Source organism: Drosophila ficusphila, unplaced genomic scaffold (assembly GCF_018152265.1).
Source record: "Drosophila ficusphila isolate 14025-0441.05 unplaced genomic scaffold, ASM1815226v1 contig_723, whole genome shotgun sequence".
Classification (NCBI taxonomy): domain Eukaryota; kingdom Metazoa; phylum Arthropoda; class Insecta; order Diptera; family Drosophilidae; genus Drosophila; species Drosophila ficusphila.
This window is the reverse complement of record NW_025064662.1, coordinates 532,563-654,281: the sequence shown is the minus strand read 5'-3', so window position 1 is coordinate 654,281 and position 121,719 is coordinate 532,563. Positions and strand designations below refer to the sequence as shown.

The window sequence follows — 121,719 nt, the reverse complement described above, 5'->3', positions numbered from 1 at the left end:
GCTCTGGCCAATTGATTGGTCTCGTTTTCATTGTTGTCCAAGCGGACTTTCTGGCCTGCAACTCGGCGGACTGCAAGTTGCAACACGCTTTCGGCCTGTTGATTGTCGTGTGATTGGCAGTTGGCACCGTAATAACACAAATCCATTGGCAAGCAGGCAAATGGCTAATTGTCGAGGCACGCGTCTGGCTGAAAGGAACCGCCTCCTTGGTCGGTCGGCCCATTAAGGTGAGACCAGGAAATTGGGTAACGCGGCTGACAGCTAAATTTGTTGACGGGAAAAAGTGGGTCAAAAGGGCAACGATTTGTGTTTTGAGTTTTTGGGAAAAGCCAAAGAGACGCAGGAACTAAATATTGTGAACTTAGAATTTTGTATTAATTCAGTTCTATGAGCTTTATTTTATAATTTAAATTTTTTTAATTTATATTAGATGTCTATTTATAATAATCAATCATTGATTTTAAGAAAACAATTATACCTACATTATTTGTTATTCTTCCTACTTTATTAATTAGTAATAAATATAATAAATCCATCAAATAACATATTATATTTTTTACGAGGAGCTAGATTTATCTATGAAATCTACGTCATATTTTTAATTTCAATTGGCACTCCTGGAAAATTAATTTTAAAGGCATTGTCCCTGGAAGTTCTTGCCTATTGAGCATGAAACCGAGGCTTCAACTTCAACATCCTGCCAACTGACTTGTGCAGAGCCACAAAGCCCCGCCCCCTTGAACCTCCACGCCCACATGGGTCCGTCTGCCATGGGATGTCAAGTTGCCAGGGCTGCCACTTCCCCCTCACTCCAATCCTCCACCACCCAGTTCCACCCACTGCCACTCTGGCATTGCCAACATGTGGTGACAACGCCGAATTAAGTTATTTGTCAAATGTCGAAACGCTGGCCGGCGCACACAACTCAAATCGGGCCTATCCCGTCATCGGCGAGAAATCCGGGGGTCCTCGGATCCGCATCCGAATCCGAATCGAAAATCCGGACACGGACTCCCGGACCTCGAAAGGATTCGGATCCCGGTCCGTCCGCGCCGCTTTGTCGGCCTGTCAGTCGTCGCCGTGACAGCAGTGGCTGCAAATAAAGGAGCTGCCAATACTTTATGCACAAGCCGAAATCAATTTTTGCCAATCAATTGCAGAAAAAAGAAAGCGATGACGTAGGCAATGAAAGGGACGATTCAAATGTTTGGCAAGTGGACACGGTCCACTCCACAACTGAATTAAAAATTAAATTTTCCAATTAAGCCGGCAAACATTTCTAGGATCGCACTCGTTTCAAAGTGGCGGGGCAAATCTGATTACACGAAGAGCGCTTTGATTTGGTCAATGGTGTTTCATGAATACAAAAGGATCAAGTGCCTTGAAAATAGAAGAAAAAGTAATAGGTTGATATTACTAGATTGTTCCTAATGAATTTAAGATTTAATTTACTTTTTTAAAATATAAATTATATTGTAGCTTGTGACTGAGAAAAATGTTTGGTGTTCCGGGCTAAATACTGTCGAAACAAAAGTTTAGTCATGCCAATAAAAAAAAAAAAAAAAAAAAAATAATAAAAAAAAAAAATAATCTTTTTTTTACATTTCAAGAGATAACTGAATAGCCCCGAAATAATTGTATTTAAAAACCAATAAATACGAATATTTGGTTTTTTAATCATTTTGTCTAGTCGTTACACATGATTTATTTTTAACAAAAGTACCCTAGTTTACTGATTAAATGATCGCAAATCGCGGCAATTAACGCCACTTTCCACACTGAACTTTGACCATATTGTGCAAAAGCATTTTTATTTGCCTGAATTCGAGGGAGTTATTGAAAATGTTTTCTGTCACGTTCAACCGAAAATGAGCTGGCCACGACTCGATTATACGATAAGCCGAGAAAAATGCCACAAACAATTATCCGTACTAATTACAGCGCTTTAGTGGGCAGTGAGTATAAACCCCGATTTCGATTTAGTCACGGATCGAACGCCATGCGACACGCGATCTGGTTTCTCGCAGTGTTCGGCGCTTTTCCGCTCGACGGCTCCTGGGTTTCGGCTGGATTTCTGGAGGACACTTATCCTGCGAGTGTTGTTGAAGATGCCCATCTGAATACTGTGAGTCTTAAAAGTAAATTATACTAATTCTTATACCAAACATAACCTGGTTACTTAGATACAACTCCTGGAGAAGTACAAGTACCCAGCGGAAACCCACAAGTTTGTAACTGAGGATAATTATGTCCTTAGTCTCCATAGAATACCGCGTCCTGGTGGAAAACCAGTTCTGTTGGTGCATGGCCTGCAGGACTCCTCTTCCACCTGGATTGCGATGGGTCCACACAGTGGATTGGCTTACTTTCTGTACGACAATGGATACGATGTGTGGATGGGCAATTGCAGGGGGAATCGCTACTCCAGAGAGCACTTGAAACTCAATCCGAATACGGACAGGGCCTACTGGAGTTTCTCCTGGCACGAAATCGGCATGTACGATCTGCCAGCCATGATAGATGGAGTTCTACAGAAAACTGGTTACCAAAAGCTGAGTTACATCGGTCACTCCCAAGGAACCACTTCGTTTTTCGTGATGGCTTCGAGTAGACCCGAGTATAATTCCAAAATCCATGTGATGAGCGCCTTGGCTCCTGTGGCTTTCATGAAACACATGGGAACTCCCCTCGTGTCCTTCGCCCGATTGACATTCACTATGTTTGGGGAAAACTACGAGCTGTTTCCACACTCGTTCTTGTTTTTGAACCAGTGCTTTTCCTCCGCTCACCTGGTAAAGACCTGCATGCATTTCTACTGGAACCTGGCGGGAAAGAATCGAGAGGAACAGAATGTGGTAAGATGAGTTTTGATTTCTCATTTGAGTTATTTATAATTTTATAATAATTTCATTATAAATAGTATATTTTTCTTTTTTCGTAGACCATGTTCCCTGTGACATTGGGCCACATACCCGCTGGCTGCAATGCAAAACAACCGATGCATTATCTCCAACTTCAAACTTCCGATCGATTTTGCATGTATGACTACGGTGACGAGAAAAACCAGCGGCTGTATGGAAAAGCGCATCCTCCGGATTATCGCCTGGAAAGGATTACCGCTCCGGTGGCCTTGTACTATGGCACCGCGGACTTTCTTTCGGCGGTGGAAGATGTCCAGCGATTGGCGAAACTACTGCCCAATGTGGTGGAGAATCATTTGTACCGCAAGTGGAATCACATGGACATGATATGGGGCATAAGTGCCAGGCACTCGATTCAACCAAGGATTTTAGAGATAATGCAGCACTGGGAATCTGGCGGAATAGGGGCCAATAACATGGGATCACCACTTGAAGAGGAGGTGGAACTTAATCCTAAGGAAACCATTGTTTTCGAAAATCCTGTAGAAATACAGGACGAGGCTGGAAGTTTCGCAGGAAACGAGGAGGAACGCAAAAGCGATCAGGAAGACTTAGAAAAATATCTGATCAATGCAATCAACAATCCTACATCGGAGCTGTAGGTAAAATCCACAACTTTGTTTGAAAAATGACAAGTGTTTAAAACAATTTAATTGTTTTTACGGTTCATTACGTACAACATATTTATATGAAAGCAGATTATGACGGTGTTTGGTTGATTTCAACATTAGGTTGGAAATAAATGAATTTTAGCTAAAAACAAAAGATGGTTTTTTGTGGCTAATATGATGGGATAAGCAATATACCAAGCTTGTTGTTGATTAATTGAATTGAATTGAATAAATTCAATTTAAATTTGTAGTTTATGGTTTTTGATTTGATGATTTTTTGGCTATGTGTAATATTTACCCAACCAAACTTTGTGTCAATTACAAAATGTTTACGCTTTTATGAACTTTATATACTTCAATGACTTCGCTGAAAAAGATAAATACAGATCACAAATGTTTTTGACTGCACAGAAAGGAAACTAATAAGTGATTTTAATTTAATGATATGATTTGATGATTTTTATATGGCACAAGTATAGAAACCTTAAAAATAATTTTCTTAAATTGAAGTGTACTCCTCCTTAGCTTTCATAAAAATACATACCAGAACAAATTGTATTTGTTTAATAAATACAAATACTTGCAGGATGCTTACCGATATCGTCTGAAAACTTAAGCGCTCGGCATCCGAGCATTTTTCCGAATTTATGAGTTCCTGCGGCTTTCGGAGCGGGAAAAGTGCAGCAATCACGTGCCACATCCGCCGTACAGCCGCACTAACACTAATACCAACAACTGGAAACGTTTTGGGAATTTGAGAGCGCAACGAGGCGCGAAAACATTTACTCAACACTTAGCAGCTGTTGGTTAGTTTGCGGGGTGAAGTTTTCCCAGGGGGAAAGCGGGGGAAAGTGGTGGAAAGCGGGGGAAAGCGGTGGAAAGCGGGGGAAAGCGTCGGTTTGTCGGGAGTTGTTCTTGTTGTTGGACGACGTGCGGCGAAAGTTTTTTATGATTTATGAAGCAGGCGACGATGGAGCAGCTGCTGCAAGTCCTGTCGCCCATGTCCTCTGTCCTTTATCCTCTGTCCCCATGTCCTGTGTCTTCCATCTCTTGTCTCCGTCGACGGATGCGGATGCGGATGCGAGTGCGGATGCGGATGTAGAGGGGGCTGCTAAGCGCTTTCCCTTGTCAGTTGCCCAACTGCAACCCGGATATAAAAATTGCACTTTGATGCGTTTTCCTTGCACAGAACTAAATTTATATGGCATATATATAGTACAAACATATATGTGTTGTGCAAACAATGTGGGGCCGAAATAACAAAAGTTTCTTTGGCGGTTTTTTCTGCGCTGTGCTCATTAAAATTTCTGCTTTTGTTCAACACCGAAACAATGGAGGAGGACCCCCCAGCAAACATTGTGGAAAACGCCGACTCTGGCAGTTGACACATGCTGCTTTCTAAGCAAAACGCGGCGCTAAAGTTAAGTGTGTAATTTGTGAAAGTGTGTGGTGTTCGGGTGTTTGGGTGTTCGGGTGGTGGAATGCCAAAACAACACAGCAGAATTCATATTGTTGGCGACACATTTCCCCGGCCAAACAACAGAACAACAAGCAAACAGCTAAACTGCAGAACAAACACGGGAATTCGCTCAGAAATTGGCACAATGAACTCCGGCATTCGTGAGGCTTTTCCACTAATGCATCGCCGAGTGAAACGCGATAAAGTGAAGTCGCCGAGCGAAAAGAAGCACTATGCAAAACACTAATTAAAAAGCGAAAAATTGCCTAGTTTCTGGGATAAACCACCTCCATTTACGAGAGTGATTCGCATCAATTCATGAAAATATTCCACCGATAGTGAACCCAATTAAGTTTAGAACAGGTATTCGCTTTAATTTTATTATGCCGTTTTTTCATATTTATTTTGTTTCCGCTTTTGTTAAATAAACTCATTTATGTGTGTGCTTGTAGTTGCCCATGCAATTACATTTTTTGCTCTTCGGTTTGTTTGGATTTTAATATTATTACTATTATAAATATTTAAACATGCATAGTACTGGTAATTAACTTTAATTGTTTTTTTCGCTGTAGATAGGCTTAAGTTGAAAAGTATAAATAGTCGTACATACATTGGAATTTAATTTTATGTATTACACCTTAAATAGAAAAAAACTAGAATAGCCGAATGTTTATTAAAAAATACATTAATATTTACAGGGAACTTAGATGTACATGTAATATTAATATTCCGATGCATACTAGATTTTATAAGCGAAACTCTGGCTTTAAATTGGTTTTTGTGTTCGGGGACATACATTTAATCAGCTTTAGCAGTGCTCTTAAATATTGTAGGGAAATTTGGTAATAATTTTGTTGAGTTTTCGGCGATTAATTTTGCACATTTTAACGAGGCCTCTGCTTCCCATCGTACTTGTAAAAAAACATGTCCATTCAGTCTTTAAAATAAAAACTCCCCAACACGCTGATTTTGATTACGTTTTAGCCTCAAACAAATCCGTTTTTGTTTTAGCCATAAACATTAACCTTAACACACGTACGTGTGACGACATACAGATGCAGATTTCAGCTACACTAATTGCTAATTGGATTTTACCTTAGTTTTTCATTCGCTTGCGTTTAAATTAGATTTGTTTTTTTGGTGTTCTCGATTTTATTTCCTCTTTTTTGTTGCACGGTGCTTGATTTTTGGCTTTTATTTTGTGTTGAAAAACATTCAGAGTTTTATTATCATATTTTACATGGTTACCAGTTACCGTTAAATGCTTTCAATTATTTTTAATAATTTCTCTCCGATTTGGCGCAGCGTTTTACAAACAGTGCCTAGAACTACGAATAGAGATACGATTAAATGGAGATATGTCGCTGAACAATGCCCGAAACTACACGTACACATATAGATGTAAGCTGTCTGAGTAAACTGTTCGAATTAAGGTAATGCTATATAGACACCGATAACTTCCAAATGCCAAGCTCTATGTACACAATTTGCTACTCTTAACCGATCGGATCAGCCTTCCCTAGAAGTAATCCATTTTGGGGGCGTCCATCGAAGTGTGCATGGTGAGGGTGACTCCCCTGTTGATGCTCACTGCCGGGTAGAAAACCCCGTAGAGATCCCTGAAGGCCACCGATCCCTGCGGCATCTCGTTGACCAGGAAGCTCAAGGTGTGCCTCTCCAGATCCAGGAGCACTCCGATCGTGCTTCCCGTGGTGATTCCCCCTTCAACTCGCCTCTCGTGAATGGAGTTGTGCTGGAACCAGGACCTCTGTCGGTCGATGTACATGGCGAATGACTTCTCGTCCTTGCCTGGAGAAAATCAAAGCAAAAAATTCAATTATTATTTAGGCAAACTAATCTTTTCGGGTAGGAAAAATACCATTATTGGTACCAAAATGCTATTTGCTGAACCATGAAATAAACATCAAATAAAGTCTTCAACGGTTTTTATTTATAGTATACTTTTATACTATAAATTCCCATTTATTTATCATGGTTCAAATGTGATACTATTTTTTTTATTTAAGCTAATTTTTTATCGTGTGTAGCTCATCTTTTATTTAAATGGTGTTTGTTTATTTTGTTTATGTTAAAAACGGCTATGAGGATGGAAACCAATTTCTAAACTTAAATGCTCAAATTTATGATTGGCAAACTAAGAAAACGCTTGTAAATCTTACTAATCTTAAGAAAGTCTTCAGATCTTGTTAGAAAGTTAAAATAAAGATAATAAATCCCTTCTGTTATAAACTTTGATGCTTACACCTTTAATCAGCAAGCAAAATCAACTAACAAAATTGATTGCAAATTTGAATACCCCTATTAATCTTTGCTCTCCGTTTCGCTGACTTTCCGAACTCAGCTTCAACCCGAAGTTGGGAACTTTAAACTCCTGGATCCTGGCTGGCAGGATAACTCCCCCGACGTGCTCCACTCCTGGCTTGTCAGTTTCCTGTCTGTCGTTTCGGTCCTGCGGAATTATAACTGACAAACGCAGGAGAATCGAGCGGAGGATGGTAAGGCGGAGAGGGATATATATATCTATCTATATCTATATATAGAACGCATGAGAGTCGTAAAACAACTTGGCAAACTGCAACTGTTAGTGTCAATGTCAGTCGCTAGGGGGCGCCACCTGCACCGGAGTTACACGAATACTTTGCATATGAAAATTTAATTCGAAAACTTGAGTTTTGCCAGCGGGCACGTGTTTAATGGCGCGTGAGCAGCTTGGGGAATAAATCGTGTAAGTGAAAAGGATACACTGTAAAGTCTTACAAAAAATAAAAGGCGGAAAAAAAATACTTAGATGCGATGCCGCAAATAAACTTTTGCATTTGACAAAAGTTTAAGTGCCGCACTTTTAATTACTTTTGTCTGCATTGCCGATGGAAACTCAACCTCCCACGCAACCACGCACATTTTCAATCAATTTGCCGGGGCATTCTTCAAGGCGCCTCTGTTCCGTCCTTTGTTTGTATTTGTCTTAGTTTGGCAAAGAAAGGCCCCTCATCCTTGGAACTCCAGGCTCCAGGATCCAGGATACCGGAGGTTCCGCTTCGCGCACATGCAACAAGAAATGGCAAAAGTTTTCGATACGCCCCTCCCCCGCTCACTTGCCACTCGATTTTATTGGCTTCGCATTGCGAGGCGGCAAAATGGCAAAGTTTTAAGTTCCACTGAGCACTCTCCCTCCGGAATCCCTGTCTATTAGCTGCGAACTGCGAACTTTCCGCATACGAATTCGATCTTTTGTCAACGCCAGAATCTATTTGTTGTGCAGATTTTCCACTTCTCCCTGTTCCCACTTTAATTTTTTTCGCTCAAAGTTTCTATCTGTGCGGCGCCTGCTCTGAATGTTTAATTGAATTTCAAATGCAACCAGTAACCCACTGAAAGGTGCAGAACTGGGGTTCAAAGCACTCACCCAGCATTTTGTTGCGGGCCACGTCGATGCGGGCCACTCCAAAGGCGGGATCCGTGTCCGCCGTGTAGTTGTCGATGGTGAACTCCCAGTAGTGGACGCCCCGGGAGAATCCCACCGAGCCGAGGGCCACGCGGTGCTCCCAGCCCTCGACGCTCACGGTCGCGTTGTTTTTGCTGAAGATTAGGCCAGAGCCGGCGCCGCCGCTCAGAACCGGATCAAACGTGAACCAGGCCACTGCAAAGGATAAGGGTTAACACACTTGATGAGTTCACTTGGAAAAAATATTCTACAAATAAATGGGTAAAATTCTAGTACTTTGTACAATGTAATATCTAAATTAGTTGGCACTGGGAAACCAGTTTCATAATCCTTCGAAATCATCAATCAAAACTTCATAAACAAATAAGAAGACATACGTAATAGAAAATGGTAAATTATAAAACATAAATTATTCACTATTTTTCTACATTATAAAAAATTTACATTCTGTTACTCCACCCGGGAGCTTAGAGCCTCTACAATTTCTTGTAGAAGATTCGTTATCATTGATTTTCGATCGTACCGGTGATAAGCCAGTAGCGACTTATCCTAGCGGTGGGGTTGCCACCTGGCGCCATCTAGGAGTGACGAAAATTCTATTGATGGGTCCATAGTAACGTGGACGAGGGGTGTGCGGGTCCGGGGAGCCGAAATTTGTTACTAATGTTAAGTGAGCGATAGAGCATAGAAGTGGTGGAGATTTGGAAAAAGAGACCGTTTCTTTTTCTCGGGGAGCCTGGGGCGCGACTTGAACCCGGGCCTTCCGGACCGGAGGCCAGCGCTCTACCTGCTGGGCCACCGTCCCCCCCTATTTTTCTACATTAAAGCTTTACTTATTTTAATTTTAATAGAAGGAAAGATTGAAATGGATAAATTAAACTAGAAATACCTCCTGTTAAAAATGCTTGATGTTTTGTTAGTACATTATATTCAATAATTTCTTTTTATTTTAGGAGAAATATTTTAGTAAAATTTGACGAACGTTAACCTTCTTTTGGTAGGAAAAAACTTTATTGATTTGAAAGTACTTAATCTTTTTATTATTAAAAAACCTAAACCAATTGATTACGCCAAAGTATGAATGCATTTTCATCTAGCTCCCTTAATTTTATTTTAAACTCCAAAAAACTAGTTTCTTTCAGTGCGCTTTGCAGTGCAAAGTGGAAAGAAAAACAAAGTCAGACTGGTTGCAATTTTCCCCATTGTCAAAGCTCAAGTGGCCAGTGCAATTCGGAGCCGGAGTTGGAGTCGAAGTCCGAGAAGTAGACCATTCCCCATAGTTTATGCTGTTATGCGCCGCAAAGTAGGCAACGAGTGGCGTCGAGTCGAGTGCTTTATTAAATTTCCTTTTTTATTGTTGTGGCCGCATTAAGTGGCCAAGGCTAGTCTGCAATCAGCTGGGACCTGATGTATATATAAAGCGAGCTATAGCCATAGCTCCACTTCTCGGTCTGCTGGCGATGATGACGCCGCCTGTTTTATTGGCCACCAAAGGCAATTGTGTGGCCATCCAAGCCACAAAGCAAGCATCTGGGCCAGGAGAACTCGGTGGCTCAATGGCCGAGCCATTGTTTTGTTTACGTCGGGATATGACTTTGCGATTAAAACTATGAGGAATTTGAGCCAGGCACTATAAACCGAGAGCCCTGGATGCCGGCATTTAATTAGTTACTATAAACTGTTCCCAGATTCTTAATTGGATAACGAAGTGGACGACGGAGCTGGCTTGTTTGCCAAATGATTGCGTCTGAGACTGGAATTAGGAGTCTATTAAAAAGGATTAGGGATGGTCTGTAATACTTTTTAATTTTCGGTTCATTGCTTTGAAATAAATGAATAAAGGAGTATATGCATCTGAAGCGAAAAACTGAACGACCAACAATTTTTAAAAAAAATGAAAAATACTTCAGGGTTGGAAATATTTAATATGAACATAACTTTAGAAATCTGAGGTATGACAAAAAATTTAAAGATACTCAAGGTAATTGTCTTAACTAAAAACTCTTAAAAAAGGGAACCTCTCGGAATACTCTATTTGCACTAAAAACTGGTTAAACTGTATAAACTGGTATAAACTATAATATAATTTACTTTAATTAAATTATTTGTACAAATTAATATATTACTAGACGGTTCCTTGCCAGAATTGATTTTTCCTAAACTTAAGTAATTGGAGCCACTTCAACCCCCAATTTTTCCCAAGACCATTGTCTTATAAACTGTTTTTCTTATGTCGTTAAGGTGTCGGAGTTAACCCATTAGCGCAGACCGCCCGCAAACGTCACGAGCCATAAACTGCTAACTGGTTTTCGCGTTAATTACTTAGGGACACGCTCTCGGTGTAAACACTTTATGAAATGGCAATTCTGGGGTCGAACAGCCCGATTAAATCGCCTGCGAACCGCGAAGACAACTCGCAGGCGCCGCGAAATAATCAATTAAAAGTTGCAAATTAATGGCGACCAACTAATGCCGGGAAATGCTTCCCAGAGCGTTCTGGCAATTTTATAAATTAAATAACTTTACGCGGCGTGCCATTTGAGGTGGGTCCTTGGGGGGGTTGGAAAACAGAATCTGCTGTCAGGTGGCGCAGGCATCAATCAAGTGCGAATTGGATTGCAGAAGACATCCTCCCCCCGCGTTTCAGATCCTGGAGTTGAGCTTCTAGAACCGCTGCCGATCCCAGTACCAATACTAGCACCAATCCCAATCCATTTCCATTCAGGTCTTCCTGCCCGGCAGGCGTAAAAGGGGTCAATGGCTGTTTGACATGCAAAGCACGAACGAACGAGCAGGAAAACCAGGAAAAGCGGGAAAGGCGGGAGTGCGGCCGTGGAAAATGGGGTGGCGCATGACCGAAAAGGATTAAATTATAAAACAGTTGGAAAAGTAGCTCACAGGCGAGCTCAGCTCAGCTCGGCACGATGCACCCAACTGGAGGAGCTTAATTGAAAAAGCTAGTAGTGGCGGCAGAGGTGAAAATGTGAAAATGTGAAATGTGAAAAGCGGGACTCACCTTCGGCAGTCTGCAGTCCAATCAGCTCCGAGTATTCGCCCTCTCCGGCGGAATTGAAGGCCTTCACCCGGGCATTGTACATCGAGTTGAAGTGCAGCCCGTCCACGGTGCAAATTGTTTCCTTGCCGCAGTAGACTTCCTGTTTCGGCGACCAAATCGAGAGGGGGGGCAATCAAATTAAAGTTCTTGGTTAATAAATTGAAAGGTGACAGCTATTCAGTCAGCCAATCAGCAGTTGGGCCACGAAGGCACCCAGTTATTAACTGCTTTGGCATCCAATTTGCATTATTCGCTGGCAAATTGTATTATTGGCTCTTAAAAACTAGATAAATTCATTAAATATTCTTAGAGCTTAGAAAGGCAAAGGGATTAATTTTCTAAAACCAATTTAGAATTTTATTTTAAATGTAATAAAATATTTTTTATAAATTGATGGAATTTATGTTTATTTTTACAAAACATTATCGAATTTAAATATTTTAATATTCATGACGGATTTTACATACCCTAAATTCTCCACCGCTGCCATCATCCAATTCCAAAACATAACCCTCGACGAATGAGTGATTTGGTGGCTGCCACGCCACGGTAACAGAATTATTTTCTGCTGAACAATCCGATGGCAGTATAGTTGGTGTCATGGGTGCTGTTGGAAAAATAAAAAATGTTATAAACTTTTGCTATAATAAAATAAAGGAATTAAAGAGTGTGCATAATAAACAAAATACCCGAAATATGTGTTAATTTAAGGGGACAAAAGAGGTCGAAAAGTGGTGGTTAAATAAAAGTAAGACAAATTATCAGTACAACTAAGATAAACTAAGACAAACACCACAACCAATAAACATGATTCGTAAGATGAAAACCCAAGGACAACCCATCCTTTGATCCTTTGAGAAGCCAAACCGAAAACAGTCAGGGATTCTTATTCGTAAGTTTCATTTTTTATTAATTGCCCGGAGGGGAGCCACGCCTACGTGTCGTAAAATCGAGGCATAAAACCAACGCCTGGTAATAAAAATTCATGACACAACACAAATGGCAAGGGCAAAGTGAAGCGCCTAAAATTATGCCACAAAATAAACATAAAAATGACGACACTTCTGCCTCGGTTTTACTTTTGGCATTTCCGCTCCCCCGGGCAGGCATCGAATTAAAAAGGCGCCAAAAGCTGTCAAATGCCACCGAAACAAAAGCCCAGGTACAAAGTAAAAAGTTAAAATCAAGATGCCCCGGCAATCAGGCTAAAAGTGTATAGGGATAAGCCTAAGCAGGCGACTTGAAGAGGGTCAATTGCGAGAGAAAATACCAGAAAAAGGCTGAGGTACATAAAAATAATAACCATATAAAACGAAAAATGCGAAATAAAAGCTTAAGCATGAAATAATGAAGATGGGGAATGAGTTTTTCGCAGGGGAAGAGTCAAATGAAAAGCGACAGGCGAAAAGAAGGGAAAAAATGGCGTAAATAATTATGTCACTTCAAATGACATCGCTGACCACGCCCCCTTTTGGAAACCACCGCCCCCCGGAGGGTTGACAGGATGTGGTAAGGAATCATTGTTTTTTTTTGTTGACATTCGCCAGGAAACGGAAGTGAGTCCGAAAATATTTGGACGCATTTTCGGGGCAAATTTGGTTTATTTTTTATTCGCTGCTAGTGGCTTAAATGAAAATGAAAAAATTATTATGCGTAGGCGTGTGTGGCAGTCAAATGGAAAAGAACGGAAAACAATGGCCAAAATCCATGAAAACAAAATGGCCGACGAACCAAGTTGATGTGTGGGTGAACAAGCATGGATGTATTTGTATGGTATGTGTGTGGGAGAGTGATTGAGTGAGTGTGTGTGTGTGAAAGTCCGAAAGCACCAAAAAATCAGTTTTTACCAGAAACAGAACAAAAATTACGGAAATCAACTTTATGAGTTTCTGTCTTGTGTGCGAAAACTTAATTTGTGTATTGATTTTTATTTATTTTTTTTTATGTTTTTGCATTCAAGAGGTTGTGATTTTTGCTCACCTGCCGGACATCTTTCGTCTCCATCTTTGACGGCTTTAGATGGTTTGTATTTTGATTTATGGGGGTTTTCATTTAAATGAGAGCGAGCGGCACATTCAAAATGATGGGAAAATGCAAGAGAAGCACAAAAATGTTAGACATATCATACAATTTAAATTCTATTTTAATGGGTAACTCGGTGTGTGTGTGTGTGTGTGTGTGTGTAAGTGCACTATCCGATTTCAACACTTTCACTTTAATTGCAGGGGATCTATTTTCGGTAACTCCTTCGCTCGAAATTTGTCAACTCCACACACGATTTTCCGCCACCTATTTCGATTTTCCCAAACACTTGGCTAGTTCTAAATTTCAGTACCCGTCTCCTGGGAGTTCTCCAAACTATTTTTGAAGTCCCAACTCTTCAACGGCCCTCGATTGAAGGCCTCTTTTCGCTTTTGTTTCGAGGGCAAATCGAGTGTGGGTTCTGTTTGTGTTTATGTTTGTATTAATGCTTATGTTTATGCTAGCAGGGTGGCCCAAAGTCACACCTTTTGGGGTGTGTAGGTGTGTGGGTGGGTGTGTGTTTGTGCGCAATTAGTGACAATATTTATGAGGCGGGTTTGCTTAGCACATACAGTTGGGCTCAATAATTCACCGCTGGTTAGGACACAATAATACTGAACAAGGAGCTCATAAATAACTTTTAAATATTTTAAGAGTTCTAAACTATGTAATCTAAACTCCATACAAGTACTTCTTATATACGTTGCTTTAGCTAAACTTTACTAAATCGAAATACTTAGATATTGTACAATCATTGCTATTAGTGTAGTTTGCTGAAAATATTTCATAGAATTTAAAGTTTAAAGTGCCACCTACCTCTCATCTGGATAAAGTTCAAGTTATCAATGGCACGTGCCAAAGCTGCATCATCGAGGGTCAAATCCACGATGGGGGAAACCCGAGGAGCGGCATTGGTGACCTCCTGGTGCCAGGTCATGTCCGTGTTGGTCACTCGGTTAATAAGCATGGAACCCACCTGGATTGCAGAATTATATATTTTTATATACGTTTTAAATGAACTAAATAGTTGGTTAACCCACCTGAAGAAAGGCGGCGCTGTCAGTCTCCTTAAGAGCTTCAATGCAAAACTGAATTAGTCCAGTGGTCTGTTGTAATTTGCCAGTGCAGTTTGATTGTTGATCCTGCGAATAAACATATAAAATTATTAAATAATTATTTTTAAATATTAAAATAGGAAGATATAGTAAATATGATAGGTAAATTATACTAGATTTAATTTGATTTTTTTTATATACTAATATTGATTAATTTTATATACTAAAATAGGAAGATATAGTAAAGATGATAGGTAAATCAAGTATAATTGATACTGAAGTATTTTTAGTTTTATAAGATTGATTTCTTATTATTGCTTAAACGCTTAAACAGTCAAATGATTTTTTTATTAAATCTAGTTAACTAACATTATTTCTTAAATTTATTTTATAATTAAAACTTCAGAAGAACTCACCTTTAGTATCCTGATCTTGGTGTCCTTGTCCATGCGAATCGCCTCGAGGAGATACTCCCGCCTGTCGTGGATTGCCTGAATGAGAGCCTCGCATTGTGCGTGGACGAGTCGCTCGAACTCCATGCAGGATTCCTGTTTTTCGGATGAGTCGGATTTTAGCCGGATTGAGGGGATTCTTTATTTTTTTTGTGTCGGCCAGACGCTCACTTACCGTAACTTTGTCGCTCATGCCCTTAAGGCGCTGGATGAACTCGGTCGTGGAACGTGCCTTCTCCGACAATTGTTGCAGATTCTGCGAGAGCTCCGTCTGCGAAATAAAATAAGGGAAAACACAAAAAATGAATACCGAGGACAATGACATCAGCGCGAAAATTAAAATGAAAAACAGCGCAGGAATACAGTGTTCAGTGTTCAGTTATAAAAGTTTACGGCAGCGGTTTTCTTTTATGGCAACTTTTAGTCACGCCCGCGGTGACAGCTCGCCATATCAGTTGTTATTATTTTTTCATAGTTACACGTCAAAGTCAAGAGCTTTTGCGAAGGGAGAATTCATTAAAAAACAAAAATAAAACAGCAACGAAACAACAAACGGCCAGACCGCAAATAAATCGCTTGGAAAATCATTTAAACAATTCCAAGCTCGATTGTAGGCGAATAATAATAATAAATAGCACGCAAGCTTTTCCATTTCCATTTGCCGACATTTGCAAACCTCATTTGTTGAATGTTGTTTTCGGGAGACAATGTTGATGTTGCGGCATTGGGAACATTTGCACTTGACAGTGACATGACACGCCACGCCACCCAATGAACAATTCAATTTTCATCAGCGCGCAATTTGCTCAGCAATTAAATTGCTCATACGCCCCCGCGTCTTCCCCTTTAACAATTTCAATTCATTAGCATTCGGATCCCCGTCCCAGGATCTCAATCTTTGTTCGCTCCCCCTTTTTCGCCCGCAGGACACTTTGGCATGGAACCCTCGCACAATTATTGTCCAGCTGGATGTCGAGGAGCTCTGGCTGACTGGCTGGTTGGCTGGATGGCTCAAGTGTCTGCCAGACGGGCTCTAGAATATATAGAAATGGGACTCGGATTGGGAGAGGGATAGAGATAGAGATACGAGATTGGGGATGGGGTCCCTCATAATACCCGCCTGGGGCATTTACATGCTTTTCACTTTCCCAGACAAACAAAAAAACAGGCAACGACGTTCCGCTTCTGTTTCCCCTTTTTTCTGCCCTTTTGTCAGACACGGCGTATACTCATTACCACTTTCTGCGTTTGTTCTCTGATTATTTTATTCTATTTGCCAGTCGTCGCTACGCTTTTCTATGCGTCGCTGCCACTGTTTGTCGCCCTTGTTTGCTTATCAAATCAAAATAGCTGCAGGTACGCCATTATTATGACCAGGCGGGAAAACAAGGTTTTGTGTTGCCATCTCAGACTTATAAAAGCCAGAAAGAATTAGTCCTTTAAGGGGGAAAAATTCGTGTTTATTAAAGGTTACTTAGGTAGCTGATTCTGCTAATTAAATTGAATTGTACTTGTCTGATTTCCTTTAGCTCTTTATCTAAACAAATACAGGCTTTCAAAAAATCACAGATAGAAAATATATTGCAAAGTCTGCAAAGTAAAGTTCTTAAAATCTTGTTAAACTCTTCTTGAATCCATCTTTTTGAAACCTATTCAATTCTTTAGAAATCAGTTTGCCAAAAAACTTGGTATTCCCCAAACCCATTCAACTTGTGGATAGCAATCTCTGATTTAAAGTGAATGCATTTGGGTTCATAATTCCCCCAAAGATGCGAGTACAACCCCCGAAATCGGCCCAATTACAAGGAAGTATTTTGTAGACAGGCCTTTATAATGAGTTGGCTCTTCCGCAGCGAAAAGGCCAGCTTATGACGATTACATTCATTAGCCGAATGCCCTCCTCCCACTTAAGCGCTGCCCATTTTCCCGAAAACCGAGCAGACAGATGGCTAAGCGTCGAGAAGTCGGCAGGAGAAAAGCTGCTAAGAGCTCGATGGAGCGGGGAAAAGGGATTTTCCGAGGGGGTAGGGCCAAAGTGCTGGCCAAGAATGCGCAACGCGGGCGGCGAACTGTTGAAATTTAATCCCTCAAGGGTTGCTTCAACGCTTCCTGCACAATGCAGATGGAAATGGAGTGAAGGGGGGCGTAATTTTGAATATGAAGTGAATGGACTAAAGCCGAGAGTCTGTTTTGCATTGATAAGCTGCCCGCTCCTTTTCAAAACATTTCTGCAAGCTTGCGCTTCCTCGTGATTCTTTTTATGACGCAGCGCCATAAAAGTAAAAAACACACGAGTACAGCAGACGAAACTTTTATCAGACAGTAAAAATAATAATAATACGACATGTTTATGCCCCACAGACGCAACCTCTTTAAAGCTGCCACGCATGCAAGTCGTGTAAATAATTTAAGAACCCTCTTCCTCTTCTTCTGGCCGTGACACATGTTCCGCGGGGGAGACAGATAAATTATTAAGTTGTTAAGAGACCCGGCCGAGAACGGCAGTCACTCACATTAATATGATAAACGCTGCAACAATGTGCTTTTAGTGAGCGGCTTAAAGCGGAAAGTCACTGGCAGATGGGACAAATCGCGGTGAAATTACGCATTAAATTGCCAGCATTAAGGGGTAAATAAACATGGAAAGTTACCTTTAAAATATCAGTAAATAACATGTAAGTGATAAAGCATTACTGATATTAAACGAACATTTATTATGCCATTCTCTTGCGACTGGAAATAAAAATGTCTGATAGTCTTACCATAATCATAAAACATTTCGTAGTGGTGAATTTAAAACCTTTGAATAAATTAGGAATTTTATTTACATTTCTAGTTTCTGCTGATAAGAAACATTTTAACTGCAGCAAACATAAAATGAAGCTACCAAAAATCCTTAATTATCACTACAAATTAGACTATTTTACGGTATTTTCTGCAGCATTTAAGCTTGCCATTTTCTTATCGCCTCAAATAAAAGCCAAATGGGAATGCATCCCATACTATAAAGATGCCAGATCAGATCTCCTGCAAATGGCAGCAGGCCAAAGAAGTACACAAGCGTTGACAACGTTCTCCCTGCTGAACTTCTCCTCACCCAAAACACACGACATCGTACAATTTGTATGGCCAACTTATAAATAGGCTGGCCGGAGCAAAAGATTATAATCGCAGACTTCGAGGCGACACCGCAGTCGTGAATTCAACAGAATGTTGCTTGGCGCCAGGATTAGCAACAAGTTGCAAGCTACTGTGCAATGGGATTACACTGAACAAATTGTAGAATTTAAAATAAATAATACTTTACAAAGAGCAATAATTAAAAATAAACAGCATAAAGAACTCTTTTATGTTGTTTAAGAAATATGTTATACACATTTTATAAATACTGGAATAACTTTTCTTTTGTTATTTGGTCAAGTGTTGCATTATAATATTGCCCATAATTTAGTTGCACTAACGACGCTGTTTTCTGCTATAAATAAACGATATTGTGCAGCCAGGATCGTGCCACCTTTTTCTTTTTCTGAGGCTCATTAGGTGCGTGCTTGTTGGCAGGGAATTAGCAAGACAGATCAGAAATCGGAGTCGCCAGCAGTCATTAACTTTTGGATGGTGAAATATTGTCCAGCCAGAAAAGGTCTTTACAAGTTAGAGCGGAAAATGCGTTGAGTTTTCCGAAATGCGAGCTCATCAACAGAGCGGCGAAAACGATGATACATGACATGGTTAGTGGCCAATATTTATGGCGGAGTGGAGTGGCAGGAACGTGACAACGACTCAAATATCCGACGAACAGGTGGCCGGGCATTCGGGTTTGAATTATAACGCATTTAAGCCGTAAAGCCGCGGATATATGAGACCCGCTTAAGTAGCTCGTGTTGCCGGCACTCTGGACACATGTTTGCCTCTTTTTTTAAGCCCGATCCGAATATGGTGCTTGGCGTTAACGCATATAAATTATTTTTACAGCCATTTCGGGTTGCACATGCAACACGTGGCAATAAAGATAGAGTAGCTGGAGCTCTTTTTTAAGGCAAAAACAGTGTAAATGGCCAAAAGACTTAGCTGGATAAGTTATGATGACTTTCCGTCTTACTATGCAATAAGGCAAGCTAAGATGATGCCAATAAAAACTACAATTTTCGGCTATAAAGTTGATTGAGATAAAATAATAATTCTACAAAGGCCAACCATATTTTTCAATTATGAGAATTGTGTATTTTCTACGTAAGCTTTAAGGCTTTTGTTAACTGTATAATTTGTTAAGATCACTTCAAAAAGATCACTTTACTAATATTCAACTTATACTCAATCAAAATCTCAAATTTTATAGAAACGTTTAAGCATTCTTTGTTGCAGTTCAAAATAAAACCCTTTTGTAACTACATTTTCTTAGCTTCAATGAGAAATATATTTAATTTGATTTTAGTTTAATAATAAGCACTTGACCACTTCCTTTTTAAATTCATATGCTAACCGTATTTATTTGAAATGTTCTAGGTGCAATGCTCAAGATTGTTGAATACCCAGTTTGGTAGACACAAATCAGACGTGAATCACCCGAATTGAAACCGTTAAAGTGTAGAAGTACCGACTCGCTTGGGCCTCTCAGCTGGCCCAATAATTTGACTTATGGCTTACCTTTTGCCGTCTCGTCTGCCCCCCCTCACCCACGCACCACTGCACCACCGAAGCACCGCGTTTATCCATTCATAACCACCGCTTTTGCCCTCGCCTTTGCCTCGACTTCCTTGGCGGCAAGTTGTTGGGGCATGAGTAATGTGAGGCGCATTGCAGCCCGATAAAAAGCTTAAAATACAACTTACATTCTGACAAGATATGAATTTTAAGCGCGCGTCCCATTGATTTATGTGGCATTCAAAGGAAGCGTCTGACGGAGATGGTTTTTTAAATTGGATTACTGGGAGTCACAACGACTCCGTCTGCGGAGTTTTCTGCCTGGCTTGCATGCCAAGTTTGCGATTAAAAATACGTCGAGATGACGGCTTATTGAGCCACTGGCTCGTCTAATTAATTAGCGACTCCAGCAAATATCACTTCGCATGGCGTAAGATAAACAAGATTGGAAATCAGCATGGAAATAGTCTGGCGACGGAAGGGAAAACAAAGAGCAAATAAACAAACGAAGGGGAAGTCCCCCGATTTCGATTGATTGCGATACGGCGTGGCGCCCCCTGGCGGGCAGCAAACCAAACAGACGGACGGTCGGAAAAACCGCAGAATCTAATTTGGAAAACGTATGTAGAGTATGTCGAGCATGTGGAGTCATCTGGCCAAGGGAGGGGCTCCACAGTCAACAAATGTCCCGAGGGGTGTGTGCCACAACATTCGAACTACTCGACGGGGAATCCGGCGAAAGGTGAAGCCTGGAAAAAGGGAGGAGGGGGAAGGGTAAGGGGGGCCGGAATGAATGCGCAACAATCAAAATATTTTCATGACAAATTTAAAACAACAGAGCCATGAAGTGGAACACGTTGCAAGCGTTTGGTCAGCAGCAGACATTTTCCGTAGATGGGAAACAAGTTGTGCACAGGGAAAAATTGTAAAACTTAAAGAAGGGAACTTTGAACCTTTCTCCTTGATGTAATATTTTAAAGTTGCTTGAATATAATTTCAAAGTCTCTCAAAAAAAAGTATTGTTTTAACACATTGAATTAATTTTAAATATTTTTGTTAGCAATTACTAGCTCTAAGTTCGCTTCCCTAAAACCTTTCAATTATTTTCAATTGTTTCAATTATTAACTAAAATCCAATTAAGGAAAATATCTTATCATTTTGGAGAGGGAAATTTGGAAAAGTAAATCCAAACAACATTTTATCACCACTTTAAAGTTTACAAATTCACTTTTTTATGGTTTATTTTTTACTGTTCACTGTTCTCTTATAACATATTTTATGCTTTATATACATAGAAAACAATAGCAAAATCATGAATTTAGTATTGAACTACATATTCGATTAGATTGTTTTCTGTGCGGACTAGCCAATCATGCGGAATGGGAAAAGGGAATGGGTGGATTGAAGACGGGAAGTGGCCAAGTCATGACCGCAGTGGGGTGGCTCCTTGAGGAACTCTCGATCCGTCAGGAAAACCCCCTTCTTTGGCAACATTGCTAATCCCCTCGACCGAAGAAGCGACACACGTGTCTGCGTTTACAATTCATTACGAACGCCTCGAACTTAAGCCCTTTTCCGACTTTTCCGACTTTCGGCTGACCCAAAGTCAATTTTCAGGCCGACTTGCAGACGTTCGCCAGTTGACAACCCCATTGTCTGGATAACTGGGATTCAGAATGCAGAACGGCAGCTGGTCGAAATGCAGAGCTGTTTGGCAAACTGTAAGCCACTTAATCTCGGCGGCGGAAGAAAGAGACTCCCTTTCTCCGCAGAAAGGGCAGCCAGTCTTCATCATTACTTGCGCATAAATTAGGATTAAAGGCGAGACACTGAAGAGGGAAAAAGGGAGTGGGTTCCACTTCTGCAGAAATCATATTCGCAATTTTGACCTTATTTGGATTTACTTGTGGGGAATGCCGACTCAACTCCTTATAAGGTTGGTCACTAAGGGACCAACTAAGAAGCAATTGCCCAGCTCGCTTTTTCCTCCTAATTTCGCATCGCTATATTCAGCATATATTTGCAGAAACCAACGATGTTCCCCCATTATTTTTTCGCCACTAATGCGACAGAATGTTGCTAAAAAGCTCGCCCGTTATGCATTTTCCTGACACATTCCATATTCGCATTAGTTGCGCTGACATTTCATGTCAAATTAGTGACATTTAGTGTCATGAAAGTGCGCAAATTTGCCAGCCAAATGGGGGAACTTATATTTCAAAAAGAAGTATTATTAGTGGGGTGACTTCATGTCGTGTTGTCATGCCAAAAAAGTCTTATGTGATAATACAAATGATGGAGGAAAATAGAGAAGGGGAACCATTAATGTCATCTTGTATTTGTTTTAGCTCTGCAAAGAAGTTAATCTCTTGAATTTGTTTGAGATATTCTATGTAGTTTTTAGTTCTGAATTCTTTAACCATTTTTCTAATCTTTAAATGTATGCATAAACCAAAGACCGGCATGGAAAACGTATAAAACATTATTTTATCAACCCAATCGGTGTTTTTTTTTTACAAAACCATGGAAAAATAAACCCGAAACGGAAACTTTTTGCCTTGTTCCAGTGACAGTTGCAAACATTTTCGGTGCCTTCTTTTTCGGCGATGTTTGTGCTGGGTATTATTATTTTTATTTTCATTCTGATTGTCACAACAGCAGCGGAGCAGCCCAAACTGGTTTTCATTTTGTTTGTTATTGTTATTGCTGTCGGATGCATTGTTGTTGCTGTTATTTCTGCTGTTGCTATTGTTGTTGTTGCGGTAGTCCTCTGTTAAACATGTTTGACACGGACTCTCGTGGGATAACCCAGCGGGAACCCAGCGGGAAAGTGAGAAGTAGGTTTTTTATTTGAGTGGAAAACCTCCTTCTTTTTAGCAGGCGTAGGGGTAGGGATAGTTGAAAACCTACTTCTTTTTAGCAGGCATAGGTAAGGGATAGAAAATTTCGGACCGCTAAATGGGGTGGGTTTCTGAATATGACCATAAGTTACAACGAAGTTGTGACTAATTATTGTCTTTGTCTTTGTGATGCACGGTCACATCAGCATAAAATTTCGTGCAAAAAGTGTAAAAAGTGAAAAAAAGTTGTGTTAATCTTAAAAAACAAGATAAAGGTAAGTTATAACATAAATATTTTTGTTTGTATTTCCTTATTTCAGCGTTACGGATATGGTGAGCATAGGCATTTTTACTAAAACTAAATATAAGCCGCCAGAGGCGGTTGTCAAGTAGGTAAGTTTTTTATTTAAATTTATTTTTCAGTTTTTCAAGAACAAACAATGTTTTTTCTAGAATTTGTAATAGATTCGACTTCAAAGATTCTGGCCCTTGTGTTAATATTAACGGCAAAACTGAACGTGCGCAAGCGGACATTCCGATTTCGTCATTTGAAGAACTCGGCCATTTGGACTCCGATGCCGAAGCCAATCCAGAAGCATTTGTAAGTACTCGCTAAATTTTTAATAAGTTTCAACAGCCCTGTGTTCCCATGCTTTTTACTATGTTTATTACTTACTTTTCTAAATTTCTCTAATTTTCCCATTACTTTTTATATATTTATTATTTGTGTTAATATGTAATATATTAATGTATTATGGTTTTTATTTTCAGAGTCACTCAGAAACGACAATTACAGTCTTACCCAATATCAAGATGATCTGCGTTCACCGTTCACTAAGGCAAATAATAACATACAACAATACTTATGATAAAGGCCCTTGGACTGTAAATAGATTAATAAATGCATATACCAAATTAAAAAGTATTATTTTTTATTGTGGAAATTCTGTAAAGCGGGAAGGCCAAAAACCAGTGGATTTTGCCCTGCATTCAGCAGTTACAGATCCACTGGATTTTGTCATGCATTTAGCAGCTGTAGGTCCAGTGGATTTTGCCCTGCATTCAGCAGCTGTAGGTCCAGTGGATTTTGCCCTGCATTGAGCAGCTTTAGGTCCACTGGATTTTTCCCTTTACCCCTTACTTTTGTGTGTCACCCCCGTGTATTTTGAAAGGAGAGACGGCAGATTTGTAAGGGGTAAAGGTGATTTTCCACATTCCGCTTGTATGAAGAAACCACTGGAAAATAGCATATTTTCCACAGGTTTTTTCCCGCTGGGAAAGTGAGAAGTAGGTTTTTATTTAACTGGAAAACCTCCTTCTTTTAGCAGGCGTAGGGGTAGGGATAGATGAAAATCTACTTCTTTTAGCAGGCGTAGGGAAGGGATAGACGATTTCGGAACGATTTCGGGGGTGGGTTTTTACCGAAAGAAGGAGGTTTTTGTTCAGCGGGAAGGGAAAAATCCAGTGGATTTTGCCCTGCATTCAGCAGCTTTAGGTCCACTGGATTTTTCCCTTTACCCCTTACTTTTGTGTGTCACCCCCGTGTATTTTGAAAGGAGAGACGGCAGATTTGTAAGGGGTAAAGGGGATTTTCCACATTCCGCTTGTATGAAGAAACCACTGGAAAATAGCATATTTTCCACAGGTTTTTCCCGCTGGGAAGTCCCCCCTAGTCCGCTGCCCTCCTGCAGCATCATGCGAGTAAAAATAAGTTTTGGTAGCTGCGGCCCGCAGAATTCTCTCCCCCCAAAAAGGGGCAAATAAAAAAAAACAGCAGCATCAACAATGCTGCAGAATTTCGAGCTTGGGGGAAATCCAACAGAACGAAACCAAACCAAACCGAACTGAATTCAGAACGATCTGCGAGTGACAAGCCGCATACCAAAAGCAGCCGGCAAAATGCTGACAGCCTGACAAACCGGCGACCAACTGGGAAAGCGACGAGTGTTTGCTCCTCGTTAATAATTTAATTTGTATAAATTTACCCAATATGTCGAGAGCCCATCAATTTGCTGCTAAAATGGGAGTGGGGGTACCTAATTAGCCAGGCATTTCCTTCATGCCATTCCTTTTAAAAAGTCAGTTGTTAAAACACATACAGTTTAAACTTAGAAGGGATTTAAAGCTTATAAAATTTGATCTTTAAATTATGTTTTTTATACAGTAAAATAACACATACGCAGATTTGAATCATTGAATTATTTAATGTTCATCTATATTTGCTTTAAAGTGTCACTGTATTTTCAACCATTTTAGGTAAGTATTTCAAAAGTAATATGTTTCTTAATAATTTCTGCATGGATAAAATTGATATTTAAATTAAAGGAACTTAAGTGAATTTAGAAATTAAATGAGTCTTGTTTATTCCTCTTTATAGCTCTACTGAATTTTGTATCACAATTTTCTCTCTTCCTTGTTAATAACAAAGAAAGTTCATTAGCCCTGCAGTTTTCTTTATGGCTTTGGGTATTTTGTTTCCCTGCGAGCGTTTCGCCTTCAGCCACCCAACGATTGACGTTCCACTCCGACTGGCTGCCTCATTTAGAAATTAATATTTACACTGATTTCCTCGAACTGCACCTCTCGCCTGCGATATTGATGGCTGCCATAATTTGCCTGCTCGCATTCTGCACTAAATGTCCCACAAAGTGGTCTGCTGATGGCTTCCAGTCGGAGGAGTTAGGAGTCCGGAGTTGGGACTGCGACTTCGACTTCGACATCGAGATGTGACTTTAAGTGTTATGGGGAACGGCGGCCCATTTGGACGACGGCTCAGCGACGGGTTAAGTGCTGGCTAAATGCTGGCTAAATGCCGGCTAAATGCTGCCAGCTTCGCATTTCTTTCTGGCGGCCGTAAAGCGAGAAAACATGTTAATTGAACCGGGATCGAAGTGGAAACTGCAGATTGCCAATGCAAACAAGCGGCGAAAGCATCGATGGAGCGTGTCAAAACATGGATTATGCAGGTGGCCACTAAACTGTAACGATTTGGGGAGCACTCGCAAAAATATTGTTTATTAAGAGATTTTTTTTTTGGTTAAGCTTCGAATGCACTAAAATTATCCAAGCAGTAAAAAAATGAAAAAACAATTATACATAATGTAATATTTTAAATATTTTTTTATGTTTAAGAACTGCGATTTGACAACAGTTTCCAATATATGCAATCTATTTTACATGCTAGTATTTTGATTTGAAGTTTTTGATCTTGTTTTAAATTCTACTTTTTTTTTGAAAGTTAACGCAACTTCTCTCAAAAAATGTTGATGTTAATTATTGAACAGGTTTCTATTACCTTAATTCAATTTTTCTCAGCTTCTTCATTAGATTAATACATTTTAAGTATTAAGAAGTTCCTCACATTTCAAAATTTTGTTTTAAACTTCACAACTTCAATAGCCTCCTTTCTTCTTCAATTTTTTTTTGAGTGAACACTGTGACAACGAGTTTAGTGCCTAGCAAATTGATACATTACCCGCCCCCGCAATTCCCCTCGAGTGGCCACTAAAAATACAGCGAGCCACTCCGAAAAGTCCAATTGAGTAACCGAAAACCGGGTGTCGAAAATCAAGGCGCAACTAATTTGCCGAAATGTCAAGTGGTGCGATGCGGATACTCCGGTGGCACAGAGCTGATGTGACGGCTCCGATCCACTGACAATGCCACCTACGTAGCTACGTAGCACAGTGTACCAACACACACACAAACACTCGACAACAAAGCAACGAACAACAACTGGCAAATTTGTGAAGTGGCTGCAAAAAATTTCACGTATTTCGACAACGAAATTTGTTTGTTGTGCGACGAAAATTGTTCGAGTGCTGTTCGTTTCACACATGCCAAGTACAACAACAAAAGCAGTATTCGAACTACCTGCAACAACAACAACGGAATCAACTACGTTATATATAAAGCAACAAGTTGTTGTTGCTGCGATGCAGATTTTTTGGCAACCGAAATCCTTTTAAGCTTTAATGGCATTTCATTGCAAAGTGATGGGGATAAGGAAATGTGCTAAATAAATATTTTTCAGCATCAGTTTCACAGGAAAGGTTGGCCCCAAAAATGAGAAGTTTGTCATCAAGAGAATAAACCTGAATGCCGCCGATAATCAGGGAGGCTGAATCACATAAAATGCCTTTTATGATTCGATTTGCAAAGTGAGTCAGAGAAGAAAGTTTTTGGTTATTGGAGAAGCAGTTCAAAAAATGATTGGTAATTAACAAAATCCTTGTTAAATTTATCTTGAAATGTTTAACAATTTGTTAAGAAAATCAGCTAATATACATTAAGTCTATTAATCATCTTAAATGTTACCTCAACCTTTCATTTTAAGACTAGACAGCCGCAAATTGCTTCGCTGGTAAGTTGATTTCCCATTATGCGGCTTTATAAATTAAGAATCAACCCATTTAATTTCCAGCACGTGGTTTCCTTTGGTGATGAAAGTGCCAGGACTTCCGACTTAATGTGAAGGCATGCCAGTCAATGCAGAAAAAGAACCTTTCCTCGCATACTCTTTTTGCCGAGCTCTGGTTGGAATGCAGCCGAGTAAACAATTTTAATTGCATTTAAATACGACATTTATTTGCATGTAAAATTAACGCGAAATGCAAATTACTTCATGCAATGGCAGGGCGCATAAATATTGCCAAGGGAGTTGGAGGTTGGAAAAGGAAAAATGGAAAAAGGGAAAAAGGGAAAAGGGCCCAAAGTAAACAGAAAACGGGAATCCAGACAGAATTGGAGGCCTTATGTTTCCATTGCGGTTGCGTGGGCAAAAGCAACATCAACATCAGGAGCAACAAAACCAAAAGCAACAGAAAAATTCAACCTCCAACATCAACGGCCGAGAAAAAGCAACGAAAACGAGGCAGGCCGACAATGTTGTGGTTTTTGGCTTATGTTTTTAGCACCCGCAGGAAATGTTGCAAAAGTTCCCTTGCTGAATTTTTAAAGACCTTTTCGGTTAACGTGACATTGAATTGGCCACGTTGGGGCTCCGTGGGAATTTCGAAATCGGAGCTGACAAATGGCCAACCGAAAGCCGCAGGGCAAAATGCAATTTAATAGGCCATAAATCAGCGATGAATGAAGACGTTTGCGATGGACAAGCATCTCGTTTGCCAGAATTGGGCCAAAGCCATTTGACTGACGGATGACAAACAGCATCCCATTGCATGCCTGCCAGGCCTCAATTAATTGAAAATGCTTCCAAAGTGTCGGAATGCAACATTATTCATTAGGACGATTCATTCGGCCGGGGTAATTATCCACCCAAAATATAATACATTGTATATCTATAAATCGGTCAGAGGTGCAGATACTGACAAACCATTTTGACAGCCGCAACTGACAGTTTGCAGTTCGCCTGCAGCTTAATTCGGGATTTGTGGGATCGCCCTGCTCATTTATGATTTTCGCAGAGTTTTAATTAAAACTTTGGTTCGCTGATGCAAAGTGGACAGGGAAAAGTTTCCAGCTGACAAGTCGATGATTTCGGGTCCGAAAGTTCTGCCCGCTGTTTCCTTTATTCCTCGAATGCTGCAATTTTTCATGCCTCATCGTTGCATTTCACTTCGAGCGCCACGTGACTCAAATCGTTCTCTATTTCTGCTCAGATCGGATGAATTCGATTTGGTTGCAGGCGCGTGTTGCTAGATTTATGGCCAGGCAAATGGGATCGAAGTGTGTAAGTCTATATCGATGGGGAGGCCTTCCGATTGGTAATTGAATCTTCTCACAGAGATGTAATCGCGATATGGAGGGAAAAACATAACAGAAGCGGATTATGATCCTTGGGAATATATTTAATCAGCACTCCCTTTTTGGCCTTACAATTTGTAACTCAATTACACAAAAATGCAAAGGAATATTTTAAATTTTTAACTTAAAAATCAGTATTCCATAACCATCATTAATTCTTCTGTTATATGCATGCTTTTTATTTAATGGACCTTTGATATTTTTAATGTGAACAATACTTCTTTACATCATAAAAAAGTACCCATTACGACTTTTCATATCGAAAAAAATGTATTAAAATTACGGCAACAGTTCCGCTCTATGAAATATATTTTTTCTGATAACTCTAATTAAATTCACCGCGCTGGATACTTTTACAAATTTGCTTTCCCCTCGTCACACAACCTTCGCCCCACCAAGAGCAATTTTTTCTAATTAACGAGCCAAGGCAAAAGAAAAAGGAGAAATATTTGAAAATATACTAAGTCATATGCGCCAGCCGAAGGAATAATTTTACGGAACTGTCCCATAAATTCACCTAATTGAAAATTTACACTGGCAGGGAGTTATTACCAGCGGACTTCTTCCCCCGCGCACACATGTCGAACCTCATTAAGCATTTCATAACAGGAAGGGTCGCTCGACGTGTTTACCTAGAACCGAAATGCTCTCTTAACCGAAAGGTAGACTTACTAATAGTTCGGGTTTCCAAAACCACCCTGGATTTCGAAAAAGGGAAGCCGCAAACAGGAGGAAACTACGAAGTAGTTAAGCGAAGTGTTAATGGGACACGCTGAGAATCCACTGAGGAGACTCAAAAATCTTCAAAAAAAGGGAAGGGAGAATACTGAGAGGTATTGAAAAATGTGTGGCGTACGTTGTGTCATCAACCCTCCGGAAAAACAGAAGCCGGGCGCCCGAAATCGAAATCGAAACACATCTGGGAATCTGGGAATCGGCGACGTGCGCATTTCAAAGCGGGATAATGTGCATCGCCCGACGGCGAGAAACGCGTGCTGAGGCTTCGTCATCGACAGATGTTTACCAAATTGATTACGATATGTTCGCCATATTCCCTGCACTATATGTTCGATTTGAGGGCGAGAGGCGGGAGGCTGAGCAATTCCATTGAGCGATCCATAAAGTGCCCAATTGCCAACGAGGGGATGAGTGAAAGTGCAGCACTTTCAGGGCGACCCATTGTGAAGTTAACGATATTGAAAGATTAAGGACGGCTTATCCGATTCCGGGGTTGCCGAACCACAACTCGGACTTCCTGGCGATTCCAGGAAGTCGTTACCTCCATTATTCAGGGGATTAATCACTCCGGGGAATGGGAAAAATGACTGCATTCTGGGTGTTCCTGGTAAACAAAGTCTATGCTGATGTGGTTAGTCTTGGCCCCATAAACAATTCCCCGACGCCATAAACACCAACTGACGCCAAAGGAATCGGCAAAACATATGCAAAATATAGAGAGCTGGGGCAAAAAAAAAAAAAAAAAATGCAATTCGAAATACACAACAACTGACGCCGGCGAAATAAAATGACAAATGCGTCTAGCCGGAGAAAAGCTGGAAAATCATCCCGCAGACTGGGGAAACTTCCTCGAATAGGAGCGAAAAACACAAAACCTTTCCAAGATAAAGGATTAAAGTTGCCAGGTTTTTCCCAGCCACCTCGAGTTTTCCAAGTGTTTTCCGGGGGGTTTCCTCTGCACGTGTGCTCAAGTGATTCCCCTCGCTCCTGCGTTATTAAAAACGAATTATGAATTATGTGTGTTTTTCATAATTCCTCATTCATGGCCCGAGTTTTTCCTCGACTCCTGTCTATTGTTGCCGAGCGCTGTGATGAGCCGCATGGATTAAATTTGTGTGTGCCCCTGCAACTCGTAGTTGCGGCACAGCCGAAACACAAAGATAAGGCACATTTGTAGGGGATTACGGGTGGTGCCAGGAAAACTCGGAAAAACAGAGAAAAACTTTTCGATAAGAGCAAAAAGGTGCAAGGAAGGAGGAGGAGGCGGGAGCATATGGTATTCATACGACTGAGATTGGATGGGATTAAACTTTGCAAGGGGTTTTATTCTCGTAAGTTGGCAGCTTAGGAAGTATTTTTAATTTTATCGAATTACTTGAAATAATCAGGGTTTTTTTGTGGCACAAAAAATGGAGAAAAATAAAACTCAGGAGAGTCTAGTTTGTGTTTGTTTTGATCATGTAACTGAGATTATATTTTTGGCAACGAATTCTTGTATAAAGTCCATTCCTTATAGTGCTTGAAATATTTTAAAATATTCCTAACTAACTTTTGTATAATAGCTGATTTTTCTTTTTTTCTCGTATATACCAATTATTATTTATTTTTTTTTTTGTAATTTACGTTGAGGTAAATAAACATTAAAAACTACAAATACTCAAGTAATAAATATGATGCTGTAATCAAAGTGGTTCTATAAAATTATTCAAGATAACTTGAACTCTTGATAAAGATTTCTGGTACATCTTTAATTCATCTTGTATCGGCCGCAATAAAAACGAAACTCAATCATACCGGCTCCAATAAAACCCCGAATCCGCGACGCTCGAACACCGAGAGCCATTAAAGTGATTTAATAGCCGATAAACTTCTCACATATCCGCACACTGAGAGAAAAGGGGTGGAGGCCCCGGAGAGACTGGCAAGAAACAAAGCGGGCCAAGTACAATGGGAACTAACACACACTAACCGCATACAATTACGAGTGCATTGTTCGCCCTTTGTCCACTGAAAAAGAGAACTATTCGGATGCTCAAGTGCTTTTCAACACTTTTTGCTGGCAGAAGTGGAAGGGGAATGGATGGGAAGGGGAAGGGGAATGGAATGGAATGGGAATGGGAATCGGAGTACCTCGCAAATGGAGGTGTGCTGATGGTTAGCGCAATTAGAGTGCGGTGACAATGACACAAAAGCGCGGCGGAGCATTAAAATCACTAGCAAAAGGCCCAGAGGAAGTGGAAGCTGGGGATTGGTGGGGAAATGGTGGGGAAGGGTACCTTTGTTAAGGCCACATCTCAACGGACATTCGCAGTTGGTTTTTTCGCACAGTTGCTCGCCGCGCTCAATCAGCAAACTATGAAAACAAATCGCTGGCAAATCTGTGTCTATCGCATCCCCTGCTAGATACCCAGTTCCAAAAAAACGTTGAAATAAAAAATACTCTACAATATTTGCATACTTCAAACGGGGACGAGTCAAAATCGAGGTGGAATCGGAGCGTGGGTCATAAAAACAAGGGGCTATAGCTTTGATTGATGAACATGTGCAACGAATTTTGCAGGCCCTATACTTTTTTGCCACTCCTTTTCCCCTTTACTTTTTCTATTTTTTTTGGTTTTGCAGGGAGCATGAAAAATTCAGTTGACATTTTGTTGTTCGGTGGTGTTTCTGTTTTCGGCTTAAACGAGCTTGGCCAGTCTAAAATTTTGATTACATTCAACTTTGACCAGACTGTTTGTGTTTGTGTGTCCGCCGCCGTGTGCTGACCATTTTCAAATAGTTGCAACGTTTAGTTGATTAATAGCCACAAAGCAACGGGAAAAAAAACGTGAAGGGGCGATCCCCAAAAACGGGTGAGCTTTTAGTTTAAGCCCTGGCAAAGGCTTTTAGCAATTTAACGCACAGCTTAACAGCTGGCCAAAACCGAAGGGGGATGTACATTTAAAACGTAGGTGTGCGAAAGGTCGGAGTTCGAGCCATTCGGGGTTGACCATGTCACATCATTTCCCGTCGTCTCGTTTTTGTTTTGTTTGTCTATCTCGGTGGTGTTTCGTTCTTGTTTTTGCTTGTGTTGTTGTTGTGTCCTGAGTGTGTGTAAATATTGGCACTGCAGGTGGGTGTTGTGGGTTAAAGTGTCCCAGGGAAACAGCCCCAAGAGGCCAGACAGATAGGCCAGGTCCTCGTGGCAGAGGTTAAAGTCTATCCATCCGAGTGTTGCATAACATACCTGCAAAAAAGAGAGAAAGTTCGGCATTAGTTTGGGTTTCACTCGACAGGTTTAAAATGGATAATTGGGGATTTTGGTGAAAAGCAATCGATTCATTTGAAGAAGAAAGTTTTAAGAGATAGAAGTTTCTTATGAAACAAAAATAATACCTTCAAAATCCTAAGAAACAATTACAAATGGTATAAAAAGTAACCTATAAGATTTTCCCCTCTTCACTCCCATAAACTTTTCATTAAATCATTAAGCTGGCGAGCTTTGAAATCACAGCATTTTCCGACAATGAGGCCATGGAATTTTCAATTAAGTCCCCGCCTGCTCGACTTTGTCATACGTTCATCATCTGCATAACTATTATTAAAAGCCCTTGCCCACCCACATTAAAGTCCCCTCGAAGTTTATTAACCCCGAGGGAGAGGGAAAAAAACATAATATAGTGAGAGGAAGCCAAAGTTCCCGCATCGCAGGGACCAAGTTAATCGCCGAACTATGCCAGAAATCACGTAACCTTTCATTAATCAAGGCAGAGTCATAAAAAATGGTTACATCTCCCCCAGAACTCCCTCGTTTTTTACGCCTATTAACTGGCATTTCCGCACTCCACCGAAGCACCAATCCAACTCCTCGAGAATTAAATGCAACATTAGTCAAGTCAAAGACTTTGATTAGATGAGATGCGAGCATCGTTCGTTGGCTGCATTTTGTCTCGGGGCCATTCCATTTAATTATTTTGACAGACACTTGAAGACGGCCGTCCGCGGAGGGAGGAAGCCCCTCTGGCGATGGTTTTTCATATTTACCAGCTGAGAGATGAGTTTCCAGTAATACATTTTAAGTGCGACAGTCGCTAAGTGGGAGACGCGTGTCTGCTGACGCCGCCTTGGCCACAAGTGACATTACACCGACGATTGATGGGAGGAGGGAGGGGAAGTGGTTGCACTCTAAATAAAATGTTGATTAATTTTTAACTTAGAAAATAATTAACTTGACTTGGAACTAAGAGATCTAAAGGCATCAAGATATTTTAACATAAACATATTTTGGTTTCCTACAGAGTGGGTTATTACAACGATGTTCATAAAGAAAATATTCATAGTTATCAATCCATTATCCATCTATTATAAAAATTATATTTTTATAAACCTCTGCTAATTTAAACTTTTTATTAAATTTTAAATTTATTTTATTATATATTTACTCTTACAAATTAGCTAATTTTAGGATTACCTTTATTGATTATTGATAAATAAGAATTTAAATCTTTCTGATTTGCCACAAATCCTTAAAGATAATCTTTGCATCTCCAATTCTTCTTAACTTTAAGCCTTTCCCCCTTTTTTCAAGAGTGTACTTTTTCAAAACAAAAGTGCCAGACGGGCAGCTGAAGAAGAGGCAGCCGAAGAATCGGCGGTGGCAAAGCCAATTTGGATGCGCTGCCTTCTCCTCGCGAGACGTCGCGTAATCAAGAGAAATTAGTTTTCGACGTGCTCGATTGGTTGCCCCATCCACTTGCTACCTCCCACCTCCCACTTTGCACCACCCACCACCCACTTGGCACTTCCAGGAACCCCTTTTCCCCCGAAACCGGTAACATCTTGTGCAAGAGATGGCCAAGAAAAGACGGCGTCGGCGAGATGCTTTGGCTAATTTTGAAAAATTGTTCTGCAAAGTGCCGGCAATCCAATGTTCGGGATGAATGGCAGCAGCGCATCTTCTTTAAAGTTCCTTCGCTCGGCTTACAAGAGCTTTTCCCGCTTTTCCTCTGGACTTTCCCTCCCCGCTGGTCAATTGTACAGTGTGATTAATGCCCAGATCTTGGCTGTTGATTTTCGAGTGCATTTTGACATTTGATGTATTGCATTACTTCGTACTCTCCGCTCTGCATTTCCCCCCAAAATCGTTTTGTTTTCCCCTTCCCAAAACTGAAATGTAGAAGAGACTCGTTTGCAGCATTTGGCATTTGCTATTGTGCCATTATAATGAGGTTTCGATAACTCCATTTGTCTCTGTCTCTGGCAGATTTTTCGGATATGCCCGAAATGTCTTTGGCAACAGATGTTGGTAAATGAGCGAAGACTGCAGCGACGAGGGAAATATGAATAGTTCGTAGCAATGATATCACATTGCAGGCCATCAAATATGAGAAAAAACTATCTTGAGTTTTAAAAAAGAACCACTAACTAAGGAACATAAATAGAAATAGATGTCAGGCGTTTCTTTTGATTAAAATTGGAATTTTGACAGGTTTATGCCAGAGGTGCTAGCATTAAATGAATTCATATTTTTATTTTGTTTGCTCTGACGCTATTTCCTTATAAAGTATCTGAACATTTGAGATTATTTTCCCAATACACTAAAAATAGTAAAGTTTAAGAAACATTCTTAAATTGTGCAAAATAATTTAATTGGCATTCATGTTATATATTGACTTAAAGAGAAACACACAATTATTTGTTTTGTTTTATAGGAGCTGGGGTTTATAAATCCCCATTATCGATGAAAACAAATTGGTCAACATTTACTGCCTCTTTTCCTTTTCTACTTTATAAGGGGCTAAACAAATTGTTGCTCCCGCATTCAAAAACTTGGTCCTGCTGCCTGCCCCGCCGAAACACTTTGGCATTACAAATGGCAACACATTTTGTCTACAACGGAAACGGATATTAGTTGCAGTCTGGCAGACACCCCTCTGACCTCTGACCCCCTCTGCAGATCCCCTCAGCCCCCTTACCCACCAACAAAACACAACAAATATGGCGCGACTGATTCGATATACGTATGTGGAAATCCTTTGGCGTTTCTATTCCTGCTGCTCTTGTTGTTTGGTGGACAAACACGTTTGTCAGCCGACAGGATATGCAGGCAGGCAACAACAACAACAACAACAGTGCAATTTGGCAACTTTGGCCGAAAGGGGGCGCCACATGGCGGGACGATTACCCCCAGCAAGCCGAAGGATGCCTTTAATGCGCCCTTGATAAACGAGCCGCTCAGTCGCAGGACTCGGCCGATAAAAAAAAACTACAAGCCCAAGCCGTTCCAGACTGACAAATGTGAACTATATGGGCGGCCATAAGGCGTATATATACATATATATGCGAGTACAGGAAATATCGGGAGCAGATGGAGCCTGCCAAGTGTCCGGCGACAGAGGGCGCCACCGACGCACAAGAAATTATTTTATGGCGCGTAATGTCTTTATGGACCGACAAAATGGCATCCATTTGGCCGAATAATAATATTTAAGCACATTTAAATAAAATGGCACTCGAGAGGAAAGAGCAGCCGCAGCGCAAAACAGGAATTACAATTTGCATAAAATTCATTTGTTTGCCCATTCCGCTCGTGGCGGAAAAAGATGAGGAAAAAATGTAAATAGAGCTTCCTAATTGACATTTTGACTCGCTGGCAGGTCCATTTTCACGAGGAATCCATGTTTGCAGCTGGAAAATCAATTGATTGCCCTGTCCTCTCTAAATTGTGTTTAGTAGCATGTGGCATGTTTGTCAATTACTTGGCTCAACTGTTGCCTTCTTTCCGTTTTTGTTTTTTTCTCGAACTTCCTCTGTCTGGCCAAATGTTTGCCTACAATTCCGCAACGGCCCACAGTGCGTATGTGTATTATTTCCTCGACTACGTGCTCTCACTTAGTCCTGGCCATTTTTCTTATCCTTGCTGTGCTACGTGTGCGACATTTTCGAATAGCCAGTGTAATTATATTGATTAGGATGGGTTCGGCAGAGAAGACATTTTGGGCTCTTGAAAAAGAGAAATTAATTTTTTCCCTCGGGGTGGCAGTTTTTTTGTGTGACTGGCATTTTAAGTGGCGTTAAAAAGGAGAAGGGAAAGTCACTGTATTTAGTTCATTAGCCTTAATTTTTGAAACAATTTTAAGAGCTAAAAATAGATATAAGGTATAGAAATAGGTAGAAATAGGATATTTCCAGAAAATAAAATAATTGTATATCGCCTTAATTAATTCCCTTGCTATTTATGAATATAGTATAATAGCTCTCTTGCCATATTTATCCTTACAAAGATCTAATAAATATAAAAAAAAACAATCATAACAAAGCTTTGTAAGAAAAATCGTCTATGACCCGTAAAAAATTAGCGACAGCCACAATTACGTGACTTGTCAACTAATTACAATATTATGTCCATCCGTCTCCCGCCAGGATGCCTCCAGGGCTCCTCTTTTTCCAGAGCCCTCCTTCTCCCCAGGTAATTAACGCGTGTCATTTATGCGTGTGGCTGTTCTGGAGGAGGAAAAAATCCAGGCAGAAGATCATAAAAACGCCACCGAGGCGGAGACACGCGTTCATAATTTGTTTTAGGCTCCGCCAGTCATCATCTGGCTCCTCCGCTTCCATCCAGCTCATTTCTGCCGTCGTTTTTATGAAAATTCCGCAATAAATTAAAAATTATTGCTCCCGCAGCTTTTGTTCTTATGCAGCTTAATTCTTTTCTGTAGCATTTTATGTTAATGTCTGCCATTCGCGCAGGTGATAAAGTTTGTCCATTACTCATTTTGTAGCGCCGAAAAAGCAGCGGGGGAAGTTCATATTCCTTCTTGGTCGAAAGAGGAGTAAACAATTTATGCAAGGACATGTTTAGTGCTGCAGATGCTCAGGAAAAGCCTATTTGTAGAGAGATGACAAAGGTGGCTGACTTTGGGAGATTAAACATGGCCTTTGTGCCTCCGACGAATCCCTGTGAGCTTATGTAGAGATAAGTTTTATTAGGCCTTTGCATTCGTTTTATTAAATAAAACAAGTGCCATCAGTCACATGAATTTTGTGATGAAAAACAAGGCTTTCTAGGAAAGGTTTATGCTGGAGAATAATAGTTATTATAAGTTTACTATAGTAACTTAGGTTTCTGCACTTAAAACCAATTTTTTAAGAATAGTTTATGACATTTTTGAAGAACTCCCCTTCTTATTTTTTAAAGCCCATAAAAAGTTACTTGCGTTTTTATAAGTCACACCAGGAAACTGTTAATCTATTAGCTGGTTGACTATGACTTTTGACTTTCTTTTCACGGCGCGTTATTCCCTCATATATATTCCGCACTTTGGCCTCTCCGATTCGCTTTACCCTAATCAAAACGGGGGAAAAAAACAGAAATAAAATGGAAACTCATTATGTGACCCTCTGCCGAGGTCCTTCCGTCGTCGAACCAATTTCTTTCCTTATGCATTACGTCTCACTTTTATCGAAGGCGGCACGCAAGGCGATTCCGCCACACCTCCAAGGATACGAAGGATATTGTAGAATACGAGACGATTTAAAGGAATGGTTGGAAAAACACTGGAGCGGGCAGCCAAAGTGTAACTTCACTGAAAAGCCTTTTCGATTTCCACGGAACGAAGAATGAAGAAAAAAAAGAAACGAGCGTGACAATACCAAATGTGACTTTGAAAATTTGATAAATGACCCAAAAGTTCCAGACGCAACTTTTCATGGGGGATAACTGTTTGGGTTCGATGTCTGGAAATGAAATAAAATTCGAGCCATAAACGAAAAGCCAAAAGCGGAACTGAAGCGGCTCACGCAAAAGCCGAAAGAGAATAAAACGAACGAACGAATGAATGAATGAATGAGTCAATGGAGGGAAACGTGCCAGGGAAAAAGGGAAAACCCAGAAGGAAAACTCGCGACACTTTTTCCTTTGACAGCCGACGACATTCGAGGGGCGAGGAAAGCGCCACATGTGCGTCGCCTCCACTTTTGTTGATTCATTTAGGCGGCTGTGTCGTCAAAGTCGAAGACTGGAGTTACTTTTCCTTTCTCATTTTTCCTACCCACCCCTCCCCCTTCCGTCTTCTCTCAATGCCACGCCCCTAACGAGCCTTCGCCTTACTCCCCCAACCTTTGAATTGGCCTTCTTCCACATTTATTTTGCGCTTATTTGATACTCTTAGCCCCTTTTGTTCGGTCTGCGATTCTCCAACTCCAGTGGCAAATATTGATATTAAAAAATCGCATCACGTCGCTTAAGTTTTTTGTAAATAATGTTGTGGAAAATTTATTACGAAAGCGAATGTCTGTGTCTATTTGGCGGATGAGGCCTTGACATTTCTCTGTTTTCTTCGTTTCAGGCAGCTGGATAAATGCGATTTAGTGAGAGATTTACGCTGGCAGCTTTTGAGGGGATTTTTCAGAATTCTCCAAGAAGCCGAAGGCTTGACAGGTGTCAATGGAGGGAAAAGTAACAACAACTGAGTGGGAATACAGGTAATGTACACTTGGGCGATGTTAAGTTGATTAAGCCATGAATCACTGCACCTTATCCCGGAGTATTCAATATAATCTGAACTAAGTTTTCGACTAAGAAAGGGATTTCCTGCAAGTTACAGCTGAGAATCACTTATTTGAAGTCAAGTCAATCCAACCACAATCAATTAGCATTATTCATGGTTCTCAGGGATTGAAGTGCTTGCATTTGAATAATTTACGTTTGTCAATATAAGCAATAAATTGCAAATGAAAGGAAGCCGGCAAACACAAACCAAAGGAAGAGAAAAAAATAATAATATTTTTAGTAAATATAAAAAGCGGCCAGCAAATATATATTATTCAAGGAGAAATGTTTATGAGGCGACAAAGTGAAGGGCAGAAAATATGAAGGCGAAACTATGGGAAAAACGTGATTCAGCCGGGGTTAGCAAGCTGCAAAATTGAAAAGGACAAGTTAAGCGACCAGGACACCACAACAAGGGAAACAAGTGCTCCATCCAGGACCTCTGCAAGCGGGCTAATAGAAAATGGGAAAATGGAAAAGCGGTACGAAAAACGGGGATCGAGGGGAAAACCCGAGGCAAAAGCAGCATTATAAATCATGTCTGACTACTCGGACTCGGGATCAGCGCAAAGGGAAGGACACTCGCTCGGTTTTTTTTTCATAAAAACCAACTAAAATAAATACACGACAAGGAGCTCCGAGAAACTCCGAGAGCCTGATGAAAAATAATAGCGAAAGGAAAAAGCGACAAAGTCAATTATGCAGGCAACAGGAAAAGGAAACACAAAGCCGAGGCGTCCTGCGTTATGCTTTAATAAACTCAAACTGCCATTTGCAGAGCACCAGAGACTCGACTCCAGGCTCCAGTTTCCAGACTTCAGACGGCGTTATTGAAATATTAATGACCTTCGGCATTATTAAAAAGGCGGCAGAACCGTAGAACCAAAGCCACAGTCACCCGGCGGCAAAGTTTTGGCTCTTTGAAAATCGAATTGCAAATTGCAATCAAAACTTAATCAGTTTAGAGGCTTAACTCCTATTTCTACCACTCCATTCCATTATAGATTTTTTCTGTACGGTACATGTACATATTTGCAGAGCTTTCAATTAAACAAAAACGCTTGGGTCAGCGTTCACCCCCTCGGGAAATTCTTTCCCGAAAATGTGAATATTTTTTCAAAAATTAAAAAGGATTCCGTGCGCCAATATTGACACAAGACTTCATTGCGGCTGCTCTGCTGAAATGTTTCACTGATGGAATGATGGAATGATAGAATGGCGAAATGAACTGAGTGAGTGCCGAGCATTTTTCGCCGCTCGTTGCCTTTCTGGCTGAGAATAACGCAAATATGAATAGAACTTTTCAGCTTTTGCGGTTTTCGGTTGGATGGCCATAATGTTGCTTTTTGTGGAGTGGGCACTTCTACAATTCGACTGACAAATGCCAACTGCGGATTAGAAAGAGAAATTCGATTAAATATTGATGCTGTGAGGCCGGTATAACAACAATTTGAGCAATAATTGCCTCCTCTTCTTTAAATATGACTTTAATTTAGTAAAATTTTAAAGTTATCGCCCTGGCAGAAAGGAAAACCGCACAGGACGAACCGCAACAACCTCAGCCAACCACAAAAAGGATAAACCAACCAACGACCAACAACAGATGATAACAATTGCGAATGCAGCAACAATAAATAATTAAATGCAAATTTTCGCACCTCAAAATGCAAATAAAAGGTAATTGCACTTAAATATGCCCCAAGCAGGTGCTGCATCGGGACAATCGGCCGATAAATCATGGCCTGCCACAAGAACAGCAAATGAATAAATGATAAGCAGCCAAATGGCAACGAGAAGTGTGCAAACAAAACAAAACTTTTGCCAACTTTCGGGAAAACCACTTGAAAAATCTGTCTGTTGTGGCAGAGTAGAAAACACAAACAGGAGAATTTTGTTTATCGTTTGTTTTTTAATTATATTTTATTGTTCTGGTGCTTTTTTTTGCATATACTGGCTAGCTTTTAACTGCAAGAGCAACACATTTAACCCATTAATTAAATGGCCAGCGGGGCGTATGCGCGATCCCAAAAGTGGTGGGCAAGTGTGAAAAAGTCGAGCAATTGCGTGAGTTTTTTTTCTCTTCGCGCTTCAATTAAATTTAATTGCATTTTGAAGGGTCATAAATCCCAAACAGTGGCAGCCAAAAAACTACGCACCGCCAAGTGCGAGCACTGTTCTCTTTCTCCCTCTCTCGCTCTCTCTTTCTCTTTCTCTTTCTTTTTGTAGAGGAACCCCCGATTCGGAAGCGGAACGAATTGCAGTATGCAAAGCGGACAAAATGTGGCCATTGATTAATGGGGTCCCAAGATGAAAAGAGTGAACAAAACGGTCAGAACGAAAATCAATCAGCAAACAAATTGCCTCCACACTTTGACTTTCTGGGGATCGAACATAAATAGAAAGAATATTGGGATTCTGGGGAAAGCGAAACCTAGAGATCATAAAGCTTATCAAATGGATTCCCCTCTCACACAATTCACTCATCTTTTTTAAAATTCTTTAGAGGGGAGATGGCCATCATCAACGCTGCTGGTGTAAATTTATTTATTGCTTTGACTCGCAGGCCATCAAAATATTAGAAAAATAAAACTTTTCCCCGCACACACAGATAACTTTAAAAAGCTATAATGTGTGATATATATTTTTGGGGAGGGTTGGCGGGAAAACCCGAAAGCAATTCATTTTAATTATTCACGCAGCCAACTCTAAGATTTCACACTCTCCGGAAAACAATACCAACTGCAAGGGAAATTTCGGGCTGAAAAAGGGAGGGCGGAACTTCTACTTGATTTATGGCTTTGGCTTCGGGGAAGTATTAGGTGATAAGAACATCGAATTGTTATTTATTGTTCAGAGGGTCGCCTTATCTGCGGTTTTAATTCGGATCGATTTTAAAGTTTGATTGCGTTAAGTGACTGTTTACCTTTAAAGTTTTGGAAGAAGTTTAAACTTCTAGAAAGTTTCCAAGCTCGAGAATATTTTTATTAATTTCCCAAAATCGCCCTCTGAGTTATTCTGATTAGAGCTCATTGTATCGGTCTCTGAGAAAATTCAAAAGTAGTTTGCTCTGGCTGCCATCTTCAGCAATTTGGCAATTTGCCGTGCCTTTCAACCTGCCACTTGTGCCACATCGAAGCTTCTTTGCGGAGTCTCCTCGAGTTGGCTGCAGTTTAACCAGCTGCTACCTACTGGCAGGCCCTCAGAAAAATCATAACGCACTTTGGGCATGTGCCACAATCAAACTGCACTTCAACGGCAAGCTGCAGTTGCAGGCAAAAATCCAGAAATCTGGAAATAGTCAATGTCTAGCGAGGTTTTCCGTTCGCACTTCCCCGTTTGGCCCAAAAGCTGCTCAGTTCATGGACCGTAAAATGAGGTTATGCTCGGGCTGCTGCCTCGTCTCTCGACTTCGATGGCAACATGTTACTTCTGGCGATGTGTGTGCCCTCTGTGTGATTTATGAAGAGCCATTTTAATGACATTTCCTACGAGAGTATCGACACATATCGGTTATGTTCGCCGACTCCGAGGAGTGGGTGCCGCACCACGAATCTCCGTGGAGCTCCAACGGTTGCATTAACTGCAGCTGACGACGGCGACGGAGGAGCTTTGGCCAGTCATGCGTGCCGGCAACCCAGCTAAACAGTGACCCAACCCACCTCTCGACGGATACGATGAGGCACTCACTCCCAAGACCTCTAAAGACCTCAACCTGGACACACCTATCCAAATGCTGTCGATTTCAACAGGGATGGGGAGACTCAATTACTCTACTGAATTTCTAGGAATCAAATACCTTAATTTTATAGCTACAAAATGTGAACTATTTTAATATACATCCTATTAATAAAATTGCATAAATAAATTCAGAATTCAGTCAGAAATACATATATTATTCTGTCCATATTTAAATGTTCTTATATTTGTCACTCACTTATAAATTGCAGCCACAGTTATTTTTTGTCAGGAATCTTAACTAAATGTATATTTTATAATTAATTTAATTATAAAAAAAAATATCTGTTTTTTTGTACAATAAACTAATAGCATTAAATTTAATTCATATGTATATTTTAAACAATTTTATTGACTTATAAAATAGGGAGAGCCATATTTCACTTTGAATGCTTTAAAAATTTGTTTATGAATTTTGTTTTATTTAAATTTTGCAGGTTTAAATCAATGGTTTTTCAAAAAAGTTTGTTAACAAAAATGAACCGACCAAAATTTTTAAATGAAAAACATTTGTCAGCTCACTAAAAGTAGTATAAAAAATGTTAATAAAGTTATTTATTATACATATACATTTTTTTTTGTCAAAACTTATTGTAATCCGATCAGCCGAATTAAAGCATATTCTTAAAAACACTGCAGATTACTGTGCCCATAAATTAAGATAAAAACTAACTTATAAAAATAAAATCTGTCAGTGATCCAGCCGCTCGGAATTATTCCACATGGCCAACTGGACGCGGCCCACACCCACAAAAGTTGTCCAAAACACTTTGCATGAATAATCGCCGCTCATAAATTTGGTTGTGATATGCGGCAATTGACTCCTTTTGTTGCTGCAGTGATAAGCAATAGTTTGCCATTTTCCTCTCCTTTTTTTCATTTTGTATTTTTTTGTTGCGCTTTTCAGTGGGTCACATGAATCAGTTTCTGATGATTGCCCAACGCCGAATCGGCAGCAGCATAAAGTGCAAAATCATGGGGATTTGGGCAAATCTGGCATTTGTCTCGCTTTTGGCAGCGGGCAACTTTTGCAATTGCATTGATTTTTTTGAGCCACTGTGGTAAATAAATAACGAGCACTGTGTTGAGCCACTACATACATTCATACATATATAGTTTTTATGGAAATTTACTGCATTTTCCATTTCAATTGCCTTTTGAGTGGAAAAATATGTAAATTTCGATGGAGCGGATGGACAATAGTGGAGGATAGTCAATGGATGGGTATCGTGGCAAAGCATCGATGCGATATGTGCAGTAAATTGCAGTTTGCCAAAAACATTTTTGCCATTTGCCTGCTGTTCCTTCATTTTCCCATTTCCCCGATATTTTGCCACTCTGTGAAATTTATGGCCAGCAGCTATTTTAATGTGTGGAAATGAGAACTTTCTTGATAAACGAGCAACATGAACAGCGACATATATGATATTGACAGTAGCCAAGGCCCAATATGCTAGTCCAGTTATTGGTTTTAACTTTTGGTTAAGGGAAAAATGCAACTTTCAAATTGAAAATGTTTCAACAATCAATCCTTGTATGGTGAATAAAATACAAAATTCTAATAATAAGACATCGCCATAACTCACATCATTATTTTTATGACCAAACATTATTTATATAATTTTCCAAAAACTACTAAATCACTTCCTTTATTCATTGCCAGAAATGTAAAATAATTGGCTGTGAAAATCCTGGTTCTTTCCCCACAAATCTCTTTCTCCACTCCATCACCCTTAAACAATTAAATTTGTCTCGTCTCAATTTACAAGTTTTAATAAGCGAGCTCTCCAACGCAAAACAATAAAATAAGCCAATGCCAAAGTGACAGAATGCTTGTGAGCCAAAAAAGATTTATATTGGCCATTTTCCAGACTCCAAAAGAAGGAAGGAGGCCAAATGGAGGTCTCTTCGATGTAGTCTTACTTTTGGTCCAAGTCCTCTGCTCCGGCTGATTTGTTGCCGATGTGTTCTTTCACTAAATTCACTTAAATGCATGTTATTTCCGCATGTTTCACACCACTCACCTACCGCCCCTCGAATTTCCCCCCTTTCGCGTTGATTTTTCCTTTGCTCACAATTTGCACTTCATGAATACCAGATGGGAGCAAAAAAGAGGCAAAGGAGCCAGAGGAAATCCACAGCCAGCTGCTCCATTAGACAATTTCCTCATGTGTCTCCGAAGACTTCGTCGCCGGAGTGTGTGTTGTTCTTCTGGCTGCTTTGAGTCTATTGAAGTGCAGTCCACATGGAGTCTCCTCCAAGAAAATCATTCGATTGATGCACTGAGTAAACTTCCGTTTCACCACTGCATTTAATGTTCTTTGCTAAAAGGAAACTTTGCTAAACATGTGGCCAAAATTCCATAGACTGATTAAAAAAAACTCAAACATATTTCCCTTAATCACTTGCATTAATTTGTTTCTGCAAATTACTTTAGCTCTGTAATAATCATAGGATTTTACTTGCCTAATGCACTTTGCCTAATAAAGTTGTTTGTTTTTTTTCGGTAATTTACCCACTTCAAAGCGTACCAATCGAATCGAACGTTTTTGAATACCAAACCACACTAGTTAAATGCGTAATTCAGCCACTTCATCAGCAGCTCATTGAGTTAGCCGCAATGTTTGCTCCACATTCCACTCCTATCGGCACTCCAATTTGCTAGCTAAACATTTTACCAAACTATTCTGCACCACATCATTATTGCAGCTCCACTTGGACGGCACTTCATTAACAGATTTTCCATCCGCAGCCGCCAAGTTGGACCGCAGAAAAGCCAACGCTATTAAAATGCAATCGCCGGGCAACAGAATCGCCGTCCGCAGCTGGCCGAAAATATTAAACCAATAATGCAATTGCAGTTGTGGCCGGCAAACTTGCACGCAGCTGGCGATCCGTTCGAACAATAGATAAAATCCAGGGATCCAAAGGGATAAATTGGAGAGGGATTCCCCTTTCGGCAAACAGGGGCTGCCTGGAGGCCCTAATAAATGAAATTCCGACGATTGGCTAACTGTCTGCCACTGTCCATTGTGAGTTGTATCCCCTTTCCGTCCTTAATATTCACATCCTCTCACTCACTGATTCCATTTGTTCAAAAAACAATAATTGCATTAGCAAATATGGGCATGAAATTAAAGGCCAGAGCAATTAGGAATGCCATCATCGTGTAATCGTCTAATAAGTCTCAGTGGGTGGGGATGGAGCCCCTCGTCTTGAGGCATTTAATTAAAGGCGTTAAGTTGGCTAATGAATGCGGCAATCGCAATGAGCCTCGAGCTGCTCACTCGAAGGCAAAAGCATCGGGATGCAGTTCATCACGGCAGTCGAGCACGTTTCAACCTCAGTGGGTAGAAAGTCAGTCAGTTGGTTAGTCATCCAGGCATTCAGCCATTCAGTCACTCGGGCTGCACATGCAGGATAAGTGAGTAGTTTATTTAGTATAAACAAACTGGCGAACAGCACAACTACTGCCAAACAACAGCCGCCAGGAATAAAGGCTACAAAACTGATGTACTGCGCAGAGAATAGAAAAAAATTGGTATTCGAAAAAAGGAAAGAATAGAGGGGAATTCTGAATACGCTTAAAAAAAAACTTTCAACTTAAATACGATAAAGCAATATTTTGTTTTTAAGATGTATTGAAATAAATATAACAAATTTAAAAATTAAATACAACTGCTTCTTTAAGGGATATAAAATAAATTTTAAAAAAATGGTAAGACGCTATATGTTAAATATAAAATTACAAAACACTTTAAATTAATTAGTAAATGAATAACAAATTTATACAAAAATTCGAAACAAGTTATTGAAGTTGAATTTCTGATTTTAAAAAGGGTAATTTTTTAAAGTTATATATTGCAATAATTTTCTAAAAATCAGTATATTATACACAATATAAAAGTAAGTAAAGTTAGTAAAATCCTAATGAAGGCTATTGAATTTTCCTGTTCATCAAGCGATGTTAACAAAAAACAAGGCAATTAAAAACCTGCAACTACAATGCACGAACAGCCCGATTAAAAATCCCCAAGGCAATGAATGGAAAATTCGAGCAAACACATCCCGAACGTAGAACTCGAATGTTTTCTTTCTACGCCCTGGAAAAGCGCTCCAATTCGGGATGCGGTGCATTTGATAAGCGGCACGTAGCACACGCCAGAGAGCATGGGATAGCATTTTCCAGCTGCGAGTGGAAATCTGAGAACAGAAAGCCTGGCCTGAGAACCGATTGCCGAGTGCTTTATTATCTATATAGTGGGTTAGGATGCCTCGCATTTGTTTGCCACTCGCACACACAAAGGAATGGCAAAATGGCGGATCCTCGTGGGTGAAATGTACCTGCAAGGATGCGCAAGGATACGGAGAGCATTAGTGGGAAATCTTTCAGGGCACACCTGAAAACCCCCCAGCCCAACCCCCTCGTTCAATTGCATTAGAATTTAAGATAAGTTCGAGGCAAAAGCGGGAAACTGGAGTGTGAGTAATGGCAGTGGGTTGGGGTGAGTGGAAAACTGGGAAGTGGAAACTCCCAGATTACGATTCTCGGTTTACAGGCTGCTCCTTCTCCTGCTGCTGCTCCTTATTGTGTGTGTTCGAGTTGCACTGTGTTTGTGTGTGTGTGTGGGGGGCAACTTGTTTACCAAACTTTATTACAACTTGGCAAACAGTCGTCGCCTTTGTAGTTGGCTCAAGTCGAGTTCTGTTGCTTTGTCTGCTAACTGATTGCAGTTACAATCAGTTTATTGTACGAGCCTGCTGCAGGATAGATTCGCTTGGACACACACACCAACACACATCCACTCACCCACACACACACACACACACACACTCACTGGCAGAGTGTGCTACCTTGTATCCTGGCTGCAACTCGAAACATGGCAAACAGCAGGAGCAAAGTGGAAAAAGGACTTTGTTGCCGGCAACAAGCAGCAAAAGATGATGCCAACGTCTCCACTCGAGAGCGGATAATTTGTAAATTTTATAACTTCAAGTAGTAAACTTTGAGCGAATTAGAAACTGACATTGTAACAATCAATTTACAGAATGGATTTCAAGGCTTAAAACTTTCTTACCTACCACTTAAAAATTAATATATAGGTATTTATACAACATATATTTTATTATAAGATTTATTTTATTGGTAAGATTGTTACCAAAAATTATATCTTTAACCTTTAAAATATATTTCTTTTTCAAAAACTTTAGTATCACAAAAACTGGTTATTTGTAATTTAAAGTAAACTACCATTTTTCACATCATTTTGTCACCCACAAAATTACTGAACCCTAAATCAAAAATCGATAGAAAAAAGGCGAAATGTCATAAGTGATTTCCTGTTCCGTTTCACGTTCCAATCAAGCGTAAAATAATTTTGTAAAAATATTTACACAACTCGGGACCCGAAAAACGGAAAATATGAATGTGAGCAAGCCAGCGAAAGATGAAAAATGAATGGGGAAATGTGAAAAGCTGAGCTACTCGGGTTGTGTTGCTGGTGACAACTGGCCAGGGTTTTCCGCAGGCACTCGACCAAGTTGGCTCCGAAGTTTCCCAGCTTTTCGCTTCAATGCGTAGTGGCCGCCCAATAGAATGGCTTTCATCAGTGTCAGATTAGGGCGTGGTCGGGGCGAAATCACAGACATAACCGCCATCCTCACACTTGGTAACCATACATATATATATATAGGAGTATGTTTATATAGAACAGGCACATTCAGAGCTTCCTAAGAAGGCGCATAAATTCCAGACACTGCCACCCTGGTGATTTGTGGTGCTGAGACCACATCAAACATGGGAGATTTTCACGGGTTCGCCGGCGGGAGTGGAATGGCATGGAATGGAAATGGAGTTCCTCAGACAGAGACTAAGTGTGGGTTAAGCACACTTGAAGTATGTGCACGCTTGGGTTAAGAAAAAGGATTTGCCAGCCCCGAAAAGCTTCCTTCTCCATTTTCCCGTGGGGGTACACAGCAAACAAAAAGGGATATATAGTAGTAAAATGAAACATATTACAAAGCATATAAATACAAAGATAATTATGGGATTATACTAATCAGGAAATTAATTAAAGGCTTTTAAAATGTATTTACAAATTTTTTAATAAGTATTTTAATTCTTTTTTGTCTGTGCATACAGTATGAAAAGAAAAACCCACTCACAGCCATTCACTCGTTGACGGGTTGAGGAAAATATGAAAAGTCGTCTTGCCGGGAAAACCGAGTTGGGATCTCCTGCCAAGGTGAGGATTGTGGTCTCTGCGGCTCTGAGTTCCTTGCGGCTTACAATATATATAGCATATATATATTTATATATACAATAGTGTGTCTGAATACTTTTCTTGTGCTTATGTTTTTTTTCCGGTTTTTCACCTGCGACAGCCACGAGTAATGCAATTATATTGAGCCAGGTTTTCTGTCACAACTTTTTCACTTTTCCCGCACATACAGCATTTCCCGCCTTATGGCATTGAAGTGGAATGGCTAAATGGATATGAACAGGTAAACAGCAAAAGACAAGAATAAACTATTGAAACTGTATGGGAATTTATGGAGGTATCAAGAGTGCGGTGAAAGTGAAAACTTTATCTTATCTTTAGACGGATCCCTTTCTCCTGCAGTCTCGATTTGTCGGCTGAAATCCCCCTTATTTACGGCAACAGGCAGCCAGGGTAATTGCCAAAGTTTATTAACGGAAACAAAAACCGAGGGCCACCGACAAAGGACCAAATTGCAGAAATCGGGAGATGGAGCGTCCATGAATATGAAATGAAGTCATGGAAGGCCCAGACAGAAAGCCAAAGAGATTCCCTTTGGGAGGCTTTGGCTGGATGTCCGCGGAGTGCGAGGCGGTCATAAACAACAATTTATAAGCTTTAATGAAAATTGGCCGGAAGAAGAAGTTTGCCGGCTCACTGCGGCTTTTTTTTTTGAGCGACTTGCAAATAAATTAACTGCTAACCCGGCGAATGCAAATTAAGAGCCTTGTTTACACCTCGGACTGGTTGAACCCACCTGTCCCCCTTTTTTGGCCATTAAATTTATGCCCCACGCGGGAATTCGCCACCGACTGCTCATAAATCCTGCACCTTTTTCAAAACCATCACTGCTCTCCGTTCACGAAATTGTCCTTTCGCTTTCGACAAATGCATATGGAAATTTTATGCAAATTTTCCATTGTGTCAGCAATTTGTAACGAATTTGCGCTGTGAAATGGTACGAAAAAGCCGCCGCAGGCTGGAAAATTTAATTTGCCCTGTGCGGTAGGTAAATCAAATTGCATAAACGTCAATTTGCTAATCCAATATTTGAGCCAAAAGTTGGCGAGCTCTGCGTCGTTTTTGAGTGGCGCTCTTCAATTCAAACTTTTTGAGTCGAGCACTTTAAGTGGCGAGTGGAAAGTTTTGCGAGTGCCAGTGCAACTGAAGCTGACAAAATATTTTCTGATTACTTTGCCACATTGGCAACACTTGAAGATGTCCCCAAAGAGCTGACAGCGGAAGAAAAGCGATGGAAGCGCTCGGCGAATATTTTCAAAATAAATGTTATTGTAACGAAAGTTGCTGCAACTGATAAAGAATGGGAAGTGGTCACAATTTCTTCGGGGGGCAGAAGGGACTGCCTGTTGATGGCACTTTGATGAGGAGAACTTGGTCAGCTTCAATTACTTGGATTCGGATCCGGACCTGGATCCTCGTCCTGCCGTGACTGGGCCGCATTAGAAATCGGGGGAACCCAGGGCATCATCATCATAATCAACAGTCAACAAAAAGGAAGCAAGTCCAACACGTGACTACACCACAAAACTCTCAGGAATATAAAAGTTTTCCGCCCAGCAGCCTCATCCCTCTGGCAAATGAGCTGCTGGCATTTTGCTGTTTTCATTTTTTTTTTTTGGTCGGTAGCTGTCTGCACTTAATGGAAAATGTCAGTTCGCCTCCGGCGTCAAACGTTTTATTGAAGTTTTCACCGAGGCAGCGAACTCGCTGTGCGTCATCTGCTCCTTTGGCCACCTTTGGATTTCCCGCTCCGCGGATTCAATCGCTAGTATTTTCCGTGGCCAGCCGTTAAACTTAACGAACCGGAAGTGGTAAAGGGAAAAGCTCAGGGAAAAGTACTCGAGTTCTCGCAGATATGATAGAAAAGCAGTGCTGTCAAATTGCCGTGAAAAATTGTTGTTAATTCTGATGGAGAAATTCTCAGAAATTCAACGAATTCAAATGGTATATGAAATGCTACGAAATTGTAAATCATATCCTCATTGAAATTTAATTCAGTCAGCATATCTAAAAACAAGTCACTGATAATATTTAATTCATCGAAAAAGTATATACCATTTTTGATAAAATGAGCAGTAAAATTAGTAAGTCCAAATCGACATCATCTAAGCCTGTGGCATCATCGGCGAAAACTAATAAAAATGCTTCAGGCGAGTGTCAAGTTTTCACTTGCCAGTTTGAAGTATTTGGTCATGTACAGGGTAAAAATAAAGAATATGTATTTGAACACTACATTTCAACTAATAATTATACCTTGTTTCAGGTGTATTTTTCCGGAAGGTAAGCTACCGATTTTTAAAAATATTTTTTAATGATATTATTTGGTTACTTTTAGCACACCCAAAAAAAGGCCAACGAGCTGGGAATTACTGGCTGGTGCATGAACACAACTCAGGGAACAGTAAAAGGAATGCTAGAAGGATCTTTGGACCAATTGACTGACATGTAAGAAAACTTAAAAAAATAACAATTAAAAGATTAGTTACTATTTTTATTATTTAGGAAATATTGGCTGCAGCACAAAGGAAGTCCTCGTTCTGTTATTGAAAAAGCAGTTTTCTCCGAAAATGAATCCTTGCCCATCAACAATTTTAAACTCTTTTCGATTCGTCGCTAAGCTTCAACATTATTTCCAAATTCCGTAATTAGTTTTGTCAAGTTGAAACAATATTATTTTTATCCTTCTATTACCAATTGTCAGGCCATGAGACTAAAACGTGACGATGGCTGAGAACACGAAATAAAAATTTAGTTCTGGCTCCCAAGGCAATTGTCATATTATGTGTGTTGCCGCAAATGGCCAAAGTTGGCCATTCTCTGGGGATCCATGGTGGCTTGCCAATTAGCCAGGCCATGAGCCATTGCAAATTGCCTTTCTAACATTTTTCCATAGCAATTTTTACACTGATGCCGCGCCAATTGTCAAAACAATTTCAATTTGTTTTTTCAGCCATCAAACCGTTGGTGTTTTCGACTACAAAACGGGCAAAGTTTCGGCTCGCTTCTGCCAATTTTGCGACAAATATTGTGCATCCCGAAAAGGGCAAAACAAATTTACATAAATAAATAAAAGTTGACTGAGTTCGCAAATGGTAACAGTTGGCGCCGGATGGCAATTAAAAGCCTCTGCGCCACTCGACGGTTTGTTTTTTATTGTGTTTATCTTTTTCACCAAGGGGATGCTCCAAGCCGACTCCGCTTCATCCAGTTGTTATTTATTTGGATTGTTTTGTGTGTCTGCAAACACTTTATTTTAAACTGTTAAAACCGCAGAAAGCGCACTGGCTAAACAAAATTGTTTTCGTTGACCAACTGCCAGTGTCGAAGGATTTGGCGGCTGTAATGGGAATTTAAATTGTTCGAATTGCAAGTTTCCCTCTATAATTATTTAAAGAGCTTTTTCGGCTTGACAATGATTCTAAAATATAAGTTATAAATATTTTACAATTATTTCAACCGGCAACAATCAGAATGTATTTAAATATATTACAATTTTTTTTTACAAAGCCAAAAATCCTAACTATACCCTAATTCCGAGACTTTCTTAAAGGCCTGAACGTAAACTCTTCTGCCAATCAGTGAAACTCATTTCAGGACATTGGAAATCTTCCTTGATCCTGCTCCTGAAGCCTCCGATTTCTTGAAAGCACTATTTCCTGGGGAGTTTTCCTATCCCTGGCTATTTCCCTGCATAATAATCGTCTATAGAGGAGCATTTTGCGTTTAGTTTCTGGAGTTCCGACGGCGGTACTGAACTGCATTCCAGGATTGTATCTTCGGGACGGCGATCTTTGCAAGGAAATAGGTCCAAAAAAGACAGGATAGGAATAGAGGATGGTGTTCGATGCCTCGATTGCCAAAGAAGGCCAGAGTTAGAGCCAATGGTATCGGATTCATGATAAAATAAGGCTCAACTCTGGACCTTCTCTGCTTGTTGTTAACTTACGCCTTTTTGTCAGACATTTCGATTGGAAAAAATGGAACTAAAAGTCCAGCCCAAGAGTTTACGTTATAATTTTGAGGGAATTTTGCAAACTAAAGAGAAATGTTCTTAGGAAGTATTACAAAAGTGATGAAGTTAAATTCATGGCTAACTTGATCTTAATTTTCAGAAGTATTGTTGAATGAATATTATCATACATACTTTTGTACTGCAATTTTTAAATTTTCTTTAAGCGAGATATCAAACCCAACACATTGATACAGTTTCTGTTTCGCTTTCAAAATTTTTGGGAAATTTTTCCCTGCATTTTCCGCCATAACAACGGACCAGCCGACCAAATTAAGTCATTAAATGCCGCCGAATTCCGAATGCACCACAGCCAAACGACAACAAAACACGCAAACAGATAAAAACCCCGGAGTTGGGGTTCAAAAAAAAAAAGAAAATTCTGGGGAGTGGAACCGCTAAAAGCCGGATTCGGTAGCGCCGATAATCAATTCCGTTTCCGGCTGACAGTTTGCCGCATCGTGCGTGACCCAAAATATGCATAAACAGCACAAGGAAAATAATAATAATTGTAATAATTCCGTGATCCGCCAAAGCAAAAGGGCGGCGACAGGCCGAAGGGGGCGTGGCATGTGGTGCACGGCTTTCGAAACTTTCAAATCGCGTGCTCGCATGTCGAAAACTGTTGGAAAACCCGCTCCATTAGCCGTTGATAACGAGTTCATTGACGAGTTCATTGGCACATTGATTCCCAATGATTGCACGGAGCGGCATTTTCGAGGGGGCACGGCTCTAAATGCGGTTAGTGTGGCGGCTTAAATGTGCATGCTAATCGGGCAGCGAAGTCGAAATGGCAGAGTTGCAAAAAGGAGTTGCAAGGAAGGAGGTAAAATACATTGACTTAAAATCTGGAAGATGTTGAGACCGATGTGAAAGGAAATATTTTAATTCCTAGTCACAAATTTAAAGGGTTCTTAAATAAATTGCTATTTGATTAAATTTTAATTTATAAAATGTAGCATTTAGTTCTGTATTGTGTCTGCATAAAGAATTCATATTTTCTAATAAAATTTTTTTTGACAATTTAATTTTGCTAAAGTAGCTAATATAATAAAAGAATTATTTTTAAACCTTTTTTAGGCCTAACTGAGAATCTATAATTTGTAGTACCTCCTTTGCAATCCAATTATAATTTCATTTCATTTTCTTTTTTTCTCATATTTTACCGAATATTATAAAGTTGAATACTCTTTCCAATATTTTGAGCCCAATCCCACTATTCGAACCTATTCCAGTTCCGGCTGCAGCGGCTTATTAGCCATGCAGACCATGTTCCTTCGGGCCACACTAAGCCACATAAGGCCCCCGAAAACTGCCGGCTGACTGTATTCCAAATCTCAGACCACACAAAATCGCTCCAGACGAATACGTGGGGCGAAATTGCCGCATCACCAGAAGCAGCAACAGAAGCAGCTGGAACCCCCAATTTCCCTGCCCCACGTTTGTCTAGACACAAAACCCATTGCTGTGCCACCGAAAAAAAATTATTCCCGTTGCGCAAATGTTGCATTATAGACTAGAGAGCGATGAAGGAAGCAAGTGTGGCAGTTGTGAACGAGGGGTTCGAGTTTAGATTTAGGAACAGCCGTTACCTCGAAGGGAAAACTTATTAAAATTTTACAGCCCCAATTTCAGCTGTCAGAAATGAAGAAAATTCTCCAGGCTACTTGGACAAAAAATATAGAATCTTTAAGATGATTTTATCCTAAATTGGCATAAATATGTAATAAATTTCTATAAATTCTATTCTTTTGTTCAACGAATACGTTCTTTCTGCTATTTATTTTACAATAATTCACTTCTTAATTAAAAATGTAAAATATTTACGTGGCATTGCATGACTTCGCCTCGTGTTACGTGGCAATTTGACGAATGTAACCCTTGATTAACCCTGATCCGGGGTCAAACCTCGAACCGGGTCTAAAATCAGTTTTAGGCCCTTTGCATGCAGCTGGAATTTTCAGGGAGAAGGCAAGCAAACTTTGCATAATAAATGAAGGCGATAAGAATGCTGTCCGACTTTGTTTATGTTTATGTTTCTTTGCCTTTTATTTTTTATGGAATACCTGGGGGCGAAAGGAAACTTTTGCGGATGGCGAATGCTGTCTGTGTCCTGATTTCGGATCCCAAAATGCCTCGGGCTGAGAAAAAACTTCGCTTTGAAGATTTCCACACTGAAAGCCCTTTTGTTTTGCAGTTATCGAAAAGAATCAAGGGTCAAATTAGCCTTTGAACTTTTCTACCAGCTGCCAAACAGAATTTCAGTCAGTCAGCAAAAGATGTGAGTGAAATCGGGTCAATTTTTTTTGTATAAAAAAGAACACAAATAAACAATTTTTCGACTTGCAAAATGAAAGAGACCGAAATTTCGGAAAATCAAAATTTAACTCAAAAACACAAGATGAAACCAGCAAGTGCACTCAGTGAAAACAAGGGGTTATTTGCATTGGTATTGTCAGATTTTTCTCGTCTGCGTGATGAACCCAATTTTGACAATGAAAAGCCAAAGGCCCATATGGATCACAATATGAAGCACTCTAATGTGGAAAATTTAGGGGAAATACCTAACGAAAAAGTTTCGGAAACATCTGAGGAAAGGGACACATCTTTAGGAGAACTGGAAAAAAAGAAAGAAATCGCAGAAACCAAAGAGGAAAACATATTAAAAGCCATCCCGCCAAGCCATGAGGAAGATCCTAAAAAGCCGAATGCCGATCCAAATATAAAGCAATCTCATGTAAACAATTTCGAGGAATTTCGACCTAACGAAAAAGTTCAAGAAAGCTCCGAAGAAAGGGACGAATTGTCAGAAGAACTGGAAACCAAGAAGGAAATCCTGGAAACCAAGGAGGAAAACCTATTAAAAGCCATTCCGCCAAGCCATAGAGATCCTAAAAAAGAACTTGAGGATGAAGAGCCAGAAGACATCGCCCAAGCCAAAATAAAATGCCAAGAACTGAATATGGAACCAAAAGAGTCTCTGGAATCAAATGAAGTTACAGTCAAGGCGGAAAACCCTTCTGAACTTAGTAACCCCTCCGAAGAAACAACTTCTATGAAACCCATGGAGCAAAGTCTAGGAGAGTTAAAAGATGGAGCTTCTGAAAAAACGCTAAGAGTCGAAGAACACCAAGAAAATCTGAAGCAAACCAAGCAGTTGGATGCCGAAGATTCAATGGAAAATCCAAAGGAAGAAATTAAAGCATGCAAGGAACATGAGAAAAGCTCTACAGAAACAACAGAAAAAGCCCAAGAATCGGTCGCCCCAAAGGATCCAAATCAAATGACAGCCAATTCCTCTCCAGAAAACCCGGCAGATCCGCGTGAACAAATCAAAAAGGACATGGAAAACTATTTCAACGGCATTCAAGCCCTGGAGGAAAAAAAGAAAATGCTCGATAAAATTGATGCCGCGGAAGCTGAATCCATTTTGAAGGAGGAACGACGAAGGAGCACCTGGAATAGAATTCTCTCAAATCTCACCAAAGTTGCCTCTTTAATCAGTACTGAGTAAGAAATTATATATATATTTTGAATATTTATAAAACCTTTTATTTATAGTACCTCTTCTGCGGAAAAGGCTTCTCAATCTGTGGTAGATAATCTTATTCTGCAGCGAACAGCCAAGGCGGAATACAAAAAGAAAATGAGTGTCCTTAAGGATAACTTTACCTATCGCCTGGAGCTGATAAAGCAACTAAAACACGACCTGAAAAACAAGTTTAAGAGCGAGGCCCAGCAACTCCAAACCGATTATCATTACATTAAGAACCAGACACGAAACAAAACCACTTTAAATGAGGTGCACGGCGTTCACTCAATTTCAAATACTTTCGATCAAGAGTAAAAATTTGTAGATGTCTCACCTGAATTTAATCCCGGAACCAGTGACCCGATTTCAACTCTTGTAGAGTTGTCACCCCTCTAAAAGTATGAGGTTCGTGGGACTGTACCGTTTGGATTCATTGTGTGCACTTGCTTCTTTGCATCTTGAAGAAGTGCAACTGTATCTCATTAACTGAGTTTTAATTGTACAGTCACCACTCTGTTCGCCCCTCGGAATGCAACATTATTTTTTCACCCCACCGAGTAACCTTAAATTTGCGCCACTTCTGTTTTGCATGTCGAAATAAAAACAGCTCACAGCGAAGACAATGAAAATTGACCCAAATACCTGGCTCTATTGTAATTCTCCTCCTTTGGTATTGTAATTTATGGACTGCGAAAGTGAGGGTGGCACTTTTTGGGGTCGCAGTTGTTGGAGGGACGAAAAGTGGAGCAGCCAAGTGAACAAAAGGTGCTCGCTGAATATCCTGTTCAGATTGTTTTGCTGGCTTTAAGAGTTCACTTTCCAGTAAAATTTATTGTTTCAAATACGGAGCTATTGTGTTGTGATTTTCAGTGGGAATTAAAAACTTGGAACTAGGTTAAAATTCATATAGATATGAAATCTGTGCGAGGTTTCTCTGTATTTATTTACGTTATTATGCATGTAAAGCAATGTACTCAAGTTTAAATTATATTTCAATTTTATGTTTTATGGTAGTATGTTGTTTTTAGTTTTTATCATATGTAATTTTTATTTCTGTAATGCTTTACTTTCCAGTTTATTTATTTATTTCGTTTTGGTTTTTGCAAAAATGATTTTTGCTAAAAAATAAATGTGAACAAATCGAAGTCAGAAATGTTTCCACAACAATTTTCTTTAACATACTTGAAAGGTTCATCCGCTTAGGGAAACTTTAAACTTTCCCGAGGCCGTTGATCGCCATGCTCGTGGGTGGAAATCGCTCCCCGGGCGGCTAATCCGTTCAAAGCTGCCAAAAATCCCCGGCGTTCTCGTTCGCTGTGACGCACAAAAAGTTGGCTTGAAAACGGGAGGGGGAGTGAAGTGGGCAAAAAGTGACGGGCGGACGGACACTCGTGGCAGGCGCTTAGCAACAGACAGACAATGGCTACAGGCCTAAGACCACGCCCCCTTCTCGCCTCCTCAGCCGCCCCCTGCGGCGGCTTACAACAAAGCGAAATGGTAAATAAAGGCCAGAAGCGCTGACAGCGGGCGTTGAAATGGAAATCAAAATCCGATCCCCATCCCCAAAAAATCAAAGCAAATCAATGCGAAGCTAACGCTTTTCTCTCCCTTCCAAAAATAAAAGAATATTTGATGAAAATTGAAAATTTACTTTGGCAATTTGGATTGCTACACTGTTCCTACAATGAAATATGTCAATTTCAATTACACGAGGGTAAAACACACGCCCCTCGCCGCGGGCCAAAAAAGTACTCGAATCCGAATTTATTTCTGCGCTCCCAACAAATGTGTCAATTTCGCTGTAAAGCTCTATCGATTGCAGAATTGGCAACGCCTTCGATTGAGCCATCAACTGGGGCAATTGATTGTCGGCTCGGTAATTATAGTTGTTACCGCTCATGTTGGCCGGGAATTTGCTGACAGTTGTCTGTCGCCCGAGGCGTGGATTGCGAAACGCAGGAACATGGAATTAGCCAATAAATAGAATTTTCTTTAAGGCAGCTTACTTGGCCACGTGGGCAGGTTGCCTTAGAAGTTTAGTTTTCTTACATAAAATAGCTTAAGGGGAATAAAATTTGAAATGTATTGAAGGTATTTATAAATAAATTCTATGACAACCATTTAATATTTATCGAAATTTAAATACCAATTTTAAGACATGATTAAATGTCCTAAAGCTGGTGTAAGAATAAATAATTTTTATTTTGAAAAATTCAAGTAAATAGTTTTACAAACGACATTCGATCATTTGATTTACCCTTGACTTTAAATCTTATCGCTCCCCAGAATTTTCTAATTATAAATATGTATATGCTTCCACAAAAATCTTAGGTAATTACTAATTAGAAATCAAATACTACTTTTGTTTTGTCTAAAGTAAACAGCTAGTGCTCTTGACCGGAAATTCAATTACCATGTGCTAAACCCGGCACGAAACACTTTGAAAACTTTGCGAGAGACTCATCAATTTCTCAGGTCTGCCGTGAGATTTCCTGTAATATAAACTCCTTCGGCGCTGAGGGCCTTATCAATGGGAACTATCAAAAGGCCATAAAACTTTCGCCCAACACTTTGCAGACAGGAAATATGACAGGCCCCGCACAATAAAACGAGCTGCCGGTCATTTGCCATGTCTAACTGACTGAATGCCTAACTGACTATCTGACTGACTGACTGACTGACTATCTGACTGACTGACTGACAGTCTAACTGACTGTCTGGTTGACCATTTGTCGCCGTCCTCTGTCCACCAGATTGATTTGCAAGTGGAAGCGGACAGAGCCGGGATTGAAATTGAACTTGAAAAGTGCACAGCAGACAGGCAATGACAATGACAAGGCTCTCACGATTACACAAAAGCAGCCAAACCAGCAAAGGCAGCAAAACAGCAGCAGCAGAAGTGGAAAATAAAATGCCACGACTCTGGGACTCGACTCCCTGTTGTCGATATGATCTCGTCATTATGTCGCCAAAGGCAGAATATAGCTACCAAAGGGGCAGAGGGAAGATTTTGGGGGGATGGGGGAACAGTCGTCTGCTAGTTGCGTCGTCGTGTGGGCGACACTTTTATGTGAAATTGATGATGATTGAAAGCTGCATCGGATGGAAAAGCGAGGCATTCGCAGACATGACAGCGTGATGCTCACGACAATCGGGATAATACATCGCTGGCAGGTTAAAGGCAATATATCAAAGAAATTTCTTAGGAAAATATTTCATAAATGGCTAAAAGGAATTCCTTAAAAAAATGTTGAATCAATGGAAGAAAATCAATTACTTTGCACAAGTCTTTAATAAAAAGTTTGTTGTACTCCTTTGTAAAAATTGAACAGACTGAAATAACTTGTTTATCCTATTTTACAATAAATAAATTATGTACAATAAATGTTATACATATTTAAAAAATATTTTTCCTTTGATTTTATGCTGATAATTGTTATAAGAACTTCAAAGCTCTGAGTTTCCCAACTTGAGTGTCACATGTCAACTAAAAAACCATCTCATCCCTAGTTGCAATCTTGTAGTTCCTGCCTCTTGCTCATGTCGGCATACGAATTAAACAATTAAAAGGAAAACAGGCAGTGTTCTACACACTCATCCGGGGAATATCCCCCAACCCAGGGTCTCCCATTTAAGGCTGGCCACAGATTTTTATGGCGCCACGATGTTCTGTAAGATATATGTGTCAAAACTACTTCTGTGCCATCGTAAATTTAATTCATAGGCGTCTGCGTCACCAGCTGATGATTGTCATCATCATAATGACGATCATCATCTCCATACCCTTCTCCATAACCATCCCCATCCCCATTCCAATCGCAATCAGAATCAGAATCCCAATCGTGTGGGACTCGTGGACTTGGAGGCGAAATGCTCATTGCATTTTTATCACTTACGCGAAATTGGTTTTTATGTGTCGGGAGTCTCATGTGCGCCTATTAAGTGGAACCGCTGCCTACAATTCCTATACTCCGATTCCTTGGGCGACCGCACTCGACATCAATTCCACATACGCAACTACAATAAGTGAGTGCTCTTTTCGGGAGGGCGAACACGGAATAAGTATACGCAGTGGGGGCTGCGGTAAGGCAGTTAAATGAAATGCTCGGCTGGCCGTTTAAGCGATGACAATCAGCCGAATAGTCAAGTGATATATTGCAAAGCACTTCCAGCCACGAAGGAGAGCGACTTCTTAGTGGCTCTGTCATTGTTTTATTGATTTATAGGAAAGTAACAGCAGCCGCCTGATTGCAGGCACTTTAACTTACGCACTTAATTTGGGTTTCAAATGGTTAGAGAGCAATTACCTGAAACAAAAGAAAATGAGATTATTAGAATGGTGAATGGTTTCAGTGCAATTTAACTAGTACATTTAGCAGCAGAGTGAAATCTTATACTATTAACTCCATATGCCTATCTACTATATAACCTACAACACACAGAGCAAACAAACTTTGACCAACATTTCCTCCTTCCCTCACCGTCCAGTTGAAAAATCTGTCAAGCTCAACAAACTGACAACTTAATGCCACAAGCCGACCAACCAATCCCATACCAATCCTGCCACAGGAGCCACCGAAGGACGAGCACAGGCTCAATGACTTGGCCAGACTGGTCTCTGTGGTAAAATTTAATTTAACATACAATTCAGAATGCCCGGCGACAAATTCTCTGGCCAGGGATTCGGGCCACACAATGGCCGCACGGCCAAAATTGTTGCCAGGACAGAAAGTTTTCGGCCCAAGGCTCGAACCCTTAATTATATTGAGTGTATGAAATCCTTTGGCCACACAATGGCCGGCAGGAAGTGAAAGTGGCCATGTCCTTGTTGCCACTCCACTCCCTGTTCGCCGTCGTGTTTAATCCAAGCAATTTGCAATTTTTGGTAATTTAACTTGACAAAACTTTTTAATGGGCGGGGAAGTCACCCCATCGAACAACTGACAATGGAAACGAATGGCATTTTGTGGCTCCCGTTTCGTTCGTTTCTCTTCTATTCGATTCGATTCGCAACTGTTGCCAGGATTCAGCCATTCAACCGACAGCTCCTTAATCCCGGGAACAGAGGAACCCTTCCTTCGGTCCCATAAAACCATAATTTTTGATTGTTATGTACTTAAAGGCGAATTTCGTCATGTGCGCTGAATGCAAATTTCGTTTTCAATTCCGTTTTTTATGTCTTCCAGGTCTATTATATTTTGATGATTTATGTTTTTCGAGATCTAGGGAAAGGGGAAAATCTTTTGGGAGGGGAAAACGTTAAGCGGACTAAGGCGTTAATATCCTTGGTGCAGGATTTGTCTGCTGGGCAGGGAAAGAGTTGTGGCAATTTACGAGATGATTTGATTTTAATCTCTAACCTCCCTCTGGGAATTGCTCGAAATTCGTATTTTGTTTTTGCCGAATAGGTAATGTGAGCAGATTAAAAAGCAAATATTTAAAGGGCTTAGAAAGGATTTATGAGAATGAGAAAGGAAAAGGTTGTGTGGAAGGGATGTGTGGCTAAAATTATGAATACAACCTGGGATTTGAATGTAACTGAAATTAAAAATAAAATAAAATATAAATAGCTTAATAAGTACATCGATTGATGTGAAGTAAAATCGCGAGTGCATTCATCCGAAAATAATCCAAACCAGGATTAAAATATATTATTTTAAGTTTTACTAAAGAGTTTCAAACTTCAAATAAATCAAAATTCCAAGTTCGACTTTCCCACATTTATTGTTCTCCTTTTCCAATCAGCTCAAATTTAACTTCCTAACTCCCTTCTACTCCTCAATAAGCTGTTTCAATATTTTCTGATAGCTCTAATTACAAACAACAACAGCAGATCGCGTTGACGACAGAAGTTACGACGCAGTGGGAATATAAAGTTGAGGGATAGAGGATAGAGTAGGAAAATAAATGTCCCGCCATAAGCTGTAATTTTTGCGCAAAAGTCGAGCTCCCTTCCCCCGAAAACAGTTTGAACTGTCAAAAATGACAAATAGTCCGACGGGGATTTAATTTTGAATGCACCGCTTCGAGTTGCGCTGCAGTGGAAATTAACGTAACTAAGCGACCTGGAAAAAAAAGCGACTTTCGCAATAGGGAAAAGTCATCGGAAGGAAAAGCAGCACCACCATGGCAACGCAGCAACCACCGAAAATCTCGCAGACGAAAATGGGGAATTAAAAGCGATCCACGTACACTCACCTTCAAAACATTTCGCATCCCCTCCTTTTCTACTTTTCTGTCATTTTTCGAGGGGTGTTTTTTTTTTTACTAGGGGATGCAACCGGGGCCGTTTCATGTTTGTCCGGGAAATTAGTTTGGCTCAGCAGCAGCAGCAGCATCATTGGGAAAAATAAAGGATTTTCTGTTTGACGGCAGTTTAGAGAACGGGACGAGTATTTATAAATTACTCGTCCGCAGCGCAATTGCTCAGCCATACGTTTTATTGCAGTTTGTGAAAAATGCGCAGGCGAATCCCAAGGTTGCCGGGACTACTACGCACGTGTTTGGTGGAAGCCCCTGACCCTTCGGGCCATCCACTTATTAAAAATATTTGTTTGTAGTATCTGCAACCGGGCATTGTCTGTGGATCTCCGGCTGAGGCAACCAGCTTTATTTACGATTCGCTGGGGCATGTAATTAAATTTTTGGATTGCACCTTTTCGGCAAGAAGCTCTGGACAGACAGGCCAAAGGATGTGGGAGTGTGTTTCCTTCTTCAATTTTATAGCAAAGGGAATACATTTATTTAAGGATATTTAAAGTGAGCTTTTGTACATACTTCCAATTTTTTTAAGATATGTATTTAAGTTTGTTTAAATCAGTTTTCTCTATTAATTAATTCCTGATCAAAACATTGAACATTTTATTAATAAATTTTGTTTAGGTAGCTTTTAAATTTTATTTATTTTATTTATTTGTTAAATATTATTTAAAATTATCATTTTCTTCGTACATTTAAATTATGAAATGTACTTTACTTGTATACCTATTTAATATTTTTAGTTGCCAACAATTATTTATATTACTATGCAGCGATAATGTTTTCCTAACTGCTTTCAACTAATTAATTTTTTCCGCACCACTTATCTTATAAGTACACCTTTCGCATAGTTTTTCGTGCCAAACTTCCACTGCGATCGCCATTAATCATCGCATAATTTCGCCAGCCCCCGCGGCTCGTGGGTCATAGCTCATCGGAACTGTAAACTAAACTCATTAATTACTACAATTAGGCAGTACACATTTTTTCCGCTCGCCCTCAAATTGTTTAATCTGGGCAGCGTTTCAGGGCCGTGTTCCCTGCTAAGTGATACGCACGCGACCATCCGAACATCGACATTGGTAAAAACAACTTCCCATTTGGAGTCGTTAAAAAAGCCCCTTTTCAGGATGGATAAGGTATAAAAAATACAACAAAAAAAAAAAGGAAAATATATGTAAAACTGCCGTGCAGCTTTGATTAATGGTTTCTTCCAGCACGTCATAAGCGGGCAGGTCCTGAAAAATCCCTCCCCATCCTTTCATTATCAAAGGCTGAGTGAGCAAAGCACCAGGCCGAATACCTTTTTTGTATTTCATTTTTTTCTCCTTTTCTTAAAAAAGAAAAAAAGGAAAGACGGGGCTCTGTCGTCCAGTCAAGTATAATTAACAACTTTGTTGTTGGGCCGGTTTTCCTTTCGCTGTTCGTTAAGAAATTGCAAAAAGTTGTTGCTCGTTTTATGTAAATGATGTGTAAACACCACGTGCAGGAGTGCCGAGCCCGAGAGACCGAAAGACCGAGTTCATAATAATCCCCGAGCAGTGCAACAATGTGGCAGTTTGAAAAATACTCGATGCATATTCCATTAGAGGGGAAAAGCGAGCTGAAACGAGAGTACAACGACACGTGTCGCCGCGATTTATTAGCATAATTTCTCTTCCTCAGGTTTTTTAATGCTCGCCACGGAAGCATTAAAGCGAAATGGATGTTCATCTACCCGAAATGATCCAAAAGGAGTGAGGGTTTTCAATTTCCCCGGCAGCCAGCGGGCATCATCATCTTCGTCAGCACAAAATCCCCAGAACTACTCGCTTAATTGTTGTGCATTTGTCAACCTGAGCAAAACGAAAAACCAGAGGAAAATCCAACCAACACACTTGAATCTCGAGTAACTTTAAATTCTGGAACAGTAATCCAGATAAAAGTGTCTTGTGCTATTTATGTCTTACTTCGTAGCACATTTGCTGCGACTAGTTCGTAAATTAATTGGATTTGCAATTACACGCCCCACAAGAGCGAGACTAACCGAATGCAGACAGACGGGCAATGGAGGGTTAAGGCGAGAATGTTCCACTATTCGAGTGTATATGTTGAATCGAATGAATAGGGCTGACTAAACGGATGAAAGGGGAAGTCTAGGGATTGAATGAAAAATCTCCTGAAAAGAGCACAATTACAGGAATGTGGGATAAGAAAACAACGCCAGCTAAACTAATTGAGAAGCGCAGAGAACGGCGCAGACTGTCTCCCGTTATTTTTATACTCCGCAATCAATGGGAATACGAGTATATATGGTATTCACCTGGTCGTAAAATGCAAGCAAAGAAAGCCACAACCATTCATGACACAAGTCGGTGAATACTTTCTCCCCCTCAAGGCATTCTTATCCCTCCTTCAGATCGACCATTAAACTAATTGCTGGCATACAACATTTTTATTGCATTTGCCGACTCCTTTTCTGGCATTCCATTTCGAACATGCCGACGCTTAATATGCATAACAATAAATGGTCACCAAACCCACTTTGAATTGTAGAAGAGAGCAGTTTGGGGAATACACACTCAAAGTGATGGCGAAAATCAAAGGCTGGAAAAGCGAAAGCAAATCGCTCGAAGGCCTCACCTGTTCAAACCACTTCAACCAGTGAACATTTCAATACAAACGAAATCGGCAATGGCAATGAACAGACAGCAAATTTCATACGAAATTAAATTAGATTTTTCGTCAGTCGAGGAAATTGCCGCACGCACGCACGCAAACACCAGAAAATATTGAAATTACACACAGGAACGCAGAACTCAAAAATATATATATCTCCCGATCTCTGGCCAGCGAAAGCCCTGCAAAATAACCGCCGGCCGTTTGTTTGCAGACAAACATTCGGCATTCTATATCCAGGTATCTGAGCATCCGAGAGTGGTTTGCGTGCCCAGTCGAACGGAAATGGAAATGGGCAAATGCCTGCGCAAATGTGCGCATTTCAATTAAATTTCCGTTTTAATCACTTTTGCAAGTTCCATTGCAGCGGTCGAGAGTGGTGGACGTGGGTTAAGGATGGGTTAAGGATGGGTTAAGCATGGGTTAAGCAGGGGGTCACAGGACACGCTGCTATGCTCACTCATTAAAACTGTGTCTGGGGTCAGGTCATGCGTTATAATTTGATGATGTTTATCCCTGATCTTATAGTACTTCTCGGGTTAACTCGTTGAGATTCGCATAGAGAGTAGCTTCACTTGTTGAGAATATATTATGATGAGGTTTGACCAAGCGAATATATATAAAAAGCCTCGGTGCCTTTTGGAATATCATTTCAGTAAGTGAACAACTTTGAAAAATCTCATTTGCGTTCCAAAATAATTATCTTAGAGATTTTTTCATATTTAACAGAAAATTCTGCAAATAATAATTATGATTGGAGCTCTTCAATTTAGATTGAAACAACTTGCTCCAAGTGAAGTTGAATTTACGTTTAATTTACCATTTCTTTAAGCGTGTATAAAATAGAACTTTCATTTTGAATTTATAAAATTTCGGGGACTACTATTAATGATCAATGGTTATGTGTATCTAATTTAGGACAGAGTATTTCAAGCCATCCGGTTTCAAAGTGGTTTCACTATCCGTGCTCTCTTGGTAATATTCCTGGTTGTTCCAGACCAAATTCACAGGAATACTGATCGAGATTCCCGACGAGAAGGACTGACCAGTGATTGTGGTGTCCGAACTGCTTCGTTCATTGAGGAGTTCTTCATAGGGGACTATTGCCATGTCCCCGAAATCGGGACCATCGCTTATGCCAGATGAACTGCTGCACAAGGGGTTCTCCTGATCGTGATCCTGATCCCTTAGACCCAACTCAGAAATTATGGGCGAAGTACGGGCTCCACTATCCGGGGAATTCCAGTTTATAGAACCGCTGCTTGGATCAGTGGCCTTCTCCAAATCACTTCCCACAAGAGCCAACATCGAGGAAAGACCCCTTTCCTCGATTCTTTCCTTTCCTCCTCCAGCTTTTGATCTCGGCATGGAGGGAAGATTAGTATCAGTGGTGAAGACATTGCGGCGAAGGAGCTTTTGAAGGGTTTTGAAGGACTCTCGCATCTCATGCAACTGATTTTCATTATACGGCGCGGTCAATGGAGTATTTGGCACTGAAAGGGCGTTGATAATGAATTCCAGATCCTCATCCATGGTGGTCATTTTTTCGATAAAGGAAACAGCAAACTGAATTTAATTTTTTTTAAATTTAGAAATGTTTTACAATTGTGCCAGCCAACTAACTGATGCCTAGATTGAAGTAAATTTAGTAATGTTTAATACTAAGAATTTATGACCTAAGTTCAGTTATAACTACTTACTTCAAGTAAAAATGAATTACAAACTAATTTGTTCTTAAAACTGTTAATCTTTCTTGAGAATTTTAAAAATGTTACTATTATTTTTTTAAGAAAAGATTTTTAAAATATTTACTCAGTTCCTGCTCTATCCATATAAAGTAATTTAGACCTCTTCCTGAAAATGTCCGTTTCAAAAGACAAACTTTTTTCATTAAATTTCGATAGCTTTAAGAACCACCTCTCAAGTTCGTGTTTACTCCGAATCTACATCTCCTTCCTCTCCATCCGATCCCATTCCCGTCGAATTTGCTACAAAGTCATTACGAACAACTTAAGTTTGTGTTAAACACGCCTACATTACCAGATTTTGCATTTGGAGCGGCGGAGACCAAAGTTTAGGGAAAGCAGCTGAGCCGAAGGAAAACTGCAGAAGTGGAGAACTTGGGTTTGGGCCGTGTAATAATTGTAATTTCGCAGCCACATCGGAAAAGCGGAAAAGCAGAGGAGAAAGAGGAAGAAGAACAGGCGGGAACCACGAGGAAAACACGAAAAATAACAATCAGAAAGCATTTAGCAGCAACTTCTGAAAGCGAGAGTCGTCGAGGGAAGTGAGTTTGCTTGTAGACGGCAGGTGGCTTTCTCTATGTTCAAGTTGCAGGTTCGTGTATTTCCGATCCGAGAATGCGTGGTGTTTCCCCCCTTTTTCCTATGTCAACGCCTAGGAAAACTGCAGGGGAAAAACCAGAAACAAACCATGAATTCCTTTAACGATTAAACAAGGAGCAGGAAACCATATAGGATAGAGTATTCCTACCTCCTCCCACCAAAAAAGCACCCATAAATCTCCTTCGGGGTGTTTCCAGAGTGTGTATGTTTGTGTTTCGCCTGGTGTGGCAATTTTAATGGCCTGACCTACTTACGATTACAGCCAGGCACTCTTTCTGCTTTTTATTGAACACTTAAAGTAACTTTCTCGGTGCTGCAAGCGTTTCTTTTAATTGCTCAAATACTTCCCTAAACATTTGTTTCCCTTCATGCGGCACTTGAGTAGAAAGTTTCGCCGCCGTTTGTCCTGCCATTTGTCAGGCATCAGAAAATATGTTTAATAATCTGAACGCATTACCAAAACAGCAGCCACTGTGCAAACAAACGGAAGCAAAAAGGAAATCGGTTGCGGTTGGGGTTTCGGTGCCTTGAGTTCGGTTTCCAAGGGGTTGGATTGCAAGGAGGTAGATGAGGGGCAGACACATGTAGACGACTCCAAAAGGCAGAGGACTCCAGACAGACAGACAAAACAAACAGCGAGGGTGAGATGAAAATATATTAGGAGAGGCGGAGGAGACAGGGGGTTTTCTGATAGCAAGGAGGTTTTTTTTCCACAGTGGAATTCGCTGTAGACTTTTCTGTGATTGTAGAAACTACGCCTCAAAAAAATACAAGAAAAAGGTGTTTCTTAAAAGCAAATTCTTGAGATTTGTGATATTTTTAAAATATTACCATAAAACGGAAAATAGTTCAAAAATCATTTAACATATCTATTTCATAAATATATTAAAAAAAAGCTATTTATACTTTTCAAATTGATTTAATTTAATTTTATATTAAACGTATATATACAAATTTTATTTATGTCATATGATTTGAAATGATTTTAGTTTGTTTCTTAAACTTAATTTACGGAAATGGATTACTCATAAAATTACCTGATTATATGTATGTGTCTAAGTGCCATCTATTTATATTTTAAAATCTAGTTATTTGTTATTATTTGTGTGTTATCTGTGTTTCCGTTGACAATATCCACTGTACCAGCCATTTGCTGCCCGTCTTCCGAGTCACAAAAGCCTATTAAATAACATGGTGCTACACATGCGACCTCTAAAAAGGAAGAAAAGGCAGCAGCAGCCGAAAGTTTTGCTCACAATTGCCAGGATAAAACCCGAGTCGGTGGAATAAGAAGTGGCTTCCATTCAGTCACATGCAGCAGAAGCCCAAAGTGGTCACATGAAAATATGAAAATATTCATGGTTGTGCCGGAAAAAAAAAACAGAAAAATAATGACGACAACAAAAATTCAAGAAAGAAGAGGGGAAACTCGGAAAAAAGTAGAGGGAAACTCGCATGCAGGCAAATGGCAAAAAGTAAACAAATAAACAAATGGGATCGGGCTGTATCCCCGTCTCCCCTGCTACTATATAAATATATATATATATATATGTATATATAGTATAGGGGCGAACTTGAAGAAGGATGACTGTGATAGTCATCCAAGCATGTCTTAGACATTTGCATAGGGACCTGGAGCAACTCGTCTTGCTATTTGCTTTAGTGAGGCATCTTTGGCCAAATTTAGGGGAAAATTCTATTATTTTAGCTGCTCAAACATCGTCTCAAAGTCCCGGCAGTTAGTTGCTCACTTTGCCAGTCTGATGACCGACCACTTGAGTCCTTTGGGCGCCACTTACACATCTATGTAAAACATTTCCCAGCCCCCCGAATCCTTGAACTCCTTTTCCTTCGCCACTTGCACTTTGTGCTGCAGCTGGAAAATAAATGTTCAATTTGTAGTTGTCAATTGGCTACTTAGTGCAGTTGGTAAATGCTTTCCATGGAAGCGGAGCAGCAAAATGCCGAAGCAATTGAAGAGTAAACGAAACTAATGCAGGAATTTGGCAAAGTGCCATCGATGGATGCTGGTATGCTCTGCGAAAGTGAAAGGAGATCCTAAATACTTTCCAGCAAAAGGCTTTGAAGTAATGGAGTGAAAATGCGAAGGAGCAAAGGAGTATTTGATGGATACAAACGTAACATTTTTCAAGTAAACTGTAAACTATTTTAGTGATTTTACATTGAAAGATAACAGAGATATTAATACATATACTTGAATTGTAGGACCCCTTAGCTCAGCTAAAACAACACAAGATGAAGCCATATCATTAACTTTCGGGAACAAGCGGAGTTTTACCTTTTGACCTCTCGATAAGCACCTCATTACTCAAATGCAGAAGGAAAATCCTGCAAAAGGTCGGGTCCAATGGCCAGAATTTTTGTGATTTACTGGCCTCGAAGAACCAAGAACCTAGAATCGCTTGGATCAGCTAAAAACGGCCGAAACATAATAATAATTTGTTAGGTGGAACAAGCGGAGTGCAGAGGAGATAAACAAAATAAATGACAAAAGCATGTCAGCACAAAGAGAAAGGCAGCCGGAAAAGCAAACTAGGAATGGAAATGGAAAATGGATTCGCTGCTCCGAAACGGGAGGCTTTTTGTTGCAACCCTCAGCGATTTTTTGTCTTCTTTCACGGGACTACAGGCATTTGCATAAATTATCATTTGGTGAGCCAGAACAAAAAGCCGGGATGGGCACACAGATAGATAGTATACCTTCGACGACTCCTCTCGTCCTCGTTGGGGAAAAAAGATGGCCAGAAGGCGGGCAATAAAAGGCAAGGCAAATGCATAAAATAACATAAAATAAAACAAGAATTTATGTGCTCGAGCCAAAGCAACGGCAAATATCAAACAAATTGCAATAAAATGCAAATTTAAATAGAAACGGAAAAGTTAACATAAATTCTGGCCGTGCATTAAAGCCCACCTAAGGATGTTCATTTCATCTTTGGCTGAGACAATTTAAAATTTAAATATTTTATGCTTAATTTTAAAGAGTTTTACTGCCGAGCAGCAAGCCGCAAAATGTGGAACGGGGCAGCCCCCTCGGGTTATTTGGCGATGGGGATGGTGAAAGTGGGGGGTGGACGCCCTCCCCCTTGTTTGTTTCCGAGCAGCTGAACACAGCTGGAAAAGTGGTACGGAAAACCAAGACAGCGTTTCCTCACATTTTAATACACTTTTGCACCGAACACGCCAACATGGAAGAGCAAAAAGCAACAGCCGATGGCAGGTGAAGTCTCCATTTCCCCCGGTGGTTATTTGTTTTCTTTCTTTTTTTTTAAGGGAAAACTTTTTCTGCACAATGTATTTTTGCGCATTTTCCACCTGTATGAGCTCGCCCCCGGAAAAACGGAGGGAGTGGCGAGTGGGAAAACCCATCCGGGGAAATCGATTCGTTGTGGTTGTTGCTCTGGTAATGAGACTTCCCACGACCAAAACGGAAAACGCCGAAAGGGAAAGAGCACAATTTTCCAATGTTTTTTTCCAGCTCGTTTCGGTAAATTCGCAACTATGCAAATGGAAGGTAAATAACAGAGCTTAGTCCTTTGGTTCAATTACTGCGAAAAGAACCTGGAAAAGCTCCTCTTTTCGGCTTTCCCAGGGACCGGGGAAAAGCCATTAGCCTGTGGACGAAAATGCGGGGCAGGAGTTCGAGAGCAGCAACAAATCTCGGCTAATTAAAGTCAACAAGCAGAATCATTTGAAATGCAAATGTCAAACGGCAAATGTGTGTGGTCGATGGCGGAGGAGATAATATATGTGTGGTTGGATTAAGCCAACAAAAAGGGCAAGGAATCATGGAAAGAAAAACAATACTTCCATGATGAAAATTCAATGCTCTTCTAATAAGCAGATTTCATAAAATTTAAAAAAAAAAAAAAGAAGTGATGAAGATGATAATATTAAACAAACAATTATGAGTTCCTAGTGATTATCAGAATGCAGTATTCCTTTGCATGATAATTTTGAACTCACATAATTACCAATAATATCACACAACATTTAGCCAAGTCAAAATACCCTTAACAACTTTTTTTGTAGGGTATCCAATATGAATTTCAATCCCCTTCCAACACTTTCACTTAACACTTTTTCCCAGAATTCCCCATATGTTTCATGAGGGCCCCTAACGAGAACCGAACACCCGCACAGGCTAACAATTTTTAACTCTTTAAAGTTGAAGTACACAAATTTTCTGATGAGGGTAATTATTGGCAGACTCCTCGGGGCTGGAAGTTGGAAAGGAAAAAGGGGTAAACCGAGATTTATGCACCATGAGGGCCGCAGAAAAATGAAGATAGAAGGAAGCATAGAATTTCAATTAAAATTAGCAGCTAGGTCGTTAATATAAAATATTGCTAATTAGATTGCCATAGACCCGACGACCAGTGGCACTAACTGCTTCGCCTCAGACTTCTGCATTGATTTTAACACGGTCATGAATATTAAATTACCGACTCACACACACACACATATAGATCCACCAGTGTTGTGGGGCGGAGAAAAGTTTGTCTGCCATAAATTAAAATCAACGCCCCTGGAACACGCCCCCTTGTCGCACTTTCCACTTTCCTCCGAGCAGCCGCCACTCAGAATGTTGACGGTAATTAACTTTTAGGCATTTTCTATGCATATTTATGTGGGGTGTATTTTGGGGAGGAGTGGGTGGTCGTTCTGCTTGCATAGCATTAACATGGACAGTGGGGTGGGGAAACCCCCCTTTTCCCTTTTCCCCTCCATCAGATGATGCGTGCAAGGCCGAGAAAATTACGCTTTTCTTTCTCTCCTGTCAGAGGGCGTTCTTGATGGCATCTTCATCGGAAGTCCTACACCTACAAGGACCTTCCATCTGTACATTCATCAGGCGTTCGCCTTCTATTTTTACACACCATCTGTAAATGTCATAAATAAATAATGAATTAATCATACAGTTTAGCGGATTTTTCTTCTGCCTGCACGATTTTTCAATTGTGAATCCAGCTGAAAGAAGTCCTTGAGTTTTTCCGTTTTTAGCCCTCCGAGATGTGCACTCATTTATAAATTATTAATGATATATTAAATAAAAATCGGGGGCGTTGCTTACTCTTAAGAAATATTTCCTTGTATCTTGAGGGCTGTCAGAAACATAAGGAGGCTTTCACAGAAATAATTCTCGATAAAAAGATTGAAAAACGTGAGTGCGAAGGAATTTAATATTCAAAATTTTCGTTTCTAAAAGGGAAGTAGGAAAACCTGTTACTTAATTCAATTACTGTTGCAATCTATTACCCATCACTGTGTAAGTAAACACATCAATATTTTTCCAATAAAAATTATCCTTTGGCCCACAGCAAAGTGTCTTAACTTCGTTTTACCTTTGCGAGCATTTTATGGTGTCTTGTTTTTTGCACTCTAATTGCAGGCAACGGCAAATGTTGTCATAGACCGGCACTTAAAACTCAATCAACTGCATCTAACCATATTAAAAGCAGCCCTGTGAAGCGTGGTGGGGCCAAAGGAAAGCATATAACGCATACGCCATGTGGTGCAGCGATGTCGTCGGCATAGCAAAAATAAAAGAATGCAATCAATTTGTCAACGTCGGTGCGATGGTATTGGTACTGCCACACGGCAATATATATGTATATATTGTGTATATGTGTGTGTGTGTTTGTGCTATGTCTGCATTCCGTCCGTTCGAAAAGCTTTCCCTTCGCCCAAAGAACCATTCATTCATCCATTCGTTCGCCTGTCATCACACACGTATGCCGGCAATTTATGTGTCGTCTGGCTCTGGACTTTTTTGCCTTTGCATTCGAGCCGAAACCAGAAACAACAGCTACAACAACCAGAACAACAACACCCAGTTGCTAGTAAATAAATTTAAAAGCGCTTAAAAGGGGCGGGGAGAGGGCGTGGCCCAGCTGCAATTTACCATGTCGCAAGGTGACTTGACAACATTTGCCGTCTGAGCTTCGGTTTCAGTTGCAAACGACAATGACAATGAAGACGATGACGACGACCACCACGATGATGATATTCAAATTTACTGTGACACGAGTAAATTCAATTAAAACGTCATGCCTTCCTTCACCAGGCAACTAACTGGTTTACTTGTTAGTTCAAACTTTAAATCAATTTCCCCATTCCGATGGATGAAAATATAGTGTTTACACCAAGAGCTTGACAAAATGCAAAGAGGTTTTGTTTTAGAAATAGGTCAGATCTTGGAAATAATTGAATTTAAAAACCAAATACGAAAATAACCAACAAGAGAAAGATGTTAACTAAACCATAAAATATGTAATAAATGTTGCTCACCTTAAACTTTTTATTTTAAGATAAATTTACCCTTTAATAGGTTAATTTTCTAGTTTAAATTGAAATAAAATTATGTCTTATAATCACTTAATCAATCAGTTTCTTTATCTTGATTTTTTTTTATAATACATAATTTGTGATTTGCTTAGTATTTCCAACAATTCTATCCCTAATTTGTGGCCCTTCCCCTGCCGTAAAAATTGCAAATCCTTAATCATATAACGCTGACGCTCAAGCTGGAGGATAAGCACTTTGGTGTGAGTGGGGAACAGCAGATTTCTGCACTTGTGGGTTTTGTGAACTTGTGAGACCAAACAGCCCAAGGCAAAGAAAAAACAGCTAAAAAAAAACACAAACAATGCAGAAAAACAGCAGCCGAGAAGAGGAAGGGGAAGAACGTGTTGTTGCTGTTGCGCTTATGATATTATTGCACTTGTCAGGTCCACACACACACACCCAGACACTCCGCAGAGACACACGCACACGGACACACAATTATTTGTAGCACAGATGAACATTCCAGAAGCTGCAACAGACGCCACAAAGTATGCAAAGTTTTTTTGCCAAAGCGCAAATGAAAACAGCAAACGATACACAAAGTTACAGCGAGGAAAGCCGAGAGATATGGAAGTCGGGTTGGATTCAAAAGTGGGGGCCGTAATCCTCCACAGGTATGCCTACAAAGGGATGCCAAGGACCCGGCAGCCAGCTGGAAATATGTCAACACACCGGGCGTATGAGTAATAAGTACGAGTTCGAGTTCGGGCAAAAGACAAGGCTCCAACAGCTGCGGCTCAACTGCGACTCGGAATCAAATTTGCACATCTGCAATGGAATGAAATGCATTGAAATGTTAGCCACAGAAGCTGTGGCATGCATAACCCACTCTGAGGATGGGAATCGCCAGTCAAAGGTTGAAATGGAGCACCTCCGCTGCACTGTGAGAAGTTTGTCTTTTAATTATTAAATATGAATTAATATATAAAAATTGTAAGTTCTAGAATGAGTTAAATCTATTCATTCGTTGAAATTAAGATACTTTTGTGAATTGATTAACTTTCCTTAATTTTATCTAATTTGGCTTTCCTTGGATTTTATGTGCTTAAAATAAATAAGATACTACTAAGATAATAATAGATACTATTACTTTATAATCATACAGTAATAAGAGCTCCATATATTTTTAAATAATTATAAAATAAATTACCTTAACAACTTCTGTTCAGTTCTGTTCAACAGTTATTGTGTCAAGTGTTACAAATTACAAAAAAAATGAGATGCAGAGGATTTTTTCCACAAATCTGTTTAAATTACACACCATAAGCTGACTCATTAAGTTGTATTTTAGCACACCTAGCTCCAATGTAAATACACCCCCAAGGTTTTTAAATATATTTCGCTCTGTAGGTGAGTCGACATCTATGTGGAGCCCGACTTGCTTGCCGGCTGGCATCGTTATTGCTTTTGGGAATATGCACGGCATGCCGAAGAGCAGCTCCCTTTTCCCTTTTGCCGTTTTCCCGCTGCCATTTCCATTTGCATGCCGCAGCTCGAATCAGTCTACTTCTGTTTTATACATTTTAATTTGAGTGAGCGAGTCCTGGCTGCCGGGATTCCCGCATGGGGCTCGAATCCTGCCGCCAGTCTCCACAGCCTCCCATATCACACCATCCCATCTCAACCCATCTGAAGTCTCCCTTCAACTCGACCATCTCTCTTGGCATTTCGCCTCGTTTCGTTTCGCTTCGCATCTATTTTTTATAAGCAGACGCAATTGTTTCGAAAATGAAAGGTTAAAATGTTAAATGCGACTTTGGATGAGAACAATGGGTTAAGGGTTTGGTGGCTGTCATTGTTTTCGCCAAAGGGGTTGGCTGTAACCAGGAAATGCAGGCCCCTTGGAGAGATCAAAACATGAACTTTGTCAATGAACTTCATATGTAAAGTTACACGGAAAGCAATCTCAGTTTTCAGTTGTGAGTTTTCGGTTATGAAGAGTGTATGATTTTGATAAATGGGTTTAGGGCAACTGGGAAATTTAGAGAAGGGAATTGAAGAGTTCTTGAATATTTGTATAATATTTCACCACATCCACAACCACTACATCTTTTCTCTATTAAAAATAGTTTTTCGTTTCTTGTTACCAAAATTTCCAAAGAAATATACTTTGAACAAGCTCTCAACATTTTCTTTGTTTACCAATATTTTTCCTACCTCACACAAATATTTCATTTCACCTATGCGTCAGCTTCAAAAATTCACTAAATTAAAAATATTTACGCAGGGATCCAGGCACTTTTCGAGTGGCACAAGTGCCGGTCTCGAAATTCATCTGCAGTCTCCAACATTTTAGTTCTTGGCCATTGTTCATATTAAATTTTGATAGCCAGCCATACATCCGGCCACAAAGGGATGCCAAAGCTTTTTGTTCATAAACATTTTTGTGTGTGCGACCGAAGGGACGGGGAAATGGCCAGATGGAATGCCTTTCTTTCCTCTTTTGTGGGCAATTCAGGCATCACAGATAGGCCAGAAACAGAAATGGTCAATGCGAAGAAAGCGAAATTAGGTCAGGCAAACAATAAAAATCATCAGACAACGCTGAGACTTGATGAGCTCCCTCTCAGCAGCTCGATAATGCTGGCAAAAGGACATTGAAGTCGGGGAAAGAAATCGGTGGCAGCCAACCCCTAATGGCATAATCTTCACTAATTTAGCGCTCATTAATTTCTAGCGCTTCCATTCCGTTTGATAACACCGAATGCGTAATTGAATTAAAAGTGGCTGCAGGACAAAAGGAAATGTGTATCCCCGATTCGCCAATCATAAACATCAACATGTCGAGAGCTTCTTTTATTTTTCGTGCTTTAATTAAAACTGCATAATCAGTGAAAGTCGGGAACTCAGTCTACTATATATGTTCGCCGTGCTTTCGTCCTAATCAGCATGCCATTTGTGTAATTTGTGTCCTTCGTCGCAGAAGGAGCTTCTGCCAGCTATCGCAGCCTAATCATCTCGAGACCCATTTGTTGTTACGGCCTCTGCCATTTTCGCCCTGCCCTGAGCCTCTTTGGCTTTTTATTATAATTAGATAGGAATTGCGGAGCACTCGCAGGCAGAACATCCTGTAGGTCCTGCGTCTAATGTCCTAATGCCTGTCATTCCATCAGCACGCACTCGCAGGACTCGCAGGTCTCTCCTTTGTCTTATCCTTTTGCTACTTCGACTTCCCGTCGATTTGGCCGGGTCAGCAGTTTTTAATTGAATTGCACGCGGTTTGTCTTTTGCCGGAGCTCGTTTATTATGCGCATCTATTTGCATTTCCCATCCACAAATCGCCAGATGCAATTTCTTCTGCGGCTAATTGTGTGTTTCTGTGGCGCGGAAAAGTTAATTCCGTCAGCGGAAAATGAATGGAAAGTGCTAGTCAAATATAAACTTAAACTCAGTGTGCAGGATTTTGCCAAAATTGGTTCAAGCAGATAAAGAAAACTTAAGTGGATCTTAAACAAATTTACCAAGTGGAATTCCTCTTCACATTTCTTTCTATATTCGATTAATTTATACTCCAAGCTCAAGCCCCATTTATCGCTGCATTCCTTTATCATTGCCACCATTATCCCCGGCATTCCAAATCTCCTACATTATTCTGGTCACTTAATGTGCCAGAGATAAAGCGACAACGAGCCAAAGGCTAGATGGAAAAAATGAGAAATAATTTAATAAGGGAAAGTTCCTCCAGATCCCCATTGACCTTTTTTTCCTAGCTGAATGTGTAAAGCGGTTGACATAAATAAAAAATGTTACTACATTTTGGCACATTACACAAAATAAAAGAGAGAAGCGACGGGAGAATTCCCAAAAGAAAAGGGAGTGAATGGAAAAAGAGGCCTGAAAAGAGCCTGATAAAATTGTGAAAAACTGTTAAAATGTGTTGGGCAATTCTCGAGAAAAACGTCAAGACGAAAAAACGGGTCAAGTAATCAATTCTGGCCGACATTCTTGATACTTTTTTCGGACCCCGAAACCCGGCAATGGATTCGCTTAATTAGATCTGATGTTCGTGGAGAGTTTGGCCTCCTCAAAAGGGTGTCTGCATTTATCTAAATTATTTCGTTAGTGGGGCCAAACAAATTAAAATAAATGTTTGTCAAAGGTCGGCACGAAAAGTCAACAAATTAAAAATTGTTTGAGTTGTGGGCGAGGCAAGAGGAGGAAAGGTATTTGGGGTCATTTGTGCAGGTGTTGGCCAAAAAGGTTTTCCGTGTTTGCTTTTTTCCCCCCCGAAAAAAAAGTCAACCCCAACCAATTGCTTCATTATTTCGGACTTGTGTTAAAGGTGGCAAATTTAAACAGAATGAATTTTGGTTAAAAACTGCTGAGTATTCAAGGATTAGTGAAAAAGTACGTACATGCTTTCCATTTATCAAAAAATATATTTTTTCAATACAAGAACTGTTTTTTGTCACTGGTATGAGCTCTTCTTTCCCCTTATTGAATATTCAGAAAAACTGATTCCATCACAAAACGCCGCCGGCGAATGGAATGATATTAATTCATATCTGCTGTAGAGGGCACGTCATAATGTTTATCAACAATGGCCGCAGGATGCGTATTGATTAAAAAAATTTCGACAAGCGCCAGACAGCCGGGAAATGGGGAGGAAATCTGGGGGCCGCGGTCACATGCACTTGTTGACAGCCTTTCGCCCGGGGTCATAATTTCAGTTCAAAGGCCGCTGCGGAAACTTTACAAAAACTGTGATTTTAAGCGGCTTTTTCAGCGAAGAAGAGCCGAACTGAGGTAAGCCACGAAAATTTAATTAATAAAAATTATTCCGCCGCTTTTTTTCGCCGAGATTAACAGGCTCTCTTTAAGTCCTTGGCCACGTGTTGGAAATCTGATTATAATGACACTCGAAAGCTTTGATTCTGGTTTCCATTAAGCAGAATGACCAAAAGGCAAATAGAGACTTACTTACGCTTCCAAAGTCAAAGTGGAAAATGTGGAGAGGCAGAGGGATTTACATACCTGGAAAAAGAAAAGAAAATGAGAACCATTTTAATATATAATTGAAATTAGTTTTTTTAAACTGAAAATCACACTCCAGGCTACTTTAAATTTGTTCTCTAATTTTAACTCATAGAATTCCCTATAAAATGAGCCATATAAAAGACTCTTAATTAATTTTAGTTTTTATACCAACCGACTATAATCACAATAAATTACAGCTTTGCTGACCCGCCCATTTGCTTAATTTCCCCCAACAAAACCGTTGGGTAATCAACTCAAGTCAACGCCCCGAATACAACAAGTTACTACTGTACTATCTGTAAATAAATCAAATTGTTATTGCATTTGGTATCAGCAGCATTGAATTATTAATGCCGCCTGCCTTTCAGCACAAATGGAACATGCTAATGGAATGGAGATAGCCCGGCCAAGAGCGGGCTTAAATCAGCTCTGGCCAAAGTCCAGAAGCAGTCGGCAAAACGCTGACAGCTGACAAGCCGCAATCCGCAATCCGCAGAGATAGGAAGAGGATTCGTACTCGGACTCGGATTGGGACTCGGTTGCCCCTTCCCAGATGACCAACACACCGAGTGGAGCAACAATAAAGTGGGGCAGGGCCCTCTGACCACAGGACATGCCAAAGACCAGGATGCGAGGCTCCTACAAAGGGAACAAGGGAAGCCACCTGAGCGGAGAGACAGTCGCCGCCAGTCGAGGCTCTTTGAATAGTTCATGAAGTTGTCACTTTGTCGTACAGTAGCGTCACACCGTACAGTGGTGTCCCATGCAATGAACATGGGGTTTTGCATGCGAGATTAAGATTTATTGCACTCAGGTGAAGTGAAGAATAACCATGTTTGTGTCAATTTTAAAATGCATAAGGTGGTGGAACTTCACTACCATTGTATATTTTCTTATTAAAAATATGATTAAATAAAGGGTTAAGAAATAATGCTATCTTAACTTCTTATTAAAAATGTTCTCGAAATAACAATATTAGAACAAGTATGTTGCATTTTATGTTAGTTAAACCCCAATGTTTCCCTTCTTTATTCCTTTTGCAGTTAAAACTATCTCTTCCTGCAAGTTTTTGTAGTTTTTTTTATCAACTTTGACAGCTGCAATTCCAATCCTTCCATAGCCTTAAAGCCATTTGTTGCAGGGCAGACAAGCCAAGTTCCAGTGACAAGCTTTCCCATCAAAAGCCAATCGATTGGCACTTTGATAGACACTAGTAAAACTCGTAAGTTACAAGGCAGTGGGAAACTACTGAAACCCCTTCTACGTGCCACAAATTCGATTATGATATTGGGCTCACATGATTGGTTAAGAAGGGGGAACCATTAAATTATCTGCGGTATATGATAATTGGGAGCAACCTTAATAATTTCAGTGGCCATAAAAGCAAATGCACGTTATCGATTCCAGTTATGTGCTTTGATTTCGATTTCGATTTGGATGTCGATTCCCCTTCCATTCGATTCCACTCCTTACTTCGCCCGCTTGTCGCTTTATCAGTTTTATAGTGTGATTCTTGTGAAATGCAATAAACTTCCATGTTGATAAACATCTGTCAGTCTGTCGGCGAGTGGTTCGACTTAGGGAGGGGGTCCTGTCCCTCCGCATCGGAGTATTTTTATGGCTTACGTGCTGCATGTAATTGCACCCTCATGCGGCGCTGAATGCCCAAGTAGCAGACCCATAACGAGCTCCACTTCTAGGTGAGAGAAGCCAGCGAAGGTTAATCCACACACGAGCTATTAACTTTGGAGATTTTCAGATATGTACGTCTGATTATGCGGTTCAGTGGGACAAGTCAACCGTTCCACGCTCGCATTTAACTATAATGTAGTTTTACGAGCGTACTCGGAATTATAGTAGCAGCGATAAGGGCATCGATTAAAATAATTTCGTTTTATTGGGAGAACGAAGGTTTTCCATTTTTTTGATTATTTAATGGATTTTGATGACATATTAGCTGATTTAGTTTTGAATTTTAATTTTTATAGTTAATGTTATCAGTTGTACTCTGTATAATTTAGAGCTGAACATTAAAAATATTTTTAAAAAATAATAAAAACGTCCTATGAAATGTTTAGAATTTATAAAATCCATATATTGCATCACAATTTTAATAGCACATATTTTCAATCAATTTGACCTGCAGATTAAATAAAATACTTTAATGTTTAAATGTACAATAATCCGCAAATTTAATATTTAAGCATTACATTTTAAATAAGATCTTCCACTACCTTTATTTGTGTAACAACCTAATTTTTATTACTGTGGACTAATATTTTCCTTATTTCCGAATTTTGGACTATTTAAGTAAGTAATTCGTACAATTTTCTCTGGTAACTTTAAGCTTTAAAACGCCACTCCAAAGATTCCCCTGCATTCTTGTCCGCTCGCAAATTGCTCTTCTCACAAAATCCCCTGTAATTCCTCACCTAACTAAGCCATTAACACTTGACCAGGCCGTGAAGAGGAGCTGGGTCCTGGGATCGGGACACATAATAACTCTGGTGGTAGCCATCCCCCTCCCCTCGCCAATTGGCCCACATTCACATGCCACACACGCAGCCAGCGAAGAAATTTAAAACGTCAACAAGCCCGTTGACAGTTGGCGCTGTGCAGGACTCGTAAAAAACCATACACACACATATATAGATATATATATATATACATACATGGATAGGGATACGGATAGGGATAGGGATAGGGATATATATCCGCAGTCGAGTGTGCACATTGTAGTTTTTAACGACACCTTACAACTGCTGCCCATGTCGCTCGTGCCACATGTGGCATGCTGGCTGATTCTGCGGGGTGACTTTTTATGCGGCGGCTAATTAAAAAATGAGAATGGGGAGAAAAAAGAACAGCGGGAATATTTTTTATGGGCCCATTAAACGCGGCAATGAGAGCGAGCGTCAAACGTTTAACAATCATAAAAAAAGCGGCCACAAATTTAATGCCACACAAACATTTAGTGCATTCGCAAACAAAGAACTTTATATAATTTCCACATTGAATTTTCATTAAGTTTTTTCGCGTCGAATTATTCTTTGTTTCGCGTGCAGTTCATTTGTTTGGAAAATCTGCATATGCATGTAAATTAAAACTTCCGTTTTGACACTCGAAGGAACAAGAGAAATCGTTTCGCAAAAATGTTGCATTGATTTTCGTGTTCATTTTTTTTACGCATAATTAAAAACAATTTACAATTTCGATTTCGATTTTTCTGCCAGACGGCGGTTGTAAACTGTTTGAATTTGATTGCCGGTAATTTGCATATTGGGCAAATGTGTGAGAATTACTGGATAATATTGTTGTTTAATCGATTGTAAATTTGTTTAAAGAGCTTTCCCTGATTTTTATTTATTATTCGATTTCGGTATTAATCATTTTTTACAGCTGTTAATTGAAACCCACCAACGGGCAATGAAAGGTTTAAATTAAAGATACAAGTTTCCCCTAATTAAACTTAATAACATTATGCCACAAAACCCGGCATTCTTAGGAAATGCTCCAATTTGTTTTTAAGCCAGCGCTTTGACAAATTGATTTTCCTCGGCTTGTGTGCCTGGCAATCCGGTAAATCAATCAACAAATTGAGTCTCACCTCAGGAATCGGTAAATCAAACACAGATACACATCCGCAATCGCCTATATGTTCTGGAAGGCATTGACATGAACCGAAGCTCGAAGGTAAACACCAAGTAAGGGGTCTTGGGGCTCAAAGCCTTATCGGCAAATATGTATTCCTGATAGGAAAGACAAACCCATTCAAAGTACTTGTACTGCGATGGCTAATTGCAGACAGATAACGCTTAACTTGCAAAATTAAACAGGGGAATATTACTCGACCTTGTCAATTGATAAAGGAAGAACACCAGTTAATTAGCGAAACAATTTTACAATATAAAAAATAAACCAAAAAAGTTAAAATTGCACAATAAATTTCCTGGATTTATAACCTGTTTCATCATAAATCAACGCCCATATGAAACCTACGCAGGTGTTTGCACTATTTGTTGCCAATTTTAGTTGTTTATGTATTTTGCTAATGTTAGCAAATCGTGAATAATGTAGTCATCTCAATAAACATACTCTCATTGCCAACCGCAATCGCACTGAATAGTTTCCAGCCAGGCGATAATTTATTTATTTAAATAAAGCAACAGAGAACCGCACTTTCCTGCGACATTATTTATTTATTTACCATTTAAATTAGCGCTTAAACAAATAGAAAAATAAACATTTTCTGCAATTTAACACGGAAAAAATGCGCTCTTTATAGGAGTGCACAAATGGAATTTACATAAATTAAGAGTAGTTCGCAGCCAGTATGTTGTTTCTTTTTTTATTCAGCTTATTTATGGCTTGTCGAGTGAGCAATATGTTGCCACTTTGTTGTTTATTGCGGAAGGTATGCATTTCTAAATATTTGCATAGTTCATGTTAATAAAGCAAACTCTCGAATGCTTTATAAAAAGCCATTTCAATCTGAACCAATTTTTTTTCTTAAACAAACAAACAGAGCATTCTTTAAAACTCAAATAAAATCCAATTTAAGTCCATTTCGAGTATTTTACTTGCACTCAGTGCCAAATAAACTCAACATGAAAATGCATTCAAAGGCGCACAAAAACCACAGACATTAAGCAGCGAGAAGAAAAAACAATAAAAGCGACTCTTGAAAATGGGAAAATTCGATGTGAATGTGATGGCCATAAAAATTTAATAACTTTTTGGGCCGGGTCACTGTGCTGGGGTCACCAGACCCTCATCGCTCATCGCAACACGGATTTTAAAAACTAAAACGCAGACGGGCAAACAAAATTCGGAAATCAGTGAATTGGTCAGCGGCAAATGGAAACTAATTAAATTAAATCAATAATGGGTGGGGTCTCAAAATCAACGATCTGAGGGCGTGATACGAGATGAGGGACTTTTCCAGTGGTCATGCCCTCAGAATTATGCTGACACAGAAAATGAGCCACAAAATCCAATAATTTTTAACGCAATTTTCATTACTTCCCGGCGGCTTCCTTGGTGGCCAAAACCGAAAAAGTTTTGTGGTCAAAGTTGCTCTTTATTTTTTTAGGAGACGCGGGGTCCGCGGGCGAATAAACAAAAGTAATTATATCGCGAAAAAAAAGCATTTACAAAAAACCTTGACAATTGCGCTGGGACATGCAAAACTCGCATAAATTACAGTGAGAGCAACCACATTTGAGAGGGAGCTAAATATTTTTCCCAACTTTTGTAATTTCGCATTTAGCGTTGAAAAGGCTCGCGAAAAGCAATTTTCAGATAAGCGACCCTCTGCCCGTCGAAAATCACCACAACAAAAACAAAACACAGGGAGGGGTCACGCCCTCGACCTCTGACCCACTCCCACTCCCTCCCCCTCCCCTTTCCCCTCCCGAAAACCATCCAACTGGTTTGACATTTATGCTGGAAATAATTAGAAGCTTTCACAGCGGGCAATTTCCATGCGGGGAAGGAAAATCCACATGGAGCGTGAAAGTGAAGTAAAGCTCCGCCACGATAATGGAAAATGTGTGTAGGGGTAAGCATATGAATAAACACATATTTATGCGATTGGCTTTGAGGTCTCGGATTAGCTTGAAACACAACAAAGGTCCTTGAAGTTATTTTCTCATTTGCCGATCCCTTTGCTTATTGGTTTTGCGGTTTTTGATAAGCAGCATGCAATTCGGTTTAATATGTGTTGTTTTTAATTTAAATATTTTTTAATGAAGTGAATATAAGATATTAGGTGTTAATATGGGTAATATAATATCCAAATAAATCATCAAATATATAAAAATCAACTTTATATTTACCATATAGTTGTGATTTTCATTTTTAAAATTGTAATATGGTTTTTTTTTGTTTTGTTTTAAAACATTTAATTAAATAAGGACTTATGGGGTTATAAAACTAGATACGAATCTTCAGATTCCCTTTTCAACCCATAGGTATAGTGAGCCTCCAAAAACAACCCCCATTGAAAAAGCTTATCACGATCTGAATATATCAATTACCCAAAGCTTTATCTGTTCATCGCAAGGCAAACGACGAATGGGTGCCAATTAAAGCCATGATGATGGTCTGAGGACAAGCTGTCCGAATGTAAGACCCCAGGGAATATCTATGGAACATATCCCCCGCCAAAAATGGTAAGGACTTTTGGTCATTAAACTGGTGCAGATGGAGCAGGACACGTGACTCCATAATGCATATGTCTGCAGGTCTAGTGAGTATTTACTGGCACTTAGCTCGACTTCTTCGACCGACTCGCACTCCTTTTATAGAGAAACTCCCCATTTTTATTTCGGCTACCCCCTTTGGGGAAATGGAACACACCCAAACAAACGGTGAAAAAGGCCCGAAAATTATGCACTGGGGAAAACGAATTCCTTTCCATTTGTTTTTTTTTTTTTTGACCAACTTTGGAAAAACAACAAGAGAATCGAGGGTGGGCGGCAGGACAGGTAAAAATTACAACCCATTCGAAGGGTGGAGTCCTGTTGCGGAGTTTGTTATTATTTAGTGAACAAGCAACTGTTGAAAATTTACTCGTGACAAAATAATTCCAGAGCTGCGCAAAAAGGGCAAATGGGCAATTTTTTATATGACTCTCCCACTTCCTCATTTCTGCGTTTATTTTTTGGCAGAAGAATTTTCATTTTCATTTCTAGCCGGGTTTTGCCTGGTTGGCGTTCATTTCGTTTTATTGCCACGCATTTTCTTCTATTTATTTTTTGTGTGTTAAGCGCCCCTTTCGCTGTCTCTTTTCATTTCAGCAATTAACTTGGCTTTCCACAACATGTTTCTGTGCTAACACGCATTATCCTGCCGTTTTTTTCTGGGGAGGATGTGTGACCGAGCTTTCTTTCAAGTCTGCCTCGTTGGCAGCTTTAATTCTCTAGCCTCCCCCGAAAACAGGATGGTCTGTTAATTAGCCCGGCGTTGAATGTTGTTTATTAATTATGTAATTCATTTTTCCGCTTAATTATATTGAGAGCGAGACAGGCAAGCCGACTGCCAACGTCAGAAATCCAAATGTATCTACACATAAAATTCCTGTAATTGGACTGTAATTAAGTGAACTGCCTGACGTGCGAGTGGGGAAATCGAGGATTCGAGTATTCCCTCCAGGTTCCTTCTGCTAAAAGGAATTTGTGTGTATGAACACAGGAATAACACCCAAATTAACAGGAATATTTTTGAGGAGGGGTAGACAAAATATTATTGGATTTTATGCAAAGGAAAACAAAGCTTGATTCTATTTCCTATAGCTATATAGATATATTTTATCGTGGAAGTTATATCTCAATCACTTAACTTTATCCCTAAAAAAATAATGCTTTCATCAACATACCAAATACTTTTCACACTTTTTTCCAGACATCACAATTACAATTGTTTTCCCTCCCCTCATTATTTTATGGAACAACCTATTTAGAGCCACCATTGTTGAGTCCCTCGAAAAATCCTCGTAGAACTATAACCTGAACTCTGGGCGGTTTCCGATGGATTCGACATACTTCTAGCCAAAGAACGTTGCCCCAGGGTTGGTGGAGGAAAAAACAATGGAATGCTGCCATATTAAACGGAACAAATGCAGTGCAATCATCTGACAGGACCTGAAAAACGAGGGATGAGGGGTGGATCGGGTGGTGAAAGGAAGTGAGTGGTGGTGGTGGTGGTGGTGGGTACAACACGAAACATGTTGCAAAAAATATTTCAAAATGTTTTTCGCAGCCAACGGACAACACTGCACTTTGATGGTGTCATAAATCTCAAAGGAGCGGGAAACAAGGAGCGAAAAAGGAAAAAATGTATAAACAACAATGAGGAATGTCGAGGTGCGGAAAGCAGGCCAAGGATAAACCGACAGGATACGGCGCAAAATAAGCAACTGCATAATAAACACTGGGACTAATGATTTACGGAGGCCCGAGAACAAGTTGGGAAAGTACGCGACCCGTCCAAATTCCGATTACCTGGCCCAGAATGACAGGTAGAGTGGGATCTCGCCCACGAATGGGTGTGAAAAATGGCACAAACACGAAGGACTTTGCTGCTAATAAATCTTGAGTACCAAAAAAATTTAATTTATTTTGATGAACACTTGAAGGACTTAAAATAAAAAAAAACACTCAAAAACATACCCATGCAAATTTAAATATATATGGTAATGTGTTAGTCTCAGGAAAGAAATAAATCCCAGATTATTAAATTATAACAGGGTTTACTTTTTAAAAAAATAACAAATAAAAGTACACAAATAAAACCTTTAGTAGTAAATATTTATGACTTAAGCTCAAAAAATTCAATTTGTACCAACTGAAAATTTACAAAATATAATAAGTATTTTTAGGGATATCAAACGTCTTTTAATTACTATAATAATTTATATCAGAAGGTTTCGTTTACAATTCACTGATAAATTCTAATTGCAAATATAGATATGCAATTTCAATCTGCAAAACAAACCAATTTTACTTTTTCCAAGTGATCAAATGACACGATGTATGACTACCACCCGGTTATCTTATCAACTCTTTGGGGGAAAGGCGGAGGCGTCACTCCGGATTGCGTGCGTGTGTCATTCATGCGGGGCTGAGCGGGATTTCGGAGGTAAGAACCTCACCTGGCCTGTGCCATTATGCGGTGAGCAGATGCCCCGAATCAGCTGCCCCGAGGACGGGGACTCATTTTGGCATTGTTCGGATGAAATTTTGACTTTGCGCCAGCAGGCAAAGATGCCCAACAATGGAAAATTGAAAATCAGTTGCAGGCTGCCGGCCAACGGAAAGATGCGTCAGTTCGGAAATATGCGAGCAGATAGCAGATAAGCACTACGGAAATGGCAAATCTAACATCTAGGAAACCAAACTCCAAAAGGTCGATAGAGGTGTGTGATTCGGGGTGAAAAATTGGGCATCTGCCGAGGCTGCCAAATGAGGCTCATTTGCGCCAATGATAAAACTGATAGCGGTACGGAATTCGTAATTTTATGGGGAAACATTCAACCCAGATAGATATACAAATGGGGCTAAATATGTTCCAGATACTGTTATCATTTCTGATACTCTTCATTTATGAAATACTTAAAAAAAATTGGAGAAAAGTATCTATGGGTATATTACTATAAATGCTGTTTAATGCCTTCAAAATAGTTTAAGTTGCTTGAATATCTGAATTATCTGAAAGTGGAAAACTAACATTATTAAGCCATTTTAATTTTATTAAATATCTGATTTAAACATATCTGATATTATGTACCTACTTATGGAAGCCATCTTCCTTTCGCTGACCTATTAAGACTCCCAAAGTTAATCCGTTTCAATCCTTGCACAGGATTTAAGCAGAGTTATCCTGATTGTTGCAGAAACATTTTGTCTCTGACTTTAAGACACTTTCTTTATCCGAGCCAAGCAACTGTGAAATATTGCAGCGCATTTATTTCTCGAAAACAAAAATGCTTTCTATTCCGTTTGCCTTATTTCCTGTCGGGCAATATCCTTCTTGACCTGACTCGACAGTTGATTCCTTTCTCCGCTGTCATCCTTTGTTTTGGCAGCCGCTGCAATTTGTCACTTTTCGCACTTTGGTCTGTCCTTGCCACAGCTCGTCCTTCTCCTTTTCTCCGCTCGTGTTCTCCGTTTGTTGTCCTTGGATGACAGGATGTGCAGGCACTTGAAACATTTGCCATATTAAAATTGTTGCCGCTGACAATTGTCAGTGATTCGACGACAAGCGGGGAATTCATGAGTTCAACAACCAAACGACAGGTGAGAGGGCCACAAAAAACATAAAAATGGAAACGAAAGCCGGCGAAATGAAATTCCAAAAGCTAGGAAAACGGAAAACCAGTCCCAGACAGAAAACTTATCTCTGAATTAGCGTGCCAAAGTTAAAAGATTGTGGCACTCGAAAGATCCCGTCAAAACAAGAAGCTGACGAAGGTAAGTCTCGCTACGAATTGCGAAGGGAATTTTCTGAATGAAATAGTTTGCATAGCTAATAAGCAACGAGTCAAATAAAGAAAACATTCCTTAAATGCAAATTGTTCTAAAATTATATTTTATTATCTATGTTTACGATTCAACCTTTAGATCCCGAAAACTCCCTTTAATCTCACCAGAACTTTTCTTTTTCAATATCCCCCAAGTTCTTGCACCAAAACAATGTTGCATGAAAAATGTTCAGGGCCAGAAGACAAGCCATAAATTTTCCACAAAAGGGCAGACGCAAGGCAAAGGGAAAATACGAAATATAAACAAGGCGAAAGGAGGAAGCGAGTCAGGATGTGGCCAGGATATGCGGTGGCTTCGCAAGCAAATACATATTTATTTCCCCAGGTCCTTACTTTCGCCCTTAATTAGTTTGTCTTAATGCCATATTTTTCTTCCTTTCGAGAGGAGCCTTTTATTCCTGGTAGTGAACTTCTGGACTTCACTATCTTTTCTTGCATTAATAGTTATTCCCTAAAATGATGGACCTTGCCTTGAATTTATAAACTTCTTCTTCTGCATTTAAATGAAGTGCATACTTGACATCTAGTCATTAAGAATATTTTGGTATTAAAATAACCAATAAAATAATTTGAGTTCTCTTTATATTCACTAATATTCTAACTATATTCTAACATATCCGCAGTAGCGGATCTAACTATTCTAACTATATACAATATTTTATCAATTTAGTAGGTCCATGGAATTATATAATTCATATTATTATTTTTAATACATTTAATACCGCCAATGTTTTTTTTCGAACTTATGCAATTATATTTAATGATTAAAACGTTTTGTTATGTTTTCCTTGTTTAACAATAATTTTGTTATTGTATGCCTCATAATAAAAATATTTGCATTGTTTTTAATATAACAGAAATCAATTTGCAACAATTTTCCCATAGTTGAAATAGCTTCCTTCTTCATTTGAGTTCCCCGTTTCGTATCTTATTTTTTACTGGCAGAAAGTTGTGCATTCAGGACTCACCTTTTGGGCCTTGCAGGTGACGTTGATGGACTGGACGTCGTGCGTCTGGTGGCGCTGCTCCCCGATGCAGCTGGAGCAGGCGGGGGCCTTGCAGTTGAGGCAGTACTGGGAGAGGGTCTCCTCGTGCTCTCCGCAGACGGACTCCCGCTGCTGGGCGGCGCCGCGGGGCTTGACCAGCGTGTGCTTGGCCAGCGGACCGCGGGCGGGGTGGCACAGCTCGCGGCAGGCGTCGCAGTAGCGGATCTCGCACTGCTCGCAGACCAGGGAGGCCACCTTGGGGTCCGTCTCGCACATCTGGCAGCGGAGGGCCTCGCGGGCACAGAACCGATCCACGATGGCCTCCATGGCCCGGTAGGTGGGCAGGTTCCTAACGCCCCCGTCGTCGAAGAAGACGAGCTTGCGGCAGAGCGGACAGGTCAGGCAGTAGGCTGCTCCCGGCGGAGCCACCACTCCCGGCAGAAGGCCTGTGCCGGCATAGGAGACCGGTCGGGATGTGTTCGAGCAGCAGACGACGCCGGAGTCCGCCTCGCTGAAGATGCTCACCTTGTCCGACTGATCCTGGTCGGAGGTGACGCTCTCGCTTCCGGTGTTCGAGCTCGCCGTGCTGGCAGCGGAGCTGTGGGAGCTGTGCCGAGTGCCAGGACCTCCGGGATTGCTTCCGGATGTAGTGGCTCCTGCGCCGGATGATCCGCCATTATTATGCATTCCATTGTGGCCGGAAGTGGCAGATCCCCCGGATCCATTCACGGGCAATCCCGATCCCGGATTGTATGGGGTCTGGATATCCAGAGCACAGCCCAAGCAGAGGGCGTGGAAACAGGGCAGCAGCACCGGATTGGCGTACAGCTGCTTGCACGTGGGACAGCGCAGTTCGTCCTCCATTTCTGGTCTTGGAATTCCGCGAGAGATGTGCGATTTGAATCGAGATTGGAGACTCGGAGGTCCTGTTTCAATAGGTTTAATCCTTGCTTTAGTTTGGCTGCACGTTGTGGGACAACATGGCTTCAATAATCCTTGGGCTTGTCACTGTTCACTTTGATTTGTTTTTAAAATTTCACCCACATAAAAGTCACTTTTTAAATTGTATTATAAGTACCGTTAAGTTAAGAGGCCAATATCTGATTTCGTAATAATTTTCACATGAACTTTTTAAACTTTAATTTTTTCACTTTTTTTATTTTATTTTTTTTCAGCTTCAGTATTTTTCTTCACTTTAACAATCTTTTTAATTTTTCCAATCCTTTCACTGTCAAATGTTTTTCGATTAAATCTAAGCACTATTTCTCCAATCTTATCTTGGTTCAATAATATTTCACTTTTTAATATTGTTTTAAAATTCACTTTGGTTCACCAGAAATATTTTTTAAAATGTCCAATGTTTACAAAACAATTTCCGTTTTATTCTCCTCCCTTTAACTTGCTTGCAACTCTGTTTCGCGATTTACGTTTAAACGTGACGAATTTTGTTTTCGACCATCCGCAACACGACCGATTCGAATGAGATTTTTCAAAAACTGGCTTCTGCTGAGTTTCCGAGGTTTTGCTTAGGTTCGGTTCTGCAAACGAAAACGCTTGCACACAAAATTTGGTTGCAACCACCGTGTGGGCGCGTCAAACATGTTCGCTCGAGCCTTTGCACTGAAAACAAATATAATTTCAAATATTTAATAGTGGTGGTGTAAGTGTATTGATTGTAGATAACCAGATATTTGTAAACTGCTCCACGTTTTTTAATTTGTTAATTTATCATGCAACTAAATCGTGATAAAATAATGCTAACATTAATATGTTGCACAGAACTATCCACAAGCATTGGCAAATTATAATATAACAAAATTAATTTACAACATAAAATGGGTATAAATGTCAGATCGCATAAACAACTATGAAAGTAAAAAAAAACTAAATAATTATCGTCGGTTTCAGCCTATTTCATGCGTGCAGTAAACCAACATAACAAATAACTTCGAACTCCACGTTCGAACTTGCCAGTTGGATTACAGTTTGAGAGCTATTGGTACCAAAATATCTCGTAATTCAAGCACAAAAGGTTGTTTAATTATTTTAATATTTTATTTTTAAAATACTTGTTTAAATTTGATATAGTTTTTAAAATCAATGCTAAACAAAATTACTTTCTTTTACAAACGAAGAACGTATCTCCAAGTTGCACTTCATCGAACTTATCGGTAAACTGAACTAAAGCCATATAACATGACGAACTGATAAGAAACTGAAGAGTTAGCTTGCACACCTTTACAGTAAATGAGAATAAAATAAAAACAAATTACATTTTTAATAAATTACTAAAATTAAAACAGTGATTTTATAATTATGCTCTGGTGTTTGATGGCCTTTATTTGGTCGTTAATGTATACCTAGTTTTTTTTTTAACTCCTTATAAAAACCAACAATGCCTTATTTTTTAAAACATGGAATGTGTGCTGATTTGTTTAGTGAACCCTTTTTATTTGTTGGTATGGCTTTAAAAGTTATTATTATTTTAAGTACCACTGTAGGGCAATCGGGTAAGTGAACAGGTAATGGTGGTGCCACCACTGCACCACCACGCCACTGATAAGCACGGCCAGCGACCCACTCGCGCACATGGCGACATTCCTCACTCTACATTCCTATATACACCTATATATCCCTATCCCTCGCTCCCCAACGAAGGTGTCAGCGTCCACGATTCTACGATCTACAAATATTATTAGACCACGATGTTTGTTTGACTGTTTCTAAATCGGACTCGGGGTCTCAGACTGTTTTCCAGTTTGTTTTGACACCGAAGCGGCCAATCGAGCGGGAAATCGAGAGCCGGCGATTGAGGATGATGAAGAATGCCCGACGCTAACTGACATTCGATATCTGAAAGCCAAATACAAATAGGTGACCTGCTCTAGATGTTTATCTACACAGAGAGAAAACAAAGGAAAAATAAAGAATCGTAAGATTAACCAATTTGTTGCGCCTTGTATTTATTAAAAAAAGTCAAATAACAAAGTACGAAAAGCAGTCAACTATTTTTAAGAGGCAACTATGATTTTAAAGGAGTATACTAGAACCAATTTAATTTAAAAAAAATTGAAGGAATTTTTAAAGCTATAAAAAATTTTAAAAGACTAAGTAAAATTTATAAAATAAATGCTTAACCTGTACAAATATTTGTTTAAATAGATTAAATTAAAATCCTTTATAACACTTACTACCTTTCTCCAAATTAAAGACTAAAGTACAAATTAAAGATAGTTTCATGCTTGTAAGTAGTAGTTTGGTTAGTAATTTTTTTTTAGGAAAATATTGTACAGTCGAATCCCGATAATTCGTACCCCGCTAAATCGAAAATCGCGATAATTCGTAAAAAATTCTGTCCCCTTGAAAAAAACGTTAATTCGTAAAAATTCCATACATTTTGGTCCCCTCGTTAATTCGTAGTATTTTGCGCAAAGCAGGGAATATTGAACCTCTTATAAATCGTAATGCGATGCGAAATTTTTTCAGTTAAAGCACCGTTAGATTTTACAGACAGCTATTCCGCCTTTATGTCGCCTATGCATTATGAATTTTGTGTTTCTCTCGCTGTTTTCGTTTAGTTTGCTGATTTTTTCGGAGAGTAACAGCGTTCTGTGAAAATGTCACAAAAACGTACGCATAAGACGTTATCAAACGCGCAAAAACAAAACATTATTTTAGCGATTGACAATGGAACAAAAAAAAATTGAGGTGGCAAAACAATTCGATGTCGCTCCATCAAAAATAACATCAATTCTACAGAAAACAAGAAAGGAAGCTAGCTTCGGCAAGCCGAAGCTTATATACCCTTGCAGTCATTAAATCTGTGTAACAAAATACGTAAAGGCTAACAACATCGAATCTATGACGATTTTTCTATAATTTTTCCATATTGTTCATATGACAGCTATATAGTCTATATAGTTGTCCGATTTTGATGAAATTAAATTTGTAACTCAAGACTCATTAGAAAACTGTATATTCCAAAAATCATGATTGTCTGATGAAAAACAACGAGGGTATAGTTTTATTTCCCTTATTTCTATATAGATTTTTCGATCTTTCCTATGGCAGCTATATGATATAGTACTCCGATTTTTATAAAATTTTTTTCTCAATTTAAGAATATTTAAAAAACTTGATGTTCCAAAAATCATGCTCGTGGGATTAAAAACATCGACATTATAATTTTTTTCCATTATTTATATATATATTTTTTGATCTCTCCTATGGCAGCTATATGATAGAGTTATCCGATTTTGATAAAATTTAATCCGAAATTCAATAGTGGTTAGAAAACGCCATCTGGAAGGAATCAAGTCGATCTGATCAAAAACAACGGAGTAAGAATTTTTAATTTAATTCTCTCGTATGGGAGCTATCCGATATAGTCGGCCGATCCGGCTCGTTCCGACCTATATACTGCGTGCAATAACTACACACCTTTGGGAAAGTTTCAGCAAGATAGCTTTAAAACTGAGAGACTAGTTTACATAGAAACCGACAGACGGACAGACGGACAGACGGACAGACAGACAGACGGACAGACGGACAGACGGACATACGGACAGACGGACAGACGGACAGACGGACAGACGTACAGACGGATTTGGATTCAGATGGTGATGCTGATCAAGAATATATATACTTTATGGGGTCTGAGGTGTCTCCTTCACTGCGTTGCAAACTTCTGACTGAAATTATAATACCCTTTTGCTCTGCAAGGGTATAAAAAGAGTTTATAATGCAAGCATCCCCTAGTAGTAAACTGAAACGACAGAAACATGCTGAATACCCGAATATAGAAAAGTCTCTACTTTTGTGGCTTACACAATGCCGTCAAAGTAATGTTCCCATTGCAATTATTATAATATTATGTTATTGTTTAATTTTTCTTTAATATGAAAACGTACAAATGAATGTTAAATTATGTTTGTTTAATTTTAATAAAGCTAAATACATACATATGTAAACATGATGAGAAATGTAAAAACCCCGTTTATTCGAATTTTTCATTTTTGAGCCCCGTTAAATAGAAATCTCGATAAATCGAATTCCCGTCTAATTCGTAAAAAAAGTGATCCCCTTGCCATTTCGAATTATCGGGACTCGACTGTATATAATTATCCAAAGTGTATTTTGTATAGAGAGGGGAAAGAGGAAAAGGGTGGATAGTCCAACAACAAAATCGTGCATCGTGGAAAATGTCTAACCCCCACTTTTCCATACCTTCGCCCAGTGCGTAATCCGTTCGACTTAATAAGCCACGTTCCTTTTGGAGTATTTGATCTGGATTTGGAATCGGTTAGTGTTAAGTGCCTCCCCTCTCCTTCTGATCCAAACGAACGTCTCACTTGCCTATGCAAATATTGATAGGCAGCGCATTCGTATTCTTAATTTGCCTCAATTTATTGGTGTTTGTTTAACTTTTACCACGCCAGTCCTTAACTCCACCGTCTTGTATTCTTTTCCAGCTCCAGCTCACTAATAAATCACAAAATCGGACAGCAAGTGACTGAATGAAGGGAAGAGCTGGGCGCCTAATTGCTGTAGTATTGATTTTTGTATTTTCCTGACCCGAGTGTGAACTTTGGGAATGAGGTGGCGCCAAGGAAAGAAAAAACTTATCGCGGTGGGAAGCGGTAACCTTAACCGAGATTGATGGCATGCCTAATTATTACATGAATATAAAGATGAACACATGTCCACTTTAGTAGTTGTGTTACAGATTGTGATTATCATTAGCTTACAAGAAAATACCCTAACTTATACGTATTTTTGCATACCCTTACAGGCTTCCAAAAAAAAAAAACTAAAAATAAATATAATAATCAAGTGAAAAGAATTTTGTAAATAAGTCAAGTATAATGTTGAACTCTTTGGCATTTCTAGTTCATCCCTTAGAGAATTCCCTGGATCGACTATAGCCAACCGACAACGCCTATAATTCACTGCAGCTTAAAATATTTAAAAACTTTTAGCACGCTCATTCGCCACTAAGACTGGACCGAAACACATCGCATATCGCAGTGAAAACCACTTTCGCACCCCAAATCCTCGCCTCATCCGCGCGCCTTTTTGGTCCACTTTAATGCCGTATATCATGTGGTGTAACCATGGCCAAGGACATTCGCCATATGCGAGCATGCATAAAAACGCAATAATAACAGGACCCCTTTCCACTTCACATCGCCATGCCCAAATAGCAGGAATACTTTGGCCACCGCGGGTGCGAAACATTTTTTCCACTTTTCCCTGCTTTTTTTTGGAAAAGCTGGACGCTAAAAAAAAAAAAAAAATAAAAAAAAAAAAGAAGGGAAAGAAAAGCAGCAAATTTTTTGACTGGCGGCGTTTTAGCCTGGCTTTTGCTGTGCGACTGTGTACGTGTGTGTCTCCATCCCCACTCCGATTTCTCCGCTCCTTTGGCTCCTTTATAAGCCCAGTTCCATGCCCCCCATCGACCCCCTTTTTCCGACTCTTTCATGCGTTTTGTCGTGCTGCGAGCGGAGACAGCGGTGCAGCGGCCACAGGAGCGGGCAGGACTCGCAGGATCCGTCGTCATTGTCGGGCTAACAAACACAGGCACACACACACACACACATACGTGGGTGAAGGGGAGGGCAAACACCAAAAAATACTTTGGCTATAATAACCATAACCGAATGGAAGTCCCCATTGACTTGGTGAACACCCTGAGGAAATATGAACTCTCCGAAATCTTTCCTTTCATACAGAATCTAAAATAATCTTTAAAAATTATTTAAATACTAATAGTCAGCATACTATTATGTTGCTCCTTTATTATTTTATAAATGGGGTTTTAGAAGACCTGTAATGATACAGTTTTATAAGCACTTTAATTCTATTTTTGTCTTTAGAAATTCTACTCACAATAATTTTTCTTTTTTACTTAATTTAAAATCAAATTTAAATACAATCTAAGTTTCTATATCAGCTATAATATCGTTATAGGATTTTTAAATTTTACTGTAGTTTTATAGAGACTCTCTGTTTAGCTAAACAAAATGTCAAAAAGTTGCGAAAGTGGCTCCCCAAATATTGGCAGGGTATCATGGCAGGATTCTTTTATTCAACTTTGGCGAACAATATGTAAAAAGTTTAACCAAAAAATACAGAATGGAGTTGCCGGAGTCAAGAGGCGAAGGGAGCGGAGATAAAAAAGGAGCGAGGGAGCAGGGAGCCTGGCGTGCTGTTGTTGCTCCGTGGAGTCCTGGCTCCGCTCACTCGTTCAGGATAACATCACGAAATGAGATTAGGAAGGACATTCGCGTATTTAACACAGACGGACGCTGAAACTGCTACCAAAAGCGGAGCAACTGGGAAAAGCGGGGGAAAAGCTGGGGATAACTGGTTACCAGTAGGATATCCTGACTGCCTGTTAGCCGGACTGTACTCGAACTGGCAGAATGGCTGTTGGGGATCCATTCGGTGGGGTTTTTTTCCTTATTTTTTGGGGAAAATGCTCAACGGGGGAATTGCGGGGGTCTGACTGCTAATATTGTGTACCATGCTTAGCGCCTCTGTTGTCATTGCAGGAAGTTGCAACAGTTTGAGGCATTGTAATTGCTTTTTTGTTTGTCCCTGCGAGGCAAGATGGCTTTTGGGTTTGGGTTTGGGCTTGGGTGGGCCCAGCACCATCTCGAATTGCAGCAAATTTTTAATTAGATTTTTTGATTTTTTTTTCAGTCATTTTCAGGGCAGTTTTTCTGTTTTTGTTTTTACCGCCTGAGGTTCTGTTTTCGGTGTTTTCACCAAACTGACACCCGCCTTAAATTGGGTTTCCAAGGTTTGGTCAGGGGAAGAGACCTCGGACACATTTGTTAACGAGTTAAAGCGAAGATAAAGCGCAAGTTATGAGCCATGACCAATCGTTCGATGTCCATTTGGGGGCCCGATGCCTTTTAAATTAGGTAAAGTATAACTTTAATTGCTTTGTGTGGTTACGGATATAGAAGAAATAGAAATTACTCGACAGAATTAACAAAAAAGATAATAATTGGATAAATTTATAAAATTTAAAATTATTTTAAAATGGTTTTTGATTACAAAAACAAGATAAAAATTTCACCATTTGCAATTATAGTAATTAAAATGCAATTTCATACACCAAAAAGCGTAACCTTAGTATCTGGAGCTAAAAGATTTAACCGCAGAGTAAAAGCCAAAACAGCTGCTCAAAGTTCTAACCCCAAACCCCAAAATAAACAAAACCGGAGCACATATAATTAAATACGCTGTGAGTATTCTGTTGCGGGGAGTCAACGCAGGGAAACCCAAGGAAGTCTTTCTTCTGGAAACGTCCATGGTGGAAACTTCATTGCAATTATGAAATTTTAGACATTTTGATGTAGTGCAGCATGTAAAGCTCCCCTTGCGTTCTGTTCTGTCCTTTGTTGTCCGAAAAATGATGGCCACAAAAGTTGTTTGGCTAGGAAAACATGAGACGAGTGTCTATGATATGGGAATACGCAGTGAACACAATGTAAATGTTGCTAGACGGGGCTGTTTTTTGTGGTTGGGCGGAAGTCAAATTGCGCATTTGATTATGAAATCAGATACTTTTTGGGGTAAGCAAATTTGGAGAGGGCTGAACATATGAAGTTTTCACTGGCAAAACGTTAATTAAAATTCGTTAATTGGTTTTGCTTGGGCTGCTTTTTGTGATTCATCTTTATGCGGAGTTATGTTTTAAACATTTTTCCACGTGCAAAGTTTTAACTTCAGTAAGTAAGTTTTCATTTATAAATTCTCAGACGTAACTACAAATTCCAATAAACCATAAAACACAATTGAATGGATATAAATTCACTTTTATTTCCAATCGTAATTGAAAGTACATTTTCCCACCGACCCCACTAAACTGAAAATCCAACAAAGGAAGCGATCTTATGGAGCCACATAACATCAATTATAAATGCACTCGATAAATTATTTGCAAGTATTAACTTGGCTTTCAGGCACTTCAGCAGCAGTTGCAGCTAAGTACCTTTCATGGCTGGCTGTGTATTTACAAAAATTATTTTAGTTTACTTTAGTTCGCCAAGGAAAACTAACCCGAAGAATTTTCTTGTTCATTCGACTTGAGCTCTGTTTTTCATTTTGTTTTCCCAAGCAGCTCCTGTGTGTGTGTGAGCTTAAAATGGCCACATTCGTGCACACGTGTTGGTGTTAAGCACTTCCGGTTGGCTGCTCGACTGCTCACCTGACATGCGTTTCCCACCGAAAGGCAGAAGGATTCAAAGAGTGAAACAGGAGAGAGAAGGACGAGAGTACAAGGACGAACCTCTGTGGCTTCGACCTGCACTTGCACCTCCTGGCTTCTGACAGATTCCCCTCCCCGCACATCCCGGTTTGATTTTTCATTAAGTTTCCAGGGGAAGCTGCAGCATAAGTCACCTTCTTGTTGGTTTTCTTTTCACCGGGTATCGTTAGTGAAAATTATTTTCAATTAGCCAGCTACACAACCGCTGAACGAGGAAATGGATGGGCCACAGTTTTCGGTTTCGTTATTTCGATTCTTGAAATCTGCTCTGTTTTTCCCGCTGTCCTTATTCCCTTTAAAATACAAGGGAATCGGAAATGTAATGGTAAACCAATCACTAATTGATTAAACGAATATGACAGCTTGCCATAACTGAGATTGATTCGCAGGAATATTTTACACTTTTTAAATTAAAAAGGTAGAATAACTGCCATTGATTGTATGCATTTATTTAAGTTTTATTTTAGCCCAGTGGCATGACAGAAAACTATTCTAAATGCTATTTTAACATATTTGCACACACGCATATAAAAACCAGGCTAATTGAATGTTTGCTTTTATTGACAGCTTTTAATTTCAAAGTCTGTATCGATTTATCCGTTTGTTCAGTAAATGGCATTTGAATAATAAATAAATAATAATAAAGTGTTAAATGTGTTTGAATAAACAATCGTAAAATAACCATAGAACCACGAAATGTGTTTGACTTTAAAATGAAACTCACTCACATTTAGCAGCACCTGAAAGTTATATCGAAAACCAAACTTAATAGTAGTTGCAGTACTTGATAGTTGGCTAACTGAGCTCGCAATTTCCCTTTAATTTCTCGAGTTGGTTTCCCCCGAAAGTAGACAACATTTTGGCTCTTATCCCATTGTTGCAGCTGACAAGCCAAAGAGTTTGGGGCTATTTCTGCTGAAGTTCCCAGTTGCTGATAGTTCCCCTCCCCCAAAACATTCACAAAACAATTCTGTGGGCGTGGCCACGCCCCTTCCAACCAGAACAGCTGGTTCTTGACCTAAGCTTGGGCACAAACGAAAAAAAAGAAAACCAAACAAACACTCAAACTTTACCCATTGAAATGCAAATCGGTGCGAAAATCTTCAAATGACTTCGATTGGTTTTCTGGCCTCGGCTTTTGTTTCTGCCGGCGATTCGAACCTCGAAGGCAGGTCCTGCAGGACAAAAGGACCTGCTGCCTTTGGGCACTTCTAATCGGACTTTCGGCCAGCATGTAAATGCATTAAACAATGGTGGCCACAGAATTTTAACGAATTTTCCCCGAAAGCCGAATTGACAATTTAATTTGCTGCCGAGTGTTGTTCCCCGCTCCCCTTTTCCCGGCTTTTCCGAACTTTATGAGGCCAAGTCCCATTTGCATTTCAGTGAGAACTCGATTTCCGCTCGGTCAAGTGACATGATTGATACTCCCGGGCGCCGGGCGTCTGAAGGATTCCCAGGGGAATGGAATGGAGAGTGTCCTTGCCTCCTTCGCCTGTTGCCTGCGGGCGTAAAAACAACACCCGGGGCTTTGACATGTCCGGACATGTCCAGCAGGCGGTGGCGACACACAGACGGAGTCCCTCCTCAGACCAGACGGATCCGAACTCCTGACTCCCGACTCCGAATACTGGAGAACAATGCACCGAGGAGGGGCGACAAGGCATCGCATCACATCAAGTAGCCGACACGTTGTAGCTTACAAAGTTGTGCAAAATCATTTTTGTCTCCCAGTGATGATGGCTGAAAGTGAGGCAAAAAGCAGCTAGTAAGCGTGTAAATGGGTAAGAAAATTTCTGGAATTTCAGCATTACTTTTAGAGAGATAAGAAAAAACGTGCAACAATGTTAATTGTTATTAAAAACTAATATTTTTGCAAGAGGCAGAAGCTTAATAAAATCTAAGTATTTTAAAATATAAACATTCTTTGTTCCTTTTTTAAAACAAATAGTAGTTACTATTTATTTAATAATTACTAATCGGTAAACATCTATTGAAGCAAATGGAAGTTTCCACTGATAACATCAAACTACATAAATCCAAAATGCATTCAATAAATGCAAGCAAATATGTATTAAATTCTAAAATCATAATTAATCCCTTGTTGCAATAGGTTTATTTCAAGACTGTTTATCTCTTGACTGAGCTAATGAATTTCAATAATTTCCTAACATTGCTTATTAATGAAGTTAAATATATTATAACCTAGCAACAACCTCCTGCTTGCTAATTATGACCCCAGGGTAGAAATCTATTTCTCCATCTCTCACGTTGCCAACTCAAAATTGCTGCTCTGATTTTAACTTTAAAATGATTTGCTGCACAAACCTCGCACTTGTGCAATCAGAGCGAATTCTATATTTCTGTGAGCAGTTTGCTCTGCCTTTATTTCAGAAATTGAAACTTGTGGCAGCCACGTCCTTTGTGGCCCAATATCAAATGCGTTTGTTTGTTCTACTGGTTTCGGACTCAGACTGCAAACAATTAAGTTTGCATCTATAGAGTGACACTTTTATTTTCTTGTGGTTTCCAGGCGCACCCGAAAAAAGGACTCAAACACATGTATGTACGCGCCAGTGTCAGTGGCAATTTCGGTTTTTTGGCAACTGAACTGGGAGAGCTGCTGGGGACTTCCCCCACTTCCAAGTGTCAGATGCAATGGAGTTTTAAATAAAATGTACTTGCAATAAATTTCCCGCCAGCTCTATGGAAATATATTATCAGCATATGCTGGCAGCTCCTCTTGTTTTTTGGCAAGCCACAAGCCTCTTGTCCGATTTAAATATTTAATCTGATTTCATGTTTCAATGCGTTTCATGGTAATTTACAATACGTCTGCCTTTAAGTGAGGCGGCAAGCAAAGACAAGCATTCATAGAAGTCTTTCATCTTAATCACAATTTCAAGTTGATAAGTTTAAACTTACCGTTTGTCAAAGAAAGGGCTTAGTTTTACTCAAGAAATTATGGCAAGGCAAATCTGAATTAGGCAAAGTATTTTGACCAAAAGAGCTTCATGGTTTGCGGCTTATTGGAAGTCTCGTAATTATGCTTGAGTTAACATACAAATCAACTTCAAATACGAATAGGAAATGTGTTAATTAATACAAAGTACTTACAGGTATTAAAGCCTTCTATTTCAAACAACAAACAACTGGCGCTATATTTTTGATTGACATAAATATTGAACCTAGCTTGAACCTTTTTGTTTATAAATTGTATAAATTCACTCAGAGTTTGTACATGTTAAACAGTTTTATTATATTAATGATAATTTTATTTAACACCAAGACTTAAATGCTATTAATGTTTTTGAAGTTTTATAAACTTGGCTATTACTTTAAGATAAATTTGGTTTATTTTTTGGCAGCACTATTCTTATTAGATGAACCTACAATTCCCCACTATCAACTTGTCGCATCACTTCCAGCATCCTATCGTATAGCACAGTTTTAACGTCATTTCCCCATATGAAGTTCACGTGGTTAAACAGAGGTTCAGGAATCAGGTAATCATGAACCACATTTGGCAAAAGGTCCCGCAATCGAAAAACATCTTTTTCAGACGACAAACGATCGTTTTTACTGTAGTACAGTGCCACTTTGCAGTCAACGTTAGTCAATTTGTACTGTGGCGGAGTATCTGCGCCATGTCTTCTTCGATTCTCCCAAGTGTTGTAATAATTGAACTTGAAAAATCCTCCACTGTGGATCTGTTGTCCGTAGTGTTCCACGGATTTGAGTGAGGATCCCGCTCCTGCGTGTCCTGTGAAAAGTGGCACCAGGCTGGTATTAAACTGTTGGTAGTCCACGCCCATCAGTTCCTGAATCAAGTAGGCGCAAGTGTTTTGTAAGGCAAAGCTGCAGATTTTGTTAACGAGTCTGCGCCACACATCGTTCTCCGGAAAAAGTTCGTAAATGCCAAACAATCTAGCAAGAGACTTAAAATAAAATAATAAAAATAAATAAAATCGAAATACCATGTTATTTGAATTAATTTAAACTTACAGTTAGGGGTCTCAGATATTTTACAAATGTCAGAATAATTGGTGAATCAATGTTATCCCAAAATGCCACTGGAGCCAAAGCCTGCATAAGTTTAATTTTCTTCATGTAAGCAGGACGCTCACTTCCCATTGCAAAAAAGGATGTGGTTCCCTGTGAATGGCCGACATAATGGACCTGATCGAATCCCTTGCTTTTGGCAAGGACATAATCAATGGCAGCTGGAAGATCATAGATCCCGAGCTCGTGGAAGGAGAAGTCCCAGAACTGAGGTTGATATCGGTGGAATCTTTTGTGCTTTCGCGAATATCGATTGCCACGGGTATTTAGCAGCCAAATATCGTATCCCAGATCGCTGAGGAGAAAGCCCAAGGACCTCTTGGGACCCAGGATCACATAAGCCACTGAACTGTCAAACAATCCGTGTACCATTAAAACTGGTTGTGCGCCGGGCTTCGGAATTCGATGAGCTGTGAGGACAAAGCCATCCTTCGCCTGAATTTTATGTGTTTCCGCAGGATAACCATACTTTTTTATAAGATCCGGCTGTTAAAATAGAAATATTCAAGTGCCATAATAATATGCAAAACAATTAGTTGTCTTAAGAATATATTCTTCAAGCAACATTGCAATTATTTTATAATCTAGTTATAATATTTTTTTCAAAATATTCAATATCTTACCGTTATTAAATTGGCATCCTCCAAAATGTTTTTATGCACTTTTATTATGTCACATTGAACTATACTAACAACACTTAAAAGACAGACTAAACTGCCACAAAAGTAATTTACACTAAAGTTTCTAAACATGTTCTCCTCCTAAACTTTTACTTGTCTTCAACCAGTGCAATTTGCAACATGCACTGTGAATTGATCAGAATTAATTTAAGCTAACTAAATTGGCCAATCAAGTGATTCAGCCGAGATCTGTTTCTGTTAATAGATCTCGTATAAAATTGTTTTAGGTTGCATGTAATCGCTGTAAGAATAATTTGAACACCAACTTTAACTTTAACCTTATTTTGATCTTTTCGCTTTTTAATTTTTTAATTCCTCGATCTCGCTTGTTTGTATTGTTTACTTTTTTTTTACTTAATTTTTTGTTAAAGGGCAGTAGTTTATTTAACTACATCTTACATTTGTATTCTTTATTTTATTAAAAAATGTTCTATTACCTATACGTTGTTCTTTGCGAATTATTTATTTAGTATTTTTTGTTTAGAAATTTTCATTACCATGCGCTTACAATTATATTAATAGTTTTTTTAGTGTTATTCTAATTATTATAATGGTTTTTTAATAGTTTATTTTAAAAGTTTTTCATTGTTACCTAATTTGCAAGCACTTCCATTTTTTAAAAAAACCTTTTCAGTAGTTATTTTCGTGCTCTCTAAATTAATTTATTCATGTCATTGTATTTACAATAATAATTTTGAACTTTGTTTATTATTTCAATAATATTTTTTTGTTATTATTTATATATATTATATTGTATTGGTATCCTTTTTATGAGCAGGGCGGTCCTGCCCCTTTTTTATATTAATAGGACGTTAAGTATTTAGAATTAGAACTACTCCCGGTGCGCGATCAATTGCCACTGAGCAATGGAATTTAGTCGTGTGCCTTTTTTGATCCGAGCAGCTAATTTTAGTTGGCGAATCTTGTTAGACCGCTCCCCTCCTTGACCCGATTGCATCTCACGTGAATCGGGGCAATCAGTATGCATAAAATAGTAACAAAGTAGTATCTTATTGTTCAGAATATATTAAACAAGTTTTCATTGCACGGTAAGTGGAAATGGAAGTGGAAATAGAAACAAATTGGCAGTCGGATAAGGTCACCAAAAATTGATGTGAAAGCTAAATAGCGCATTGATAAGCTGATAAATGACACATAAATGGACATATTTATAGAATTAGAAGCGCAACTGCTTGACTAAAACCGGGTTTTAAGCAAAAACAAACAACTTAGTAAACGTGCTCTGACTTGTATGATTAATTAGTTCCGATTAAGTAAAGACAAGGTAATTAATTATATTCAATAAAAGTGACTACTTAACACAACGACTTCCTGACCTTTGACAATTTTTTTTTATATGCAATTGCTTATAAATAATAAAAGAGGAGGTAAACATTTTTTATTATAATTTTATTTAATCAATTCTATTATGAAGGATCACATTTCGTAAATCTTTTATTATATATTAGCAGCATACATTTTCAATTTTTTTTTTTTTTTATATATACCTACCTACATATTAATAATTTTTTAGAAATATTTATTGTAAGGCCTGGCAGCCTTTGTTACTCATTTTTGTTAATTTTTTGTTGTATTGAATATTTTTATTGACTTTCTTAGCTTGAAAATTACTTATTGCTACCAATTAATAAATACCTATCTACAAATGGTACTAACGCATAATATACTGTCAATAATTACATTAAAAATATGATACCGAACTAAATAACTGAATTCTCGTAATTTATCATGTTTTCCAACATTCGATCCCACAGCAATTCCCTGGCATCGATACCCCAGATGAAATCTAAGTGGTTGAACTCCTTGTCTTTCACCAGATATTTTTCCACCACATTTGGCAGTTCCCTGTGCAGCATTTCCACATCTTCTGGCGGGGCAAGCCAATCATTTTGGCCATAATACAGGGCCACCTTGGCCTTGACATTTTTCAGGTGGTAAGATGGTGGCTCGATGGTTCCGTAACGCCAGTGGTTCCTCAGCCATCCGTAGTCGTATTGCCGGAAAGATCCCGATCTCTTGAGCTGTCCGAAGTGCTGCATTTGCTTGGTGGCAGCTCCAGCCGGGGAATGTCCCACGATCACCGGAAGCATCGTCTCGTTCAGCTGCAGTTTGTCGAATCCGGTGGTCAGGAAGATCACATTCGAACAGATCTCCTTCGTGATGGTTGTCTCGTCGCAAATAATGCGATTGAACATGCTGATGAACTCGTTTTTGGGCAGGAACTCGTGGACGCCAATCAACTTGAGGACCAACTAAGAAAGGGGAGAAATTTATAAGTATGTGTAGATTCAAAGGATATAATTAAGGATAAAAGAGTTTTTGAACTAGAATTGATCATGAATTTCAATGGTTTTTGATAAAGATTTTTTCGTTTTTGAAATATCCTATATTCGTCAGCAGTTTTTTTTAAAGATTTGTTAAATTTTGAAGATCTTTTGGTTTGATTATAAATATAAATGTTTAGATTATAAACGTTTGTCTTGGGAATATAATTTAATATGATTAGGGTTCCGGAACTTTCTTCAAATTGTTTTGATAATTAAATAGAATAGAATAGAATAGGTTTTCCCAAAAACATATAATTTTCCAATGCAAAAACTCTCTTTAAAGGATTGGGTAAATTGGATGGGGTAACTTACGCTCACCGACAGATGCCAATCGGCCAGGAAGTTGACCACTGGACTCCGGCAGTGCTTTAGATAGGCCACTGGCGCCAATCCCTGCATCAGGATGATCTTGTCCATGTATTCCGGATGCTCACTGGCCATAATCCAGAAGACCACGGTTCCCTGAGAGTGGCCAATGTAGTGCAGCTGACTGACAGCAGTGAAGTTGAGAATATAGTCGATCGTGCTGGGAATATCGTATTTTCCCATCTCGTGGAACGTGAAATCCCAGAACTTGGCATGGTGTGTGCTATATTTAACGTGCTTTCTAGAGTACGTGTTTCCCCGGACATTGGCCATCCAGACATCGTAGCCCTGTTCGTACAGCAGGTAACCTTTGGAACAATAAATGCAAACAATATAATCAGCATGGATGAGCCAATGAAAGATAGCCTTTGATCTTACCAAGTCCCTTGTTGGGTCCCATCATCACCCAAGTGGCGGAACTATCCAGCAGTCCATGGACCAACAGGACTGGAGTTGCTCCAGGACGAGCGATCCTGTGCAGAGTGAGTATATATCCATCTTCAGTCTCCACTGTATGATTCTCCGCCGGGTAGCCGTACTTTTTAATGAGATTGTACTGTTTTAAAAAGAAAATAAGAAGAAGCTTATGTTTATAAAATAAACAATATTTGAACTTATTTGCACATAAAAGTATACGAGTTAATTGGCATCGTTCACTTAACTATTTTTAATTTATTATTATCACTTTGTTAATTAAAACCAATTTGTTGTAAATCATGTATTTCGTGCTTGCAATTGCTCAACATCACTGAGCGTTATAATCAATATGATCTCGTTACGCTCGAATAAGTTGAGCTCCATCGGTATATACTGTTTAATTATACAATTTTATTATATGAGGGGTATTGAAATGATTCATGGTAATTACCTACACAATCTTGGTTATGTGCTGTGTTTTCAATAATCAGAAAGTTTTTGATCTTTGATTTCAACGAGGGTTTTTGGCTTTCGTTTTGTATACACGAATATAAATGTATGATTACCAAACTAATATGCAAGTTAAAGTTTTCACAAAAATAATAATTATTATTTGACAATCACATTTCTAAAAAAAAATAGTTTTTGGCTCCAACAGATCAAAAATAAGTGCCAAAGGTTTAACAAACTTTTTGTAAGCATTTCAATACAAAGTAATACAATAACCAGCTGATACTTTTTAATAGGTTTTGTTACGACTCATTTTATCTTGTTAACCTTTGACCTACCGTGTTTAAATGCGAGTCTTCCTCAATATTGGGATCCTCGTCGTGTTCAATCCGCAAATTGCTGTCCACTGCAATTGAGCGACCCAGAAACGTGGGTGTTTTAAAGTTCACATTGAAGAGGGTGATGTTTCCCAGCGTTAACGTTAGTCCCTCGGCGATTCCCGATTGCAGTAGACACACACTTAGCAAAACTATTAGCAAACTTGCTGACATTTCACCCATTTTACTGTTTAACAGTATGTAAATATTTTGTGTATAATGATTATAGGGTTTAGCTCTGTGGATGCGATCGGTGCGAGGCACAATTGTTGACTGATGACCGTTTTCGATTGGCACCAACAAAGAAACCTTCTGTGCGCGCGAGAAATTCGACACTTCCCGACTTATATTCGAATAATCAGCGTTTGCCCGTCGTCCACGTATATTATTTTCGACTGAATCGATTCACCATATTAGTTGGACCCGGCGATAACCTGACTGCCTTCGTCACGAACGGACGGCTGATTAGAGGAGAGTCCGGCTCGAAATGGTCTTGACTTTGGATCCACTTACGCACGAGATGTCAAAACCACCGGCCCCCAGCGGCAACTGAAGAAGATGTTTTGTTTTGTCGTTATTCCGCCGAAGGGGCTCCACCTTGGCAACATTCGCTGGGTCTCAAAACAAACAAATCCAACATGTTGCCAGGCCAATTGAGTCGCTTAAGCTCGGCTCTTTTTTGTTGAACTCTCCCCAACGCGAAAATAACAACTGGTTGCTGCTCTGCTCAGCCGGAAAGAGAAAAATATATTACAGTATATTAATTACGGACACGCTTATCGAAGATCATGAATCATTGCTAACTCATTTTACAGATGGATGCAAATATCAGTAGCTAATAAATTCAAGAGAATATAAACCCTGTGACCTACAAAACCTTATCTTCAAATGAAATTGGTCATGGACTGATTAGAACTACAAACCCTATTTGAACATAATACTTTGAGATTACAAAGTCCACTGGTGAATCTATTAATAAGTGATCAACGTAAAGCAAACCCTTCAATGCTTTACGTGAGCTAAAAATTTATTATTGATAAGCCATTTACTATAATAAGTCCCTTGACCATTAACTTAGAGATTGCATAAAAAAACGATTTTTAATCAATTAAAAATCAGCAGCAGTACATTAAATGATCATGAACTTAGGTTGAAAAAACTAACGAGCAATATAGAATATGAAGCTTTTTTCCACTTATTGGAAACTACTTCAAAACTTGATTTCAATCACGAATATTAAAATGAACCCAACCAAAAAAGGTTGGTAGGTTTTCAAATTAGCATCTTCCCTCAACAAATTTGTTTTTTGAGTTTGACCTGAGATGCTCCGTTTTATTTTACATTTTTTTAGTCTAATCCATTTTGAATAAAATGTACAGACTAAAAAAATATAAAGATACAAATTATACCTCCGATTAAACAGCTTTGTTGATCATAAACTTTTCTTATTTTTTTATCTTAATCAATGTTTGTATTCCGGCGCAGACTGCATACAACATTGAAAAGGTCCAAATGTCATTAAATTTTGTAGATAAATATTTAAATTAGCCCCTCTAGTAGAAAATTTGAATAATTTAATATGCAAAAGCCTCCAAGACTTAAGTCTATTAGTAAGTTATTAAGTTGATGGTAGACTATCAGCTGCTTCCCCAATTTTATTTATTGGCCCATTGATACGTAACCTCTCTCCTAAAGTCGTTTTAAGTCAACAAATTACTCATAGACTGCCAGCAACAAAACAAGCGATTACTTATTAATTATTTACCGATCAAAGTGCAATCATCGGCGGCAGAGTTTTATATCTGCTATTAATAAGCAATCACAAAATTATTCGCACTTTGATGGAGGAAGTGGCAAGAGGCGTGATAACCGGACTCAAAATCCGACACACGAATTGAAATTAATTTTAGAAATTTCGTATTTACGAGAGGTAAACACAGTTGCCGTGATAGAGATAAACTAGAGGGAAAGGCAGGGACCCAGCTTATCTCACTGACCAGTTGTGGGAGTTGAGTTAAGTCGGTCTGAGTGTTATTCAATTATTAAGTGTAGCTTATTCTGCATTTAACGAGCAAACAAACACGCACTCGAATACAGAGGCAAATCGTCGTCGCACAGATATTGAGGCAGTCAGAAAAATATTTTTAAATTATCTTTGAAAATTATAAAACAACAAGAAAGGAAGCTAGCTTCGGCATGCCGAAGCTTATATACCCTTGCAGTCATCAAAGATGTCGAACAAAATGCATAAAGGCTAAACAACATTGAAGCTAAGACGATTTTTCTATTCATTTTCCACATTTTCGACTATAGATCATATGGGAGCTATATGATATAGTCGTCCGATTTTGATCAAATTTAATTCGTAATTCAAGAGTCGTTAGAAAACATTATTATCCAAAAATCATGCTTATCTGATGAAAAGAACGATGTTATAATTTTATTTCCGTTATTTCTATATAGATTTTCGATCTTTCCTATGGCAGCTATAAGATATAGTTGTCCGATTTTTATGAAACTTTTTCTCAATATCAGAGTTGTTAAAAAACTTCGTATTGAAAAAATCATGCTCGTGGGATAAAAAACAACGATGTTTTACATTTATTTCCATTAATTCTATATATATTTTGCGATCTTTCCTATGGCAGCTATATGATAGAGTTATCCGATTTTGATAAAATTTAAACCGAAATTCAATAGTAGTTAGAAAACGCCATCTGGAAGAAATAAAGTTGATCTGATCAAAAACAACGGAGTGAGAATTTTTATTTTCAATCTCTCGTATGGGAGCTATCCGATATAGTCGGCCGATCCGGCTCGTTCCGACTTATATACTGCGTGCAATAACTACACAACTTTCCAGAAAGTTTCAGCGCGATAGCTTCAAAACTGAGAGACTAGTTTACATAGAAACAGACAGACGGACAGACGGACCGCCGGACAGACGGACCGACAGACAGACGTACAGACGGATTTCGATTCAGATCGTGATGCTGATCAAGAATATATATACTTTATAGGGTCTGAGGTGTCTCCTTCACTGCGTTGCAAACTTCGACTGAAATTATAATACCCTTTGCTCTGCAAGGGTATAAAAAAGCAAGAAATTTTCCATCCGTGTGTCAAAAAATATTTTGAAAAACAATACCTTGACTTTTACATAAACTAAACAAAGATTAAAGGTTATCATTTGAAAACACTGTCTTGGTTTATTGTTTATAAAACAAATTAGCTGGCTATTGAACATTTTTTCTTTATCCGAAAAACAAATTTATTTTTTCTGGATGCAATTTCTTATAATACATTATTTTTCTGAGTGCACATACTCAGTTATACAGCAACATTTGTGGCGACAGCTACGCACATACTTGCTATGCAAATCAGCACGGACAATGCGCAGTTCATTAAATGAGCTGTTGAGCATAAATATATAAATTTATGCATGTTATTATCACCCCGACCCCCTTCTGTCCCCCCATTTCCCCCTCTTGAGCTTCGCTATCAGCATTTGCAATGTCAGCCACAAACTGCATTATCATATGAAAAGCTTTCCGACTCAAAACTCGTTTTGTTTCAGCAACATTTCTCATCCAGCAACATGTTTCTATCACTAATCGAAGTTTTGACCAATTCAATGACATTTGGACTTGTGGATTTTCGATTTATTTACTGCGCGGTTAGATTTTTCTGGATGCAAATATTGAATTTCCCCATCTAAACCTCGATTTTCGGGCATTTAAAACATTTACCGCAAGCCACAAGCGTTTGACTGACACAAAAAGCGGTTGATTGGCTCAAAAAGTTATATTCAAACTTTTATTAGTTTCCAAAGAGAAGTGAAAAAAGTTAGTGGGAGAAAGGCAATGCATTCCAAGCCAGTCGATTGAAATCCAATGACAAATATTTGTTGGGAAACGACAAAAGATGCGAAAATGACAAAGCTGAAAAAACCGGTAGTAATTGAAGATAATTCCTTCGACAACTATACATACATTTTTGGGCAAAACCAAAAGTAATAAAAAAGCCAATTTTTTTTTTTTAAATATTCAGAGAATAATCAACAATCATCCAAGAGCTTTACAAAATTCAAAACTATTTTATTTATTAACTATTATTTATAACTAGTTTTCTTAATCACATATTTCTGTTTACTTCGTGTTTTCTTTTAATATTAAACCCATTATTTTAACTTATATATTTTATGCATTTAAGGGAACCTCTGCTCTGTCTGTAGCAACAAGTTAAATTCCACTCCTTGAATGCTAAATACTTTGACTTCAAAAGGCCCCTGAAAATACCAGAAAATCTACCACTTGAAAGCACACACGAAACCCCCTGAAACTTCGACCTACTAAACACTCGTTGTCTGAGAAAAGGGGGTGAAATCAATGTGCAAATCTCATAAGATGCGGGCGTTTTGGGACCCCTGAGAATGGGAACGGTGAGGCTGGGAATTTCCCCCGCACAGAAGACAAATTTCGCAAATACCCGAGTGCGAGGCTGAGCCCATAAGTGCTCAGTGTGTCAATGTGGCAAATGTATCTGTAGCTCGCATCAGTGTATCTTTTTGTATCTGCACCTCTCGCTCACTGCTAACCCTCCGCAAAAAAAAAAAACACACGTACTCAGCTCGTTGCTCGGATCAATTTCCAGAACAAGATTTATGCGCTCGCCAAAAAGGGGGCCATAAAATATTTATTGTTTTCAAGTTCCATGGCCATGATAAGCGGAAGAAAAAGCAGCGAAGCCCCAGGATAAGGGCGAACTGGTTCAAGGATAACAGAACAAAGAGCAACAGGAACAATTCTTATCCTTACTCCGTAATACGATACCAGTTGGATGGGCGGGAGGGGAAGTCCTGATATATTACCTTTAAATAGAAATTTATTTCCATGCTAAACTGGAAATTTAAATGAGAATAGGGGTTCGATGAGGGCTCGGAAATCAATTCCAATTATCAAAGGGCATTCTAACTTTTCGATTTGCAATCATCATAATTAAGCAGATACAAAATTGTGGGAATTTGAGGGTTAAGAAATTGCCTAAGTTAAAAAAAATATTAAATCGTTTTAGATCTCTCAAGATATATGTTTATTCTGATTTTTCAACTTTAAGTTCAAGCTTCATAAGTTTAGCTTTTCCCCATTTAAAGTATCTGCTTTCCCCACATGTGGTATTCAAATTGGATTCAATGAGTCTGATTTTAACCCTTCAATGCCCGCAACATCTGCAGCGATTTATACAAATAATTAACTGTCAACTGCAGGCAGCATTTGTCGGAATTTACTCGCTTTACTTTCCCCCTTTCCCGCTAAGCGACACCTTGAGGGATCAGCATCCCTACACTGGAAATTGTAGGCAATCTAGTCGGCTTTTCGGAAAATGTGAAAAATGAAAAATATAAATAAATGTTGATGATTGTTTGGCAGCCGTGAGGGAGATCGGCGGCATGGGGGCACGGGTGATTTATAAAAATGTGCGAGAAAAATGATTTTTGCACGCCTCAGAGCCGTTGACAGGCTCAAACATCAGCTATTCGCCATTCGCCATAAGCCATCAGCCCTCGACTCGTCGGCATCCTGCTGCTTGCTCCTCTCGGCTGCCAAAGTCATTAACTCGACAAACCGCCAGCGTCAGATGAGCGGCTAGAGATGGAATTTAAATATGAATGTGGCAAGGGAGTACATGGGATATTTGTGGATTGTATTAAACATTTAAAAGCATACGAACTTAAGATTTTGTAGAGGTAAAAAACATAATATAATATAATTGAACTATGTTATCAAATTATGTATGCTAATTTGTAATTTTATTAAATTTATATTTACTATTTAAATAATTATGAGACCTATTTCCAAACGGCACAAAAGTTATAAGATTAACAGACATTATATTTTCAAAAATGTTCTTATCGATAAAATGAATATCTCTTTATATTCTGTAAAATTGTTTTAGAATACAAACATTTGAATACATGCCTCAGAAAGAGTTTCTATAACCAAAATAAACGTTTTCTTTTTCATTAAGATAAGGTCCTTCACAGTTGGTATAAATATTACAAGTGTATTTATTTTTGTAAAAATAAAAAATATAACATATTTGTTCATAAAAAATGTAAAGTTATTCAAGTTTATATGTTTTCATAAATGTTATCCAGCAATTTTGGAACTATGAAAATAACTCAAGTAAGTTTTCATATTATATTTTTAATAATAAGAAATATTTTCCATCTCGAAATGCGACGCCGGCAGAGGCGAGTTATGTGTAAGTGGAGCGGAAGTGCACCCTCACACACACACCCAGTGGGCGTAATGTCGGGGGGGCGGGGCTAAGGTAAAGGCAACTCGAAAAATGTTAAGGCATTCGTTATGTCAACAAGCAACAATGAGCGAGTGGAAGTGGTGGGAGGGAGGGGGGTAACGGGGGGGATTGAGATCCTTGTTAGGCACATTACATCACTCATTTTGAAGCAGCCTGTGTGGCAGTGTCCTTGCGACTGTGCTTGTGTTTGTAATTGTAAGTCGGGAGTTTCCTAACGACCAACTTGCATCTGCCCCGGCTTCCTTTTTTAATGAAGTGCAGCTCCTGTTTTTCCCCATTTTCCTCCCTAACTTGCAACTGCAGCCAAGCGACAAATGCCGCGCATTCCCATTTGCGGCGGGGAAGTGTGGAGAACCCACTGGAGAAGTCGAGGAGAAATCGGGGAGAAGTCGGGAACCCGGGGATCCGGGGATTCGGGACTTACGGGGGCTTCAACTCTGTGGCCTTTTCTGCTTTGTGGCACGTTCACGATTCCTTTTTCCTTTTCCCGTTTTGTTTCTCTGCCTTTTGCCGTTAAAGGTATACAAGTCTCTCGCTTCGGTGAATCCGAAGTGGAAAATGCGTTAATTGGGCATTAAATGGAAAAATGGGAAGGAGCGTGTTTTTTCGAGGGTTCCCTATGTGTTTGTAATATTTTAATTTTGTGTTTGTGAACGGCATTCGTGCATTTTTTGTTGTTTCGAAATAGTACTTAACGATCCTAACATAGTCAGAGAAGTTAATTTATTTGTAATATTCCTTTATAATATAAATATTTAAATTGTGTTATTTTTTATTTTATTTTTGACATTTCTTTTCACAAATATATATTTCCTTATTTTTTTCTTTTCTTACTTAGTGACATTTCTGTTATTTTGTGCATTGAATTAAATAATTAATATTATTTCTTTGCAGTTGAAGTTGCAAATAATACAATGATAACAGATTTTACTTCACCTGTAAAATATTATTAATCATAACAAATAATTATTTTATTTGGTTCAAGAGCTAAAAGTAGTTATTACTGCAAAAAAAAAAAACTATTACAAGATGCTTTTATTATAATTGTTTATCTTCTTGGCGGAATTTTTAAACAAAAAGTTTGTTTACCTATAGTTGACAGTTAATCTTACCCCCACCCACTTGCATTCAGACACCACCCTCTATAAGAAATTTCCCCACCCAAAAACGTCTTTTCCATCGCCTTTCCACCTGGACCACCTGCTAGTTCAATCAACTAATAAACTTCCCGATGCCGAGAGCGACTGCAAAGTGATTATTGATTTAATTACACATCAAAGCAGCAAAGAAGATCACGAAGGTGGGTGAAAAGTAAAGGTGGGTGGATGATTGTGGGTGGTGGGGGGAGTTGGTAATCAATGTTTCTATAGAGAGAAGGCTCCGTCATTTTCGCCATGAAGACAGAGCAGCAGGAACACCAGGAACACCAGGCTGCTGTCGTCACTATGCCAATGTAATAAAATGCTAATGAATTAATTTTCGCAGGAACCTTGCAATAAAGTGACTTGCCCCCCAGCCCCTTGCCTTCTTAACTGCTCCTGACATTTAACGTTTACATTGGCAGAAGACATTCCGGCGAGTGCATTAAATTTAACGAACTCTTATTAACTCGGAGCTCCCAAAATGAATTATGCATTTAATATTATTATTAAACATTTTACTAACCCATCAAAGTCGGCTGCAAATATTTGATGTAGTTAAATTTTAATCATCTCCCAGCCCTGTTTACACAGGGGAGCAATTCAAATTGAAAACGCTCCCTAAATAGTTGCATTAAACAAATATTTCGGATGGGGGCCACTCACTTTTCGGCGAGGGGAAAGGAGTGCCGAAGGGTCGAGAAGCTGAGGAGTTGAGGAGGAGTCGGAAGTAGGCAAAAGCAATTTCCTAGTCACAGATTTGATTTTGTTTGCCGAAGCGGTGCGGCATAAAATCGTTTGCCAAATGCCAAAGCACCCAGATGTATCCGAGAGATACTGTATACATTCGGCTAATGAAATGCACGCTCCGCCGAAGTGGGCTGCTGCCTGTGGGCCTCCACCAACTGGGCAAATAATCAACTCCGGGCGGGAACAACAATAAGGACCAGGCGTCTAACCGCCGAAGAGCTCGTAAAAAAACTCACCACACGATAAAAATCAAAGAGAAATATCTGCCAACAGAAATTCAATATGATTTGCAGAGAACTGGAGTCGGTTTGAGAATACCTGGTTTTTTGATGGAAAACTTTAGGTGAGGTCCTGGGAAAAACTATTTAAATTACATAATTCGATTTTGGTGTTTTTCTTTTTATTAAAATATGTAGTAATACAATTCATTGTAATTTAAATAGTTTTTCCCAGGACCTCACCTAAAGTTTTCCATCAAAACCAGGTATTCTCAAACAATGAATTGTATTACTACATTTTTAATAAAAAGAAAAACACCAAAAAATCGAATTATGTAATTTAAATACTTAAATATTCTGGAAATGCGTCGAAAAATATACAATTTTCTTTTGTTTAAATATTTACTGGATAATAAAATTTTCCATAATATAAAAATAATTATTTACAGGAAGTTAATAGTTTATAGATCTAATTAGTCATAAAGAATATTATGTAGGGGAGCATGGGGCATTGTCGACAGTGGGGTAAAGTCGACACCCGTTCTTAAAAAAAACTATAAATCATATCGACGTAATTTTTTTTACCGAATGTAGATCCTAAGAGCCCCACATTACCAACGAAGTTTAGTGGCATTCTGAGTTATGGAAAATTTGTTATTACGCCACATGTGTTTTTGGCACACAAAAGTAAAATTTTCCGAACGTGTGAAGTTTGGTTTTTTAAGAATTGTGCATTGCGAAGAGTTATCAAGGTATGTTGGCTTTATTCAGTAGAGTTCACAGAAGATATAAAGGACACTCGTCATAAAATTTTATTATATTATCATGATTTTTATGTAACTTGTTTGCAAAAATGTCGTGTGGGGCATTGTCGACACTATGTATGTGGGCTAAAGTCGACACCGACATTAAAGCGTGTTTGCCTCTGTGTACTGAACAAAATTGAATGCGTTGAAGAATTTTGATCAACTTTGCCATGTTTGCCACCCAATGGTACGCAATTATAAAAGGAAAACGGTTCCCGTAGGCGTGGAAAATATCAAAACGGCCATCCACGCAGTACGATCGGAAGGCTTAGCTGCAAAAAAGGCAGCTGAAATGTAAGACATTCCCCGAGGAACATTAATTAATTGGCTGAAAAGGAAGTGATGGGTAGATGGCTGTATTTTGTAAACATTTTACTTATTGACGAATAAATATTGATACCTTATGATTTTGTGTTCATTTTCTTCGAGTTTCAGGTATGTGTCGACTTTGCCCCAGGGGGTGTCGACTTTACCCCACGATTTTTCAATTTCTGAATTTGACAACACTTCAGATTTTTGGTTACCACACTCACCCCCTTGACAATAGACCAAAAAACTTTTTGAATGTTATTAGCCAGATCTTTTCGAATACAACGATATGCATTACATTATCAAAAAATATATTTTCACTATGAAAAACGACTTTGAAAAAAAGTGTCGACAATGCCCCATGCTCCCCTATTTATCTCTATGACCTTTAAGAATTTTCACTCAGTATTTCACCAGCTTATGACCAGTCTTATATACCCCTTTCATTTCCGGAATTCCCTGTAAGAGAGCTCGCCTTTGCTGACCGCAAAGCAAAACTTTTTTGCGTCAGATTTATGCGGCAATATTTTGCTTTGAAATCGCTCCGTGGCCAACAGCACCACCCACTGCCAAATGCCGCCCACCTCCCACCGCCCATCGCCCACCGAAGCTGAAAGACAAACACAAATACGAGTACAACCTGTAGCTTTCATTCGCCTGCCTGAGTTTTCGTTAAGCGGGAGTTCTATTTACATTTTGCGCTCGAACGCATTTTTATCTTTATCTTTTATGGCAAGCTGAATGGAATCGAGGGGATGAGCATCTAAATTTTAAATTGAAAATTGATTTTTCCCAATGCTCGAGTGTTCGCAATTCTTTGTTGTTTGACTTGAATTTGATTTTCCCCGTTTGCTGCGCGGCTTGGTCAATTTTTGTGCGATTGATTCGTCTTTGGCCCGCGGTCAGATGGAAAAGCATTCCTGGTAGCGTTTTTCCGATAAGCGAATTTGATTCGGGAAGCTAACAAGCCATTTGCCAACATAAGTGCGCCTGAGTGACTTTCAATTCCTTATTCAAGGATTCTCCATCCTTGTGCCTTACATTCCTGGTTGCCTTTTTTTGGGAGTCGTAAATATGAAAAATACAAGGGAATGATATCCTTAATTTGGGCGGCTTTTGCTTGGAACAGATTGGTTTTCTTATCTTGCCAATTGATGTGGATCTGAACACTGCATTTATTAGGGATATTTTCAAAAAGTTTTTCACTTATTTGATTTTATCTATGTATAACTTAAATATACAAATTCGCATTTATCGCAATGTTTAATTGACAAAACTTATTTAGCTAGCATTTACTATAGTTGGCTTTCAACATTTTTAGAAATTGATGATTGTAGGCCCTTTTTTTCAAGTATTTTTTGTTTACATGGTTTGTGTGTAAAAACACACTAAATATTTGCTTACCACACCTTGAACTTAAGATTTCCGTCTTTGCGCATTCCTTCAGTCACTCCTTAAGGTAAACGACTTTTCCACCCTTCTTTGGAAGTCTTTAAGCGAGTTTATTGATTTTCTGTGGGTCTTATCTAAATTTGCTGTAACAGTTAGCGAGTAAATTTGAAATATTATCAAGACAAATATACGGCGACCAAAGGAATGGGTCCTGGCCCCATGGAAAGCGGTCATAAGCCTATCAAAACGTTTTTATTAGATCCCTGCACGCGTCTGGTCGACAAAGTCCCGCCGAGAAAATGTGGGGAAAAGCCGGGGAGGTCGACGACAGTTTCGCGTGTGTTTGCACTTTTCCGGTCGTTTTTCCAGCCTTTCGGGGGATGTTGGATATTGTGTTAAAGAAATTGATAGCGGACGACAAATCATACCTTGAGACGAGGTCGCAAAACTGGGGCTGCACTCCGGTTTGCTTTATTTTTTTTCTTTTGGGGTGGCTTGTGGCTCCACGGCTTATTTAGTCCGTAATGTGGTGGCTGGTGCTTTACTGCTGTTGTTTTTTTTTTGTTGTTGTTGTTGTTGCACAATTTGCCGGCCTGCTAATAAAATTTGATAAGCCAAAGTGGAGCAGCAGCAGCGCCAGACGCGGCAAATAAAATGTTTACCCGCTGCACGCAAATTGGGGATAAATTTTATGTAATGCAGGGGGAGTGACACCCAGACATCCACCCCAGAATCAGTTTCCCTCTCTGTGTTTCCCAGAGAGTCAGTTGAATTTGGCCAACTCCCGGCAATTGCAAAGTTAATTTGCGCATAAAAATGTTGCCAGGGGAGTCATCTGTTTGGGTCCCTGACTTTCGTCTCCTTCGAGGATTAGCCATAAAAGTGGTCTCCCAAACTTTGTTCTTCTTTTTTTTTGGTGTTCCCTGCTCTTTGATTTATGCCGATGTGTTTTGATTTGCGCCATTTCATTCCATTCTATTTGATGATCCCCTGGCCATTACCATTTCGGTTTGATGCATGCGAAATGCATTTTTGATGACAGTTAATGGAGTTTTTACTGTCTCTGCGAGCGTGGACTTAATGCGGGGGCATTTTTGGGGGGACCGGCTAAATTTCCATTCCCTCAGCTGACTTGGCACATTTTGATGTTTGGCTTTTGCTTTTTTGGCCTTTTCATTTGGGCCGGGGGCAGTGCAAATGACTCGGGGTTGCTTGCTTTTATCGGGGGAAGGAGGCCAGACAGACCAAATTTTGAAGCGTTTTTATACGGTCTGGATGGTTTATAGGGATTTTTTCCATTTATGGGTTTATAAAATATACAAATTTGAGAGCTAACAACATTTTCATGCGTCTGAGGCGGCAGGACAAAAAAGATTTGCGTAGCCGACTTTTAAGAGCCCAAAATGTTGGGAGGAAAAACGCTGGGGATAATTTTGTGTTGTTAAAAAGGAACCCAAAATTTATAAATAGGCCTTAAATCTAAAAATCTTAAGGAAAGAAATAATTTACAAAATTGGATATTGGATGTGTAACATTTAATTTAGAAAAAAATCAAAGCGAATTATTTTGTTTGTTTTAACTTATTACATTTAATAAATTCTAAAAGGACTTAAAATCTTTTCCAAGAAAGTCTATATCATTAGATTTTGAAATCGCGTAAATTAAATGCTAAAGTAAATCATTTTCTCTTGAATCTTCTTTAAATGCTTTTAAGATTTAACCTTATCTCAAGTTTATATTTGTTTTTCTAATTAAATATTGCTGTGGGCAAAGTACAAATTCCATATGCACATGACGGGGATTTCCTCCCATTAGGCGATTATATTGCCTGCTTTGGGCTTACTGACCGAGTCGAGTTGCAAATGTAAAGTCATGCCAAATATTTGCGCACACAAAGCGACAAAGTCAGGGCCGAAAAGCAAAAAGGACATCGTGTGGGCAAACACACTTACACACGCATCTCCAACCACCAAGGAGTAACTCACGCATCTGCATAGCAAACAGAAGGGAAAGCCTGTGGAATGGATGTGGATATGGGGATGGGAATGGGAATGGGGCACAGGATGCGGAAGCGGTGCCAGGACACTTAAATGCTGCTCAAAATTGGATTTGGGGCAGCTTAGAGAAACTCCCGAGACCGAGCCCCCACTGCCCATCTTCCTTGAACCAGACAAATGCTGATAAACATTTTTATAGTTAGGCTCGACTTTGCCACAAGTCATGGCTCATCCTTTTCGCTCTGAAAGGATCTGTGCCGTCGCCGCCTTATTCCCCAGCTGCACATTAAAGCCTTGGCAAAGCGAGTGGGAATGTGGGATGTGGGAGGGTCCTGCAAGGCTGTTTATGCTTATTTAAAAAAGTGGCATCGCTTCGAAGTTTTGATTTGATAAAGCAAAAGAAAAGCAAAGAACGATAAGAGAAAGCTTAAGAAGTGTAAGCGAGCTGAAAAGGTTATACCCTTTCTTTTATATAAAAGATTATGTCATGAATACCTAAAATTCCATGGTACCAAAAATATTTTCATTTATATTAGCTTTATTTGATTGAATTAAACAAATACTAATTTCAAAATAAATACAAAAATATATAAGATAAATACAGAAATAAATTATGATATATTTAACAAAATATCCCTAAGAGTAAGGGCATCAAAGGAATGTGCGTATGTGACGGTAAGGAATGAGGACGTACAGTGGGGTGAGTAGGTGTACCGGCTGATAAAAAATCGTTTATGCAAGTCACATACGCACGAAGCTTTTAATAATAAAAACAACGAGCTTCTGTAATACGAAAACAAAGTAAGCAACCAAGCGTGCGTGTGAATGTCTTTATGCCAGCGAAAACCTACCGGGAAGGAAGATTAGGGCCACCAAGGAGTCTCCAACTTACGGCGCCTCTCCCAATCAATCCATTATCCTTACATATCTGACATACAACTAGCCTTTAGCTCTTAGAAGTTTATAAAGTTTTTCTTAAAATATATCTTGCTGGCAAGGCATTATAAGTTTTGAACTTTATTTTAGTAATGTATTGTTAAGCAGAAACTTTTAAAATTT

At 39.4% G+C, this 121,719-nt stretch overlaps 8 protein-coding genes and 1 long non-coding RNA gene across 13 annotated transcripts; 4 read left to right on the top strand and 5 right to left on the bottom strand.

Annotated features, from left to right (window-relative positions):
• The first annotated feature begins 1,870 nt into the window (after positions 1 to 1,870).
• Positions 1,871 to 3,686, top strand: LOC108100094 (lipase 1). The gene is made up of 3 exons (XM_043208817.1): positions 1,871 to 2,125; positions 2,184 to 2,855; positions 2,942 to 3,686. Exons 1-3 carry the CDS (start codon positions 1,910 to 1,912, stop codon positions 3,521 to 3,523), a joined length of 1,470 nt encoding a protein of 489 aa, XP_043064752.1. The 5' UTR covers positions 1,871 to 1,909; the 3' UTR covers positions 3,524 to 3,686.
• A 1,676-nt stretch (positions 3,687 to 5,362) lies between these two features.
• On the bottom strand, positions 5,363 to 91,263 carry LOC108100098 (E3 ubiquitin-protein ligase TRIM9). Of its 3 annotated transcripts, XM_043208826.1 has the most exons (10): positions 89,731 to 91,262; positions 15,217 to 15,312; positions 15,006 to 15,137; positions 14,575 to 14,676; positions 14,351 to 14,510; positions 13,493 to 13,525; positions 11,980 to 12,119; positions 11,474 to 11,612; positions 8,419 to 8,652; positions 5,363 to 6,800 (listed from the first exon to the last, which is right to left on the bottom strand). In XM_043208826.1, exons 1-10 carry the CDS (start codon positions 90,610 to 90,612, stop codon positions 6,511 to 6,513), a joined length of 2,208 nt encoding a protein of 735 aa, XP_043064761.1. In that variant the 5' UTR covers positions 90,613 to 91,262; the 3' UTR covers positions 5,363 to 6,510. The 3 variants fall into 3 exon arrangements, with proteins under 3 accessions (XP_043064761.1, XP_043064762.1, XP_017042739.1); XM_043208827.1 differs by lacking the exon at positions 13,493 to 13,525; XM_017187250.2 differs by lacking the exons at positions 5,363 to 6,800; positions 8,419 to 8,652; positions 11,474 to 11,612; ... (4 more) ...; positions 15,006 to 15,137; positions 15,217 to 15,312 and adding an exon at positions 30,633 to 32,253 and having other exon boundaries at positions 89,731 to 91,263.
• On the top strand, positions 19,410 to 23,367 carry LOC122320672. Its single transcript, XR_006245774.1, has 2 exons — positions 19,410 to 23,124; positions 23,295 to 23,367. It is a non-coding gene; the product is annotated as an uncharacterized LOC122320672 (long non-coding RNA).
• Positions 50,540 to 51,337, top strand: LOC108089137 (acylphosphatase-2). 2 transcript variants are annotated; one of them, XM_017187255.2, is made up of 4 exons: positions 50,540 to 50,773; positions 50,836 to 50,852; positions 50,923 to 51,017; positions 51,075 to 51,337. In XM_017187255.2, the coding sequence occupies exons 1-4, from the start codon at positions 50,641 to 50,643 to the stop codon at positions 51,187 to 51,189; spliced, it is 360 nt and encodes a 119-aa protein (XP_017042744.1). In that variant the 5' UTR covers positions 50,540 to 50,640; the 3' UTR covers positions 51,190 to 51,337. The 2 variants fall into 2 exon arrangements, with proteins under 2 accessions (XP_017042744.1, XP_017042743.1); XM_017187254.2 differs by having other exon boundaries at positions 50,549 to 50,773; positions 50,908 to 51,017.
• On the bottom strand, positions 52,020 to 52,652 carry LOC108089138. Its single transcript, XM_017187256.2, has 2 exons — positions 52,519 to 52,652; positions 52,020 to 52,361 (listed from the first exon to the last, which is right to left on the bottom strand). Exons 1-2 carry the CDS (start codon positions 52,533 to 52,535, stop codon positions 52,163 to 52,165), a joined length of 216 nt encoding a protein of 71 aa, XP_017042745.1. The 5' UTR covers positions 52,536 to 52,652; the 3' UTR covers positions 52,020 to 52,162.
• LOC108089133 (uncharacterized protein DDB_G0286299) lies at positions 54,837 to 56,752 on the top strand. The gene is made up of 2 exons (XM_017187249.2): positions 54,837 to 56,091; positions 56,143 to 56,752. The coding sequence occupies exons 1-2, from the start codon at positions 54,932 to 54,934 to the stop codon at positions 56,426 to 56,428; spliced, it is 1,446 nt and encodes a 481-aa protein (XP_017042738.2). The 5' UTR covers positions 54,837 to 54,931; the 3' UTR covers positions 56,429 to 56,752.
• On the bottom strand, positions 65,824 to 66,718 carry LOC108089135. The gene has a single exon (XM_017187253.2). The coding sequence runs from the start codon at positions 66,569 to 66,571 to the stop codon at positions 65,939 to 65,941; it is 633 nt and encodes a 210-aa protein (XP_017042742.1). The 5' UTR covers positions 66,572 to 66,718; the 3' UTR covers positions 65,824 to 65,938.
• Positions 91,264 to 102,301: 11,038 nt separating the features above from the next.
• On the bottom strand, positions 102,302 to 104,096 carry LOC108089132 (lipase 1). The gene is made up of 3 exons (XM_017187248.1): positions 103,714 to 104,096; positions 103,034 to 103,576; positions 102,302 to 102,966 (listed from the first exon to the last, which is right to left on the bottom strand). The coding sequence occupies exons 1-3, from the start codon at positions 103,840 to 103,842 to the stop codon at positions 102,418 to 102,420; spliced, it is 1,221 nt and encodes a 406-aa protein (XP_017042737.1). The 5' UTR covers positions 103,843 to 104,096; the 3' UTR covers positions 102,302 to 102,417.
• A 1,065-nt stretch (positions 104,097 to 105,161) lies between these two features.
• LOC108089256 (lipase 3-like) lies at positions 105,162 to 108,282 on the bottom strand. Of its 2 annotated transcripts, none has more exons than XM_017187423.2 (4): positions 107,690 to 108,282; positions 106,863 to 107,040; positions 106,437 to 106,792; positions 105,162 to 106,043 (listed from the first exon to the last, which is right to left on the bottom strand). In XM_017187423.2, the coding sequence occupies exons 1-4, from the start codon at positions 107,909 to 107,911 to the stop codon at positions 105,492 to 105,494; spliced, it is 1,308 nt and encodes a 435-aa protein (XP_017042912.1). In that variant the 5' UTR covers positions 107,912 to 108,282; the 3' UTR covers positions 105,162 to 105,491. The 2 variants fall into 2 exon arrangements, with proteins under 2 accessions (XP_017042912.1, XP_017042911.1); XM_017187422.2 differs by having other exon boundaries at positions 106,431 to 106,792; positions 107,690 to 108,281.
• Between the last annotated feature and the right edge of the window lie 13,437 nt (positions 108,283 to 121,719).

What these genes read in the sequence shown, in the direction of transcription:
- LOC108100094 (XM_043208817.1), top strand. Translation starts at nt 1,910, where the DNA reads ATGCCACAAACAATTATCCGTACTAATTACAGCGCTTTAGTGGGCAGT. An exon ending in AAGATGCCCATCTGAATACT is followed by an intron (nt 2,126 to 2,183) that starts GTGAGTCTTAAA and finishes CTGGTTACTTAG; the next exon opens with ATACAACTCCTGGAGAAGTA. An exon ending in ATCGAGAGGAACAGAATGTG is followed by an intron (nt 2,856 to 2,941) that starts GTAAGATGAGTT and finishes CTTTTTTCGTAG; the next exon opens with ACCATGTTCCCTGTGACATT.
- LOC108089137 (XM_017187254.2), top strand. Translation starts at nt 50,641, where the DNA reads ATGAGCAGTAAAATTAGTAAGTCCAAATCGACATCATCTAAGCCTGTG. An exon ending in TTGGACCAATTGACTGACAT is followed by an intron (nt 51,018 to 51,074) that starts GTAAGAAAACTT and finishes TTTATTATTTAG; the next exon opens with GAAATATTGGCTGCAGCACA.
- LOC108089133 (XM_017187249.2), top strand. Translation starts at nt 54,932, where the DNA reads ATGAAAGAGACCGAAATTTCGGAAAATCAAAATTTAACTCAAAAACAC. An exon ending in GCCTCTTTAATCAGTACTGA is followed by an intron (nt 56,092 to 56,142) that starts GTAAGAAATTAT and finishes TTTTATTTATAG; the next exon opens with TACCTCTTCTGCGGAAAAGG.
- LOC108089135 (XM_017187253.2), bottom strand. Translation starts at nt 66,571, where the DNA reads ATGACCACCATGGATGAGGATCTGGAATTCATTATCAACGCCCTTTCA.
- LOC108100098 (XM_043208826.1), bottom strand. Translation starts at nt 90,612, where the DNA reads ATGGAGGACGAACTGCGCTGTCCCACGTGCAAGCAGCTGTACGCCAAT. An exon ending in GCAGCGGTGGAGAATTTAGG is followed by an intron (nt 11,613 to 11,979) that starts GTATGTAAAATC and finishes TCGCCGAAACAG; the next exon opens with GAAGTCTACTGCGGCAAGGA. An exon ending in GGCCCGCAACAAAATGCTGG is followed by an intron (nt 6,801 to 8,418) that starts GTGAGTGCTTTG and finishes GATTTTCTCCAG; the next exon opens with GCAAGGACGAGAAGTCATTC.
- LOC108089132 (XM_017187248.1), bottom strand. Translation starts at nt 103,842, where the DNA reads ATGTTTAGAAACTTTAGTGTAAATTACTTTTGTGGCAGTTTAGTCTGT. An exon ending in AGGATGCCAATTTAATAACG is followed by an intron (nt 103,577 to 103,713) that starts GTAAGATATTGA and finishes CTATTTTAACAG; the next exon opens with CCGGATCTTATAAAAAAGTA. An exon ending in AATATCTGAGACCCCTAACT is followed by an intron (nt 102,967 to 103,033) that starts GTAAGTTTAAAT and finishes TTTTATTTTAAG; the next exon opens with TCTCTTGCTAGATTGTTTGG.
- LOC108089256 (XM_017187422.2), bottom strand. Translation starts at nt 107,911, where the DNA reads ATGGGTGAAATGTCAGCAAGTTTGCTAATAGTTTTGCTAAGTGTGTGT. An exon ending in GGGACCCAACAAGGGACTTG is followed by an intron (nt 106,793 to 106,862) that starts GTAAGATCAAAG and finishes ATTGTTCCAAAG; the next exon opens with GTTACCTGCTGTACGAACAG. An exon ending in ATTGGCATCTGTCGGTGAGC is followed by an intron (nt 106,044 to 106,430) that starts GTAAGTTACCCC and finishes CCCCTTTCTTAG; the next exon opens with TTGGTCCTCAAGTTGATTGG.